Here is a 121,324-nt window from a genome sequence, read left to right as displayed (position 1 = left end):
CCAGATCATGCCTCTAACAAACAACAGCACTTGCCTTACCACCTTATGTGCATGCTGGGGCCTTTCCTCAGTCTTATCTGTTTGCAGAAGGAGCATAACCTGTTTTTTCAGGGCAGATGTGAGGGGTTGTCGGTTATGCTGTTGAAAGAAGCAGCCAGGGTGTTCAGCCTCAGGCAGTGCCAGTTCCTGGAAATAAAGCTTCCTGCAAAGCTGTGCTGAGCCTAAGGAAATGCCATTTGGGGAAATGGGGTAGAAAAGTGTCCCGATAGATACAGCATTTTCTATTCTGACTGGATCAAATAGACTAGCTCAAGATTTTAAAAATTTTTAAATGTCTTTGAAAAGGGGTTTTGCTATCTGTTATAATATAAGTAAAGGCTATAAGTTAGTGTCCGGGAATTTTGTCCAAATCTTTAGAAAATTCATCTTATAGGAACTTTGGGGGTTTTACTCTGTTTTGGAAAAAAGAAAAACCCCATAACTAGAATTGTTGGAATTTCCCCTGGCTCAGAGAAGCCAAATTTCCACCAGAGAGAAAAGAAAAGATTTTGTCCCCTACAACAAAAACAAAAAGATTTCAAGGGAGCCACACCATCTCAAACTTGACCTTATCTTTGTCTTTCAGTAGAGAGAGTTGGCAAGGGAAATTATAATGTATTCAGCTGGGATTTGTGATATAAAAGAGAAAGTAAAGGTTCAGGATATGACTCCATGTTGCCACATCCACTTCAGATCTGGCTTGTTGCAGGTGCTGGGAATCCCCTAAGCCATCCCTGTTAATTCCAGCACCAGGGCCCCGTTACCCATGTTCTTAGCATCAGCAAGAAGCTAATGGCTAATACCTTGTCATATACCAGAGGTCAGGGCTGTATTAGCAAGTGCACCGTAGACAGCATGCCCAAGAAACAAGAAGCTGGTTGAGGTCAGACCTAAGAGTAGCTAGTAGTTGCAGAGAGTGCTCACAGAGAGCTGGGATGGTCACAGTTCCCTGCCAGCACAGGGCAGCATGGCTGCAGACTTAGAGCATGCTGGCCAGAAGAGGGTCTCTGGGAGGCTCTTTTACTGCTGGTTGGTAAGCACAGCAGGGCCAGAAGCCCATCCATGTGAGTGTCACCCAGCTAGCATGGGTAGCTGAGGTGTCCCTGGAGAGCTAATGCACATCCCACTGTCTCTATGGCTTTATCTCCGCAGTTGTTGCTCCGGGAGGCCACTGAGTTTCTTGGCTCACGGCTTTGCTTGGCTCTGGTGGTGCTCCCATCTCCTAACCGGCAGACTGCTGTGAGTTCACCAGCCTAGCCATCACCAGCCTGATGAACTTGTGATGCTGATGAGCAAATGCTACCTGATGCTTCTGCTCTAAGATGGCTTCCAAAAAGGAAGGGAATAGCTGCTTTTGTGTCCAGGGTAAATCAGGGGCTTAATGGGTGTCAGGGAGCTGTGGGTTGGAGTTAGGGGAAAGCTTTATAGGTCTTAGGAAAGGGATGCCTTAGCACAGGCTGTCTAGGTGAGAGCCATGTCAGTGAGATAGGAGGATGGAGTAGCTGACTTCTGAAGTTCCCTTCCAGACTTATTTGTCACTAAGTTTGGAGGTGCTTCACATGTGCTATGAAAAGCTTACGTGACTTTGCTGGGGAATTCCAGGAGCTGTCTAGCTCCTGAATACGAGCAATATTCCCTCCCTGTGCCAGCTTCTCCCTCCGCCTCCTGTCGTCACTGTGAGATACATGCGGGGGAGCTAAATAACAGCTGAAACTCCTGTCGGGATTTTATATTCTCGGAATGAGCTGCAGCAGCTGTGTTGCTCCAGAGGATACAGTAGGCAGTCAGGAGCAAAAATACTGCCTGTAAGCCTTCCCCGCGTGCCCTTCTTACTGCAGATCACAGGAGCATGAAGACTGTTTCTCTGCAGGTCCTGTTTGTGCTGAGGGTCTTGTGGCTGGGGACCCTGACTGAAGGTAAGGCATGACTCCACTTAAAAAGCTCTCCCTCGGAGACTGGTGACATTTATGCAAGGGGTTGGTGGAGTGTGCATGGTGGGGAAGTCTGGTGCTGAGTCAGATTAAAGGCAGTAAGAGACCATGTCCCGTCATTGACTGTGGGAAATCTTTTGGCAGGAACAGGCTGGGCATTTGGGGAAGCGGAGGGGGAGAGGCTACAACAATATTCCTTGCAGCAAAGTAGTCTATGCAACCCCTGTGATGGCTTGTTACCTGTTTGCAGTGAGGGTGGTTGGGGGGATTGTTGGAGAGTTTCTAATGGTCCGTATTAGAAAAGAAACATAACACAAAGTCCCCCCCAGGACAAGGCAAGGGGGGCAGACGTGTCTGTCCACACAGACACCCAGGCCTCAGGACGCCTGTGCCCCAAATGTCCGTGTGTGGTGTGTTGCCTGCAGCTGCGGTCGCTGCATATGCTCTCCCACTAAAGCCTTTCACGTGCGTATGTACAGGTGGGAGATGCTCTCCCGGTCTCTGGTAAAGATCCTTGCATGCTCTGGGGTGGTGTGCTGAGTGGAAACTGGAGAAGAGGACAGGAGGTGGGTGCATTTCTGCCTGGGCTGATCTCAGTTTAAGGTGCTTATCACATAGATCAGTAATTGCTCCACGAGAGCAGCAATTAAGCAGAGCTGATTGCCAAGCTTGCAGCAGGCTTCTCAGCAGTGCAGAGAAAACTGGACTTTGCCTCAGACAAGGGGATGGTGTATTCTCTGCTATGGGAAAGGAAAGGGACAGAGAGCCCTTAAGATCTGTGCTTGTTCCCCTGCTGCCACCAGATGGGAGGAATGAGCACAGCACGAAGGGTAGGTGGGGAGAGAGGTTCCTCCTCTCCTCGCACCTCCATCACGGTACCTGTGTATCCCTTCCTCCTCCACAGTGTAGCTGGGCAGGTTCTCCAGGGCTTGCCTGAGTAGAGCAGGCAACAGGGACTCTGACTGGTTTATCCTTCCCTGGCAACACGCTGCCTACTTCAGCATTGCCTAGCTCTGCCTGCATGTGGCCAAGCATCCGTGTCCTGATGGATGAAGGAAAGGGATGAAGTCAAGTGGGTTCTGCAGAAACAAGGATATTACCTGGGGATGTAGTGGCTCTCCCTGCCCAGGTCTCTTGAGGAACCATCCTGAAAAGCAGGTATTGAAGGCTCCCAGTGTGCGCTCTGAGGAGGGGGGGCCATGGGTGGGAAAACTCCCAGTCTGGCTTTTCCTGGGATCCCCGTGGCAAAGGTTTAGATACAGCCTGGAGATGTGGGGCTGCATGCTCTGGAAGGACAGAGGACACCAGGGCTGGCACTGTGCTCCCTGTGACCATGTATGTTCCTTAAACTCAGGAGCCTTTCTCGTAGCTGTGGCTCTGCAATTCTGCCCTCTCCCTGGAAGATGCTTTCCAAGCCCCTCCACTCTGAGGAAAGACCATCATCAGTTCAGCTAATTTCAGACCATTTCTTTATGAAAACAACAATTGGAAAATCAGATATTGATTATTAGCCTTTCTTTGAACTGGGATTTCTCAAAGGAAAGATGTTTGAGGAGCAGCTCAGTAGTTGGACCTCTCCTAGGTAACAGGAGCCTTGAGAGACACATTTGGGATATATTCCCCCCATGCCCATCCAAAGGCAGTCACTGCTTTAAGCAATAAAATATGGGGCAAATAAAATGTTCCCTCTTTCAGCTCAGGGCCTTAGTTGCATGAAATTAAATACCCTGAATTTCTTCATGCTCAGGGTTAAATCTGTCCCCAGCCTTCTTTCCCTTGATCAGAGTGAAAAGGCCTTTGGGACTCTGGTTTTTCTTTGTGGGTGGTGGTTGTAGGGCATTTCCCGACAAATCCTGCCTTGTTGCAAGGTTTTAGGATGCTGACAGCAGTCTGCCCTCTCCCTGTGGCATAGAGACTGGGTTAATTGTCTTCTGTGCTTTCTGATGAAGGGTTCAAGGATTTTAATCATGCTGTGATGTATCTGGGACATGGTGGTTCTGTGGACTTGCAGAACTAAATATCTGTGCCCTGGAGTAGAGTAGTAGAGTAGTGATGCTTTCCTCTGCGCAGCCCCTGTGTGCTCCCTGCCACACACCTCCCTGCCTGTCAGTGGGGAAGGATCTGCCTCTCTTATTGCAGTGCCTCATTTGTTGAACAGTGTTCCTCGAAGTGGAAGACACCAGCAATGTGTGCTATAGCTAATGAAGGGTATTTGGGAAGCTGGTCATTCCTGGGTGCTTGGGGAGCAGATATTTGTGACCCAAAAGTGCCACAGAAAACACTGCTATTTAAACAACGGGTTTTAGTTTATCGTTACAAAGATATAGAGCTTGAACTGTTCATCTGTAGAAGGGCCACAGGAGGGTTTGATAGGGATTTCTTTGCAACCATGGGTTTCCTCAGTAAATGGATCAAAAGACACTGGACAGATCCCCCAAGCTCTGAGGAGGTTCCTGGAGCGATGCTCATTGTTGCACCCAATGGCTGGATCATTCTCAGCGGAACTTCACCAAATTCATCTGGGAATCTGAGACAGTGTTTTGCAGAGATTACATGATTTAAACCAGCCTCCAGCTCTTTTCTTCACAGGGGACTTTTGAGAAGTTAGGACTTGTTTTTCTAAGTTTTGCCCTCCTGGGCCATAGAAAATAAATTGCCAGGCTGTGTTGTGTAACCTCTACTCACTTAGAAATGCTTATTCTTTGAGGCAGGAATAAGGTGCTGGAATGAATTTTCCCCAAAGGTGGGACTGGCTGTATGCTTTTGCTGAATCAAATGGGATTTTATTTTTACACTTTGCAAAATGAAAACCATATTTGCTAGTGGAGTGGAAAACATAAGGCTGATGAGAAATTGTGCTGTGGCTTTGAAGCTGCACTGTTGAGATGTCCCTACTCAGATAAAAGCTATGGAAGCAATGTATCATTCACCAAAAGATCCTTTCTTTGTGCCTTTTCTCTGAGTCCAAATGGCATTCAGAAAGTGTATAACAACCAAGCTGAACTGAGAGAGTTAGGATGTTTGCTTGGGGAGGAAGACCTACAAGGGGAAGAAACACAGCTGAAGGAGACAAAGACAGGACAAGCATCCTGCTCTCTGAACTGCTCTGGCTGCACCAACAGCCAGTTGTTGACAGTTGTAGTAGGTCTTTCGGGGATGAAGAAATTTGTCTTCTGGGAACTGTGCTGAAACTAGTCCTCCTGTCTCACAGCTAAGCTGTGTGGAGGGATGGTGTTTCTAGGAGAACTACTGATCCAAAGGTGGAAGGCCCTGCAGGTTACCAAGCAGTTCCTGCATTTCCTATAAGGCAAACTGCAACTGTGTCCCAAGACCCCAACAGTATTTTTAGGGGTTTTCTGACCTGTTTTTTAGGGGTATCATCTGACCTGTTTGGATGATTCCAATGATCATCCTTGACAGGATTCGTTTTCATAAAGACAGCTCATTTTAGCAGATTGGAAACTTCCATGGTAAGTTTTGGACTCGTAAACAGAGAATAGGGAAAAAGAATCAGTGCCAGTTATCTATCTGCCATGTATCTAATGATAAATCGATGTTTAATATGTTGAAAATTTTATTTCAGGGCAACCTAAAGCATCTCTGAAGTGTTCAACGGAGTGTGGCCATTTTACATCCAAGATACCTGAGAAGCGGATAAAAAGCTATCGCAGGACTGAACCACAATGCACCAAACAAGGCATCATGTAAGTACCATCTTACTGTCCAGTTCCCTTGCAATACTCACTCCACAACTGATTAAGTAGAAACCCTGTCAGCCAATACCCTTGTTTGGAAGCAAGGAGCATTCTGGAAACGGAGCAAGCATTGGAATTTATTTGGAAGGTGGGTTGTTTATATTTTTATTTTTTTCCTATTTAAAAACCTATAGCCTCCAAGTGAGGTCAGGACCCAAACTGCACTGGTTTCTGTCCACACTCACGGTGAGGCAGTCACTGTCATGAATGATAAGCACATGAGGAAAAGAACTGATGAAGGTACATACTGGTGGAATGGGGGAATGCAAGCACACAGAGAAAAAGAGTTCACACATTACTGTGAAAGTAGATATTTTCAGTGGAAACAGATTCAGACCCAGTTGCTTTTCTGGACAAAAAAAAAGCTACCTTTTTGCCCCAGAATAATTGTCATCTTTGACTTACCCTCATGGTGAGGCACCATCAAGACCACTTTATTTCAGCTCAGGAGGTTGCTCCAAAGCGAGCCTGCTGGACTGACCTTGGAAAGTCTCTCTCTCTCAGTAAAACATAAGGGTTTTGTTTTCATGTGTTCTTACCCCGTGCAACCAGTGCCTGCCGGGCTTCTTGTTTTGTAGTGTTGTAAGCAAACATTCCTTCTGAACATTTGAACAATGCTTTCGAAAGAGAAAGCCTGCTTAGAGGAAGCTATACACCTATGAGTCATGTTCAACTGCTGATGACTAGATTAGATCACTGAGGCATTTGCCCTTCCTGACATAAATAATCCATCCAACCCAGACAGTGTTACTGTGGTAGAGGCTTGAGAGAGTCAGCATTTCCCAGCATCTCTGTATGCTTTCTGTGCCACACTGATAGACTAAGACAGGGTTCTCTGTATCTAGTGAGTATTCCCTTTTTATTTTCCCTTCAGATTTATTACCCAGAAGTCTTTGGAGATTTGTGCGGATCCAGGAGAGGACTGGGTGAAGAAGGTCATATGGAAATTGGACCAGAGAAAGGCCTCAGCAGCATCCCCACTTCCACATGCTGCCACTTCAGCAGCAGTGCCAGAAGATTCTGGCATTTTTCACAGACATGTCGGTCTTAAAGTAACAGCTTCATCTCAAGCCACTGCTCCAACCAGTACTTTTCAAGGGGCTGGCACGACAGTTTCGGAGGGTATAAATGCTCCTCCTCTCAGGACAGAGGTATCCAGCAAACCCACACCAGCCATGCAGTACATCACACAGTTCTCTACAGGATCGTCCCCTGTGGTATGGGAAATTGCTGCCCACTCTGAAATTAGTTCAGAAGCAAACAGAGATTCCACAAAAGCTATTGCACATTCAACAACTTATGCAGCAGGCATGGTCCCCAACCAGTCTATCCCATATTCCATGGCCCTTGTGCATGGCTTTGAGAACTCTGTAGGATCTACAGAAGAACCTATAGAATATACTGCAAATGCTACAGCTGATGTTCCAGACATGACTTCTCCTAGCTTGAATTCAGACCCTGTGTCCGTTACCGAAGCATCAGACCATTCTGTGGATTCCACAGGTGAATCCCTAGGCCCTAAAAGTGCAAGAGCCACCACAGCAGACATTGCTTCTAGGCATTTTAATTCAGATCTTCCCTCCATACTAGGCAGTACTGAGATTACCACAACCCCAACAACACCTTTTCCAGCTGTTCCACCAGATGCTACTTCAGTTTCTACTTTAAACCCCACAACTGTCATAAACGAAGGTTTTTCTGCCCACACCAACAAAGTTTTTGGTTCCTGGACGGATGCTTTTGATACTGGAACATCTGAACATTCATCACCTTTAGGAAAGCAAGATCTTCCAGATACATCAGCTTTTACTAGTCAAACATTCTCAGGCCAAGCCAGAGCACAGCTGACTACAAAAAAACCAAATGAGCCACCTTTTCCCATCTTCTTGTCAAGATCCCAAATGCACTTTGTCATCCTAGCTTCTCTGATAGGTGGTCTGATTGCTTGCAGTGCTGCTGCTGTATGGCTATATAAAAAATTGGGAATCAAAAAAGAAGCAATGCCAATGGAAACGATACAGGGCTTGCTTTACCAGCAGGAGGGACATCAAGCCAGTGTCTATCCAGTGGGAGTAATCTGAATGCTTTATGGCATGGATGTTTTTGGCATACATCCTTTGTGTTGCTGCAGGAAAGCTAAGTTCATACTGATCTGATGACCAGTACAAAACAAGATAGGGAATACAAATACCAAAGAAAATGTGTTTTTTGCAGAGCTGAATGTCCAAAAATATATCTAAGTTGTCATTAACCAATGCCAGTATTTTAGGAATAAATGATACGCCTTTTTTCTGGCACCATTATGTATAAAGGGCATTGCTGTTCTAGAGCTGCTTGGATGCTTTTTGCCAGGTGGTGGGCCAAAGTGAGTTTCTGAAGCGGTGCTGGGAATTTTTCTGTGTTTCATCACAACCCAGCTGAGAAACCACCCACTCGCCCACTCTGCTCGACTCAGGCAGAGCGTTCTGCCACATTGAGCAATCTTAGCACCAAAACACATATTTTGCACTTACAGACTCTCTGCTGCTTTGTTTTTTGCACTTTGGGTCACTGCTCTGTTAGACCAAGACTGATGTTGACAGTCAGTACCCCATTAACTCTTGCTGGAGCCCTGAGAGGTACTATCCAGCTTTTCAGACAAAGGTGACTAAAACTGAATCTAATTTGCCTACATATAGAGGGAAATGAAGATCAATGCTAGCGGTTTCACTTTCAGAGATGCTGACAACCCACAGTCTGTCTCTTCCTCAAAATCAGGCCACTATTCTCTCAAACAGCTAGGGGCAGTTGCATTTATAGATTTAGCCCGAGACCTGATTCTTGGCAAATCTGTCTACCTGCTGTAAAAGTTTTCCAGCAGATGTACCCTGTGTCCAGTTGTGTCCAACACCAGGGCAGGACAATGAGGATGAGCTGAATTACACTGTGTGGAAGAGGAACTGTTGTGAACCAGAAAAACCTGCGGAGAAATCATCAGAGGGACCCAATAACTTTGCTATTCGTGTGATAACGTTGGAGGGCTTTTTGCTGTGTTCTGCTGTTTAGCAAGCACAAAAAACAGGAAGTACATTTCTGGAGTAGCTAAATGCAATTCTAGATTTAGTAATGCAGGAATTATTCCACTACAGCAGACTTATCTTCCTTTCACTCCCATATCCTGTCTCTGGAAGTAAGCACTTTTGCTGATCCAGAAGAAGGTATAAAAAGACTGTTCATGGTTCTATGCTTTGGTCTCATTTTAGCTTTTTTATATAGCATTGATCACTGGGCTATTAAAGCATCATAACAGTAACGGAGATTTTTTTAAACCCAAATTGTTTCTAATTTTCACACATCTAGACATCGCTGTATGTAAGCCTAATCTTTTATCTCTGGCCAGTTCCTGAAGGCCCTTATATAACATTTAGTCCTGCGTACCATGCTATGAATTTTGCCTGAGCATGTAAAGGTCTTCAGGATATGATGTATTTACATGTATTGAGGGTCTAATCCTGCCGTGATTAACCTCAGTGGATCATGTCCCGAAGTATAAATATGCATGTAGAACAAGAAAGAAAAAACATATAATAAGCAAGATGCTCAAAACAAAGATGATGAAGCAGCTGTGAAGCACAGCTAGAGAAAGGTTGGCCCATTAGGTCTATCAGATATCACCTTCAGGGCGTCCATCCAGTTCTCAGGCTGGAAATGATCGACTGCAATGGTGTTTGTTTTCAGATATCATTCAACCCCTTATCCCTGCGGTTCTTTTCTGACTTGGAAGAGGGAACCAGAGATTTGTTTGGGGGTTTGAAGGTAGAAGAGGCACAGAATGCAATCAGATTAATTATAATCAGGAACCTCAGGTGAAATTCACCCTTGTGCGGAAGCCTCCCTGTGCAGCCCCGGCCCTGTAGCACTAGATGGGGTTGATTTACCCAAAGGATTGCAGCAACTGTCAGTGCTGCCTCCCCACCCATCCCCTTCCTGCACACAGGATTTCCACCAGCTAGAGTTTGTGGCCTTGCAGTTTGTGGAACACTGTACTATAGCATTATTTTTATATAAAATAGGAGAAATGTTATTTTTGTAGCGGAGTTTTGTAGTGATGCAAATGTATGCAATGTCTTGTTCTTGTGCGTGGAGTGTCGTAGAGTCTGGAACTAGACTATGCCATGCTGAGAAATACTATGCCTTATTGATATTTTTACTAGTCTTGGATGGTTTGAGTGTGTCCACAAGAGCAGGGTTGCTCTTGAGGTTTTCCGTGGGACACGGGTAGGCAGGACAAAACTCTGTATTCATCCTTAAGAGCTGTCACTGTGTACTGTTATTCTTGCTCACTTTCCAAGCTGTGGGTCACAATGGTACAGATCACAGTCACAGTGGGTACAGGTAAAACTACAATCTCTCCAGATACTGTGGCAAATGGAGTCGTTTTCCTGTGGTTTTCTTCCCTCCAAACTAGTTGTGAGCAAAGGCCTCAGCCATGCTGCGGAGATAAAGGTGTAGCCCTGCAGACCTGATCACTTCGAGTCCCACATCAGCGTTCAGAAGGACGCAGGTTTCATTTCCACAGGCCAGCTCACCTGCCCATGATCTGCCAGCCACCATGGTCATGCTGGCGCTCGTTGTGGGGGTGCTTCTCCAGCCTTGAGCTGTCCTCACGCTTGCCGCGCTGGTGCGTTTCCATGGCTATTAGTGAGTCTGCCCAGGGGGAGCCCAAAAGCCATGTCCCCTCCTAATGCTCAGCTCTCCTTACCCTGCTGCTGGCTGCAGCCGTGCTTGTCACCGCAGGGTGCTGGCACCCTGCCCTCAGGGTCTTCAGGGATACTCGGGAGGGCAGCCAGGGTTTCCCTGTGGGACCTTTCCTTTCCCTCTCTGCCCCGGAGAGGGATTTGAGCAGCTGCTGGGGGCATGAAATGGCATTTTTTTTTAAACTGGGGCAGTTTCTTCCCTAACCATCACAGCTGGGGCAGTGAGAGGACCACTGTTTCTCCTTGCTGTGTGATGGACAGTTTGGAAAGGCACAAGGTGAATGTAGCTGTTTGCTGCTTGTGGGTGACACACTCAGAAACATGAAGCCTGTAAGTATTACAGGTTCACAGGATTTAAGCTGTAATGTGTCCTGGAGAGCCATGAATGTTATAAGCTCTGACACATTTGTGTACTGAGTGTATACAAGTGTGATATATATTTTCTGTATTTCTTTTTGGACTAAAACGTAATAAAATTCTTATGTTAAAAACTGCTGTCTTCAGAGGATTCAGACTAGGGCTGGATAACTAGGTCCAGTGCCTACAGAGGTACGGAGAAGCGCGCATGTGATTAAGTGATGCAGAGGGAACTTCCAGCACTACTGAGAGATGGTAAAGCCAGCAGCACTGATGTGGCTGGCCTACTGCTCTGTCTTTTTACTGTTTATGGGCTTTAGGCTTGCTGAGACTCTTTTCTCACAGAGTAGCATTTCTGATCCTGCTAAGGCAAACTGACAACTGGACAGCATCCTGTGGGAAAAAGTTTTGCTCTGACTCAGTTCTGTAAGGGATCAAAAAGCCAAGGGCTGTGCTAGGACTTCTTTCACCTCCAGCCAGGCCCTGGGCTACTCTTGCATGCTCATCTCTATGTTGTGGAGAAGTGGGAAAGGCGATGCAGTGCACGCCAGTCCTGGACTGGCTGGCCAGCTGCCAGTGTTGCTGGCAGACAGGCCTTGCCAGGATTAAGGCTTTCTGCCTTCCCCTCCAGATGCGTGCAGAAGGGAGGCCCTCTGAGGACAGCTGCTGCAGGACTGAACTCTTAGCAGCTATGGGCTTTGACTCCAGCTCCTCTCATGCTGACACGCTTCTGGGCAAATCCAGGCTCAAGCTGAGGAGGTACCTGCAGTTAGAAATAAAACGGGTGTCAGTGACGTGTGTCTCTCCTCCAGCCCAGGAGTCCTCACCCAGCCATGTCCCAGAACTGTGCTGCTCTGCTCTGCTCTGCTCTGCATACATGCCGTGCTCCTGGCACAGCCCAGGGGAGGTTACACAAAGAGATGGCGAGGTCAAAAATAACTTCCTGAGAATAAATCACCAGGACAGAAAGGACATTTTGAGAAGAGGCTTTGTGGAAAGAAAAGCGCATTTTTTTTTTTTTCCTCTGTGGTGTTAGGTAAGAGAGCATGCAAGGGAGGGGGGAGGCTTTATAAACAAGTCAGCCCATAACCCCGGTGATGATGAATCCCTCCCAGTATGGGAAGCCACTGTAAGCACCTGGCACTGGGCCAGGGCCTTTGGGGACTGTCTGCAAAGCACCAAGGGAGCATTTGAATACTCAGGTCCTGTCAGACAGCTGGTGACATGCACACAACATGCTTTCCCCTGCCAGCTTTCTTGCTGCTCCCTCCTTTCTCTCATCTGACTGGGCAAAGAAATCCCTCATACAAAGGATGGACAAATTTGCACCTTCTCTTATTCCTCCTGGAGGTCCACGGGCTGCCTCAGATATAGCAGACTAAAGAATTTGGCCCAGGAGTTGACTAGTGCCAAGTCTGTCATGCTCTAGTGGAACAAGCCTGGCTTCCTGCAGCTAGCATGCAAAACGAGCGCTTCCGCCTGGAGGTTTCTCCTCCAACCCAGAGAAGCCAGTGGGACCCAAGCTGGGAGGGTATTCCTGCCCCATGGGCATGGTGTGCCCGTTCTGTTCCCTTGCTAACAGATTTGTTCTCCATCTTCATATCGGTGGAAACCATCTGTACCACTTCCTTAGCTCGCAGCTTTGATTGCCGTTAGGAGACCAAGAAGTCATTGAGACTGCACACAGGCTCACTTCCATGCCCTCCCTACCCCACAGTAGTGGTCAGACAGGGCTGTGTCAGGCCTTGAGGGCACTAATTAGCCTTAATTGCCCTGACAAGCCTCTCCTGTGGGTGGATTCCCTCCCCCATGGCCTTGGAGCCCCATTTAGGCTCAGGCCTGTGCCTTCAGCCTTTGTCTGAGCTGTGTTGTAGGTGTGTCTGTCTCATGTCCTGACTCTGGCCTGTGCCCTGAATAGATGTTGGATGTGTGCTGTAGGTAGCTGGTCTCCTGGATGGCCCCTTTGGTGTTGTAGCCCTGTCTCTGGCTCCAGCTCCTGCTGCTCCTGAGTAGATGACCTCCCCCTCCCTGCAGTGTGGATCCTGGACCCGGTTCTTTGCATCTCTGTATCCGGGACTGTCAAGGGACCCTTTTACCAGCATCTGTTTCTGCTCATTGTGCTCAGAACCTGTGGGGCCTCACCCTGTCAGTAAGGGCCCTGCCTGTGCAGGGGTGACCCTTGGCTCCTGGCTTGTCCAGCCCTTGCTGCTCTCTGTACTCTGAACCTTTGCTGTTGTCTTCTCCAAGCCTTGCCTTCTCTCCAGGGTAATGGAGCAGAACCTCCTGCAGCTCTCTGTACTCAGGTTTGAGACTTGGGTTGGGATTTATAGGATCTTTCAGCCAGGCCTGTCCCTGTTCTGCATGTGGTTTTTCTTATGAAATATTGTATAAGCAGGTACATGCTTAGGGCAGCCTATGATCAAACTAACTTACCACCTCTTTCCTAATATTGGCTTAGCAGAATGTAGGGTGTTCTTACACCATGTTCCTTTCAGCTCATCTCTGGATAAGGCTTTTGAGGCATGTATTGGGTTACCAAAAGGTCTTTCATTTCCTCTTCATGCTTCACTCTCTGCTGGGGTTCCCTTTATGTGTTTGCTGGGAGCTGTTAGCCCAGATGCTGAATGCTTGTTAAGTCTAGCAACCCTATCACACCACTAGCCAGCAGCTGCAACCACAGGAACCAATTCCCCTTTCTTCTGAAGGCCATGGGCATTTTGAACCCAGTGATGCCCTTAGTTAAGGGTTTATCCTGACCTTACAAGAAGATGTGAAGGCATGGCAGAAAAGGCCCCTGCCAATACATGGTGAGGAAGTGCAGCTTTTATGCCTCTCCTATATCACAGCCACAGTTTTCTTGTGTGGCTGTGGTTCTTCCCAGACAGGTCTCCCGTGCTTCTTGTTTGCCTCATCTTTGCTTTTATGAGGAATGTGTCCCTACTCACTCCACTGCAAGGGCCATTTTTGTAGCTAAGTGCCCATAAGATAAATACAAATGTTCTGGAGACTCACCATGGTCAGACCCTCCCAGTGACAGCCTTCAGGTCTTGGGTAATGGGACAAAGGGTCATTTCTGAAGGACCCTTGAGTTCTGTGAGATATGCTACAAGGCCACAAAGCAAGTCTTTTTCCAGAAGTAATTAAGAAGTGGAAGGAGTCCTCCAAGGAAGGAAGTGATGTCACCTTTCCAGCTCAGAACACATTCAGCACAAATGCTTTTTTTTTTTTTCAATTACAGTATCCAGGAACCTTGATGTATTTTTCTCATTGCATTCTTTCTATTGACAATTATTTTTCCTTTAGGCTAAAAATTCGGCATGCTTCAAGAGACGATGAAAAACTAAGGAACAAGTAAGTTTATAACTTGCTCTACTGCCTTCTTGGAGTTATTGGGACTGATTTTATTCAGAATTAAATCATTAAAAGTTTCCCAGTTCCAGGTGAAATTGTTTCCATAGTCCATCCCTGACTTTATTTACTGTCAAAGCTTTGATCCCAGCTTTTCTCTAAAAGCTTAGAGCAGGTCTCCACTGCTTTGTCTAATACATTTTCTAGCTCTAGATAGACTAAGAAAGATCAGGGTTGAAATCCTCACCAAGCGCTATTCCCCCTCAGACTTCCACCTTACACAAAAGCCTTCCCCACATAGATCCTCCCTTGGGAGCAGCAACTCTTTGCCAGTCTCCACATAACACCCTAGATCCATCCTTCACTTAACCTCAATGTGGTTGATCAATCTCATCGGAGAAACTGGGTAAAAAGTCTGTTTCAGAGCAGGTCCCAGCTATATTTTAGTCTGTCATCTGCAGATCTGAGAGATCTGTGCTGAAGAGAGGTTTACCAGCCCCCTTCTCTAAGCAGGTTTTTCCTGCATTAGCCTGGCAGGGTCACTGCTTACGCAGAGTGGGTTTTTTGTATTGGTAAAGCTGGAAAGGGTTGGCATGACCCACAAGTGGGAGGTCAGCAGCAAGACAATGGTGCCTTATCCTCCTCTCTCCTCTGCTAGTTCATCTTCAGGTCCCTGGTTCCTTGCTATGTGACTTGGTATATCCTATATGGATATAGGAAGGATAAAAATCCTTCCCTGAGTTCTCAGTCATATTCTCCCACCTATGTGCCATAATTTGAGAAAACTGGCATCACACTTTTTTTTTTTTTTCCTTTTTCCCCTCCTAGCAAAGTGGCTACTTGCAGTTTCTAGTCCAGGTGCATCTGCCCTTTGCTCTCCGCTTGGTGTTTGTTGCGGGAGTTGCCTGCCTGGCCTCAATGAGTTTCTGTATTTCGGGGTACAGGGAAGAGCTGCTTTATTCCCGGAGCTGATGGGCAAGCTAGCCTGGTGAGTTGGTACTAACAACCTCCTGGGGAAGGGCTCCTGGGTGCTTTCTTCCTGCAGCCCTGCCTTTGCATCTCCTGACTCTGGACACGACTTACCGCAGAGGGTGAGGTTTGGTAGATTACCACTTTCCAGTATTTGGTGGTCCCCAGTGTCCAGCTGGAGGAAGCAGACTTTGGACAAGACTCTGCGTTTTCCTCTTTGGACAGTGTGTTTCCAGAATCCGGGAGCTGGCATACGCCTGCCTGAAGTCCCAGTGTGAGCTCTGGCTCAGCATCGTGTTTGTTTTGTGAACACATCCTGAGTCAGCCAGAGCTTTGAAAGAGGGCGGAGGAGACCATACAGCAAGCTCCCTAAAGCAATGTGGAAGGGTTTTATGCTCAGAAAGCTGGGTTTGTAAGAGAAGAAAAACTAGAATGCTTCATATTATAAATGGAGAAAACTCAAAGTGAATACGTAGCATGAAAGAGAACAGAAAAAGGTTTATTCTTAACAGTCCCACTGCTTCCTTGGAGGCAGATTTCAGGCACTCAGTGATGCCCAGGTAGAATAGTGCAGCTGTCACTCTCCTGCCTCTGCAGCCAGGTTGCTTTGGCAGGGCAGAGCCTGTGCCTGTGCTTTCTGCAGTGGTGTGACAGCCATATGGCTGCTCCCTGCTGTATTTTCCCAGCAGAGTTGGTAGTGCTCAGTTATCACTGAGACTCAGCTTCCAAGCACATGGCTTGTTCTTCCTGGCTCCTCCTTCTCCATACTGGCACAGGTGCTGGCAAACATTGCACCCGAGATGTCCCCATACTGCCTTCCTCCTCCTCTTGCAGAATCAAGATGATGATTTTTTCTTTTCTTTTTTTTTTTTTTTAATGTAAACGAGGAAACTCTTCTGTGCACATTCAAATGAAAAGGGAACCTCAGCCGGGACTGGGGCTTTCCAGCATCTCTCAGTTCCTGTACCCTTCCTTTGCTGGGTCACTGGGCTCTGCTCTGCCCCATGCTCCCAGCTAGCAGTCCTGCAGAAAGTGATTAGCGGGGAGACTTGGTGGGTTCAGCCGCTGGCACCTTGTAGATGCCATAGCCCTGCTGCCCCAGCTGTGCACCAAAAGCAGCCCTCTGTAGCAATCGCCCCTGACTGAGACCCGGGATAGGGGGGAGGCATGTGATGAGCATCCAGCAAGGTCAGGCCTGTATGATCCCAAAATGCTTCCCAGATGAGCAGTACGCGTTGCTCAGGGTCCAGCCCTCGGACCTGCCTTTTTACCCCCAGATGTGATTAGGGCAGGTTATGCATTCCCCCAGGCTGTGGGGTGAGTGCCCCGGCTACAGGGGAGCCTGCCTTCCCCTGGCTTGGGGGCACAGTCTTTGCCTCTGCCGTGGGGATGACAGCAGCATGGTGCCTGCACACTGCTGCCCCACTCCTGCAAATCACAGGCAAGACAAAAATGTGGCCAGAGCCAGAGGTGTCAGAAACTGTGATATGGCCTTGGTCCCCGGCCTGGTGTAATCACTTTGGCTGTAGCTCGCTGTGTATTGCGGTCTCCAAAAGGTTGCCCAGGGCTTCGCTCCAGCAGCTGTGTGTGCTGGGATGGTCTCTGTGAGTTGGGCAACTGCTGCAGCCCTACAAACCATGGCCCAGATTTGGGGGAGAGGCATGCGAGGCTGCAAGGAGGGGCCGTGCACTGCAGAAATGAGATGGCTGAGAAGGGAAGGGAGCACAGACAGAGGCTCCGGGAGGAAGGAAAGATGCTTTTGGGAATTGATAGGAGGGCACAAGGAATTTATTGCAGCCTAGGGAGACACTGAATTGCTGGGTTGAACCCCAAGCATGAGGAAAGGTACTGCCTTTAGGCGTTATGGAGCTTGTTTAGAAATGCTTTGTTGTTTTAAGTCTATCCTACCTAGTACTTCTGGGGTTGCTGGGTTTTAAAGGATTCATGGTATTCATTTACGTTCTGATAAAATGTTGCTTTGGCTGTTCCTATGCTTTTGGCAAATAGGTAGCGTTTGTTAATGGGGAAAGGAGCAGACAGAGTCACCCCAAAGCTGTGGCCAGCTGGGGATCCCTGTAAGCTGGGACAGGCTAAGTACTTTAGCCTGGCATCTTATCTCTCTTACCAGATACTGCAAAGGATCGTCATCCATGATGATGCCAATAACGGCACAAACAACTGTGTGGTGCCCCTGGTTGTGGCTAGATTTTGATCCCAGAGGATGAGGATGGGTGAAGAGGATACATATTCTTACACCGCCGGCTGCATTCCCCAAGTCCTTGCTCTGGGGGTCGTGCAGATGAGCATGCCCTGCCCTGAGTTAACTGGCTGCAGCAGGACAGGTCCTCCTCCAGTCTGCTGTTTCTGGCCTGGGACACAAAAATGCAGCTATAAAGGTGCTGTATTGAAAGAGTGGCATGTTCATCCATTTGGTCCTGATGACTCAGGAGCTAACGGTGCCTCTTTCTGCGAGCTTTCTTTGGGATGGGACTGCTGGAAGGAGCACACGGGCAGGGTAAATGCTGACTCCTGAAGAGCCTGCTCCCATGTTACACTGCCTCTGCAAGTCCGTAGGAAAGCTCCCAGGCAGGGCAGGCGGTCCTGACCTCTGCTGTGGTTATTCAGGATAAGCTGTGCTCCAGAGCCCGACTCGCCTCCCCGGTCAGCCTGTGACCACTGTCCCCGCAGACTGTGGCAATCTCCTTCCAAAGAATGAAGAAGTCGTGGGTTTGTCCTTCCTCGAACAGCACGTCAGATCCCGGTGAGCTAAATGGGAAGCATCTGGAGAACACACTGCATTAGATATCCTGTTGAATTTCATTGAAATTCTTTGAGAGGCAGTTTGCAGGGGCAAAACTAAAAAAGTCAGTCAGGGAGATTAGCTTTCAGAGTCCTGCTCTGTGAGTGCCAGTGGAAAAAGGAGCAATGCAGCCCCAGAGCGAGTCCTTCTCTCCCAGCCACCACACCACACTCTGCCCTCCTGGCCATGCCATGCCTGGTATCATCTTACTCCTGTGCAAACAGTGCAGTGCCCCAAGGAGAAGTAAGCTCTCCTGATTTAGACCAGCTGTGGTGCAGGCACCCGCTGCTGGGGGCTCAGTGGCTCCCACACTCTGCCTGGGAACACAACCTCCTGCTCAAACCCAGCACCAAAGGAGAAGAAGGATGGCTGAGAGGGTAAAACTTTGAGGAGAGCTCATGGTGAACCCTTAGTTGCCCATGTGGGATGCAGAGGGAAGTAAAGGGTCAGGGCTCACTGTGGATGAGGGAGAACCATAACACCCTGGGGATCTACACAGGGACTCTGCTTCTCCATGCATTCACTTATGGCCTGAAAAAAACAGGGAATGGTGAAGGGATGAGCTTCAGGGCTGGGCATGTGAGTGGCTGGCAAAGACCTGCAGAAGGATCTGGTGGGATTGAGTGACTGGATGAGAAAGTGAAAGTCAAGCACAGAGGGGAGAAGCAATCCACAGGTTAACACAGAGAGGCTGACCCTGATCTGCAACTCCTTTGTGCAGGTCTCCAAGGGTTCTGGGAGCCTACAAGGCTGTAGAGAGAAAGAAGATGCTAGAAAAACACCTGAAACCTTAAACACAAACTTTTCCTTCCATTTCCTTCTGCCTGAGTTCAGTCTCCTGCTCTCTCCTGAAGCCAAAGGGCTTAACTGTCCTCCTCTGCAAGGGAGCACTCAGCTGCACCCCTTTCTCATTTCACCCCTCAGTTCCCAATTATAAATGGGAATTTTTTATGGATAATTTGTTTTCCTCTTCATAGGAACAGTCTGGAATGTGATGCAATTTCTGGCAGTATTTGGCATCCTCCATCTTTCCAGCCACAAAGGGTTGGAGGAGGAAGACCTTACTGCATTTTTGCTCCACTGGGATCTCACAAGTGATCTAACTGAGCCCGTTATTCACTCTCTCCGGCACATTTATTTTTGTTTGCAGGCTGAACAGTTCATGCTGAGAGCATGGCACTCCCTGTTTTATCACTGCACATCCATTCTCTATATTTTTTGGAGCCCTTGAATATATGCTTCCTCGGAGGAGGAAGAATTCACTTCCCCCATGAACTCTGCAGCTTCCCACTGACTGGCCACAATTTACAGAGAATGCAGAAGTGGCTGAAGTCTGTTTGTCCTTTCTTTCTAGGGATTATCTCTGTCTATAGCCCTGAAGATCCCACATGTGACATGGAAACCCCCTCAGCCTCAGAAAACACATGCTGCTTTCACTTGAATTTGGTTGAAATTTTCTGGAAAGCAGCTAATCTGTGGAGGAGGTAGAGAGGATAAATTGTGGTGCCTCCCTGCCCGAGCTAACATTCGAGCTCCTCAGGAGAGGCAGAGCATCACTGTGCTGAGGAAGAGCCCCTGCATAGCCGCCATGCTCAGCGTGGGGACAGTCCTGGTGCTCATGCTGCTCCTCACCTTCTCTTCACACTGCGCAGCAGGTGAGGTGCTTCGCCTGCTGCCACTGGCTCCTGCTATGGGCTGGGGGCATGGGGACCCCAGGGCTGCTGCTGGGTTTCTCCCATCAAGGAGGTCAGGCAAGAAACCTGAGCGGGGAGTGGGGATGGTGCCAGTTCTAGGAGGAGCGACCCCAGAGGTATCCTGGTTGATGCTGGGCTGAATGTCCTTGGAGGGCAAGGAAGAAGAGAGACAGTACCCTGGACCAGGTGGCCTTGGCAAAGCTGGCTCCAGGGCTGGCGGGCACTGGGGGTAACTTGCTGCATCACTGGGTATTGGAGTTCGTCCTCTTGCCCCAGAGAGGAGATCCCATGGGGATCTTTAAAGTAGAGGCTGCAAAATTTGAAGGCTTGTGTGTTTCAGCCACACTTTAGAAAAGGTCTTGAAGAGTGCTTTTGAAAACCAGTGTTCACAGTTTCTCTCTCTCTCTCTCTCTCTCTTTTTCAGTCCCTTACACACCTACAGAATGCTGCTTCAGTTATATAAAACATACTGTCCGATCTGCTAATCTGAAGGATTCCTATGAGACCTCCAAGGAGTGTTTCCTTCCAGCAATCGTGTAAGTCCTGATAACTTCCCTATTACTGTGCTGTTTCCAGGAACACCACGGGGGCTTTTGTCCATCCCCTCTAGTGACAGGGTAGTAGTTACCTCTAGGGGACCAGGATGCACCTGCGTGGCCTCCCCTGGAGTGACTGCAGCCAGGTAGCTGTCCTGTAGCACGAGCCGTGGAGGATGTTACTGTCTGGCACCTTCTACAGGGCCAGAGAAGGTCTGACACAAGTCTGCTGTGGCTCCCAAGGGGATGGAGGCCTTGGACCATGGGTCGAGCTACTTGTGAAGACACCAAATACTCAGGGCAGCCTGCAGAGCCCAGGGGAAGAGAAAGGGAGTGCAAGGAAGGGAAGATGGTGGGCTCACGAGTGGGATTGTAGCTGCTGTTTCTCACCAAGCTTTCCCCTTAATCTCGGCAGGTTTGAGACTAAGAATGGGAACAAGGTCTGCGCAGACCCAAACCTGCCCTGGGTGGTGAAAGCAGTTCAGAAATTTCAAAAAAAGAAGAGTGCTCATGCTCCATGATCTACAGATCTACAGCAGAACCCCCAGTTCAGGCTACCCATCTTTCTGGTGGAAAGATTTATACTCAACCTCCTGGAAAGAGACTGTGGCAGGTCCTTGATGCTGAGAGACGGCACTGACCTACCAGAGACCGGCCCCACGCCAGTCAGCCAGGTATCAGCTCCTGGGTGCCTGTGCCCTGCCAGAACCCACCCATGGAGCGCAGCAACGAAATAAAGGTTTACTTCACGCAATACTGGAGTATGAATTTCTTTCTTCTCTGCCCCAGCGGCCGCACTGCCACCTGCCAGCCAGGGGCACAGAGCCAGCTGTGCTGGAGACTGAGGGGAAGGTGGGACGAGGGCTCTTCCCACAGCCCTCCAATGCCTTTGCAGGGTCTCACTGCAACTGGGGCCAGGCCACAGCTGGGCAGGGACAGTGTCTCCTTCAGCTCCTCACAGCTACTCCCAAGCAGCTGAATGCAGGGAGCCCTTCCTGGCTAAGAGCCTCATTGGGCCTCTTAGGGCCTTCAGATAAGTCTCATGCACTAATTGCATTTATTAAGAGCTACCACCACTTTTGATCTGACCGGGATTAGGATTAATTAGCTACAGCAAACAAGCAGTGAATGTTTGTCTCATGCAAACCGTAAAAGGAAGATGAGCATTTGGCCCCTAAGGTTATGAGGGAAACAGAGTGTAGATTGGAAAATGAAGCATTAGCTCAATTATCCCTGATAAAGATGCCCTTGAGTATAGCCCATGCCTTCCACCTCGTCTCTGGGAGGGGGAGTGACCCTGGTGGCTTGTTCAGCATGAGGCTCTGTGCATGGGGACGTCAGAGGGTGGAAAAGGGAAGGTGGAGGAGCCCAGGGCAGTGCAGAGGCTATAGAAAGGGGCTCAAAGGTACAAAGGGGTTAGAAAAAACCAGCCCTACAAGCTGGGCTGGCAGAGGATGCCCTCGCCGGCCCCAGGCAGCACGGGCTGTGCTCCCGACATGGGGCAGGCTGGTGCAGCGGGGTCTGGTGGCCACGGGCCCTGCTGCGTGGGGGGGGTGTGGTTCTGCCCGGGGCCGTCCCCACCTTGGTCCTGTCCCTGAGGGGATGCAGCACTGGGGACGGGCTCCCAGGCCTGCTGCTGTAGCTGTCTGTCCTGGCCTCTGCTGCTGCATGTTTGGGTGCTCACATCAAGGGGACCTGAACGGGGCTGAAGCCCCTCTGGCAGCTTTTGGGCACTAATTTGCTGCCAGTTTGGGGCCCGGAGCCTGCGGAGCCTCCTGCTCATCCCTGCTCGCAGCCCAGTGCCACCCCAGGGCCTTCCTGAGCTCTCTCTTGCAGGGTCAGACCCACATGGCCTTGTTGTCCCCCTGTGTCCCCAGGTGCCCCGGCCTTGGAGGCTTGTGGATCCCACAGTCTGCACCCCAGCGCGGACCCTGGCACCCACCTTGGCCCCTGCCCAGGGCTGCGGGCTTTGCAGTATGGTTTTGGGGCTGCACTGCCCCTCCTGAGGGGGACTGGGCACAGCAGTACCCCGTCCCCGCCGGCAGCCTGGCCTTCACCCCCCCCTTGCAGGGCAAGAAGAGGGAAGCTGGAGCTGCCCAAGGCCCCGCTGCCGGCATCCCCGCTGCTGGGGCACAGGGCTGCTGCCACGGCCCCCGGCGGTGCCTCCATGGCAGGGGCAAGACCGCCCAGGGCTGTGGCAGGGCCCCGACCCACTGCGTGGCTGGGGACCGCAGCGCTCGCCAGCACCGAACACACCAGGACATCCCCGGGCTGCACCAAAAGGGGCTGCAGCTCGAGGCAGCGTTTCAAACGCCTCCCTTTGCCCTTCAGCAGCCTCGGGAAGCAGGCTGCCTCCTTCACCTTAGTGCCCTCTTCCGACAGCAACGCAGAGCTCGCCCTGGCCTCGAAAAGGAAACTGGAAAGAGGGGCGTGAGACATCCCGCAGGGCTCCCAAGGGAAAGACGCTCAGGGCCCAGCTCGTGAAGGGGCCACTGCGCAAGCAAGGGCTCTCCCTGTATTGCCCGCTGCGGGGTAAGTGAAGACAGGGGAGGGCTGCCAGCAGCCACCTACACTGGCTCAGGTATCTGCAGGGCTTGGGGCTATGGAGGCTGCTGAATTGCAGGTGGATTTCTTCCTTTCATTGCCTGTCCATTTAACCAGAAAAACGAAACCGGGCAGTATAAAAATGAGCAAGTGACTCAGTCGGTGGGGCAGTGAGCCGGGCTGCAGCCTCAGGGAGGGGAAGAACAGCAGTGGGGACCTGGGGGCAGCGTCCTCCCCCCCCCATGGCTGTAGGCAGGGGGAGGAGGTGGGGGCCATGCCCTGTCACAGAGCTGGGCAGGGGGTGGCAGTGGGGGCCAGGCCCTGCCGTGCGATTCTGCTCTTTTCCCCCAGCCCAGTGCCAGGTGACAGTGAATTACTTGTCGAATTACATGCTTACCAGAATATAAACTTAACTTTCTTACACACTTGGTGTATAACTTGGTCTTCACTGAAACTAGGCTAACCGCAGACTGTGGTGGAGGACGGCAGCCGGTGGGTGCTGCGTCTCCTGGTGCCGAGCTCTCAGGACCGAGGCAAGGAGCATGTCTCCTGCAGCCACAGCCTGGGCACTGGGCTGCAGGCAGCATCGCTGGGCTTGGGTGCACCCGAGCAAGGAGGGCATCAGCCAGCAATTGGCTCTGGCTGAAAGCGCTGCCTTAGCAGCCCACTGCTCTGCCGGGAAAATGGGATTTGAGGGGCACCAGCTCTTCCCAGCAACGTGGCGCTGACGTCTGAGCTGCCGGGTGCTGCATGGACTGAAAGAGAGGTGAGGGGGGCTCAGGTGGGACAGGAGCAAGTCTCCTTCTTCTGCCTCCTTCTGGCACTGGGCTGTGCCATACCTGGGGCTACAGCAGGACCTGAGGCAATCCCAGCACGACGGCAGCTCCCTGGGGACAGGGACAGGGACACGCCTCAAGACCTGCCCCGCTGGGGGCTCAGCCCTGCCCAAGCCCCGCACAGCAGAGGGGCTTTGCTCTGCTGCCCGAGGGGCTGGGCTGGGAGCTCACTGCGCTGCCTTCTCAGAGGTGCCTGGGGACAGGATGCGGGGCTGTGCTGAGGAGTAAGGGCCATTGCTGGGGAGCGGGGGTCTGGGCGGGCGGCGATGCTGGTGGGGGGAGCAGAGCCGTGGGCGAGGGGCTGCAGGGGTGCAGGGCAAGCAGCTGTCCGCCCCCTGCCACCAAGGGCTTTCCCGAGGGGCCGTGGCTCGGCACAGACAGGTCCCTCGCTGGGCCGTGCGGCTCGCTGGGCCGGGCCCGGCGTGCTCTCCGCCCTCACCGCCGTGCCCAGGTGCCGAGGACGCCCTGAGCAACGCCGGCAGGCTCAGGCGGGGAAGGCGACAGGGACTCATCTTGGGCCATTTCACTGTGGGGCTCCCAGAACAGCCCCCAGACTACTGCTGTGTGCAATCAAGGCGATGGCTTCAGCTGCCCAGTGACCCCAAGCAGCTGCTACTCCCCAGCTCCAGTTGCATCCTTCCCACTCCCTCGATAATGCCACTGCTGTCATCCCCCACCTCTGCCCAGCTACCTTCAGACTTTGCGTGTTTTCTTCTCCTGGTTTTTGGAAAATAGAGTAGGCCCAAGGCAAAGAAAAACTGCTGTAATTCCAGCCCCACCCAGGGAGGGAAATGGAGTGGGGCCATCCCCGTGCAGCATTCCCCGCAGGCAGGAGGGGACGAGGGAGCCACAGGTGGGAGTGCAGGAGTCAGCATCACCTTTTGGCTGAGCCAGCGACACCAGATCAGCCCATCAGGCTCCTCCGTACATAGGGCTCTGGGGAGGAAGAGCTTTGTGGAGAACTCTGTCTTGCTCATCCCTCCGCAGACAGAAACCCCAGAGACACCTGGGGCCAGGGCTTGAACAGGAGAGAGAAGAAATCTCCATTCACCCTCTTGCCCTTCCCCGTCCTCTGCCTCTGTGCACTGCTCCCCTCTAGCTCCCTCCGCTCCTGTGCTGATCCCAGCAGCGGGGAGAGAAGAGGGGCTCCAGACCCTACACCCAGCCCAGGGAGCCTGGCTGAGGGCCCCCCCCCCCCCAGTTCTAGCCATGAGGCCTCACTGCCTTCCCACCACCAGAAGAGCTCGGCTACCCAGGACCCTCCCGCCTCTGCTCTGATCTCTAGGTTGCTCTCCGTCTGCTAGAGAAAGCCGGGCTTCCCGGGGAAGTGGGGGTGGGCAGCTCTCACTACCATGCAGGCCTAGGGCTTTGTCGGGGCCTTGGGCTGTGTGTACATCACTTGCGCCCTCCCAGGGGAGAGCCCGTTGTGAAATGGATGCAGAGAGAGGCACAGACAGAGGATGTCGCCCAGAAGGAGGACATGGTCCCACATCCCTGCCCATCCTCATGGTACTGGAAAGACATATGGCAGGACACTGAGCTGGGGAAAAAAGTGCCTGCCAAGGACTAGCAAGGGAAGGCTTTTGGGACTGAGGTAGGAGAGTGGTGATGGGGAGAGAGATTACCGGCAGCTATGCACTGTCTTTCTCTGCCTGCTTTGACCCTGTTCAAAATCCCTGCCCTGCCAGGATCAAGGGACCTGGTTTGGGCAGATGCTCCACAGTATCCTGCATGGACAGCATCCAGCCCTGGTGCCCTGCCCCACGGGGCAGCTGTCGGATGGCAACAGTTTTGCTCCTCAGGGACCAATGACAAGACACAGCAACTACTTTGAAATCAAGAGCTCATTTTATTGGGCCGATGAACTTTGCTTTCCAGCGGCTCCGATCCATTCAGTGCATGCTACACAGAGCTCAGCCTGAGCTCTGTCTCACACATTAGTCACTATTCATTTCTTGCCAGCAAGAAAACAAAGAGATAATAAATAGAAAGCTTCTCTGTGTAGGCAGGCCTACAGGACAGCATTCAGTTGGGTGCACACATGGAGCAGGCCTGTGCCTGGCCCCAGCCTGTGCCCACATCCAGCCCAGGGGAGGGTAGCAGGGAGGACTGCGGATGGAGAAGTGGTTGCCTCAGAGCCACACCCTGGGAAGGGGGTGGCCTGGCTAGACAGCCTGGCCCTGGGGCCATGCATGCTGCTGGGCTGGGGGCAGGACCCCCATCCCGGGAGTGCTCGGGTAGAGGTAGGGGGATATAGCAATCTCTGTTGAATTACATTAAAATAGACTATTTAAAAAAATTATTTCTAGTAGTTAAAAAATGTGTTGTTGTTCATCTGCCCCCCCATCCCCCAGCCAGTGGTGGACTGGTGGCCAGCTAGGCCCTGGAGAGGCCCAAGCAGCCCTTCACCCCCGGGATTTCAGGGCATGCCGACCTGTGCAGGGAGGGATTTCCCCCCCCCCCCCCCCCCCGGTGCGGGGTGGGCCCAGGGGTAGGAAGGAAACGGGTAGCACCAGCATTTGCCAGCTGCACAACAACCACAGACCTCATTTCTAGCCCAGAGGGAGGAAATGAGGCGCTCTGCCGGGCACTGGGGGCTGTCCCCGTGACCCAGAGAGGGTGACAGCTCCCTCTGGCTGTGATGGGTGACCTGGGGATGCTCTGTCCCAGCTTGCCTCCTGCCTGGCGCCCAGCCAGCCTGCAAGGAGCACCTGCAGGTACCCAAGGCGGGTGCCAGGCCCTGGGTGCCAGTGGGAGGTGGCACAGAGCAGGCAGGCAGGGGACTGCAGGAAGCGGAGGCAAAGCAGGTGGAGCAGGGCCACAGGGGAGGGGCAGCATGCCCATCCCCGGTCCCTCAGCCTCCGCTCTGTGGGGCAAAGGAATGATGAAACAGAGGGGAGCAGGGTTGAAACAGCATGATGGCTCTCAGCCCTGTGCCTGCCAGCACCCCAGCCACGGAGCCACAGCCACATCCCCAGCAATGAGGTGGTTCCCTCACAGCCTGAGCCTGGGCCTAAATCACATGGCAACAGTTGAACTGCCCCAGGGACAGGAGGCTCTCCTTGGAGCTGGGACGGATTTTGAAAGCCAGCGCTTTCTCACACAGTGGGAACTGCAGGATCCTGTCTCTGAGACTGGCATTCTTGTTTTTACCTGGGTCCAGCTTTATCACATTCTCCACACCTGGCTCAGTGCCCCCAGGGCCAAGGATGGAGCTCTCTGCTGCTGGCTTGGCTTGGCTGCAAGGTTTGGCGGGTGTCTCGGGCCCTTGGGACTTGTCTGCAGGCCCCAGTGAGCCCAGTAGGGTGGAGGAAGTTGTCTCTGCTCCTTGGGCCTGAGGGACCCCAGCACCAGGGTTTTCACAGGTCTTGGGTGACAGGACAGCACCCATTTCCTTGGGGGCCTCTGCGTCCCTGCGCTCAGCACCTTCCTTCTTCACAGTGGGCCCAGCTTTGCCTGCTGCTCCATCATCCCGCATCTCCAGGGAGAAACTGCCAGCCCCAAGTTCTCCATGTCCTTCTCTGATGACACCCTTCCCATCCCAGCCAGCACATCCCCGAGCATCTGTCACCGGCTGGCACGTGCCCCAGCCCCCTGCCTCATGCCATGGAGCTGGTTCTGCCCCTGAGCCCAGTGCCTCCCCATGGCATGACAGCCGGCAGGCCCTGGAGTGCAGGAAGTCTCGCATCTGCTCCTGGTTCAATGAGCTACTTTTCCTTTCAGTCACATTGGGTTTCCTCTCCTCCTCGTCATCTTCCTCCTCTTCCTCGCAGATCTGCTGCAGGGCCGGGGCGCTCTTGGTAATAGTTGTCTCGATGATGGGGGCCTTCAGCAGTGCTCGAGTGTGCTGCCTGCTGCCATGGCTGATCTCTCCATCATTGCCCCTGACGTGCAGGGAGGGCGGCTGCAGGCTGGGGCCTGTGGTGAGGCTGCTTGGCACCTCTGTGAAAGGTGAAAGGTCGCTGGTTCTACCCATGGGGCTGAAAGTGTCCGACAAGTTGGTCCTGAGAGATGAGGAGAATGGAAGAGTCAGAGCCCAGCCTGGCGCGTGGCCATGCACTGACACAGGGGAGCAAGGAGGTCTGTGGCAGGAACAGGGGCGTGGGGCCAGCAGGGGCCCTGTGTGGGGGCTACATGGGCATCCTGGTATCCTGTGGGGACCATTTTCTTCACCCTGCAGCTGCAGAATGTGCTCAGTCTGGGCTGTGGGCAGTGTGCCAGGGCTGGCCATTGCCTGCTCTGGCCTGTGGGACTGGAGGGCCCAGTATGAGGTTGGCAGGGGCACTGGGCATGGAGATCTGGAGCAGTGGGGCTCACCTGCTCTGGACCTGCTTGGCCAGGTTGTAGACAAGGCTTAGGCGGTGGCCCTGCTTCTCCCTCAGCATCCTCTCTGCCAGCAGGAAGTACGTAGCCGTGATGTGGTTGTAGCGATCAGCCTCGAGAGCCCTAGGGAGTGTGGCAGGGAGGGGAGGAAAGGGAGAGACAAGCCCGGCACCCGCATCAGTGCGTGAAGGAGTGCTGCTAGCCATGCATCACCCAGGAGATGTGCTCGGGGGGGCCAGCCCCCAGCCCCCCAGGACTCAGGAGCTCTTCTTTAGGGAGTCTTGCCTCAGTATCCCCTCTGATCCCTCCCACCTGACAGCCAGACAACATCACTGACTGCACATGTGGGGACACACCCCATCACTCACTCCTGGATGGTGTCCCGGTCCGCAATGTTCCCACATGTCATGGCCTGGATGATGATGTCGTGCTCCTCCTTGGACACCCGCTTATGTGACGTGAGGGGCAGCAGGGAGCGGCTGGCGGGGGACGGGTCCACCCCCTGCAACCATGCGTGGCTCTCAATCTGCTCCAGGGAGGCACGCTGCTTGGGGTCCCGCTGCAGCATCCTGGAGATGAGACTGCCGGGAGAAGGCATGTGTCAAATCCAGCAGCAGACTGTGTGCATAGCGCTGCAAACCACAAACCCAGCGCAGCTGCGCTCTGAGACCAGAGAGCACTCATCCCAGAGCTGATGCAAGTCCTCAGCTTATTGCCCACCCAGCCTCCAAATATCCCCACCCCTCCACGGATGGGGCACCCACAAGGGCAGCAAGTCAGGCAGCACCACTGGGTGCCCACCTGCAGCAGGCTGTACTGGGGTCAGGAGGCCCAGCGTGCCGGTGCAGGGGGTTGGGTGGGATCGGGTGGGGAGAGCTGCATACTCAGAGCACTGGGCCGACACGTGTGGCGGGACAGTGTAGCGGCAGTCCATGATCATGGTGAGCGTCTCACTGTCGTTGGCCTCCTGGAAGGGTGGGTGGCCACACACCAGCATGTAGAGGATGACACCCAAGCTCCAGATGTCTGTAAGAGGAAGAGAAGGATGCAGCTCAGCAACCCCTCTGAGAAGATCAATGCAGCCACTGCTGCCGGGCTGGTTTTGAGGAAGCCCAAGGAAAACCCAGGCTTTCGGCATTGCCCTGGGTGGGAGCAGCTCCACAGGCTTTGTTGAGTACTTGGTGTCTGTAGGGTCTTCAGAGTGTGAGAGCAGAAATGATGTCTGTGCCCACTGCCTCATGCAGAGATCCCATACCCTCCAGGAGAGCAGGTCTGGGCCAAGTCCGAGCACCTGAAGGTGTTCAGATTGCACCCTGCACTGCGCAGGAGAGAGCTCAAACACCAGGGCCCTTTAGAGGGGATGCCTGATGCATCTGCCCTCAGTGCTGATCCGGCAGGTAATAACGGAGCAGAGAACACAGGCAGGAACAGCACTTGCAAGGGTGCTCCCCAGGGGTGATGGCTCCCAGGTCCTGCCCCACAGACAGCAGGACCACAGCCCCACCAAGGCTGGGGGGAAGGACCTTCCCTATCCCCTAATCTGCGCCAGTCTCAAGGCACTTCACAAAAGAGGTTGTGTTGTTATCCTCATTTCATAGGCAGGGACATGGAGACCAGTCCTGAGCCACTGCCCGATGCTCTATCCACCTCCTTGTCACTGGCCCCTGCCACCATTTTAGGTCACCTGCAATTACTCAGATCAACTCAGCCGTGCCCTTTACTACTCTCAAACACACCCCATCACCAGCATCATGGCATGTGCTGAAGTTCAGCACGTCACAGGGCTGTGCCTGTGACACAGGGACACCATGGGGATCGCACGGATGGGAACACGGATTGTGTGACCCCAAACCCCACAGGGCAGCAGTCTGGCTGTGCTTGGGGTCTCAATGCAAGAATGCCCTTTGGAAAGGCTCCAGCTGGAGGTGGCCTAGCTACACATAGCAGAAGCAGCAGGGACATAATGTACAGGCAGGGTACAGCCCCAACAAGCCACACTGAGGGATGGGGGCTCCTGGTACACATTCCCAAATGTGGGTGAAAGCTTCCTGCTAAAGCACAGGGGTCGGGTAGCCATTTCTGTCTATTTGTGTGTGACTGGGCACACACACACGTGCTTGTACATGGTATGCAGGAAACAGCATGCAATATTCATGTACAGAGGAGCACGTGTCATCCCACAGAGGCAAACACCCAGGTGTGCTGGCCTTTCACATGCAAGAGAAGACGTGTGTAAACTACATAAAACAGGGTCAGATCCATCAGTGGGCACAAAAAGAAGCATGTTTGTGTGTGAGGGCCAGGGGCCTCTCTGCAAATGTGGTACTTAAGGGACAGTCCATGTGCGTATTCCACACAAGCATGGGGAAGGGTGCTACACACATACAGCAGGCACATTCCTGCCCTGGGCAGGACATCAGCATGGCACAGGGACTGGGACAGAGAGTGCAGGCACTTCTGCTAGAGCTGTCACTGCTTGTGGCCGAGACACAGCTACTTGTCCCTCACAGTTCGATGCCCACCCACAGTTACAGCAGGAGTTCAAGCAGGTACAATCTGTTTTGTACAACCATATACAGTCAGCAAGCACATCTCCCCAAGCAGCAGAAGCATGAAACCACTCGGGTTGTTTCACACACAAACATGCAAGTGCCCCAGCATTTTTTTGATATGCCAGGGGATGTCAGAGCATCTCAGCTTCATACCCATTGCCCAACTCCCCTTACAGCCCCAGACCAGGAGAGCACAGGACGGCATCCTGATGATCACTGAAAAGGGTCAATGGATTTGGCAGGGAAGCTAAAGCATCACAGACAGTCACTAATGCACAAGGGCCCACCCTTTTGCTAGTCAGCTTCCAAGACCTCAAACCACGCATCGGCCATTCACTCAGCTCAAGAGCAGAACTTAGGCCCAGGAGCTGGGACATGAGAGGAAAGGACCCCTGGGGCAAGAAGCACCCTGCAAAGAAAAGAGCCAGGGAGCTGTGCTCCAGGGTGGCTGCCATCTGGTGACAGGGCTGCTGAGGTTAAGTTGCTCATGTAAGTGGCTTCAGGCACCTTTGCAGGTCACGCTCTTGGCACAGGGGCATTTGCTATTTGCACAGGCAGGCAGCAGAAGGGGGCACGGCAGCCTGCAGGAACGGACAGGGCAGCTAGGAGGGACACTGCTCATGGGTGTGCTGGGCAGCAGAGGCAGCTGAAGGCGAGAAGAGCCCATGGTATTTTCTGGGGTCTGAGGCTCAGGCAGGGGCAGTTGCCCTGGGGTGTAGTCAAGACAAGGGTACAGGCTGCCAACAGTCTAGTGCAAAGAGCACTAGTGCCCAAGAGCCCTGCAGTCCACGAGCAGCCCTCGGAGAGGAACAGCCTCCATGCTCACTCCCCTGCTGGCTATAAATAACCTGGCATGTGACAGGCGCTTCCTGCACTGGCAGCTGCTCTGGAAATCCCACTGCTCACAAAGAGCCCTCCAAGCACAGGGCCCCGGGAAGCACCTCCGGGAAACAGCCCGGTGCAGGGGGGTGGAAGGCAAAGATGAACACCCCCGTGCTTACACAAATCCTCACCAGGCCTGGCCAAAGAAGAGGAGAGCAGCAGAGCTGGGGGCTCAGGCCAGCCCAGCAACACCATTTCTCACCCTCCCCTCCCATGGCACAGCCGGGGGCTCCAGCACAGCCCCAGTCTACAGTGTTCAGGGTGCTAGAGCAGGACAGGGCACAGCCCACAGGAGTGCCCTGGTTTAGCAGGATCGTGGCCATAGGAAAAGGAAAAGTGCTTCCTGCCATGACAATGGGAGGCCAAGGAGCAGCGGATGCTCTCACACCCTTCTCCTGCCCATGGCCCCACACAGGCTGGGCTCTGCACACTGCTGGAGGGAAAGGAAGGTGGCATGCCAGGACTGCTAGAGGAGGGAGCAGGGCTCTGTCCATCTCTCCTGGTGGAGAAGATGCCCTAAACTGTGCCTGCACAGCCTTGCAGGGCTTGCAGATGGCTGTGCCGCACAGGAAGGGTGCTTGCTGCCAGGGGCAAGCGTCTAACAGCCAGGCCATGCCAGGACCTGACAACAACCTGATACAAGAGTGGAGATGTTCCTGCTCTGAAAGGGACCACGCTGGACATGCATGGGGAGGGATGGTTTCCGGGAGCCCTCCAGAGCTGATCTTGGGTCTGGGAGTCCAGGCCTCTGAACGACAGAGACTTTACAGTGCTCTACATCCTGCCCATGGCCCGGTGCTGTGCAGGACTAGCCCTGCGCGAAGCCCTCCTCTTCTGTGGCCTCCCCTGGACACAGCACCATCAGCAAAGGTTGATCTTACACTACAAAGTGCCCCTCCAGCCTCTCTCGGCCTTTGGGCACGCAGCTCTGATCTGGCTCTCCAGGATAAATACAGCTGCATGGACACCATCCCAAACCAGATCACCACCCTCCACCACAGCTGCTGCTCAGCCTCTGGGGACAGGGACTAAATCAGGACAGATGCCAGTTGCAGCACTCAGTGCTCAACAGGAGCATTCATCTGCACATGTCTCCCCTGTGACTGGAATATATGAATGCAATATATCTCTCTGTGTGTGTGTGTGTGTGTGTGTGTGTGTGTGTGTGTGTGTGTGTGTGTGTGTGTGTGTGTGTGTGTGTGTGTGCGCGTGCGCACACGCTTCACACAAAGCTCCCTGCTCTCTTCCCTCCCCATTAACAGTACTTATCCCTGCTCCAGTCTCTCTGGGGAGCTGCCCCCCAGCACTGTGTGAGCAAGAAGGGACAGGAACTCCCTTTGCGTAGGGATGCAGTTCTGCATACACACCCATATGTTTTTACATCATCTTGCAGTTTCACCTCCACCCAGGGGAGCTCCTAGGCCAGCTCCATTCAGATTCCAAAGGGACAGGTTTGGGAATGCTGCCTCTAGGATGAGAGCCCACCAGCTCTCCCCCCTCCCGGCCCTTTAATCCTAGCTGCTCTAATTCTGAACAGAGCTGTTTGGCTCAGGTTTTTTTAAATGCCTTCCAGAAGTCTCCTCTGGATATGGTTATCCTTAATCCATTTTGTGCTGGGTACATCGGCTAGCCTGGGTGCAGGCAGCTCTCTGCTCTCTGCCCTTCCAGAACTGCAGCTTTGTCCAAGCTCCAAACTTGGTGAAACCAGAAAGCAATGGCTCTGTCATCCTGCCCCTTTTACCACCAGGCAGGGCTAAGCAGTTCAGCTCAGCTGTCCTGTCTTAACGCTCTCCATGCCTGCACAAACAGGATGTGCTTTGCTGTTGCTTCTCCTGTCGAGGGCAACTTGCTGCTCATGCACAGTGCACAACTCTGTGCCCTTATAGCCAACCTACACCAGTGCTGGACTTTTTCAAAAAAAAAAGAATCCTGAAGACAGGCCCAGGGGCTTTCACTAATACTTTTAGCTTCTTAAGTCAAGTACCTGCATTTTATAATTCTGTATCTTCATCAGTTTTCCTCACTTTATTTGCTTTTGCAGAGCTATGAGTTTACGATTTTTATGTTCTCTTTTAAGCCACAGCAGTTTTCAGTTTAGGAGTCTTCTTTCACAATGCTGAAACTGAACTTTTCCTTAAGGACTCCCAATGTTTTTTTTTTTTTTTTCTAAGTCCTCATGCCCCAAATTCCAGCAGAGCTGGCCCTGATCCCATCAGGCCCAGCCTTCCCTCCCACGTCCCATCTGTCCCAGCAGGGCCTCACGGCACCATGCCTCTGCCTGCCTGGCTCCCCATGCCCCAGCATCGTGAGGCCTTTCACCGAGACAGTCTCCTCAGCGCCTCCAGACCCTGCGGCCCCACTCGTGCTGTGGCAGGAGAGTTGGGTGGGCTGGGAGAGGGGTAGCACCCCATCCAGAGCACCACAACGCAGGGCAAGAAGGCCAGCTGGCCTCCAGCCATGGAGAGGAAATGCTCCCTGGGCCGGGCTGGAGCAGAGGAAACTTTCTGAGCTCCTCAGAAACAGCAGCATCCCAAGCAGGTTTCATTCCAGCATCACACCTCAAAAAAAAAAAAAAAAAGAGAGAGAAAAGAAAGAAAACACTAGTGTTGTTTTTCCACCAGCTGCTTTCCAGAGCTGCTCCTCCTGACTGACACCCCAGCAGTACCCACTTGGAGGGCACTACAGCAGATTTACGGCCTTTTTCCTACAAAGAGCTGTTGTTCTGCTCTCTGGGGAAGGGGATGGTCTAAGCAGGAAGAATCACCCTGCAGAACCTCCTATTCCAGTGGCAAGGGCAGGGCTGAGCAGTTTTAGCATCCCTGGCACATGATTCTTCCCTGCAAGGTTACTGGTGCCACCTGCACTGATGTCTGGATACTCCTAGCTCCTGTTCATCATCAGGCTACACCAGTGCATGTGGCCAAGAGGGAACCTGAGGCTGCGAGGTACGCAGACAGCAGACTGGCAGGACCAGCTCCAGGCAGAGGACAGCGAAAGCAGAGGAAGACTATGTGGAAGCAAGCAAGTGCATCCACGTGTCACAGCCCACCTGCTAACACAGGAGCTCACACACACACACACACACACACACACACACACACACTCTGAGGGCACATCTCCAGGGCGAATGCCAGCTCCCGTCACACAGGGACACATGCCGCACACAACCACCCTTACCAACCGCCGGTGCATCGTACTCATCTCCAAGCAGGATCTCAGGTGCCGAGTACGCCAGAGAGCCACAGCTAGTGGTAAGCATCTTGCCAGGCTGGAATCGGTTGCTGAAGCCAAAGTCCGTGAGTTTGACCACCCCCTGCTCCTGGAAGAAGACCACGTTCTCAGGCTTGAGGTCGCGGTGCACCACATGCAGCTTGTGGCAGTAGGAGATGGCATGGACGATCTGCGCAAAGTAGTGCTTGGCGCGTCCCTCGGCCAGGCCGCCCTCATGCCGCATGATGTGGTCAAACATGTCCCCGCCGTCGCCCAGCTCCAGGATGAGGTAGAGTTTGGAGTGGGTGTCGATGACCTCGTAGAGGCGCACCACGTTGGGGTGCTGCACCAGCTTCATGCAGCGCACCTCCTGCAGAAGCTGCCCCGCCGCCTCGCCCGCCAGCTTGCTCTTGTCGATCACCTTCACAGCCACCCGCTGTCCCGTGAAGACGTGCCGGGCGAGCTTCACCACGGCAAAGTGGCCCTTGCCCAGCGTGCGCTCCAGGTCGTACAGCCCTGCGATCTTGCCCTCGCTGCAGCCCTGGGCCCCAGCCATGGTCGCGCCAGTGTCAGGCAGGGATGGGCACCGGGATGCTGCGAGACAGGACAGCTGCTGGTCGCCACAGGGTGAGGAACGGGACACCCAGCCCTGGGGGCACCACGGATGCCGGGCACCCCGGGCGCTCACACCTTAAACACTGGGCTTCCCTGCACATCACCCCCCCCCCCCCCGGATGCCCTGGACACCGGGGCCCTCAGCACCCAAGACAACAAGACGCTAGAGACCCCAAGGACCTTGGGCATGAGGGCCCCAGCACCTGGCCACCTGGGATACCTCAGCCCCCAAACCTCTGAGCCCCCAGCACCGTGGGTACTCTAGCACCAACCTCCAAGCCCCAGACAACCAGGACAGGAGGCCCCCAGCACCCCAGGGTCCCCGGCAACCCGAGCACCCTAGGCATCAGGCCCCCAGCACCCCGCACACCCGGCACCCCAGCTGCCCCGCACACCCGGCACCCCAGCACCCCGCACACCCGGCACCCCGGAGCTCCCATCCCCCAGAGCACCAGCACCGCAAGGCCCCGGCGCCCCGGGCCCCCCCGGCACTGCCAAGGCCACCCCGGACGCCGCGGGCACGGCCAGCCCCGGCCGCACGGGGGCCGCGCGCAGGACCCCGCCGCCCCGCAGCCGGTCACGGCGGCCGCTGCCCGGGCCCCTCCCCCCCCCAGCGCGGCGGGAGGCCGCACTCACCGGCGCCGCGCAGCTCCGACGCCGACGGCGCTGCGGCTCGCGCAGCACGCCCACCCCGTGACGTCAGAGGGGCTGCGGGCTCGCGCCTTAAAGGCGCCCGGGCACCTCGCGCCGCCGTCGGGTGCGGCAGAGCGCAGCGAGGCCCGCGGCGGCCGCCTGGCTTGTACAGCGCCGAGCACCCGCGCCGCCCCCGGCCGGGCGGCCCCGCCCCCGGGCTGCCCCCCCCGCCCCCGGGGCTGCGCGGCGTCCCTGGGTCTGCCTGAGGCCTGCGTGGCACCACGTCCCTGTGGGCAGCCGGTGCTGAGGCCGGGTGAAACTCGTGGTGCTCCCGGAGCCCTCCCGCCTCCAGCCATCCCTGCCGCCACATGCTGCGGGAGCCCTGGGTGCAGATGGGCCTGGTCGCTGGGCTCCCTGGCCTGCAGGGCAGGGGGGGAAACGCCGCTCGCACAGCGCTGGTGTGCGTGGCACGGCAGCGCGTCACCTCTCCGTGGGCAGCCCTGGCGGAGCCTCCAGGCTGTCGCTGCCGGCCCGGTGGGATATCCATACAGCTCAGGACATGGCGGAGGCCACAGTGTAGGTGGGCTAAAGAGGACGGCTGCAGCCGGTGGCTGTGAAACGCGAGGGTGCCCGGGAGTGGTCTGTGCAGGCCCCTTTCCCCGCCTCTCCCCACGCCGTCTCGCCTCCACTCTGCACGTGTGCTGCTTCCCATGTCGCTTCTCTCTGCTGCTGGCTGTTGGCTGTGGGGTCCCCAGCTGCTGCTGCGGGCAGGACGCTGGCTCAGGGACAGGCCCGGGAGAGGCGATGCCGCTGTGCAGTCCGCTCCTGCCACACGCCACAGCCGACGTGCAGGAGGCACTCGTGTGCTGTGGGCGCTCACAGCCCCTTGGGGTGTCACCTCGTGGGGGAGGCAGGTCCCTCAGCCATCACTGCAGCCTTCCTACAGGGGACAGCACCTGGAGTTCGTTGTGTGACGGGGACAAAAGCTGGAGGCAACGAAGGGCACGGGGAAGGTTGCAAGACATCCGCAGGATGCTGTGACAACCTTCCCTGACCGCTTCAGGGCCTGGTGTCTCTTCTCCCAGGAGGACCCTGCTACTGCTCTCAGGAGGCGGGCTGTAAATGAAGTAATAGGTAGCAGGAAAAATCTCTTGAGGGCAAATGAACACACAAAAGTGAGTGTAAAAGAGCTCAGAGATCACCACTTCCTACCAGCGAGCACTGAGCAAAGCAGCGACTGCTTGTACCCCTCTTCTTGGTGCTTGGCAAGGAAGCCTGTGGCCGTGCTGTGCCCCACAGCTCCTCCCCAAAGCAATGAATCCCAAAGACATAGGCGGTCCCAGACTCCCGGGGAGCAGGCCAGGCGCAGTCCTCAACAGCTGAACAGGAAGAGCAGAGCAGGATCGGAGACCATAGCCAGGGTCAGGCACAGTCCAACGATCACCAGACAACTCTGTGGTGACACAGCAGGTCCAAGGCCAGGCGAGGAAGCCAAGCGAGCAAGCCAGGTTTGGCACAGGGCAAGGCTGGCATGGGCAGTGCTGCAACATAGCTCGGGCAAGGTGACAGCCTGAGCTTGAATGCAGCTCTCGCACCGCTGTGTGCCAGCAGCCTGATCCCAGGTTGCAGCTGCGTTGTCTCAGAGCTCACCTTGAGCCTCAGTAGGGCACAGCAGCTGCAGAGAAGGATTGGAGGGAAGGATGGTCACGGGCCGGGCAGGCAATTGCGGCCTGTTGGTCCACTCAGACCGGAGGCACTGGTTAGCTGAGGCTCACAGTCCTGCCTTGCTGGTCCCAGGAGATCGCTAACTCCACTGCTTCCCTGAGAGCATCTCCAAACACAACCCCAAAGACCAGCTTCATCCCAGTGCATGGTGGGTTGGGGCTCCCCTTGGGAATGATGACATCCTTGCCCAGCTGCCCCAAAGCCTGCACGCCTAGTGCTGTCACTGGATGAGGATTCATCCCCTGCTGCCCCCACAAAGGCAGAGGTGTGTTTGGCAGCCCCCTCTGTTTCCATTCCCAAGGACCAGGCGGGTGCTGAGATCCCCTTCTCCAGCCCCGGGCCCGCCACAGCTAGGGCCGTTCCCATGGCGGGAGCCACTGGACACCATGGGGCAGCTTGGCCCTCTGAGCTCTCCCCAGCCCCAAACTCAGAGGGGCTGCTAGAGAGGCCGTGTGCCCCGGGGGGTTGGACTGCAGCTGCCCCAAGCCCCTGAGCCCACGGGTGGCTGATGCCAACCCCTGCAGCGGAGCCGCAGCCCTGCTCATTAGGGCCGGTTTGGAGCCCGTGGGGTCACAGGCGGAGAGCTTCTGGGAAGGCATTAGTGGTAACGAGGGAGGCCGTGCTGAGAGCTTTTTAATCTGCAGGAGCAACGTCTGCTTTGTGCACGTCCCCACAGCCAGTAACGAGCTGGATGAGCTGGCCGCCCACTCGCCAGGCCACTTCCAGGAAGAGACGCCCCACGGCAGGGAACGGCACCCTGTTGTTCTGCCCGTGGCAGGACGGCAGGGGGGCCAGGGCTGTGCCCCCCAGGGCCCAGCGCCAGCCCCGACGCAGCGCTTCCAGCCTGATCCGCCAAGGCCAGGGTGGAGCAGATGATGAGCGGGGTCCTGCTGGCCCCCAGCGCCGCAGTGGAAATGCCGTTAAGTGGGCATACTGGGGCCAAGGGGAGCGCAGGGGTGGCCGGAGCTGCTCCGTCCCCAGGGCTTGCAGGGGGTGGGAGCCCATCCAGCAGCAGGGCACTTAGGAGAGCCCTCGGGCCCCCTTCTGTCCCCCCCACAGGCAGAGCAACAGGGTGCTGCTCCTCCGTTGCGGGGCCGTCTCTTCCTGGAAGCGGCCTGGCGAGCGGGGTCCGGCTCATTTAGCTCGTTACTGGCCGCGGGGACGTGCACAAAAGAAACGCTGCTTCTGCAGATTAAAAAGCTCTCAATGCAGCCTCTCTGGTTACCGCTAATGCCTTTCCAGAAGCCCTCCACCCACAGCCCTGCAGACTCCAAACAAGCCCTAATGAGCAGGGCCTGCGGCCGAGGGGCTGGCGTCAGCCGCCCGCGGCCTTGGGGGCCTGTGGCAGCTGCAGCCCGGCTCGCTGGGACGCGTGGCCTCTCTTGCAGCCCCTCTGAGTTTGGGGCTGGGGTAAGCTTGGAGCTAGGAGGGCCAGGAGGCCTCTGCTTTTGTGGGGGGCAGCACAGGGTGAGCCTTGTCCGGTTATAGCACCAGATGCAGGGGCTGCTGGGCGCTGTGCATGGGGGTCCCAGCTGTGTGCTTTGCATAGGGGGACCCAGCTGGGTGCTGGGCATGGGGAGCTCAGCTGGGTGCTGTGCTGGGTGCTGTTAACAGCAGCCTGCAGTAGGAGAAAATGCCCAGCAGCAGAGCAGCCCCTCTTAGGGCTCTGCCATCCCGCAGAACCTGGGCGCAGGGGCGCGCAGGCAGATGCAGTACGCAAAGCCTCTGCTGAGTGTTTCCAGCAGCTATGTGAATCTGGAGGAGAATGGGACAAAGTGGATGGGGTCTCATGCCTCATCCCCTCTGACCCAGCCCTTGGTTACGGCCTGATCTCAGTGAAGAAACAGCTCTTGCTGGGTGGGGCAGGATGGGGTGGGCAGAGGGCCGAGGAGAGGCTGCAGAGAGCCCCAGGTCTGGCATTGCCATCAGGACTGATGGCTCACACCATGTTGGGCACATGGCTTGGAGGACTGCGAGTTCCTTGCCGGGTGTGCAGGGTCTGCGAGTGGCCTGGCAAGGGGCAGCGCTCTGGATATCTGCCTCACTTGCTGGGCTGCCTGGCAGGGTAAATCAGAGCCCATTGAACCTCTCATATCTCACCCCCCATTTCCTCACAGGGACATGGATGTTTCCAAAAGAAGCCCTGCTGAGCTATAGACCGGGAAGCAGGTAGTTTGTAGGGTTGTGGAAAGAGATGCTTGAAGGGAAGCAGTGGAGTTAACAGTCTCTGGGACAGTGGGAACAAAGCATGCGGCAGAGCCCGGGGAATTTGCTGCCCTGCATGTGCATCTGTGGATACAAATGGAAAGGTGTTCTTTGCCTTTCTGACTTCTTGTACTGACGTTTTTATCAAACAGCTCTTGATCTAGTGTTTTCAGAGCAGAAAGGGGCTTTGGAGGCCTCTGCTCTGTGAGCAGTGTCTCCCATTGCAGCCCCTTGGCTCACCCTCCGACCCTGGCTCCTTTTCTCTAGTGCATGTCAGGGTCTGCTCCTTCTCCTGATGAGGCACTGTGTGGATGCATCCTGAGATGCAGGTCCATATCCTTTCATACGATTGCCTGTTATATACATGCCAACTCTGCTTTGAAGCCCTCCATTGAAAGGGCAAGAGCAGATGCATGGTGCACGGAGATTGTACATCCATGATGCACACTGACGCTTGTCCCTGCAACTATGCAGCTTCCTTCGGGTTTTGGAGTGGCAATCGAGCATCTCACAGCACCAAGAAGCTCAAGCTCCTGGATGTGGCTGTGAGAGCCAGTGATGGGGCTGAAGATAACAGTGCAGCCAGTTCTCCTTTCTTTCCCGTGGCAGAGTAGAGCCCTTGGTGTGGACAGCAGGTCCTCTGAGGGCTCTCAGCTCTGAGAAACTGCAGGCTTTCGAAGGAGTAGATGAGTGAGAGATGCAGTTAGCACAGACAGGAGCCCAAAGAATCTGCAGACGGCTAATGGCCAGGAGTAGAGGACTTTTGAAGAGTGTAAACAGACTCTGAACTATGGCTGGATTCATGCCAGGAGCTATTCATATACAATTTTGCCTTTGAAAGCATGCAGAAAGCCCTGCATATCTTGGTAGAGGAGTCTGCAGCCTTGGTATTTCTGTAGCTGGGAACTGAGACTGCAGTCTAAGTGCCATTCAGATATGGTTGGAAAGGGAAGGAACATAGAGGGAAGGTGGGACTGCTCTGAAGCAGCAACCAGCTGCAGCCAGCTCGGAGGCTTCTCAATAGGCAGCTTTGAGGAAGAATGATGGAGTTGGGCTGGGCACACCAGGAAGTTCCTCTGGCATCACACCTCATCCCTGCCGCGGGCTTTCCAGGTCCTTCTGGCACCATGAACGAGCTAGTGCCTGGACACAGGAGGGTAGTTCCAAAGGCACAGCACACAGGGCGTTTAGAGCAGGCTTCCCAAAGCTACAGGGCATGACCCATGTCAGTAGAGGCCAGGGAGAGGATGTGAGCTGATGCCAGGACCACGCTTGCCACAGGACCATGTGGGAGGATGAGGGAGGAAGCCCAGGTTTAGAGATCCCCATAAACCTGCCTTGTGAAAACACACAGCCCCTTGCAGGAGGAAATGTGCAGAGTCTGACCCAGCTCCACCCCGTAGTCATGGGGCCAGGCATGGATGGAGGAGGCATCTTTCCTCTGGATGGGTGTCTGTGCAGTCTCTCACTGCTCCTCCACTCCTGGAGACCACAGGATGCCAAGGGGAGCTCTGCCTGGGTCCCCGCAGAGGGCGAGTCACCTCCCGGCACCCGCAGAGGCACTGTGTGAGCAGAGAGGGAGCTCAGGGCAACAGGGGCTCGTTCGTCTTCACAGCCACGCAGGGCGCAGAGAAGCACTGTGCCTGAGTCCTCCCTCCTGCACGTCGCCCCGCCAGCTGTCTCTCTATCCAGACCAAGCCCAGCGTTCAGAGAAGCCCACCTACCTTGTAGTTAGCATAGTCATGTGGCTGCAGCACTTAATTAATAGAAAGCCAATATAAATTCCAGTCAACATGTTGGGAGGACATCTAGGCAGAGACACGTAGCCGCATTCCCGGTGAACTCAGTGGAGCAGCAAGCGGTAAGCCCTGCTTCCCTTCAACGAGGTCTGGGCTTACAGTGGGCGGTGTTTCTGCCTGGGGAAGGGGTTGGGTGAGCAGGGCCAGGCGGTGGGCGCGTTTAGGGCGCTGTGCCCAAAGCCGTGGCGGTCCCCTTGGTGCGGAGGGGCTCCCTCACAGCACAGGACTGGGCAGTTTGGGGGGAATGGGGAGGTGACAAGTGGCTGGCATGGCTCTGGGCTTCCAGGAGGAAGAGTGGAGCTTCAAGGCTGCTGAGCAGCTTTTCAGCCCTGCCTCAGAAATGGGTGCTGCGCTCTGTGGGACTCAGCTGCCGGCACGGGCTAGGAATTCCCCTCCTGGGCCCTTTTTGTTGGCTGCCTGCAGAGGTCTCCTGCCCTGTATAGCTTTCAGGCCCCAAAAGCCCACGGCCCAACCCTGCATCATCTGGTCTCCCCCCATCCCTACGGGTGATGCTTCCGGTCTCCCCAGCTCACCCAGTCTTTTCCCCAGCTGTGCCCACTGTGGTCCTCATCCCAAACTTGGTCTCTCCAGCCCAACCTAGCCCTCTTTACAGCACTGTAGCTTCACATTTCTCCTTTTGGCTGGATTATTTGGGGTATGTCTTTGGATTAAATCTCCCAAGAAATCCTGGTATTCTCTTTGAACTGTATCTTTCTCCTCTCTGACCTGTTTCATCCCCAGAGAGAGCAGAGGGCTGGGAAGGATCTCACAGCCACAGAGTTTCCACTGCCTTCCCCACAGCAAAGTACTTCCCACCATCCTGTAGCTGCCTTAAGATCTACAGTGAAAGATCAAAAGTCCCCAGCCTAACTGAGCCCCGTGCACAGCAGTGGGGCACTGCCAGTACTGCAGAGCTCATCAGGAGCAGAAAATACGAATTTCCCCATGGCTTGGGAAGGGGAAGCAAGCCCTGCACTGAGGCCAGGAGAAAACATTGGGCCGATTCGACCTGGGGAATATTTTCTGATGACGGTGCTCATGACCCAGGCAGCCTGACAGGCAAAGGAGGCTTTCCATGCAAACGCTTCCCTCACAAAAGCCATCCGGCTGAGTGCCAGGGGGTTATTCAGGTAGCTGTGTGGCACAGAGGCCTCAGAGCCGAGTATTTGCTGTGTTTATGACATTAAGCAAAGCCACCGCTATGCCTGCCCTCTCCGTCAGCTTCTTCATGACACTTTATTTTCCCAAAGTCCCACATTTGTGCATCGGGTCCAAATCTTGCTGTGTCCTCGGCTGTGCCACAGGTGCCACCACAAAACGAGTTGTAGCAACGCAGTTTGTCATACGAGTTCCCCGGGGCCTTTTCAGGGAGATTGTCTTGCAGCGGCTCCAGTAGTAACCCTGGATGCGGTGCGTGCAGCCTCTCTGACGGCTGGGCTTTGTGTCACCCATGTCTAGTTGTTCCTGTCCATTCCCTAGGCTCCTGTCTGTGGCATTGCAAACCTGCCTGTGAGGGTGGGCATGGACACAGGGCTCAGGGGCTGGTGTCTGGAGCAGTGGAGGGATAAAGCAAGCAGGGAGAGGGAGACATTACGGAGGGGGCAGTGGTGGAGCTTGCTGGGAAGCATAGAGAGGTTTGTGGCCTGTCCCCAAGTAGTGCTGGCATCAGCAGTGCCATGGAAAAGGGCACAAGATGGAACTGCTGGTGGGTACCAGGGCTGCCTCTGAGCTAGACCATGGGTCTTGAGGCTGTGGAGCCTGGAGACTTTCCAAGATACTTGCCCTCCAGTGCTGGGAGCTGCCTGCAAGGCCCTGGTTACATGTCCAAGCCCAGACGAAGACCAGGCTATATTAGCTCCTGGTCTTTAAAGCTAGTGGCATTTCCACGCTCCGTGAGCACAGCTGTCTGGCAGGAGCTTTGGTGGATCTGTTCTGGCCATAACCTGTGCACGTGCAGATGAGTGAGTGTGTGGTATTGCCATGTCCTGGCAGACGCTGAAGGCTGTACATGGGGTAGGGAGACCCTCAACCACTGCATCAAGATCACGTTTCAGTCCATCCTCTGCTGCTCACCACCCTCTGCAGTGGGATCGTGAGTGTACCAGCATCCAGAGTCCCCCATGGTACTGTGGCATGTGGGTTAGCTCTGAATGGTCCTGGCCGGCTCAAGATTCAGAGGCATGCTGAGGGCCCAAGGAAAGCTCTCAAGTCCAGTAGGCCAGAGCATGTGGGAAAGCTTGTTAGCCTCCCTGCTTCTGACTTCTCAAGGTCTGCAGACTCATTCGACAGAGCTAGGACATCAACCAGCCCTGCCACAAACAGGAGGAGGGACTGGTGCAGGGAAGAAAGGAGAAAAGCCCAGCAGGCTGTCTGAGAGGGCCCCATCCTCTCCGTACTGCTCCTTAACACAGAGATTTGCCCCCACAGAAGATGCACGGCCAAGGCAACATCCTGCCAGTCCCTGCCAGGAGACATCATAAGGTCCTGGGGAGTGAGCACGGAATGCTTGATGAGGGAAACTCACAGGGAGAAGTGGAGATTTCAGTGAGTTGCCTTCCCCCAGAGGCTCAGCTTGCTTTGGATAGCTTCTGACCTTCCTGCCTGAAGTCCTGTACTGCAAAACAGAGCATCAGACTTCAGAGTTGTATAGCTCAAGCAGCACCAGGGCAGAAAAGAATGATGAGATAGACAATTAAACTGGAGTTAAGAGCCCAAGTGTCTTGGGACAATGTCTGCTGGTGCCCTTTCTGCTCCTGCCTTCTCAGAACTGATGGATGGTTCACAACCTAGAGAGTGTGAAGGGCCGTACCAAGATGCTAATATTCTGTGACTGAGATGGGTTGGGGCCCTGCAATTACTGTCATTGGAGCAGAATTTGGTGGGTGGGGGATGAGCACACATCCTTTCTGGTTGCTTCTTGCTTTTGAATTCAGACACTTTGCTTGCAATGAACCAAGCTCCAGGAGCTTTGTCCCTTGTCAGGGTGTTGGACATGGAGAGGTTCCTTCGCTTCTAGCTGAAGAGGAAGAGATGGTTGTGCCTGAGGTCCTCCCAGTGCTACCGCTGGCAGAAATTGCAATAGAAACACCATCTCCTGAAGGCAATGCATGGCTGGGGAGTATCATGGAGGATGCAGGCCCAGAGTCTGAGCTGGGAAAATAGGCATCCAGCTGACCTTGTTGACTGGAGTGAAGAGACAGCCCTGTCTCCTTGACTGACTCAGGTTGGGGAAGGACAGGTGTCTTTGGTTGTCATGGACAGCATCCTCCCCTCCTTTCATCTGATGTATCTGAACATGACCAGTGACCAAAGACCTGAGCAGGAAACCTGCTCTCCTTGGTCAGGCCAGTGGGCCATATGAGCAGCAGCCTAGCTCTGAGGAAAGCAGCGGTACCGTAAGCCCACATTGTCAAGGGACTGGAGACCACAGCCCAGGTGCTGCAGGCAGGATGCAGCAGGGAAAAGCTTGTCTTGACAAAAAGGCATGGCAGAGAGCAAAGCCGCAGTGAGTCTTGGCACCTGTCCCTGCTTGATCCGAACCATCTCTGTGAGGAGCACAGCACTCTCAGTGCTGGCTTTTGATCCACTCAGTGTGAAGTCAATGGACCCAAGCAAAGACCCCCGTGTTGTGGGAGTGCTGGCAGAGGCTTTCCTTTGCCAGTGGGGCTGGCACATGTGTCCCTCAAGCATGCGCTGCTCTCAGGGTGATAGCAGGGTGGTGGAGCTTGGGGAGGCCAGACCAGAACTGACCCTCACTGTGATCCCACTGTGCAGGTTGCCCTGGGACCATGCTGAACATGCTGCTGCTGTGCTATGGGTTGCTGCAGGGAATCCAGGCCATCCTCACCTCGGACCTCAGCCACAACCACCTGCAGGAGATGAGCGCTGGTCTGGATGGGGCAGACAGAGCCCACTACTCCAACCTGCTGCGTAAAGTCAAGGAGGTGTCTGTGGAGCCAGCGGGTGAGTCCTGTGGGCCCCCACCCCTCCCACTGTCTGGCCACCAGCTGCTTGCTGGTATGGCAAGGGGCCCAGAAATAGAACTGGGAACACTGGTCCCGGGACTGAATGCAGGAGATCCCTTTAGAGCAACGCAGCCCCTCCTATCACAGCGTAGTGAGAGCAGCCTCCCCGCTCACCCTGCCCTGGCAGCCCGTTCAGACAGTGGGGAATAGGGTCTTCGTCCTGGGTGTGTTTGGACTACATAGCTGTGCGCTCTTCTCTGGGATCTTGGCCAAGGATCCTTCCCTCCCAAGGACTCCAAGCCCTGCCTGGAACCAGCACTTTTCCTCATGCACCCCAGCCCACATGCAGACTCCCCTGCCCTGCAAGGTGTCCTCTTGTTTGTGAGCAGGGACCTGCAGAAAGCCCTGTACAGGGGTACCTGTCCCATCTTGTTGCACAGGAGAGGGATGGGAGAAATTCTCTGCCCAGAAATATGACAATAACCACAGCTCAGGCTGGCTTTTCCCCTTTGAGGTGCAGCACTATTAAGTTACATCTTTGACCGTTTATTCTCTGTGCCCAAGTTCCTCTGGACCATGGAGAGCAGAGTCAGAGGAGAACATAGCCAGCAGCCTGCATGTATGCACACTTTGTCTTGCCTCTCTCTGTATTTAACAGGAGCTCTTCCCAGGCCTGAGTTTGATCAGATGGCCCTGGAGGTCCAGGAAGCTGATGGAAACATTGTGCAGAAAGGTGGTGTGCTGGAACCACAGGTAACACTGTACAAGCTTACGCTTCTAAAAGCCTCCGAAGATCAGGGATGCTCCAAGCTGCACCAGGCTTCTCCGTCCCCTGGGGCCAGGGCTGGTTTGGAACAAACACCAAACCTGATGGGTGTTTGGGAAGGGAGCCTACATTTGTTGTCTGCTGAGGAGTGTGGAAATGCTGGGAGTCTGGGAAATTGGGAGGAAAGGGGCCTAGAAAGCTGATGGCTTTGTGCTGGCCTACCAGGAACATTGCTGCAGGGAGCAGGCAGGAGAGCTGGCTGACTGGAAGTGAGGAAGCCAGGTTTTGAAGCCAGGCCAGTATTCTCCACCTAATTGCCTATGAAATTGTGGGAACTGAACCTTCTCCACCAGACATTTCAGTAATGACAAGTGGGCATGAAATATGTTCTTTTTAAATTTCTCCAGCCAAATAAATTGTTCAGTCAAAACTGGAGAGGTCTCTGAGGAGTATGAAACAAATGTTTCCAGCCAAGGGGGTGGGAGTAGTGAATGCACTATTAGTAATTGTCAGGTATTTGGAGGGAAACACTGACCTCCTCCTTTACCTTGGAGGGCCCAAATGACCTGCTCCTACTATAAAAGCAAACTGGAATTGTCTCCTTGGGTCCTGCCCAACGGAGCAGATATAGAAAATACCAAGAACTCTCAGCTCTGTGTTCAAGACAGACAGCCCAGGCTCCTCTGGTGCAAGAGTGAACTTCCTGTCAGGAGATGGAGACCTGATGGACTCACTGATGGGCCACTGGAGTGAGGCAGGTCCTGAGGAAACTCCCACGATGAGAGATTGAAAAGATTGTTACTCTATGGACAGATAATTAAAAGACCCTGGAAGGAACGTAGTATTTTATATGGAAAAAAGCACTCTGGGACTGTTCAGCTGAATTAAAATATAGGAAATTCTGAGCTGAGATTCCAAGCACAATGAATTTTGGAAGGGCCCTTGAGTGTCTTCCCTTGAGGCTGGAGCCAAGTTGTGGCTGTTAGCGGCCAGGCTGAGGCCTCCCCACCCTCACTCAGGACTCACTGGACCCTTTGCTGAGCTCTTCCAGCCCATTAAGTTGCAGAAATCAGTCTCCTTCAGCTCCCAGGTTAGCTTTCTGACAGCTGGATGCGGTGAAATAGGTCTGACAAGTGCTAGCACTGGTACAGCAAAGGGACCAAGGATGGGGGCTCTCAGCAGCCAAGGGTGAGACAGGCTGAAGCTGCCCAGAGCTGCAAGCTTGGTGGTTGCTGCTGAGCTCCAGCGGGGCCTGAGCATGCACTTCTTTGGTTCAGTTCATGTGTCTCAACTATGGTCCAGGAAGCCTCTGTGGGCCACCAGCTTGCCCAGCTGTTCCACTTCTTGCTTGGCTCTGTCCCTGGTGTTTCTGTTCCGGAGAAAGGCATCTGCCCCTTCACTTCCTCAGTGTTTAGGCTGTGCTTTAAAATAAACTTCTATTCCACAATCATGAAGGCCTTGAAATGCGATAGAAGAGGTAGTGACACCTGAGGATAGCCCAAAATGAGGGTTGAGCTACCCCAGGGGGTTCTAACATGTTACTCTGAGCCTGGAATTGACCACGATGGATGGCCCTGCTGTCCGCAGCAGCAGCAGGCTGTCGGCTGCAGTACGTTTCATCAGACAGGCATGGGACTGGCTCATGCTGCGGTGCCTGGCTGTGCCCACACGAGCTGCCAAACTCCCCAGCTCTGCCACCCCAGCAGCTTCGGAGACATTCTCACGCTGAGCCCCAAGTGTGGGTTGGCTGTGTGAAGTCGGATATTCTGGGTCCTGGCAAACCTCATTCGTTTTTACATGGAGGTGCCCTGGACTCTTTAGGCTGTACGGACTGGACATCAGAGCCCTCCTGGAGCTTTCTGTGCCTGAAGAGGATGTGCTCTGTGTCGGAATATATTTATTACCAGAGCTGAGCAGGTCACTCCCACAGTAGGCAGCACCTTTCAGTTAGAGCTGTAGGTCCAAGAACTATTTTTTTGACCAAAAGCCCAGGCTCAGTTTCAGCTGAGTTAGGCTCAGTTCCAAGGTGAGCACAACTTTCCAGGTGGCATATTGGATCTGTGGTCTCCTTTTGACTTTCTTTATCTCTCTGTCTCTCTCACAGCTTCCTTCAGATAAGCAGGACGAAAAAGTCCCAGGACCAGCATCTCCAGCCCCAGAAATGCCTTTCCCTGTCTGTTCCCAGTTAGCAATTATATGTTAGTGGCAGAAGTTCTTTCTGCCTGTGCATCTCTCTCCCCGGGTTAGGTGGCCACACGCTGTAAGGAAGCAGGATTGAGGCAAAGGCAGCAAACACAGAGCCAAGGTGGAATATCCTTCCATGCCCGGTCATGGAGTGAGCCAAGGGACATCCCCACTCTCTTCCAAACATCTCTTTATTGCTGGCATGGCTGTCCAGCATTAAACCGTTTCCTGACTCCTTTCTCTGTCAGGTGTTATCCACTGCACTGCAAGCGTCGGGCCGAGAAGAGCGCTCCCCTCGCCGGTGCGTCCGTCTCCTGGAGTCCTGTCTTGGGCATCAGATCCCCTGCTGTGACCCTTGCGCCACCTGCTACTGCCGCTTTTTCAATGCTTTTTGCTACTGCAGGAAGATCAGCAGCAACTTCCCATGTGGCAAGAACTAGTGCTGGTCCCAGAGGACTCTATGCTCCTTGCCACTGGGCTGCTCCTTGGGTCTGCCGTGGGTCTGCCCACATGTGCCTCCTCCTCTGCAGCTCTAATAAACCAGCCGTTAGCAAAACTCCTCACCAAGTTGGACTGGTTCTACCCAGCATGACTACCTTGGCTCTCAGGGGAGACTGTCGGCAGAAAGTGGGAGATACCTGCACCCCCCAGCAGCTCCTGCAGAGCCATTCCCAGCTGCATTAGTGGTGTCTCAGTAGCAGTGCCCTGCAAGGTGGGAATTCAGCTGTGCTGGGAGCTGTACGACTTGTGTTCTGCTCCCACCAGCCCTGCTCCCCCAAGCAAGGGAATTGCTCACAGAAGGCCAGAGGCTCCTACCCAAGGTATTTTTGCTGCAGTGCTGTTGGGGAGAAGTCCCCAAATCTGTGCTTGGCTGTATGTCACCAAGAGGGAGCTGGAGGCAGGTGTCACCACAGGCTGGTAAGAACAGGAGTCCTGTTTGCAGCAGGGTTCAAAAACAGTTTCAAGTCAGGCATTCAGGAAAGTCTACCCTTACTCGCAGTGATGGAGGTCAGAAATGTTCCTCCTCTGGGCATAGGGCCATGTGCTCTGGTTTGTTACGCAGCCTGAAGTCTGATGCAGGTGTCCACAGTAGGCAACTGGTAACACAACAGCACTGTTTCTAAGCCCCCAGCTAAAAGCGTGTCCAAGTCACCGGTGGCAGGACAGCCCACAGCTCCTGCTGTGCCCATGGCTCCCTTGGAGCAGGACAGCTGTCAAGCCCAAAGGATCGGCTACCAGGGAGAGGTCAGCAGCGGGAATGGCTCCAGCGTGGGTGCAGACAGCCCAAGGTTTGACCTCCTCGGCCACTAGCCCAGGCAGCCATGGGCCTCCAGGTGCCGTCAGGCCACGGCCTGGGGATGCCAACAGCAGAATGCTGCCGTGGGAGCTGTAATACAGCCCTCACGTTGGCTCAGCGCTTTGAACTGAAAAGCCATAAAAGTAAAGTAGTGTCTTCAGGTCATGGGGGTGCCACAGGGAGCCCTGGACATACTCATCCCCGAGCAGTGTGGATGCAGGTTGCCGGGCACTGCTGGTCTGGTGACAGCAGTCTGTGACACACAGTGACAGCACGTCTGTGCAGCTGTGGTTCCCTCTGAAAGAAAACAGTGCCCCGTTTCCTACAGCTGGGGTAAGACGAGCTCAGACCCACAGCAGAAGGGAAACCAGAAGGGCAGCAGGCTGGCAGGGTGGGACAGTAAGGGCTGCGAACGGAAGGAGAGCGTGGTTTCTACTTGCATCCAGAGCGATGAACCCCAGGACGCAGCAGCAACAACCAGGTCACACCCCTGAGCACGGGCATTTCAGCCTCTTGCGTGAAGCCTTTCCTGACGTTAGCCGGGTTCCCTCCCCACGCTTTGCAGGCCGGGGGCTTGGACTGCCTCTGCAGCGCTCCACAGTCCAGGGCCTGGCTGTAACCCCCGGCCCAAGCCCTGCGGCGCGGCAGGCCCTGCCCTGCGTGGGCAGGGACACGGGGGCACGGGACCAGCGGCAGAGCCCGGCTCCAGGCCGTGCTGCCCCGCAGCCCAGCTCCAGAGCGAGCGAGGCAGCCATGGGCCATGGTGAGCCAGCGGTGGCGGCACTTGCTGCTCCCAGGCAGTTTTGTTCCTCCAAACGCCTTTGGGCTCCCCGTTTGCCCCCACCCCGTGCCTTGGGCTGTGGCTCCAGCTGCGTGGTGCGAGGTGGCCCCGGGTCACCGCGTGGATGGGGGGCTGCGGGCTGCGCCCAGGGCCGGGGGCTGCATGGAGGGGCTGGGGCCTGCGTGGGGGCTCCGGACGGGGGGCTGTGCCGGCGACCGTGTCCAAGGCTACGCGTGGCACCGCTACGGGCTGTGGCAGGGCAGTGTGGAGGGAATGGCGGCTTTGGGGGGGACATGGCAGCTCTGTGCGGAGGGGCCGCGGGGGGCGAGGGGCCGGCGCCGCGCCGCGCCCGGGGCTGTGCCAGGCTCAGAGGGCAGCGCGGCGCTGCGGGGGCGGCGCTAGGGCCCCGCGGCAGCCCCGCCCAGCGGCCCCCCCGCCGCTGCAGGGCGCCCCGGAGCCGCCAGGGGCCGCCCCCGGCCGCGCGCTGCCTGCCGGGACGGGCGCGGCGGGCGGGGGGAGCGCGTGTCACGTGAGCGGCGGGCGGGTCACGTGAGGCGCCGCCGGTGCGGAGGGAGCCGGCCGCCGTCGCCATGTCGTGCTTCCCGGAGCTGCACTTCAACGTGGACAACGGCTACCTGGAGGGGCTGGTGCGCGGCTTCAAGGCGGGCGTGCTCCGCCAGGGCGACTACGTGAACCTCGTGCAGTGCGAGAGCCTCGAGGGTGAGCGGGCCGGGGCCTGCCGCCAGCGAGGCCCCGTGGAGGGCAGGGCGCCCGGCCGGCGGGCGGGGGGGGGGCCGCCCAGCGGGGTCAGGGGCCGGGCCGGGGGCGGCCCTCCCCCGGGCCCTCTGCTGGGGCGGGGGCTCTTGGCCGACTGTGGGGATAGGGGACCGAGCGGGAAGCACAGGGGCCTGGCTGCGGGGGGGAAGGGGATCGGTGGCCAAGAGATAGATGGGGGATGCGAGGGGCCGGAGGGCAGCGGTTGGGGGGGCGACAGCAGGGGTTTGGGGTCCCCCTCGGGCATGGTACTGTCCCATCCTGGCGCGGCTGCAAGCACAGCATCCTCAGGCTGTGGCTAAATAGGTGCCTCTGCTGGGCCGAGCTCTGGGTTCCCCCGGCAGTAGGTCTTCCCGTCTGAGCTGCACCCTGCCACCCCCTGAGCACAGGAGCTTTCAGCTGACTCAGTTTCCTGCTATGTCTGTCTGTGCGATTGCACAAATGCTAGATCTGACACAGCACTTTAAACACCCACTTGGACTGTGGCTTCCTTAAATTGGCTGTGGTACCATGGTGCACGTCCTTAGGTTGTTGGGAGCCAGATGGATTTGTCAGCTCTGTTGATTAGTCTTATATTATGTGTTCTCTGCACTAATGGCAGGCAGTGCAGGAAACCTTTTTATTACTTTGAGCCCAGAAGTAAGATTGTTGGGATAGTCTGACCTGATCCCTGATACAAGCAGTTGTGTTTTGAGATGACCAAGTCACCGAGGAAAGTACCAAGACCCATAGTGCATTTCTTCACTGGCAATACTCCAATCAATAGCAGTTAAATTCATCAGTGAATACTCCTCACCTATAATCTTGAGCTCTCTTTCTAGGCTAATTTTGGCCACTCACTGCCTCTTGTCTAGATTAGTGTGTACAAAGCTGGAAAGCTGTGATAGGTTTGTTCTGTGATGCTCATCAGCTAAAATCTTAAGCTTTTTTTCAACAAGTAAAACAAAGTTCAGAGAAGGCTTTACTTGTCTTAACTGCTCTCCCAGTACTTAAGTCATCTGCTGTTTTCCAGCATCCTCTCAGAACTGTGACCACTAGAATTGCATCTAGTAGCTGCATTGTACCAAATAAAAAGAAAATAGAACGATCAAATTGGTAATCCCTCACTTAACCAGCCAGAGGTCATGCTAGCACTTCTGAGTCTATCAGTTGGTTATCTTTTGTGACCTCTCCTGTTTCCCAATTTAGAATGAGACTAGAGACTTTTTCGCTTTGTCCCTGTCCTCAAACCAGTCAGCGTTAAGGTATTCATATTTCTCTACCACTGACCCGCTTAACATTTTTTCACTTGTTGATGTCTAGAACATGGATCAGTGATTTGTTTATAAATCATGAAGATCAAAAATAGATATCTATTGAAATAGGCTAGAAACATGTGTCTAGAGATGTCAATTGTTTTGGTCAATGGGACTATAATTATTGGGATCATTCTGTCTTAGACATCTAAAATTACTACTTAAATATCAGCTTTATCTTGAGGATTGTTACCGAGTGATTCAAATCAATGTTGACTATTTAGAGGGATCCTGGATGCAAGTTACCTGGAGCTGCAAAGTCAATTGTTAAATAACAGCTGTTGAAGTTCCGTATTCACTTGAGCTGTTCCTGGAAGTAGTTATCTGTATTATACAATATCTCTTTGGGCTTTTGAATACAGATGAAATCTTATTTGCAGTATTCAAACTACTTATTCTTGCTGAACTCAGATGACCACAGAACTTGTCATATTTCAGTAAATGTTGCCTTCTTCCTCTGTATTGCTCTTCGTCAATCTTTTCTTTCTCTCTGTATTTGAATTTAAGATCAGTTTCTTTCATATCATCTTATTCTTATTATTATCTTTTCCTTGTTGTGCAGGCAGAGCTTGTAGAAATAGTTGCTTGTATGTTGACATTTGTAATAGGAATGACATGATATATTGAAGACCACTGTAGAAAATGGGGATTCCTGCTGCCAGTCCGACTCTTCCATTCAAGTCCATTTTTGGGAACAGAATGCTGGGGCTTGCCCCAATCGCTACATTAAAAATATCCAGGATATTTTTACCTAGGACAGAAGCTTATTTTCAGCAGACTTTTCTACTGCTTTTTGCTTGCAGCAGTCTTTGTCATTGTTAGCACTGAGCCCAGGATCTGAAGGAGGGTGAAAGGAGGTATCTGTGCTGTCAGAAGTCTCAGCATGCCTGAAACTGTCACTTCCTTATCATCATCTCTGTAGATTACTTCCTCTTTGGAGTCTTCATGTATTTGTAGTTTCCCCCTTTTCTCCCTTCTTTGCCTTCTGAACCAAGTTGCACAAATTTAGCTCTCCCTGTGAGCGGTAGTTTTCTGTATTTGAAATGAGTTGGTTTGGACTTCTCATAAGATTGTCTTGATGTTGTTAACCATTACATCCCTGACAGGTCTCTGGTGGCTGCTGCTGTGCTCCTAGTCAAGTTCCTTTCAGAGCTCGAAGGCTGTTCCGAGTTCACTGTTGGTTTGAATCCTTCTCAGCTTTGCTTTCTCCATCCCTGTGTAGGGTGCTGTTGTGGAAGGTTTCTCCTTCAAAGGAATGTTTCTCTTGATCACTTGTAAAGAACTGTGGTCAGATCATATGCTTCCTCTGTTCATTCAGTTTTTCTATCTCAGTGCCTGTTTTTTGTGTTCAATAGACTTTAAAGCCTATCCTTTCTCTGCCAGGTACTTGTCTGCACTACATCTAGGTAGTGGCCAGCCTACTGACAGCCAAAATAAGTAGTTAGGCACAAAATACTCATACACTCTTCTCTACCTCTCCTGTTTTGTCTTTGCTGCCTCCTCTTGTACATGAGTCCAGCTCTGCAGGCAATCACAGTTTTAGAGCAGATTACCACCTTGGCTGTGGAGAAATCCTAAAGGACCAACATGGTTCTGGAACTGGCCATGGGAATTGGGTATCTGGCTGGTCTGTATGGGGTGCTTTCCTTGCAGTTCACTGGTCTTGACGTTGCTTGGAGAATGAGGTGCTTCCAAGTCTGAAATGCTGCTCCCTCTTGTGTGCCTATGTTGGTCTGGAAACACGAAGGAATTGACTACGATTCAAAGCTTGAGCTGACAGTTTGATGCTGCCAGAAGGATGTGATGCCATGTCATCTCTGCTTGTCTGATCACAAAGTAAGCCGATTCAAACTTTTGCTTCTTGTTTAATCATTTTACTGCTGTTGTAGGGAGCCAGATAGCTCAGTGTGATGAGGAAGGCTCCTAAGCTGGCTTGAAGAAGGGGCTGGAGCATGTGACCAGGAGTGAAGGGAGGGCACAGGATATGTTTTGGCTTCAGCTTTCTCTTGAAACCCTGTGCAAGATTGTTTAATCTCTTCTTTCGGCTCCAAAAGACCTGTTTTCTGAGCCAGTTCTGATGTGCTGCAGGCCCGTGTTGGATAGCACTTGATAATTGCTCAGCCCTCTCTGTTGTAGCTAGTTCCTGATTCTGACACAAGGTGTCAGTGAAGGACTTGTAGCTGCCTTCCTCTGCTTCAGTAGTGTAAACCAGATCTGTTCTTGAGATGAATCTGCCTTGGATAATCAAACTTATGAGTGACCTAGATTTTCTACAGTCAAAAGAAGACAGAGCTCTCTCCAGCTCTTAAAAGCTGTTGTAGCCTACTATAGGTTCAGCATCTGCTCTCAAGAATAAAAAGCTGTTGATACAGTTGGACAGTGGTGCAACTTTAAGAAGTGGAGTTCAATTGAGTATTGGAATATATAGGTTATAGGCAAGCTTTATTGTTGGTCTTTCATGCTCTGTACCACAAAACATATGTGGAGCCTGGAAAGTGAACAGAAACATCTTCTTTAGAAACAGAGATTCCTTTATCTTCAAGGCAGTGTTCACTAACCTCTTATTTCCAGGCTTTTCAGCTCTAATATTCCTCTTGGTTCCACAGCAACAGTGTAGGAAACTCAGCTTGGGTCAACAACTTCTTTCTGATATGCCAATGTAGGGAAGGTGACTGATGTGGTGAAATCCAACAGCAAGACATTTCATCTCATCCTGAGCATCTCTTGCCTTAGAGTTTGGTACCTAGGTGGTTGTAATCTGCAGAAATACAAATTGAGTTATTCTTTTGTTCTTGCTTTCTACAGTGCTTCTTTCAATGATTTTTGAGGTAGTGGTGGGTTGCAGCAATCTGATGTTACACCTGTTATTAGGCAAGTATGTTCATCTAAAGATTTGGTTCCGTCTGATGCTGTCGCAGCTATGGAACTTGCTGAGGCCCCATGCTGTGAGTTCATAGCACTGCTCTCCACTGGGGTCTGCTCTCCCACTGTTTTCACTTCTGGTAGCTTTTCTCATCTCAGCACTAACTGTTAGAAATGTCTGGTTTTGACATGGAGCCATATGGTGGTGTTACATCATCACTGGGAATTAGTCCTTGGGCTTCTTGACAGAGGTTGGATAAGCAGAACCTCATCACACCTAATGGGAGGTATAAAAACACATTGGCAGGCTGGTGCACCTCTTCTCCATGCTGGGTCATGGTAGGCCTGCCAGGAGACTTAACAGTGGAGTTTGGGAGCCATAAGCTCAATATTGCCTCTGCAAAGCCATAGAAATGACTTGTTCTGTGGATAGTGACTTGCATGAGTAAATTTGATGGTTTGTTGTTGACCTGATACAACTGAAATAAGAGCAGCCCGCTTCTCCTGGAGGATGAGTATGAACGATTAATGGAAATTGCTCTGGTAATACGAATTCTCTATGCCTTGTCAATGATAGCTTCCTTTCATAGCATCTTCAAAAAGAGAACTGGAGCCTTCAGAGACACTGATAAAGGGGATTCTGGGCCTGAAAGCCTGTCTACCTTCTTTTTCCATTTGTGTTATCTTTCCCTGAAACCTTTCACTTTGGCTTTTGGAGTACTTTGTGAGAGCAGTTTGCTTTAGGATAAGCCTTGAAATTCAAGCAGTGGACTAGGGTGGACAATGCAAGTTACTGCAGATAGAGCATAGATGGAAAGTGAGCAGTGAGTCTGGGGCAGTGGCCACAGCATACCTCATAGCTTGCTCTCCTAGGGTAGTAAGGTTGTGAAATGGGTAGCTGAGAAGTGGCGGGTAGTTGGCTCAAGCTTGTCAGTGTGGGCCACTGTCAGAAGAGGCTTTCCTTAGGCTGTGGCTTTCCACCACCACCACATCTCTGTGGGTGAAAGAGTTTTTGCCTACTTGATCAGCTCAGCTGGGGACTTGATCCAGCAGTGTCTGATGTACTTGAGAAGAACAGGATGGCCATAAGAAGCAAATAACCTGAGAAACATGATTATTTTTAGGAGCTGGAAAGAAAGGATTTTCAGGACTGCAATTCTTCCTCATCACCTCAGTTTGGTCCATAAGGCTTCATCTCTAGGAGGCGCAGCAGATCAACAATGAATTTAGACAAAGCAAGTAGGTCATGCTTGTCACAGAATCACAGAATAGTTGGGGTTGGAAGGGACCTCTGGAGATCATCTGGTCCAACATCCCTGCTCAAGCAGGGTCAGCTAGAGCGGGTTGCCCAGGACCATGTCCAGCTGGGTTTTAAATATCTCCAAGGATAGAGACTCCACAACCTCTCTGGGCAACATGGTCCAGTGTTCAATTACACTGTCAGTAAAGAAGTGTTTTCTTGTGTTCATGTGGAATTTTCTGTCATCCTGTCACTGGGCACCACTGAGAAGCGTCTAGCCCCATCCTCTTTACACCTCCCCATCCCATCAGATATTTGTACACATTGATAAGGTCCTCCCTGAGCCTTCTCTTCTCCAGGCTGAACAGTCCCAGTTCTCTGTCTCTCCTCATACGAGAGACACTCCAGTCCATTAATTGTCTTTGTGGCCCTTCACTGGACTTGCTCCAGTAAATCCATGTCTGTCTTGTACTGGGGAGCCCACAACTGGACACAGTACTACATATGTGGCCTCACCAGTGCTGAGTATAGGGGAATGATCACCTACCTTGACCTGCTGGCAACACTCTTCTTAACGCAGCCCAGGATACCATTGGTCGTCTTTGTCACAAGGGTGCATAGTTGGCCCTTGTTCAACTTGCTGTCCACAAGGACCCCAGTGTCTTTCTCTGCAAAGCTGCTGTCCAGTCAGTCAGCCTCCACCATGTACTGGTACATGGTATTATTCCTCCCCAAGTGAAAGAGACTATACTTCCATTTGTTGAATTTCAGGAGGATCTGAGTTGATCTCTGAGTTGAGCCTTGAAGAGTGTTTCCAGGGTTACTCTGTGTAGCCCTTGCTACATGGAAAGGGAGTACTGCTTTTAGTCTACTCAGCTACAAGTGGATTGCTAAAGACTTGCTGTCTTAAATGCTTCTTTAAAGACATTCATTTCTGCCCTCACCTGCTCCTCTTCCTCCTTCATATGGAGGAGAGAGGATGAAATATATTGAAGCGTAGGCTGCCTGATACACAAAGTAAAGATCGGAGAGCAGTGACTGCTTCTCCAAGCAGACTGTTGGCTTGTGTTAGAAAAGGAGAACTCTTCAGCTAGAAATGCACCACTTCCTTCACAGGAACCCAGTTTCTCATAGTCTGTGTTGTCTTACCTTGCTGTCTGCCTGGTGGTGCAGAGGACACGCAGCTGAGCCACTGTGGGGTGAAGTGTGTCTGTCTTCCCATTATCTAACTGAAGGATGGCTAGATGCACCAAAGCAAAGGCCTACCTGAGCAAGGGATGAATGTGATCTGCTTGGCTTCAACAAATGGATGTCAAGGAGTGCCACAGGCTTCCTCTCAGTGCAGTGCTTTTGTTGTGTCGCTCCCATGGTTTTTTGTTTTTTTTCCTCTCCTGGAGGCCTTGTTTGCTTTATGATGTTGCATACTGCATGCTCTCCATATCTCTGAGGGAAGTGCAGAAGAAGCTGGTTACCCTTTTCTCCTGAGTGCTTTGCTGAGCTTGGACACAAAAGGTTGGAGCTGAGTTTCTCTTTCAGCTTAACTGCGTGGGCAGTGTGTTGTGTCTTAGGGGGAGTATTTTGGGGCAGCTTCTCTAGCTCTTCTAGTAATGTTATTTCTCTAAAGACCGTGTCCAAGAGCATTTTGGGCACATCAGTCCATGCTGGAGCACCCTACGTGATATTGTCTTGGGGAAGGGTGGGCAGTGTATTGGTCCTTTCCTGTGCAGCTGCTTTGCTGAATTACTGATCAAGGAGAGGCTGCTTGATGCTTCTGAAGTGTAGTGTGGCAGTACTTAAATCCATCTTGAACTTGGGAAGTGGTCCAGTCCGAGCCCCAAACTTGGCAGACACAGAAGCCAAGCCTTAGCTTGGTACGCAAGGAACAAACCTTTCAAAGGCATGAGGATGACTCCTGCCATCTGGGAGCCCTTTGTGAAGAGCTGGAACTTGTTTGACAGGGTATGTTGTGGCTCTGCAGGAAGACTGGCCCTGCTCCCAAAAGACTTCTTCTAATAGATGCAGAGTATATGGGAACAGTGAGACCTGCAAAAGCGTCATTGCGTATTCCTGTCCTGTGAACGCTGGCCACTGGGGCAGCAGAGTAGCCATAGCCAAAGGCTGCCCTGTTAAACTTCGTGCTTTGTCCAGCCTCCCCCATTGTAACCACTGTGGCTTGTTAATCAGCTGTCCTGTTAAACCAAGCTCAAGGGATACATTATTTATTGGGGAAAAAGAAAACACTTCCAGGTTCTGCTAAATCATAGTGGCAAACAAACATCGTAGTCTCTGGCTCCCTGCAAGGTCCAGCAGAGACTCTTTGCTTTCTATTCCGGCCTTCTTTACAAGGCAGAGACCTACCTCTCTTAAGTCCTCATAGCTGAACTTAGAGCAGCAGCCTATGTCAACTTCTCAGCATTGTTGCAGCTTAAGCCTGTGTTTAAGTCCTGCCCCTTGTTAGAACATGATAGTATTGGGGTTTCTAGGCAAGTATCTAGTCCTTCAGCTTGTCAGTGCTTTTGTCCTGTAGTTCTTCCTGTCCTCCTCCGGTCTCGATTCCTGCAGCATGAGGGTAGAAGGAGTCTCTTCCTTTTCTTAGCTTTTGAATGATTTGTTGCCTATCCCTTAAACAGCTTCACTAGATTTCATTCCGGTAGGCTGTTAGTGTACCGGACCTCTAAGACTACAGCTATGTTTTAGTTCAGTATACTTCCAGGCTGAAGAAAAGGGTTCGTAGAGGTGAAGCTTACTGGAGTTGCAGGTAGACTAGAAGGGGTCACCACCTCTTCGGGGAAGGATCAGGAGAGGAGTAACTGTTTGGGAGGCTCCTAAGGCAACAAGACCTGGCAGTGCCAAGTGAGGAGCTTTGGGAGGGGGGAATTGAACCCCAGAAAGGGCTAGGCTGGGAGTATGGGCTACCGCTTGGACCTGAGGAGGTCTTGGTTTTGGAACAGAGAGGGTGAAGAGCTATAGGAGACAATAATGATGAGGGGAAAATGACCATAGAAGTCAATTCCATGTATCCAAATAGGATGCAGTGGAATTTGCTGCCTGCCAGCTGTGGGAAGGTGGCATGTCCTTGATGTTTGTGTGGAGTTTTGTACAACTACAGAGCAGTTCTTGAATTCTGCAGGGAATTAAACGTTTCTGGGTGTTTCCCGGGTCAGGTCCTTTTTTCAGATACTGCACAGAAAATCAGTTTCAGAAGTGTCTGAGGTAGTTACGAACAGACAAAATAGTAACAAAACAAATAGTAAAAACTGCAGTGTTCTGAATGGATATACAGGTGATGTAGCTGATCTGTGAACTACAATGTAATCCCTTGCTCATTTACTTTGCTACCTTAAGCCTGTGAGACGGCTGACATGATACCATATTTTAATCTTTATATATGCAGTGATGGCCCCTGGACACTGGGATTGAGATGTTGGGGTTATGACACACAACTGCATGAAGACATCAGTTCAGCTTAAAGATGTGAAAGCTAATTCCATGCCTGTGCATGCAAAGGCAAATTAGTACTTGCCTGGAAGGTGCTTGAAGCTTTGCCTTGATCTGAAGCTCTGACATACAGTCATGGGAGGATACTGAAGAGTGAAAGTACAGAAGCATAAGCTGACGGGGCCATGGATGACTAAATGTCTGAGTAATGCTTACAGGGCAGGCTTTTGTGACTGAAAGATGTCTGAAAGACTGAGTAATGGTTTGATTTGTATAATGACAAAGCAAAGTTGTAGGAAAGTATATATTATTACTGTGGACTTGTCTCTTGGGGAAAGGAATGTGTTCTGTTAACTGAAATGTCCAGCTGTGGTGTTTGCAGAGCAGTTTGTTGAATTAAGCTTCACTTGCATTTATGCCTTAAATGTGTGCAGCCAACTACATAAAAACTGGAATGCCGGAAAGAGAGCCGAAAGAAGGTTGCTGTAAGTGCATGTCATGGTAATCTTAAACTGACTGATCTACTAACCCATCTACTACATGACTCTTAAGAGGGGGGGGAAAAAAAGGTAACTCTGACAAGCTGTTGTGTTCTTGCAAGAGGCAGTTTTCCAGGAGCTGTGACCTGATCATAACTTCCCAGGTTTTGTGGGGGAGGAGAGGGAACGAAAGTATTGCTGTAATTCAGGAGGAACTCCTTTGCCAAATGCTGGCTCAGTCTCTTGAAGTGCGTGAACCATTTGAAAAATGCCAAAACAGGCAAATGTACCTCTCAGAGCAATTGCTGGACATGGCAGAAATGTTGGGGCAGCATGCTTTTGTTAGTCAGCACCTGGAGAAGTTCATCAGGAGTGGCTCATGCTAACTTTGAACCTCTTGCTTTCAACAGGCAGTGTGAGGCAGCTGGAGAAGACGTGCTGCAGAAGACTAACAGCCAGCGTCTTGTCAGCCTGCAGCGTGCGGGATCTCTGACAGCTGCCTCTGCGCAGGTGCTGCCGTCACTGCCAGAGGTCGGCTCCACCTCAGTTTGAACTTGTGTTTGGAACAAAGAACTTGAACTTTTGGAGAGCTTGAGGTTTGCTCAGAAGTGGGTCTGCTTATTAGTCCAGCACTACTGAGACAGTTCCTTCGCTGGCAGGAAATATGTGAAACCGTAGGATTAGTCAGTTCTTAACCGAGAAGCTTGACGTGCGAATAGTCCTACTAAAAACTCCTGAACCTTTCTGGATGAAAACAGGCTGGCTGGGTTTGGTGACTAGCCCAGTGACTGGCGGAAGATAGATTTGCATAAAGCACTGATACACCATGGGATGCATTAAGTCAGGGTTTATAAATCTAGTCCAATTTTTGGAAAGTATGTTCTGTTTGCTTGGATGCTAAGAGATGCAGAGTTCCTAAAGTTTGTGGCTGGCTTTTCCTATAAAATTTAATTCTGAGTATTATATAAGCATGGTCCTGATTCCAGTTACAACATAATACTGTGCTGGTTTTTGTGCTGCAGAGCGGGGGGCTGCCTCTCTTCCTGAGCAGGGCAGGAGGCTGTGGCCAAGCAGTTCATGGGAGTTTGCTCAGAGCTGTTGAGGGAGAGGCCGCAGGGCACAGCTTGCCACTTGTACGGCTCTAATCTGACTAAATGTGATGCATCTCTCACCTCCTGAAATAGATGGTGCAGCAAATCCTACTTTTTGAGTAGATTGGTTGCTGGCACTGGGTCTCTAGCTTGAACTGACCAGATAGCAAGGTAGCTTTTTGCAGTCTCAAAAATAAGCTGAGTTGTAGGCAGTGATGACACCAGAAGGAACTGGAGGTTTCAGCATAACAGGCTCTGAGATGAGGGGAGCAGGACAAGAGGGACTTTACAGGGAAGGTTACAAAACTTTCAAACCGAGCCTCATTTAGGGAGAGAATTGGACCAGTTTGGAATGTCTGATCTACTGGATCAAATATCAGATCCACTGGATTCCTGACTTATTCCCTGTCTTGTGGCATGTTGCCTTCTGCCAAGGTGAAACTATCAAAGGCAGAGGTGTCAAGTGAGGTTTCCAGGTTTGCCCAAAGATGGCTGGGTTAAACCAACTCTGCTTTGGGCTTCACGTTGAGCAAGTGTTGCTCCTGTTGGAGCCATGCCGGATTGAGTTCCTGCAGCCTAGACCTGTAGGCAGTGACACACAGTTCTTCAAGCAAGTGCTGCACTCTTATCTTTGCCAGCACCAAACTTGGCTATGGCTCCTTTGGCTTGTCCTGTTCGTTTGCTCTTCCCCCACGTGCTTTGGACAGGCAATCCTTGGTCCCTCAGAGGGTGCTGTCTTTCTCTCAGTAATCCACTGGCTCAAGATTTTGAGGATAGGACACCTTGAAAAGGCTAGTGCTTTCCCTTCTCATTCCTGTTTCCTACTCAGTCCAAGAGAATGCAGGAGACTCGGTGTTGCTGTGAGGTCTCAGCTCCAGGATTGGAAGTAGTGGCCAGATCCGTCACCTGCGCTGATGATGACTAAGGCTAAACATAGGACTTTGGCTGCAGTTGCCCAAGTACAGTCTGCCCTGTGGCCTGCTTTCAGTGAGCCATGTAAAAAGAGCTGCTTGGTGCAATGCTATCCCCTGTGGAGGGGCATGTGCCATTCAGGAAGAAGGAGCTGTCAAGTGACATCCTTAAAATACTTTGCCACTCTCTCCTGTTGTGTTGAAGTTAAAGAAATAAACAGAAAGCTTTGGAATTTTCCCTACCAAAGAAAGAAGTGACAGGATATACAGTAGCTGTTTCTTCTCCAAGATCCTGTATGGCTGCAGAACAAAAACTCATGCCTTTTTGTACAGACTTACTCAGCTCTTGCTAAAGCCCTGTGCAATAATAGAGAACTGAAAGTGGGAGCAGTGTGAATATAGCTACTTTAGTCCCCTGTGCCTTACATTGCAGTCTGATTATGTAGGCACACTACTGTTATCAGGATTCGTCTAATATTCGGGGAGCAACTGTTGAGTTTTGCTTCTTGCTTTCTCCAGCCTCTGCTCAATATGAGCTAGTAACACCCTGCTCTGCTCTGCAATTAAGTGGAACTTAATTTCTACTTGGACTCTGAAGCTCATCATCCAAAAGCTTCCAAAAATTTTCAAAATTGTTCTGAAAGACTGATATCACCCTTACTTCAGTTTGTCATGCAGTTCTAGGACCTGGTTTCCAGTCCAAATTGTCTAGGGTGTGTTTGGGGGGGAGTGAAACTCACCGTGGCCTAGCTGTGGTAGATCCTCTGTAACTGTATTTTCATTTTTAAAAATTAAGCAGGTACAAAACTGATCAGTGAGAATCCTTTATGTGCGGGATGCTGAATGTGAGCTGGGCTTTGCAGGGTTTAAGGAGTTTTATCAATAACACTTCTACCCAGGCTGAATGGAGGTGAGGGGCATTCTGAATTTTGGCATGCTCCGGTTTTGGGGTGATGGATTTTGTGACATGGGTCATAGTGAAAACTCTATCACCTGAGTAATGCAGGCTGCGTGGTCCCATTTTGAAAGTGTGAGCATAAGTTCATAGTGTTTTGGTAGAATAAAGCATAGCTGTCTTGCAGCATAGCAGTCTAGCTACAGCATAGTCTGGGGAGTAGAGGTCTAGGCTAAGTTCCTGCTTTGCTTCAGCCGTGCTGCATATTTTTGGGCAAGTTGCTTTTCGTGCTGCGTCCTGGATTCCCTGTTAAAAGTAAAGATAGTACCACACTCTTCTGGAAACTGATGACAAATATGACAGAAACTGGATGCTATTTAAGTCTCTTACTGCGCCCACCATTTGTTTCTTGTGACACTTGGGAGTGGTAACTTCTTCACAACTAGAAAAGTGCTGGGTCAAAAACATCTTTGCTAGACCCCATTGGAAATACTCAATAGAGTTTAAATGCATGAGGAACTTGCTTGACCTTCTACCCCCTCCTGCCAGATGTGGGCAACATCATGCTGTACAGTGCAGACTCAGCTTGGAGCCCAATACAGAGGATGCTGTCTGATCTGCACCTGTAGCTGTCTGTAATGTCAAAAAATCAAGGTTTTTGAGCTAGTCTGGCTGACTCCTTGCTCTGACCTTAGTGGTGTTTGTGTCCTTGCTGCAATGCTAAGAACTTGCACAATTCAGCAGAGGGAAAGACAGCCTCAGTGCTCCTGCTTCAGATAAATCGAGGAGAAATTTCTTGGGTTTTTTGTTTTTTCTCGACAGTATATTTACATCTGGTTTGATTAAACTCCTCCAGCTAATATCTCTTTCCCCATAAAGGCCTTGAATCTCTAGGAGGATGTTTGCCTAACTCGCCCTCTGAGGTGAAGCTGAAGGCAGATGAACATTATGTACCAGTGCAACTAGTAATTCTTTGAGAAATAGGCTTATATGATGCTCCTCTGTTCTGGATTCAGTTTTTCCATAGAGACACTTAAATGCTTTTGGCTCGAATAGAGTTTTTATCCTGAAAGAGCTCAACACGTTATGGTTGCTTATTTGCCAGGATTACAGCTTGGTTGGGTGTCTGATCTACAGCAAGCATAACAGAGGAAACAAAGGCTTCCTCTGCTTGAAACTGGAGGAGGAAGGGCTTCTGAGTATGTTCTTCCATCCTGGCCAGGGCATGCCTACTGTAGGAGTTGGGTTTGAATAGTCTTCCTCTTCACCATCCATCCTTCCTCTTTTCCATCTCTTGGTGCTTGACTCCACTTTACCAGTGGAATTGGTTGGACTTGCTTGATGATATAGTACCTAGCTTCTTTATAATTTCAAGACTGTTGCTTGTGTCTCTTTGCTTTTGAAAGCATTTCAAATGGCGGCTGCCTTCCAGTCCCCAGTAACTGAGCAAACGTGCTTTTAGGTGCCAGTAGCTTTTTGGTCATGATTGCTTCAGAGAAACCTGAGACCAGAGCCCTTTTGGCTAGAGGAAATGCTAATGCCCTTAACATCTAGGGGGGAAAAAAAAACCTTAAACTAATACTTCCTAAAAAATTAGTAGCCTTCCATCTTGATCAAAGTATAGCACACTGGGTAACTGGCATACGTATATACTCACGTTGAAAAACTATTTTCCCTTTAAGATGGGGCAAGGCTTGCATTGTGAAACACCTGATCTTTTCCTGTGTTTTTGGGTTGTCAGTGGCAAAACTGATTTACATCATGCAGTTATATGTGCAAGCATGATTTCTGTCTAGCTGATCTTTCAGAGAAGGAATGCTTAAAGAAGTGCTGAGCTCCGGCTTCCTCAAGTGCGCTCAGGAAAAACAAAGCCCGTAGAACTGGGTTGTGCTTTCTTTTTTAGACTTGAAACTGCACCTGCAGAGCACAGACTATGGGAATTTCCTGGCCAATGAAGCCTCCCCCCTCACCGTGTCTGTCATAGATGATAAGCTGAAAGAGAAGATGGTGGTGGAGTTCCGTCATATGAGGAACCACGCATACGAGCCACTAGCAAGTTTTCTGGACTTTATCACGTGAGTACCAGCTGTTCATAAACAGCATTAGAAACCTTGATGTTCTTCCAGACTTGAGGGCTTTTAGGCCAGCTTTCCATACTCAGCCCTGTAGCTAGCACATTTTCTATAGCTTCATGAATGAAATTGTTCATGACCCTATCCAAAGATCTCAAACCAGCTGCACAATGTCACTGGAGTGTCACAGGCTTCTGCTCCCAGGGTATGCATGCTTCAATGCTGCTGTGATCCTGCCATCCCGCCCCAGTGGTTGAATCAGCATTCCTCTAAACCGCATCATAAACTGGTTCATGGAGCTGAGCTAGCCAAAAATTGAACCACCACCCCTTTTGGGGGTTAGTCTTGGGCAGATTTGGTTTCCTTAGCCAGTTTAGTGGGATGCAATGAACACCACCACTGGGGCAAGGTAAGGCCTAGAGTGTGCAGCCAGGGAAGACAGGGTCGCAGCAGCCACAACATGTCTTTGTCAGTGTGTGAAAGCACACTGGGCCCTTGAATGTGCCTTGCCACAATAGGTTCAGCTGGTGTAAAAGTCTTGAAATAGCACAGTGTTCTTGCAAGTCTTTTCTCCCAGAGCTTTTGTGTAACCTTTACCTTCCTGATCTGCTTCCCTCTGTGCAGTGCTCATTTCAATCAGTAATGGTGATGAAACGGAATTGCTGGCCTCTGAAGTATTAGTTGTGCTAGTTTGCATCTGAAATGTGGAAGCAAAACTGTATTCTTTTCCTCTTAATTTAGCTTACTCCTGAAAGCTCTACTTATGCTTGCAAACTTCATAACCAGTGGCCTTCTTAAATCAGTAAGGAACTATCTCATGAAGAAAAGTGATTTTCTGTGTGTGTTTCACTAGGATGTGATTTCAGCTTGCATCTCAGAAGAAGGCTTCACTCTATTCTCAAGTAGCATAGTTTATACTACTTTCATATACAACATTCATTTATTTGACACAGTGAGCTTGGGCTCATGACAAGCACCCTAGCAAGTGGCATTTATTCTTGTTCTTGTGATCAGTACTATATGTTTTATCTTGCCAACCACCAGGAGATTCTTGAAATGATATGGGCTGATGTGGAAAGGCTTTTGTTCATGGTTCAAGAATTTTAAATTTTGGCCTCTCTGTGTCACCTCCTGCACATGCAAATATTGACTAAGGATCTATCTCTACCACCGTCCTTCCTGTTCTGTCCTTTTGTGTGTCTGAACAGCACCACTACCTCATTGCTCTAGCCCAGTGCCTCATACCTGTAATTTTCTAGGTCATTGTGCTAAGGCTTTCCTATTTTTGAGAGAGAGCTTTTTTTTTCTATATACCTGTCACTAAAACTCATTGAGTTTCCATATCTGGATTTAGTAGTTGACTTTCTGCAAGATATGACTATGCCCCTATCTTGCAAGCGCATTTGCAATGAATAAAGCAGTTTCTAGCTCATTGTATTAATTGTTGGAGGCACTGGAGAGAAATCTCTTCTACTCTCTCAAACTTAAAATAAAGTTAACTTTCAAAACACTTCTTGGACTATCTCGCATTTGCTGTAGAGATAACAGTGTCGTTAGAGATGGGCCATACTGGGTAGTCTGTTCTCCACTGATGCTTTTCCTGTATTGACCTTGAGACTTATGAAAATGTCTAGTCTCTGTGGTCAGTTGTCATTAATGGTGTCTTCATCTGGCTTCTGTCATACCTTTTGAAGGCAATACCTAGGCATGACCCATGAATATCCTGCAGAGTAAAAACCTTATGGTTTTCCTTTATAATCTTTTCAAAACCAGTGCATGGAAAAGATGAACTATAAGCTCTTGCAGACTATACCTGCCCTTGATGACACACTGCATGCTTTGCTAGGAGAGCTTTATCCGGTATCTTACATACAGCTCGAATTGTGCAGAAAATCTTAAATGTCCACACTCAGGTCAAGTGATAGGCCAGTTCTCATCAGCTGTTTGAATGGCTTAACTTTAAAACTGTTGTTTTGTGCTCAACTTCATTTAGCTTTGATCATCTTCTGCTTTTGTCCCCCTGATTTTGAAGAACCCTCTATAACAAAACACAATTCTGTGCTGATATCTGTATCTCTTTCCTACTGTGTAGTCTCTTCTTGAGTATATTGGTCCCGTTCGGTACAAGATGTTTCTTCCTTGAGGTGTCTTCACTCATCTCTTCTTTTTCCCCAAAGGGTTTGTTTCAGTGCCACTGCCTGCAGTGCTTGGTTAGAGGAAGGCAGAAGATAAAGCAGAAAAGCAGTGTTCCTAGATGAAGCCGCTAGCGTGACCCTCTAGCGTAGCCTTTTGTGCAAGAAATCCAAATGTTCAGTTGGATTTCATCATAGTTTTGTTCAAGGTTGCTGCTGTCAAGGAGACAGGCCCTCCTCCTGTAAATGTGTCCTGTTTCAGTTGATCCTAGATTTAGCTATGATACACAGGTTTCCTAATACTGCAGTGCACATGCTCGTGGTTTCTGCATGGCTCATCCCTGCAGTGGTAAGCATCAGGAATTAACTGACTGGTTCTTACCGCCTTGCTGTAGATCTTCAAAGCTTGGCTAGAAACACTGAGCTGTAGTCTTGCATAAACAGGAGTCAATCTTTGAAATCTTCCCATCATGGATGATGCCTTTTGATAATTACTTTGAGTTCTGGCTAGCTTTTGACCCCTTTAAGTAAGATATTTGTCTTGTAAAAGCAGGGCTATACTGGTATTCGTGATAAATCAGTGTGCCTTGTTAAGCCTGAGATTTGCAACCACCATATAATTTGCTTGAAACCTAGGTCTCAGGAGGGCTGCTGACTACTGTTAGTTTCTGTTGATAGTCCTGTACTGGTTACTCCATTTGCTTTGCCCAAGTTAGGTGTCATCCTGTAAGTACCTATCTTGTCCCATCTGTCAGTTTGAAGTACTTGCTTTTTCTAAGGGTTTCCTTGCAAAGGATCACTTCTCACTCAGCTATTTTTAAGTGTGGAAGACAGCCACAGGGCTGCAGTGGTTGTGGGACAATGTGGTGGTGAATTCCAGGGAAGATGCATGATCTTGTTTTTGAAATATTGCTCAAAAGATCAACAAAGCTCTGCTGTGGTTCCTGCAGCCTTTATCTGCATTTGCTGATTCTGTGCTTAAATATCTAACTTCAAGAGATGCTTTTTTTAAATAGTCTCTATTATTGTTAAAGTATTTAATAGTCAAAATGCATCTCTGAGTCATTCTAAATAATATGTATTTAGGGAACATATTTTGCTTGATATCAGAGATTGCTGCCTCAGGTTGGTAACAAATTCCTTTGCTTAGTTTCTTCCAAAAATCCTCCCTCCTGACACCTACTGTTTAGGTTGGGTTGTTGTTTCAGGGAGATGAGCATCATCACTTTCGTAGTCCTGAATAGTGATCTTCTGCAGCAAAGCTGGATCACTATCCCTGGTAGTCTTGCTACCAATCATGCAGCATAGACTGCTTTTGAACAGATGAAGGACTGTGCATGGCTTAAGAGTCGTGTGGTCTCCCTCTGCTTTGCTCTTGATGAAACTACTGTTCAGTTTCCTAGAAAGTATACTTGAAGCAGCTGGCTATTCACAGAATTGCAGGAAAACCATCACCTCGGGAGATCTCTAACTTTCTGCTCATAGCAGAGCTAACTTTAAAGCTAAATCAAGTTGCTCAGGGCCTTGTTCAGGTGTTTTGAAAATCTCTGAGGATGGAGATGGCATGGCCTTGCTGGTGAATGCATGGAGGGATTGCCTCTGGGCTTGCACTTACCACACTAATAGAGTATTGATGAAATAGGGAATGTGCTTATCAGATGCAGCTGGTCCAAGCTGAAGAGACTGCCAGCATACTGGATGCTCTAGGATCTTCTAATGACACTACAAATGAGTTAAAATGGAAAAATGAAGGTAGCAAAATACAGGGAGTGTGGAGAGGTGTTACTTTTGCCCAATTGGTCTTAAAACTTTCTGTTGATAAACCTAACGTGTCAGTGACTGGGCCTGTAGAAAAAGGGCAGACCAGAGATGCCTTCCTGGAGTCCATTCCAGTTCTATTCCCTGAAACTGCCCCTATGGTTTTAGTAGGTCTTGACTTGGGAGAGGGGAATCTTGTGCACTTACAGAAGTTTCATAGTGCATTGTACTACTGACAGCATAAGGCTTCCCGTTCATCTCCCAAATAACTAGAGTGGTGAACAGCTCTTTTCAGAGGCTGGCAGTGTGTACTTGTGCCAGTGTCTTTCAACTAACTCTGACTGAGATGTGATGGGTTGTAAACCCTAGTTAGTGATCTGAAAAATTGATTGGGATTGTAGGGATCAACGTCAGGCTTAAACACAATAAAATGTTTTGTAGTGTGCCCAGTTCAGCTCTGAAGCTATGAAGCTCACTGCTGCAGGATGCTTTTGAATGCCTTTGTTTTTGGCCTTCGTAACAATATTGGACAATCTCACGCAAGACAGGTCCATCAAGACTTTTTAAATGCTTGGATAACACCTCAGTGAAAATGGCCAAGCTGTAGATGGCTGGTGCCATGAGGTGGATCAAGCATAAAGTCAGGCTTCATACTTCATGAATGTACTGCTGGACTCTGTGGAGCTTTTGAGTTGGTCCACATGTGTGACTTGTGCTCTCCAGAGTTACCTTTTTTTAGGGGGTGCTCAGACCTCGACCTCTGGGCATGTTGCTGAGAAGATCTAGGGAATTGCTTGGTCTTAGGGCCAGCTATAGGCCTTGTTATGTTTGATTGCTCCAGAGCCAGCCTGCCAAAAGCTGTGCAGTTCATCCCTGCATGGAACTGTGCTACGTGGTTTCTCCTGCCTCTTTCAAGTGGTCCGTGAACTAAGTGAGGACATGGGAAGGAAAAGCAGAAGTGTTGCTTTGACAGTTAGATGACACCTAAGGTTCCAATCTCAGATTGTGTGAGGGAGAGAGGGCTGCGGGAGAGATCTGGGGCACGAAGATGGTGTGTGTTCTTCATGTGCCCTTCACCACTGTGCTTTGAGGAGGGCCAGAGATGTGCTGCAGTGCTGCCTGTGACTTGCCGGAAGGTGGCACTCCAGCCCTGCGTCTGCCTGTGCCTGGCCATGCGCAGGGCCCTGCCCGGGGACGGGGCACCTCTGCAGGTGGGCAGGAATTAACTCGCCTGCAGAGCTGAGGCGAAAGAGCAGTATTTAAAAGCACACAAAGACAACTGAGCCAGGAATGCAGCTGTGTGACATCTTCAAAGCAAGGTCTTCATTCCACAAGCCCCTTGCTGTCATTGATGTCCATCCGTCCTGTTGTGCTTCCCATCCTGGCACCACACTCTTTCCCAGGTCCAGTCTTGGCCAGGAACTCTCCTGTGTTAAGCATTGCTAGTACCAAAATGTTTAGGATCCTGGCTGATTTCCCTTTTGTTTTCTCATGTGATGGCTGTATTGGGCCCCCTGTATCACTGCATCCTGCAACAAGGAAGAGCTCAGCTTGAGATACTCCGGGAGGCTGCCATAGTCTCTATAAAACACCTGCTAGCTCTGTGTCAGGCCATTTTGCTGCGCAGCTCTTTGATAGATGACTGCTTGTGCTTCCCTATGTTTTTATGCTACTCATAGTAGCTCTGACTGATAGGCACATGTTGGCTGTCAACATCTCTGCGCCAACACAAATAACTGACTGTTTGGCTGAGGGAATGTAAAGACATGTTGTAGGGCAGCAATAAACAGGTATTAAGTGTACTTGAAACAGCGAAACCCACTTCCTGAATTCAACAAGCACGTATTGACTTATGGGATGGAAGTGGTTTTTAGGTTCTTCTCTACGATCTGCTGTCCTGCCTTTCTGTAAAGACTTTGTTCTTTGTGTTAGTCTGACACAATGCCACGTTCTGTCTCTCTTTCTTTACAGTGTACCTGTATATGCTTCAGTAGAAATCTTTATTTGTAGTTCATAGGATCATGCCTAACTCTAGTCAGCTGTAGGCTGATCGGATTGTCTGCTTTAGGTAGTATTTTTCCAGGGGAAAAAACAAAAAGCTTTTTGCCATTGCTTTGGCACAGCTTTTTCCCCAGGTTCTCAAAGGGTGGATTCACAGCAGCCTGACCTGAGGGCTCTGGCAGTTATTTGGCCCCTTGAGCCACTGCAGCAGGCTGATGGGCAGAGAGGTGTTCAAATTGTGTTCAGGTTGGGGCGGGGGGTTGCTGGTAACTCTGCTAAAACAGCTTTCAAGGAGTCTGCCAGCAGTGAGGCCTGGGGTAGACCTGGGTCAGTGGCATATCACTTTAAATACATCTTTCAAGCCCATCATCAGAGGATAGGCTAGGTCATCATTTGCCTTTACCCTAGCAGTCTGCTATACCTTGGGAACAGGGTTCTCATTGCCCTGAGGATGAAGCTGTGAACTTGGCTTTTGGGTCTTTGTGGTCACAAGACCTGCTTTTGATGAAGCTGCATGCACCTTTTCCCCTCGCACATGCCTTTTCTTAGCTGGCACTTCCCTCTACTGCCTTTTCTCTGACCTATTCCTGCTCTGCCTCTCCCTTGCACTGGATAGATCTGGTTTCTGCTGCATGACTTTGAGTTCAAACTTAATCTTACAACAGCGGTTTTCTAGAGCCAAATTATTTCAATTGCTGCTTGAGCTGAAGAGCAGTAATACTCTTCTGTGGAGTAGGAAGTTGCCTGTCTTTTATTTTAGATGTACTGGAGTGTGCATCCTGGCATAGTGCATGTGGTTACAGCATATAACTACATCCTTTTGAAGTTCTCTCTTACAGAAGGAATAACTCCAGCATTATAGACACTTGCAGTTTATCTGGGCAAGTGCAACAATCTGAAGGATTTCTCTCAGTGCTGCTGTGGTTAAAACTGCACTATGCTATTTTCAGTGAGTTGTTGAATCCTTGGCTCTTGGGGGATCAGGGAGCAAAAATTACGCTAGTGCTGGGGATCTTGCAATAAACACTTTACGAGCCTTTTCTGGCAGAGATGGTTTTGGCAGAGAAGCGCAGGTGTCTGTCGAACAGTTTACTTGTTTGAAGGGAGCATAAAGTTGAACTGATAAGCTAAGTTCTTGGAGGGGTTATACGACACTGAAAATAAGAGAGCATTTAGCTTATGGTGTGAAAATGGACAGAGACTCGCATCCTCTGGGTGGTAGCACTAGAAATACAGCTGCTCTTGTGCCTACCCAGAGGGTACAGAACTCATTTGCTGAAGGAACCTGGTATGACTGTACTGTATGCCAAAGTGGTGGCTATGGAAGTCCATCTTTCAAAATGTTGTGTCTGTGGGTGTCCTAATCAGAAAGGGCAGCATGCTCTGTGAAAGGAGGTGAATAATGCTGTATTACATTGAGGGGCATCCTTCTTTCCCAAGCCTCTAGGGTCTGGCAAACATTTCCTTTGGCCAGCTGCCTTGAGCTGGAACAGCATAACGGTACTCTCGCTGACCCGTCCTGTTCTTCCCTTGGAAGCTGTTAGCACGGTGCCTACCAAGCCCAGTGAGTCACAGTAATGATTAGAAGAGCTAGCAAAATGTTATGGGTGATCCTAAAGATGCAGAAAAATGCTAGTGGCGAGCTCCATATGTAAGACCACGTTTCATTAAGAAAGGTGAATCTTTGTAATGAAGCTCTGTAATCCTGAGAAGAGGTTGTAGCGTGCAAGCTGTTGGTGAGTAGGTGAGAATGTATGGCCGCCTGGGCAGCATCCCAATCCATGTTGAAGTCCTTTTGCACAGTAGTGGTGCGTGGACTTAGCTCAGTGTTGATTCTGCAGCTTGCTTGGACTTTCCTCATGTCCTGTCTCGCAGTCTTCCTCGCTGTAGGCTGAACAGCGTGTCTGTTAGAGATACAAAATAGGGAGGGAAGATGAATTTATGTGTGGTTGCAACTTTTCCAGAAGGCCACCAGCATACACTTAAGTTGGATGAACACTCAACCCACACTCCTGTCCCCTCGTAACATGTTTTACTCCCTGAGTGAAGCTGTTCTTGAGGTCCTCTGGTGCTGGATCTTAGCAGCTTCATACTTCTTCTACTTCTCTGTCAGTTAGCCTCACTCGGTGCTCTAGACTGGCAAGTTCAGCTCGGAGGAGACCTGGTAGGCCAAGACACTGCTTTTGAATGCTTTTTGGGGATTCATGCTTCTTGGGTCCTAGTCCCCTCTTCCGGATGTATTCCGCATGCAAGTTTCAAGTCTAACAAATGCTTGCGAGAAAGTACTTAGAGGCCTAGCAAAAACCTGCATCCACCTGGCATGTTTTACTGCATGTCAAGCTTGTGTGATGGTGATTTTTTTTTTCCCTCTTGCTAACAGCAGATCTGTATGCACCATGATGTTTTGCATGTTGACTAGGCCTAGGCCATGCGTTCACTGAGAAGTGGGTTTTGGCTGTTAAAGCTTTCAGCTTTCTTAACTATTTCAGTCCGTTCTGAGGAAGATGTGTTTGAGTTTGCACAGAGCAGCCTTTCCTCTTATTTCCTTTTATGTGCTCTGGACGATTTTTATATTACATTCTCAATGCTAGTGATTTATATGTAAGGAAGGTGAGAAAACAGCTTATGCAAGTTGGGCTTCTGAGATGGCTTTGTATGAATGCAACAGGATTAGATACTTCTGGTCAATATTTAAAATGTAATTAGTGCTAAAGTCTGCTCAACCAGTGCAGAGTGCCAGGGCTCAGCCTTGCTTACTAGCCTAGTATTTCTGAAGCCCAGAGGTCAAGCTTTGGAGCAGCAAGTGTTAAGCAACTGGAGACACTTGCATGAGGTTGCAAGGTGCCCAAAACACTCCCTGGGGTTTAAAGAGGTTTGTGTGTCCAGAACACAACATCATATTCATAAATCCTCAAAGTTAAAGTACTTCATCTAGCATTTTTTTTTTCTCATTAGCCTTTAGCACAGCTAACACTAAGTTGAATGAGTGCTCATATGTTTCTGGATGATACCACTGGGAACTGAGATCAGTATCCCGAGACCTAGACTTACTAAAAGATGGTAAAAATCATGTGGAGATGCAGCTAAGTGTAGATTAATGCTGAGAACATTCCTGGCTACTTGGATTTGAAAGGCTGCTGCAGCCTCAGTAGTACTGTGAGGTTGTAACTTATTACTGTGAAATACTGTCATTGGTTTGAGTTTAGTAGGGCACCCACTTATTGGCTGAATGTCCTTGGTTTGTGGTGGCAACCATAAAAATTCTCAGCTTTCTCTCTGGCAGATGCATGATATCACCGCTTACGCGTGGCTTTTATTTATGTGTCTCTAGGAAAAACAGTGTAGAAAGATAGGAAGGGAATTTGTGCCTTTTGAGCAGACTGTCACATGCTTTATTTACTTTTGCTGCTCGCGGTCCCTGGACTGCCTACGTTTCCGCTGCAGACAGTGGGGGAAATTGTTCATGGCCAGGAGCTGCTGTTCTGATTTCTTCTAGTCTGAGCTGAAAAACTGACTCCAGGATTTTACTCGGTTCACGTGCTGTTACTTGAACGAGCCTCGGCGAGGTCTTCCTGATGTGAATCTTCCTTTCCTTTTCAATTCAGGACAGCTGTGCCATTATTTACTAATAACCTTAAAACTACCTTCTAGATGCAAGCGTCTCTGTTGGTAGTATCAGTTACTGCTCTTCTGTATTTTAAAATGTGTGTTGCCTTCTCCAATGGCAGCTTAAACCTGTAGTTCAAAAAAGATGCAACAAATGATTTTGTGCACCACCACCTTTGCTCCTTTTCACAGGAACCCAGTGGAATATAGAGGTGATCCTGTATGATTATGCAAAACCCAGGGAAGCTGAAGTATAAATGGTTAGAAATTTTTCTTGAGACTCTTGCCCGTACCTCTACCGTCCTCAGTCCCCAAGTACCTGAACTGAGTGAGCTGCGAGAGGGAAGCACTAAGTGCTGAAGTGTCTCTAGTCAGTATAACTTCATCATAGTTTAAAGCTGTCTCTAGAGTTTAAACCGAGATTAGAACTGCTCTGATCCTGCTGGGACCTTGCTTTTTATTCCTAAAGAACACACGCTTCTGCAGTAACGTGATTAACTGTTCAGTGCAATCAGCTAATGACCTTTGCTTTGCTAGCAGTAGCCTGTATTAAAGTCTAATACTGGCTTTGGAAAAGGTTAAAGTTGCTTGAGCGATACCTTGACCCATTCTGTGTGCTTTAAGATGTGGTCATGTAACAAGCGTGCGTGATGCACAGTGAATAATGCTGCTATAACTGGTGCACTGGCTATGCTGACGCACAGCACTGTGGATTTGGTCACTTGTGCCCTGAATAACTTTGATTTAGTTCATTCACTCAAAATTGCAGGTCCCATGGATCATAGTCCCTGGTGTGACGCAGGCTTCTGCCTGCAGATGGGAGGCTCATGGTTTATAACTTCAATATCTCCTTTCAAACGACAGGTCTGGTAGTCCAGGCACTAGGGGAAGCAAAACCACCTGAACCACAGCCCTACTCTTCCCTCCTACACGCTCTCCAGGGTCTGCGCTTTTTGTTATCAGCCCGCTGATCTCTGCGTTTCACTGTTGATATGGAGGGCTGTCCTCATGACCCTTCACAGAGTAGCTGTTTAACTACAGTTTGGCAAGGCTTTCAGAGGATTCCTGAGAAACACAGGTCATGCAATGTTCTGTCATTAGTCATGCTTTGTGACCACTTGCAGTACTGTTTACAGTTTCTTCAATATCCTGGAGCAGAAAGCAATAAAAAACCAACCTATCTGCCATAGGACAATGACTCTTTATGATTAGATTAGTAAGTGGGGGAAGGAGAAGCTCTGACTCTCTTGGGGTGGCTATGTAGGGCTCTGCCCAAGTGCCTTTGAGCCAAGTTGTAAAGCTCCCACGTGATGAACTTTCGTATATTTTATGTGCTCCCCTTGTTTAAACAACAACAACAAAAAAAACTTTCCCAGTATTCATTGGGCCATTGTAGTCTTTTTTTTGCATGTTTTGTTTATCAGTGGCTGTGCCTGAACAATTCCAAAAGGAAGAAAACAAATTCTCCAAGTACCTCTACGCTGCTTTTGCATGTGTGTGCTTTGTTCTTCCTCCTTGATTCTAGGGTCCACAGACGACTATCCCCAAGGTTGGTTTCTGGGGCCTGGTTCTCCTGTGTCTTCTCCAAGTGGTCTCTCTGTGCCTGTTTGAGACCAAACCAAATCTGGAAGTGAGAATGGTCTCTCTCTAATCTACTACTGCTGGAACGACCCCCCTCCCCTCTGTTTTTTAGCTTCTCTATGCGTTGTCCTCGCCTGACCTTGTTCTCACTTTCTGTGAATGTTGCCCAGTGTAGGCTGTGTTGAACTGAATGCTACCTGTGCATCAGGTGTGCTGGAGGAGTGCAAATGTGCTGGAGAGCGGTCCTGGTTGTCTTGGACTCCAGGAACCTATAAGGCAACATCTCTCCTCTATGAAGTTAGAGTTAACTTCAGGGCTTCTGCCTCTTTGTGCCTGTGCCAGAAAGCACCTACAAAGCCTGCTGTTGTCTTTGTGGGTGTGCAGGAGTTAAACTGGATGAACTATGTCACTTGAGGATTGAATGCCAGTACGGAAGGCTGCATCTACACAGGTTCTTGCTGTGAATAGTATTTCTACACTTGATGATATTTTCCTGTCTTCATTAAGAAATTCTACTCTAGTCTGAGATGTTATTGACGCTTCTAAGTATCAACTAAAATTGTATTTCTATGAATGTGAATTTCTGGAAAGTAATACAGCTCAATTTAGTGGATGAAAGGAAGAATGAGGCAGGGTGCAACTATATACATGCAACTGATTCTGGCTGAACATCCAGTCTTTTCATAGTCTTCTCCCTGTATCCTGCTCAAAGCAGGAGTGCATGGTCTTGCTCAAGAGTTTTGCTATAGCTTTCGCGGAGACCAAGTTGGAGGCTTGAGATCAGGTGCCACCTTCTGATTACAGCCCTGCTGCCCTGGGTCGCTAACTGGAGCTTATATGGCGCCTCTGTGTAGTGCCTTCTCCTCTGAATTCCTACTGACTGCTCCCAGAGAGCTAATGCAGAGACTTGCCCTCACTAGGAAGCTTGTCAGTTCTTCTGCCTGTCTATAATCTCCCACCCAGCCATCCTCTGTCCCAGTCTTTTTTCCATGCCATGTGTACTGCAGTAAGACTTCTGGGCAGACCTTCCTGTGTTCTGACATATGCCTTATAGTCTGGTCCCCTTGCTAGCTGCATTGAGAGCTAGTGAAGGTTAAAATGCTTTTGCAGCTCAAACACACAGCAGGCTAACGGTCTTCTCAAGGAGGAATCCGAGCATGCTGAAAACATCTGAGGCTGGTGAGAATCTAATAGGAGATGAGGAGAAGGATGACAAAAGCTGTTCTATTAAACAAGTGGCTGGAGGCGCCTGGGAAAACTGCTTGCCACTCTGATAAATCTAATCCTTTGGGCCTGGGAGGAAATGGCAGAGTAGCCAGGACCTCGGCTATGGTCTTAGTACAGCTGTCTTAACGAAGGCAGATGCATTCTTTTTGGGACCTGGCACAGAAAAGCAATTGTTGCCCTGTCTAGAAGTGAGGAGATGCTTTTCTAGCTGCCCTGGCACTAGAAGTCTAGTCTCTTAGTCATAATTAACTAGTCTCTTGGTCAAAATTGACTAAGCCATAACTGTTTTCTCCAGGAAATGGTTGGTAAGATGCAAGTCTCAGTCTCTCTCTCTCTCTCTCTTTTTTTTTTTTTTTTTTTCCAAACTGGGATTAAGTAGAGATTGCATTGGAATGAGTGAATGAGCCCAGTCTGGCCTTGCTTGAAGGAAGTGGGATTCATCCTTAGCTAGCTATCCTATCAGGAAAGCTTATGTAGTTAGTGGTGATTATGTCTACCCAGCCTCTGCAGGCACAAGAAAATCTTTATCCTGCTGCAGCTCTTGTTACCATAAAGGCTTGCAACACTGTCACAGTGGCAACTTCAGTGAGAAATCTCCCTCTGTTTTGTGCATGATAGCTCCTTATCTTGCAGTGATAAATCTTTCTCTGACAGCAAGATTTAACTAGTCTCACTCAGTAAAGTACTTTTTCAAAAAGTTGCTGCTGGGCCTAATAGAGGCCTTTGCATTTGGTCTGCAATCTGTATGTTCCTCAGACTTCTCTGAGGATGAGAAAACTGAAGTGAGTTAGGGGGGATAAATGAAAGGGGGACAGCCATGCTTTGGACTCTGTCTCTGGAAGCCCACTAGGTTGTCTTTCCTGGGACCATCAGTCTGAAAGCAGGAGCTTCCCGCATAGGAAGTGAGTCAGTCTTGGGCTGCTCTCCCCAGACCTGGCTGTGACTCTCAAGCTGAGCTGGACTGCAAGTGCAAGGATGATATCAATGTGCATGCAGCAAGCCAGGAGCGAGGCTGCTCTGAAGACCTCTGAATAGCTTCAGGCATCTTCTCAGTTCCTCTTATATGATTGACTTTGGTAAGGCTCTTTGCAAATTGCCAGTATCTCGTGGAGAGGAAAATCCATTGTAAACTGGGACTAGCAAAGAGCTGCGCTAGCGTACTGTGAAATGACCACGTTCCCTAGCCTGTTCCTTCTTTGTAGGTGAAGTCTTAGAAATGAGTTTAGTCTGGTCCTACTTTGTTGCTTTGCTTTAGCAAGACTCCTGCTGTAAGGTCTTTCCTAAAAGCTATTGTGTGTCACTGAACAAAATTGCATGCATCCGAGGGCAGATGGCAGAGCTCGGAAGTGATCTTCTGTATCCTTGTCCTGGCACACCTCACTGAGTTGAATCTGTGTGAGGCTGCAGATGCTTGTGTTTACCAGGAACAGCTGCTTGCTGCAAAGGTCTTACCTTCAATTCTTATAAACAGGCCCTTCTTGCTGTCCTGGAGACTGTAATCATCTCCATGGTGAGAGTTGCACAAACAGTAGGAAGGGTAATGACCTGGTGGATTAAAGGGTGAAAGGAGGTTTCCTAGTACCACGAAACTTGTTCTGATTGCCATGGTTCTAGATTGAATGTCCCTGGAAACGTGGGTCACAAACACAGAAAGCTCTCTGCAAAAATGATGGTGCCAGGAAGTGCCTTACCCACCCTAGCAATGTGGAGGAAAAAAAAAGGCAGCACCTGTTTGAGGGAGTAAAGTGTGGATTTGTTCGTGGAAATGCCCCTTGAGCCATATTTGAGAGGTGATAAGCCTAATAAAAACTGCTGAAATCTGCCTTTAACTGGCTCTGCTCACCTGCCTTCCTTGGGGTTCAAAGGGAAAAACAACTGCACTATATCCTCCTTGTTAGCTAAGAAATAAAAACATCAGCATTATCCCAATGCGTGTCTGGAAAAACGTGTATGTAGAGCTGCACTCTTCGTGCCTTTGCCCTTGCTGAATCCTGATGTGCCAGCCTTAAGTTCCTCCCCCTTTTTTTTTTCTTCACTGGCCGAATACACATGGGAAGCCCAGCCTGAACCTCACTGGAGTTTGCTGCTCTGCCTAACACCAGACTTGCATAGCCCCTTCTGCAGCTCTAATTTAGGCCTGATTCTGTCTGTTTTGAAACAGCTCTTGCCAAAGCCTTCTTCAATCTTTTTTCTCTATCTGCCAACTTTTTTAGCTAGATGTGACTGTAGAGCAAGGGAGACTTGCAAAAACCCAAACATCCTGCACTTTCAGCATCTGTGCCCCTTCCCCATACTAACGAAGGACATTTGCAAAGGCCTATTCCTCTGCCAAAAATATCTCATTTTGCTTAATATTTTTCAGGTTCCCAGCTCTCTCAGTTGACTCATGATTCAGCCCATGCTGAAGGTGCCTAGAGCACCACTCCTGTTGTTGGGGGCACCCTTCCTCTTAGCTCCTCATATCTGCATGACAGCAGGAACTCTTGCTGCATCTACATGGACAAGGCTACTAGCTCTCACATTCCCACTCTTCAGGCCAGCCATGCCTCTCTTCTCTGGTTGATGGCTCAAAGCAGTAAGGGCCATTTCCTGATTTCTTTCACTGATCTTCAGTGTCCACTTGAGTCTTGCTGCATCTGTTCCACGCACCATCTCCCATGGTAGGCTAATACTGTAGATTTGTTCCTTTTGCTAAAGAAAGCTAACAAGTCATTTTTATGCTGATTTAGCATATTTTAAAATGCTGTAGATGTGCAGATGAGGGGTTTTATAGGACCTTAGTTGTATCCAGCAGTTCTGTTGACTGAAAACATTGTGCACACACCTGGCTTCTGTCAAAAATTCAGCTCCTTACCTTGTCCTTTTTCTTCTACTCTGCTTTGTGCCTCTGTCTTTCCATCTGCAACAGGTGCTCCAGGCAGAGTCGAAATCTGGTGAGAAAACGCAGCAGTATATGTCCTTTAGCTGTTACTGCAGTGCAAAGGACTGTAAAAGTCTGCTAATCCTTTATAATGTAAGCAGAGAACTTGGTGAGGAACTTTGTAATTTGGGCTACTGCCAAAGCATGCAGCTTTTGATTGGTAAAGGTGTGAAAAAGCTTGCATGTGATTTCATGAGGATGTCAGTAAAGCTCATACCAAATACATACACCAAAGCTGCCAGCTCTGATACTTTTGGAAGGGTGCAGGGTTGCAGGCACATGACCCTTTCTCCATAGTATTGACAAGACAGACCAGTGCTGCTGGCACCGAAACCCAGCGGGAGTCAAACTGCTCTGATTCCCCCTTGTCGTGGTCCTACCAAGCACGCTTTTCCACATGTGACCTGTTCTCTTCAGAACATGCAAGGAGACCAGCAGGAAGGCTGAAAGGACATCTGTTTCCAGCAGCCTCGTGGAAAGGTATAGAGAAGCTGGAGCTCTACTCCGTTTGGAGGTGCACAGGGTTAGGATGAGAGACAGTAGACAACAGGCAGCAAGGGAAATTCTGACTGGCTGTTAGGAGAAGATTTTTTTTACTGTGAGCATGATCAGACGCTGGAACAGGACCCTGAGAGGTTGTAAGATACCTATCCTTGGAGATGCACGAAGTTCAGCTGGCTAAAGCCCTGAGCAACCTGAGTTGGCTGTGCTTTGAGCAGGACATTGGAGAGACCTCCAGAAGTCCCTTCTATTCTAATATTATTCAGTGACAGGTAGGAGATGCCCAAATGGAGCAGCTGGGCTGTAGCGTAAATCTCAGTCTGAGACAATGCTGACTCCCTTTTCTGGGCTGGCAAAATATGGAGACATTGAGGAGGCAGCTTGCTAGTTCTTGGAGAGAAGGCTGCATATTTCTGGAGATGTTCACAAGGTCTGAAGAAGTGGTGCTGTCTGGTGGCAAGTGCTGTTTTTTGTATTAACCCATTTGTGACGGACTTTCCCTTGACTTCTCCAGGTACAGCTACATGATTGACAACGTCATTCTGCTGATCACTGGGACTCTGCACCAACGTTCAATTTCTGAGCTGGTGCCAAAGTGCCATCCTCTGGGAAGCTTTGAGCAGATGGAAGCCGTGAACATTGCTCAAACACCTGCAGAGCTGTACAATGCGATCCTGGTGGACACGCCTCTGGGTGAGCAGAGCCTTTCAAAGTGTCTCTTAGCCGTGTGTGGAGCAGATGTCCCTGTTCCCCCACGGACTAACTAGATCCAACTAAGTCCAAGCTGCACTGTGGGAGCAATGTACTGCCTGTGGTGGCTGGGCTTGGTTTCAGGCTTAAGTCTGTCCTGTGTCTGTTTTTATTGTCTGGAGGGCCAGCTGGCTCTCTGCAGGCTTCAACAAATGGCAAATCCAGTGCACTGGCAATGCAGACTGCTGGGGAATTTGGTTTATGTGAGCCAAGCCTTGACCTGTCATGGCAGTACAGGTGCAGCTAGATCTGCTCTGACAGATATGCCCATTTGCTAGCTCTTTTGGGAATCGTGACCTGAAACTAATGCGGAAGAAGAAAGTGTGAGAGGTCTTAGAGAATGGGATCTTTGGGATCTTTTAATAATTGTTCTTGGACGCATAGCACGTATGCTCCTTTAGTGAAGGGCTGTAAGGTCCTCTGCTAGAATGAAGTCACTTAATTTCTAGCATTTCTAGTTGGACTGTTGAGCAATTTCTTGTAGGCAATTTTTGTGGATAGCTAGGGAGCTCTGCACGTGCCCAGTCTTGTTCTGAGATTAATGAAACCAGCTCTGGACCAAGAAAAGCACTTTAAAAAAAGAAACTCTAAAAGCTCTATGTATACTAGAGTCTTGCACATATGCAGATTGGTTTTGCAGGAGTGTAACTGAGTCACAAAGCTGTTGGAGGACTGGGTTAATGACAGCATGCCTTACGTAGCTCACTAACTGAGCCACTGTCTTAGGGCCACAAATCTTTACCAGGAGGCACGTAAAACCAATTGTTTTAAAAGTAGCTGGTTAGGCAGATGCTGTCCTTAAAGATAAAAGGTGTGGGAAGTGGTTCTGGAGAAATATGGAGAACTTTCTGCAGTAGTAGAAGAGATAGTCACAGGAGACTTTCTAGGTAGCATTTGCGGCCAAAAGTAATGAGGTACTACAACTGAGTCAGAGATTAATCATTCTTTTGGAGTTACTAGAGTTACTAGAAAGAACAAAACACTCTAAATCATTGTATTGTGTTTGATGGCAGCAGTTGTTTTTGGAACTGAAAGTGTGTTTTGCAAATGCCATGGCATGAATGGGGCAAGCGAAATAGTTGTCATGGAAAAATGACTCGCCAGGTAGAGCCCAACAAAGAAGGGAAAACAAGTTGGAAGAGATCTGGCTACCACTGAATGTCCAGGGAGCATCTGCAGCAAGGCCAGAACACTGACCTCACGTTCTCTGCACGTGGGCTGTGAGTGTAGCTGCGGTGGGGTTGCTAAGCAGGGCAGCACAGCAGGAGAACCAAGACTCTGCAGAAAACCCAAGTGGAGCCCATTGTAGGGATGATGTGTGGGAAGACCATCCTCATGAATAAGTCGGAACCTTCCCATCTTGGGAATAAGACAGAACTGAGTATTTCCGAGACAGTATTAGCCCTTGGAGACGTTAAAGCTTCGGGTTCTGTATGCAGTGAAAATGGCTCGTTACTCTGGCGAGGTGATTCTGAAGAACGCGCCTGGTGCTGGTGAAGTTGAGGGTCTTTGCCACTTGCCTTCATGCACTTGTACATGAGTGAGCTTTGCCAACTTCCGCCCTGGCTAGTCTGAGTTCTTCTTCCAGACCTTTGCCCTGGCCTTGCCCTTGAGACCGTGTGCCATCTACTGTGGCATTTCTTCAGCGTGGGTCTGTGGGGAGTAGCTGTGTTGCCTAAACAAGCAAGTGCGCAGGCTGCAGTTGTTTAACTTGCACTTCTTCCAGTGACCACACTCAAAGAAACAGCGGCTCTATCTCATAAAAGTACTTGAGTAGCTACGTGGCTTGGTAGGAATGCCTAAACCCAAATGGCTCTCATAAGTTAGCCGAGCTAACTGCTAGCCTAATTTGGGATATTGGAGGGCCAGGAACTGAAATAGCTGTGTTCTCATTCCTCTGCTACTCTGAAGTAGCCACTGCTCAACTATACAGCACTGCTCAACTAGCCAGCAAGTCTTGCAGTGAAAACCAGTCCTGGCGCACTCTGTTTTCATGTCTGCCAGCTGTAGTGAGCAGTGTTCCTTTGGCTACGTGGCACTGGTCTCTGGTGCTGTTGCAAAGAGTAGCCTCTGTGGGGGTTAGCCCTTGTTCAAGACTGCTAATCCCCAGCGCAGCTGCTGTGGGGGTCAGGGAGCTCATGGTGTGCACCAGAGGTGTGAACCTGTGTGATACCTGTTTCTGTCATGCAAAGCACAGCACTGGTCAGCTGTCAGGCATGAGTGCAGTGTCTCTTTCCCACAGCTGGTGTGCATAAGCTAAGGAAGATCACATTTCTCTATATGTAGCAAATTCAGCAAAATTGCTGAGTGGGAGTTGAAGAGGTCAGAAAAGTTCTATCAATAGGTTTTATTATGCTCTTGCTAACATGTGAATGGTAAAATAGCCTTGCATCTTGCTAGGTGTACAAATGCAATCAACTGGTCCGTACCTTGCAGGAGCAGACTCATCTTTATGTACAGCTTGCACAGAAGTGCTGATGATTCTGGCTCTGTATGTTAGGACTGAAACCTATTTGTATTCTTTAGGTGGCAACAGCTTCTCAAAATCTCTTCGTAAGATACCCTGGCAAAATTTGTAGGGCTGAGCTTCCTACCAAAATACAGTAGTTAATCCTGTCTGCTGCAACTCACCTTCAGAGAGAAGAGAAATAAAAGGCCTTAGAAGAAGTGGAAAATAGGACAGGCAGACCTGCCTGGGGGGATGTTCTTCCTGGCTTCAAATGTGGAGTGTCACAGGCTATAGGAGCTGTGGTATCCCCATGTCTCCTTGATCCAGCTGAGGTATTGGAGGAGGAGGAAGCAGCGCAAAGCCAGCTTCCTCAGCGCTTTTTAGCTGCTGTCCTGCAGCTGCATGCTTGGGCACTGCTACTGTGCTGTAGCAGGCAGTTTGGAAGCTGTGTTGTCACCTCTGGATGTCTGCATCTGGGGACAGTTTTGGCTTCTTTTATATAGGCTGCTCTGGCACTTTTATATAGGCTTGGGAGGTTGAGCTGAGGGGTTTTGCTAAAAATGAGTTGTTAACCAAACGGTAGGACTAAGGGGTGAAGAAGGACTTCCAAGTGAGAGCCTGAAAATGACTGTGGCCTGGGGAACTTTGGTGGAGCGTGAGGTTTTGAGTCATGGCAATCTGGTGGCTACTGAAGATAGAGGTTGAGCTTAGGAAGAGCCAGCTCAGCACACAGTCTGCTTCTGCCTGGTACTGTTGATGACTCTGATACTGCTCCTCCTGCAAAGTGCTGGGCAAGGGTCTGGTTGGGGCAACACTAACTCTGTGGCTCTGTTTCAGCTGCCTTCTTCCAAGACTGCATATCTGAACAGGACCTTGATGAAATGAACATTGAGATCATCCGAAACACGCTGTATAAGGTAAATGAGTCTTTCTCAGGTGGGGCAGAGGAAGAACTGTTAACTTCTCTGTTGAGCATTTATTCCACATGTGGCTACAGTTTTGTCTTAGGTCATCCCACAACACTTCTAGGAGCTCCAGTTTAGGCTGGCTTTTCTCAGACCAAAGCAAGAGGATATTTTCCTCTTAGAGTAGATGAAAAATAAATTTACTTTCTCCCTGTTTTCTTCCCTGGAATGCTAATGGTATAGATGTGACTAAGAACTAGTTGTGTCCCTGGAAAGTAAAGATAGTGCTCCTGGATGGGCCTGGGGTCTGATCACCTAGCACTGCAGAGTCAGGGCACCAGAGCTAGGCTTAGTGGTTTTACTAGGGGCTGTCAGGCTGTCATGAGTCTACACAGGAGGTTTTGACAAAGGTCTTGACTTTGAATAAGCTTCCTCAGGCACCTGCCAGGAGGTTGTTCCTTAACCACGCAGTTTAGACATGGAGTTATTGCACTCAAAATGCTAAAGCAGTTTGACCTTAAACTTGACTGAAGGACTTTCATGAGCCTGGTTCTCTGTCTTGGACTCTTTCGGAAAAGTCTCCAACAGTCTTCTCAAGCCTTCAGCAGCAGTAGTTGGGGTTAGATGCTCTTTGTAGAGAAGTGTTGAGAAAGCTAGAGCTAGGCTAGAGGAGGCATGCAGGGGGGGAGAGTATTGGCACAGGGGTGTGGAGGTCTTTCCTTGTTCTGAGTCTGTATGGGAAGCTGTTTTTTCCTCTGCAGGCGCTGTCTGGTTTTAGCTGGCAATGTAAGAGCGTGTGTTTATGTGCAGGCTGTGGCTATCGCTTCATCTTGACTCTCTGGACTAAGGGTGGGATGCAGATTGTATCTGCCAGCCTTGTTTTGGCTGGTCACAGTCAGCTAGCAGTCGGTGTGTGACCTTTGCTTCCTAAGGTAACCCTGGTCCATTTGGAGAGGTGGAAACAAGCCAGGCTTGAGGGCAGGACCTGCTGTGTGTTGGCAGTTGCGCCCAGCGGCGTGTGGCCCCTGGCCTGTACTGAGCCGTTGCTCTAGCGGGGGTGGTATATCTGCATAAATACCTCCACCCTCGCAGTGTGCAGACCTCTATATTGAGACAGGGCAGCTGGGGGGAGGGCAGGGAGTGGAGCTGAGCACAGAGCAAGCAGGTTGGTGGGTGCTGTATGACTGGGTCCCAGATGCCTAGATGTCCTTTCCCATCTCCTTTTTGAGGCAGATATTCTTTTGCATTCTTCCCAGCTGTAAATTGAAGTGTGGACGCCTGCACCTCTCAGCGTGTGCTGGCACCAGTTCATGCCGGAGGGCAGCCCCTGGCAAGGGCTGGAGACAGGCTGTTCACTCTGTCTGTAACAAATCACTGCGATGCAAGGGTGCAAGAGGTGAAGGAGTAGCTGCCACTCGTAGACTCTCTCTTGAAGCCATGTGTCTCCCCAAGGACTGGAAAATGGATTATACAATGCAAATGGACTCCAAAGGCAAATTGGGGAGGCAAGGTCAGGCTTGATATCTGTATGGAGCTGCTCTGAAGAACAGAGCAAATGGATAGCTAGGATAGATACCTGCCTTGAAGAATAGTTGTCATGCTGTGGGGAAGGGAGGTAAGTGCTGTCTCCCAGACCTGGTGGTGTTTTTTGAAAGAGTCAGTCCCTAGATCTCCCCTAGGTCTGGATGTGGAAAACAAATGATACTAGCAGGAGGCAGAGTGTAATCAAATGGGTTCATGTAAGAAAAAAAAATCCATTAAGGGTTGTTAAATGCAAAGGCACTGCTATTTCTGGGATAAGGGTCTCTCACCAATGTCCTGTAAATTGCTGTTGTCTGGGGAAAGGTCCTTATCTACACTGCTTCTTCGCTAGCTATCTGTTGTTGGCTGCTGCAGGAGACAAGACGATGAGCTGGAGGGACTCAGTGCAGCCGTTCTTGCAGTCTATGAATTTCCATGCTGTTGTTGATGTTGGATCCTCTTTCAGTGCTGGATATTTGAATTCACCTAGTTTTGTTTTTAAGTCCTTCGGTTTGTGTGTGAACTCTGAGAAGGGCAAAGTTAGTGACCTGAATCTCTTACCCAGGATCTCTTTTCTGTGGATTTCAAGCAAAGTTCATTATCCATGTCCTGCCTAGTTCTTTATCAATTACCCATGGTAACTCTACAGATTGATGCTCTGTGCTTACCTGCGCTTGAGCAGCAGCAAGGAGAAACTTTCAGCTTCCTGGAGGTAATGCTCCTTTTACACACAGTGCTCACCTAGCAGAGGCCTTTTGCACTATGTAGTAGCAAATATTTACAAAACACAATAATCTGGGTGCTCTCCTAGTGCAGAGGCTGAGAGTTTCCAAGACCTGCATTCCTGGTCCATCTCCAGTCCTGGTGCTGTTGTGACAAGACTTTTTGATTTTTTTTTTTTGATTTTTTTTTTTTTTTTGATTTGTGAAGTCTCGGTGTCATTTTATTTTTTCATCTCTTTTATGTGGTTCTGATTGCAACTGTGTGTCTAGGGAGGTGTTATATCACCCGATGGCTTCTTCTGAGAAAATTTTTGCTGAGCAGCACTCCAAGGCTCGTGCACTGCCATGATGGCTCTTCTTGGGAGTTATAGTCATTTTCCAGATGGAAGATGGTGCATCTGCACATAGGATTACGTTTCCAGGAGGCAGCGTAACTGTGTCTAGCCTTATATGTTTTATGCAGTGCTCCAACTGGGATGGAGAACAAGCAGCTGCAGTGTGGAAAAGAGAATTACAGAGAATGGCTAGTTCACTTAACATTTTTTCTAAGCTCTTGTCTCCACTTAACCAAGCAGTACTTACTGAGCTGAAGTCCTGCAGCTAAATTTGTGTGGCTTGCATGCCAGAGCAGGGCCGGGAAACCATGTAAGACTATAGTAAATGCTTTAGAGTTAGACCACTCAAAGGAGCAAAATAGGCATCCCTTAGGCTTTAACAGTGACATCTTGGGATCTTGCCTGGAATAAGTTTGCCCAGTCACATGAACAAACCAAACCGCAACCCTGTCTTCAGCTCCTGGGAAAACACTGTCCCTGGTGTGTGCTGCATTATAAAGTATCTGGGAGCATCCCTGCTTCCTGTCAGCCCCCTCCTGAATGGGCCTGTGGGGCAGTCAGTGAAGCAGTGTAAGAGAGTGTCCCTCTGCCCTTTCTCTTCCAGGCGTACCTGGAGTCCTTCTACAAGTTCTGCAAGGTGCTGGGGGGTACTACAGCAGATGCTATGTGCCCAATCCTGGAGGTAGGTCTGGGAAACCTTGTAGCTGAGAGAGGCTGTATTGCAGTGATATTCATTGCTCTGTGCTTGGGCCAGCCTGCTTGTCAGTATTAAGGATGCCCAAGATACTATTCAGCAGCCCAGTCAATATTCTCAGTCTGCTCACTGGGAGATCTAAGAAAAACCTGCCTGAGCGTGACTTTGGGTGCCTTTGCCCCAGTCCTCATCTTGCCAGCTGCTCACGTGTCTGTTGCCTCTGTGTGCTCATCCTCTCACGTGGATGAGGAGCAGGAGAGCAGCTGCTGCTGCTCTGCTCATGGCAAGTCTCCATGACAGGGCCAGCTGTGGACGTGCAGGGCTCAGGGACAGTAGCTGAGAGCTTTGTTGTTCTTTGACCCAGACAGGGTGCTGCTCAGTGAGTTGCCTTGTGTCTGAGGTGCGGACTTCTTCCCCTGACTAGACCACAGGCATCAGCTACTGGTCATACTGGGGGCCTGTGCAGGTAGCCTCTGACTGAGCGCAGGATAGCTGTACACTTCCTAGATGATGAGCCAGGCTTGTTCATGCTGCCTTCTGATGTGTCTCTGCTCAGAGCAGTGTCAGAATCTGCCAGTTTCTGGCAAAGTCACTGCATCCCAAGGTAAAACACTCTTTTCCTGCAGTTTGAAGCTGATCGGAGGGCCTTCATTATCACCATTAACTCATTTGGTACTGAGCTCTCCAAGGAGGACCGAGCAAAGCTGTTCCCTCATTGCGGCAAGCTCTACCCTGAGGGCCTGGCTCAGCTGGCCAGAGCAGATGACTACGAACAAGTCAAAAATGTTGCTGACTACTACCCTGTGAGTATCTCGGGTTGAGGGCCATGAGGACTGGTACAGGAAGCTGCTCTGAGTTGGATCTCATGAGGGCTCGGGCGAATTTGTGCACCGGCAGCCTGGGTAGGAGGTGCCCATTTTCAGCTGACAAATACTATTACTCCTGTGCTGTTTGGCCAAAATGGAGTTGGCCTTGCCTGGGCTCTGAGTTGCTGTTGGCTTGTTAGTCACCACTGCCTTTGCAGTGGTGGTGGGCAGACCAGGTGTGGGGCCCTGCCCCATGTTCCCCATCGTGGGTGGTGGGCCTGCACTCACCACATGCCCTTGAGGTAGCAGTGTGGCAGCAGTGCCAGTCTCTTTGGCTAGTGGGGGAAAATGGCACACAACACTTCTCACTGAAGACACAGATCTCCAGCACCAGCTTGTCTGACTGAGGTCTGGTTCCATCAGAGGGGCAATGCTAACTGAGCAGTAGGGACGAGGCACACTTTAGAGCTGTCTGGGTTTTACTCTTGCGCATGACTGGGAGCCTGTCTGGAGTCGAAGAGCTCAGTGTCCCCCTACTGAAGCAGCAAGGGCATGTGCTAGTCTGCATGGACGTGGGGGCCTGGGCCTGAACACTCTGGTCTGTACCTGGTTGAGGACATCCCTCACGCATCCTTCCTTCAGAATCGGTGATGATACAACCTTGAGCTCTGCACATTTCAGAGAAGGAGTAGGATCTCTGGACAAGCAGATGCTTCCTTCAACTAACTCTCAGGGTGGTGTGTGTGCGGTGCAGCCTTGGCAGGGTCTTGTTGCCAATACTCATGTGAGCGCAGCGTGGACTGACAGCTTCTCTGTGTCTTCCGCTGATCCGACATAGTGGTTGGGGTGTCTGTCTGATGTGCGGGGCCCAGGAATGCTGCTGATCATGGAAGGTTTGGGGATTTGGGTGCATCGTTCTTACGATGTCTTCCTGCAGGAGTACAAGCTGCTATTTGAAGGTGCTGGCAGCAACCCTGGAGACAAGACCCTTGAAGACAGGTTCTTTGAACATGAGGTGAGTGGGCACCTGAGGCGTTTCTTGACACTCGTCTGCCTGTGCCATTTGCAAAGCTCAGGGTAGCAGCAAGCCCTGTCAGCAGGGCTCCAGAGCATCAGTGCTGTAGTTGAGCAGAGTTCAACCACAAGGAAGGAAAGAGCCCTTTGCTCTAGTGAGGGAGTGCTGCTCACTCCTGATGGTGTGACCCCAGGGCAGGTGCCCAGTCCATGCTCTCTCCCCAGACAAGTTAGAGCAGTGTGGGAGGCAGATTTGGGCTGCTGGTGGATGTTTGGTCTATAGATAGCAAAAGCAGAGGTTAGTTACTTGGGAAAGGAGCCAGAGGGAGGATCCTCACAGCATATCAGGGTATAAATGTTTCCCCTTCACATGTCAGAGCCTGTCCTGTCTGAGCCATGTGCAGAGCAGGTAAAGTGTGCCTGAGCCCTCTAGCCTGCTAGGGAAGTCATGCAACTTCCAGGCTGCTCCACGCTCGCATTGACTGTCTCCTCCTCCTATAAGAGGAGAGTCTAGCAGTGGTAGACAAGTGATGTTTCCTTCTCCTGGCTTTCCCCAGGTGAAGCTGAACAAGCTTGCTTTCCTCAACCAGTTCCATTTTGGAGTCTTCTATGCCTTCGTGAAGCTGAAGGAGCAGGAGTGCCGTAACATTGTGTGGATTGCAGAGTGCATCGCCCAGCGGCACAGGACCAAGATTGACAACTACATTCCTATCTTCTAACCCTGCCCTGTTCCCATATGACCCTCCTGCCCCTGGAGTCCAGAGGGACCCTTGTCCATCTTCTACCTGCTCCCCGAGTTATCCCTTGCCCAGGCTCCAGGGATGTCTCATCTGTGGAACCGGCTCAGATGGGAAACTGTACAGTTACTAGTTAAATTATTCACAAGCTGAAGTTGTTTGAGTTGTGTGTGCTGTGAGGGGTCCAGAGGGACCAGTGGCACAGGCTTGGCCCTGTGCAGCTGTGTATCAGGAGGGTTCCCATTGTGTAACTAGTAGTACCTGTGTCACTGTACTAATCTGCTGAATGCGCTTATGCTCACAGAGCAAGCACCAGCCAGCGGTTGCTGCCTCCACGTGGTTCCCACTGCAGGAGGATGCATCAGGTCTGCAATGTCCAAATCTCCTCTCTGTCAGTGCTCTGAGAATGCCTCCTAGTCAGTGTTGTCCCCATGAGGCTTAGTCTGAGTGTGATTTATAGTATAGCCAATGCTGCTGTGTAATCCCTGCATCCCCCTGTAGCAAACCCTGTCATGGGAGAAGCTGACCAGCCCTGGCTGGGACTGGGACAGCACCTATGGGAAGGCAAGGGCAGAGTCAAAGCAGAGCACATGCAGTGTGCTCCTTTCCCCCTCCAGCAGCATTTGCACTAGTGCAGCCCCCGCTATGTCCTCAGAAGCAGCTCTGGCTAGTCTTCCTCCTGCCCTGAAGCTTGGAGGGGATCCACAGCCTGTCTGGGCTCCTTCCTCCCCCACGTGCCCCTGGCTTGGAGCTTACCTGCAGTCCCCAGGTGTGTCTGTCACAACCATGCATGAGTCAAGGTTGCTGCTGTGTTATGATGGAGCCTCTGCACTGGCCTAGGGCAGGTGTCCAGGCTGGTGCAGTCCTCCCACCCCACATGGGGCGTCCGGGCTGGCACTGTCACTTAGGCATATGGGCCAGCCTGGCTGTTCTGCCGAGCAGCCCTTGGGATCTGGCTCCACTTGGTCGCTGTGGTTAGTGCAGAAGGCATGTTGGCAGAGGTGTCTCCTGTCCTGTCCAGGCCCTGCCCCTTCATGGTTTGTGTTTAGGAGGTGGGATCCAAGCCAGAGCCATGGTGCGACAGCCCAGCTCCCTTCCTGATGTGTGACATGGCTGGCTCCCACTTGTGCTCGAGGTTATTTGGTCCTGCTGGGAGATGCCCTGTGTTGGTGTGGCAGTGAAGAAGCTTCACTGGTGGGAAACGTGTGCTCTGTGCTGCCACTGGGAAGGATTGATGAGTAAGAGCAGCCCTGTCCCAGCCTGTGCTGTGGTAACTTCTGCAGTGTTTGTTATCTGGCCATCCTCCCTTCCTTTTTGCACCAATAAATATCTGCCTACTGCACTGTGCTCTCCCTGCTTACTTGGATCTTAGGTATGTATGAGCAGGTGCCTGCTTCGGCCAAGGGGCTGGTGTTAGAGCCATCAGTTAGTGCTTGCTGTGGGAGCTCTGCCTCCACAACTTCTGGGTAACTTTGTGCATGCCCTATGTCCTAGGCAGCCTTCAGCTAGGCTGGCAAGGGCGTAGTCTTCACTGGTTAAGCGTGAGTCTCAGCTGCTGTGTCTCTTACCCAGGGTACTTAGATGTTTGTAGAGGCCCCTAGCATGGCCCCTGCCTGACCTGGGGCACTTGCTCCTGCCATGGATAGACCAGGCAGAGCTGTCATGACACCACAGCACAAGCAGCATACAGTTCCCAGTACTAGGTCTGTGGGTGCAGTTGGGTGCTGAGCTGGTAGGTGCTTGAGAGGAGATGCAGCCGTTGTTGCCCATACTCGCGTAAGGGGCTGCGTGGCAGTGAACCATACAGCTGGGGAGCTTGGGACTGCGTGGCACATTCCCTGGTTTTGCGAACTTTGTTCCCCAGTGCTTGGGCTTCCTGCACAGAGCTGCCCGTGGGATCAGAGCACAGCAAAAGGGAGCCTTGGGGGTGGAGGGGGATCTGGGGATGCCTACTCTTCCTGTCAGGCTATACCTAGGGAATGCATTTCCAGCCAACACCCCCTTGGCTAGGTATCCCTCTTCTGGTCCTGCCTGTGCCATACTGGGCCCTGGTACCCCACACAAGACTGTTGCTGCTGTGCTCCATGCACAGCTCAACTCAGTGCAGGGCTGGGGACCAGCCCTGTTCTCCTGCTCCTATAGCAGGGCATCCCTGAACAAGCACTGTGATGCTGTGCCGTGAAAGTTGACTGCAGGAACCAGTGGCATATTAAGAACAGATTTATTTAAAAAGTGATAATCACATAGTTCATCTTGTGAGGAGCTCTGCAGCCTGGCCTGGGACCCCGCTGTCCCTGCGAGCACATGGAGTGTGTAATGAACTGCGGTGAGGCAGGCACAGGGGATGGCACGGCAGTGGGCAGAGGGTCATGGGCCTGACCCAGCCAAGAGACAACGGAGACAAACGCTTGCAGCTCCAGCAGTGGCAAGGAAAACGTCACGTAGCTGAGAAATACTCGAGGTACATCCCAGCAAGTCGTGCAGAAACCCGGAGAGTCAGGCAGGAGTGGCCGCATTGCAGGATGCGTGGTTAGAAAAAAAATACAAAAACAAGGTCTCTAGAAAAAGCTGATTCTCACACCATAGAAAATAGATCTGCCTGATTTCAGAAAGTGATTTGGTTTTGTATCTAGTGCTGATCGTTCCCATGCAGCGCATGAGGGCAGGTCCGGAGGCTGTGCGCACACTCGGGGGCTATCTACTGTGGTGCTTGGAGATTAGAGGAGAAGGTTCCCTCCTGCCCCACGACTGCATGCAGGCCAGGGTCAGGCCTTCTTGATGTTGTTGTGTTCTTGCCGCAGTGCTCTGGGCAGTTTGGGGTTAATGAAGAATCCTTTCAGGAACAAGTCTCGGACAAAATAGGGCAGGTAGCGGTGTATAAAATACATGAGCCCGAGGCCCTGCCCCGGGTAGTAGCGCACAGCTGGGTTGGCAGCGAGGAGCCCATCTGTGATGCTGTTCACCACCGCGCTGAGATCCTCCACAGCCACCTTCATGAACTGGATGAACTGCTGGTTGATCTCGTCCACGTAGTCCTCACCATAGGCCTGCAGCAGCTCCTGGGGCAGGCTGGCCACCAGCTGCTGCTTGCGCAGGTTCCAGAACGCGGGGTCACAAGTCGTCCCTGCAGTGATGTAGGCACTGGTGAGCTGTGCTGAGCCCACGTGCCCAGCAGACCCCACTCCTGCCCCACGCCTGCCAGCGCTTGCCCCACAGCACTTCTTGCCCTGTCCCGCAGTGCTCTACCTTCACCCCCAGTTCCTCTCTGTTGATGCCTGCAGCCCCTTCACCAGCAGCCCCCACTCTCCAGCATCCCAGGAAGGAGAGGATGTATCTGCCAGGGAGCAACAGTTCCTCTGAAACACTGACGGCTACCAGACAGCATGGGAAAGTGGTGTGGGAGTGAGATGGTGGTCCTGGTGCCTATTCATAGCCCAAAGGCAGTGGAGACAGCTTGCAATCTCAAGTGCTCTGAAGTACCTGTTCAGTGGTACCCAGAACACAGCCTGGGTCAAATGCCTGGCTTTTGAGGCATTACTGTAAAAGCAGCTGGCTGAGCTGCTGCTTGCTGGGTTTAGCCAGCTCCCATGGTTGAGGACCTGTTGGCAGGGCCTGGCAGGGCTTTGGTCCTGGCCCAGTGTCTCGTAGAGTAATGCTACCACCTGAGAACCCAAAGGCCACAGCGAGCTCCCACCACCGTGGCATTCAAGCTGCTTTAGCCACTGTCCTTCCGTGTGGTTGTCTTGGTCCTGAGGGCTGCTCCTGGGGATGCCAGGGGTGCTCTGGTACGCCTTGCACCGCATGGGATAGGTGAGACCTTGTCTCTGTGGGGAGTTGCTCAGACCGCAGCAAGGGACACGTAATCTTCTGTCATGCCAGCACGGGCATAGATCATGCTGGGAGCAAAGAAGCCTTAATGGGAGATGGAAGTATCCAGGGGGCAGCACTGAGTGCTGACCATCTGCTGTGCATGCATGCTGGATATATGCATATATACATGGGCCCAAAAGATATATCCTGTACTGCTAGTTTCCCTCTGCTGCTGTTGATCTGTCACTGCCTTTTATGCCTTCCCAGGGGCTCCTGGCCTGCCTCTGCTGCTATAATTATATTTGACTTCAAGGCTGTGGGAGCAGGTGGCACTCCAGCATCACTCATGTGTGACAACACTACCGTGACCAGAGTCGCTGCTGAGAGTGAGGGCAAAAATAACCCGGCAGGTGCCACAAAGCCCCGAGTCTCAGGCAGCTTAGCTTGGCCAGCTGTGGCAGTGCTGCTGTGTGAGTGGATGCTGACCCTCTTACCTGTTTTGTAGTAGCCAGGCAGGATGAGGCTGACTTTGACGCCCCAGGGCTGGAGCTCACTGCGGAGGGTGTCCATGAGCAGGCTGAGCGCTGCCTTCGAAGCACCATAGGCTGCCAGGCAGGGAAAGGGCAGGTCACCTTGGAGGAGAGAAAGTGCAAGTGAGCAGGCTCGTGAGTGGCTCTGTACATGTCCAGGCCAGCCAAACCCAGTGCCACTGGGAAAGCTTTTGCAGGGCTGTATTGTGCATTCTTGGCCTCTGTGCAGAGAAAAAGCTTAGGTTTTGTTTTGCTGAGAAAGCATCTCCGGTTTGCTCCAAATGAACGAGCTTGTTTAACGGGGAAAAAAAGTGGGGGGAAGAGTAGGCAGCTTTTCCCTCCTCAGCCTTCCAAATCGCTCGTTGGCGTCTCCAGTCAAGGCACATGGCAGATGTGATGGGGCTGCCTGTGCTCCTCAGCCCTGCCACATCCCAGTCCTGTTGGGCACTCTGCCCCTGGAACCTGTGTGCACAGACCCACAGCTCCCTGACGCTGGGTGCCAGCTGTGGGGCTCATCCCTGCCCTCAGCTCCTTCTAGGGGGCTGGTACCAGCCTGGTGGGATGCAGGAAGCGGCTGCTTCAAGGTCATCAGCGAGAGTGAGCTGGGGAAGAGGATGAGGCACTCAGCGCCTGGGCCCAGGGAACAGAAGCCATGTTGTAATGCGAGGATGCTTCTACGCACCCCTGCCACGGTACTGGGGTGCCATGGCACTCACAGGCCAAGCAGAGGGACAGTGTGTCCATCTAGGGAGCTCTGGGGTGCTGCTGACCACCCCTCCTGCCCTGTCACCCTGTCAACACCTGAGATGGCTGTGACTGGTGGAGGGGGTCTGGACTCCCACCTAAGCAGGCCTGATACTGTAGCCTAGCTTCTGCGATCAGTCGCTGGGGTTCCCTGGCAAGCTGTGGCCTACCACCCAGCTCTGCACTGTGTGGCCCTGTCCGCCGGAGGGGTCCCAGCTCACTGCACGACGGTGGTGCTGGAGCTGCTCACCCGCAGGGCTGCTCACGGTGACGATGCGGCCGCCGGCAGCGCGGAGCAGGGGCAGCAGCCCCTTGGTGAGCTCCAGCGACCCGAAGAAGTTCACCTCCATGCAGGCGCGAAACTTGCCCAGTGGTGAGAGCTCTGCGTCAGCAATGGTGTCATTGAAGCCGGCGTTGTTCACGAGGCCCCAGAGCCCTGCGGGGATGGAAAGCTTAAGGCAATGGCCCAAGCGGGACCTCCACCTCAGGGGTCCCAGCTGCTGCTCCTCTCGTGGTGGTCCTTCCAGGGGAACCATGGGGTACCTAGGGCCATGCCTATTTAGAGGAGGCTGTAGCTGAGGGTGCAGGCTGTGGCAGGGATACCTGCAGGGATTCAACCCACAGGGAGGGATTGAAGGCCAGGCTCAGCCATCCCAGATGAAGGCTGCAGTGCTGAGAGCCTGGGGAGCTGCGTGCAGTCTCAGGGCCATGCCAGGGGCCTGCACTCCTACCTGTGCTGTTGGTGTGAGCCTGGATGTGCTGCAGGACACGCTGAATGTCTTCTGGCTTGGTCAAGTCCATTTGCAACAGTGTGAGCCTCTGCGAGCAGCTCTTCTGCAGCTCCTGCGCCCCAGGGCCCTGCAGGTCCAGCACGCTGGCAAACACCCGGAAACCCATGGCATCCAAGTGACGTGCGGTTGCCTGCCCAAAGCCAGAGTCGCAGCCTGTGAGAGCCAAGAGGATGCCTGGAGTGGTCAATGATGGCTACCCCAGCCTTGGTATCCCCTGCTCCAAGCATCCTGCAGCCCTCTGGCTTTGCATCTGCGTTCCCAGGGATAAACCCAAGGGGACCTCCCTGCCTTCCTCTGGCTCGCTGGTTGCCCCAGGATAAGCCCAGGTGGTCCTGGTAAGCCCAAGTGTGCAAGGCTCCCCTCCAGGTCCGTGTGGCTCTCCCAGGCTCGCTGGCTGGTGTCTTGGGCCGCCCTCCCGTTCTCTGCAACAAAGCAGCCGCGGCCCTCTGCCCTGCTCTGGAGGCACTGGCTCCTGACTACTGGGAGGATGTGACCTTGGCCTAGGGTGTTCGCAGGTCACCTAGTTGCTGTTTTCTACCTCCCGCAGGAGGAAGAAAACACTCCATTATCTGCAAACCAATCACCCAGAGCGTGGCCCTGATGCGAGTGCAGATAACGCCGCGGCGGGCAGGCTCGGCAGCTGCAGGCACAGCTGCTCTCTGGGCCCTGTTGCGTCTCAGGAATTCAGACAGGGCACTGCGAGGCTCAGAGGTGGTGGGGTTTAAACCAGTACCAGGTCACGTCTGTCCCAGCCTGCTATGGCTTCATCAGCCACCATTAGGAGCTGACACAAGCCTAAATGAGAGATGCTGCCTTTCTCTGAACACTTTTATCCTCCCAGAGCTGCTCCTGTGATGCAGCCTGGGGGGCAAAATACGCAGCAAACCCCCACCACCCCCCCCCCCCCACACACACACACTTGGCTGGGGCATCAAGATTTAAAAAAAAAAAAAAAAAAAAAAAAGGGTAATCCTGGTCTGCTCTTACAACCCCACAATCTTCATCAAGGCCCATGAGAACATCCCACAGGAACACGGGAGCACTTGGTGCTGCTGTGCCTGTTTCTGCCCCGGCCTGCCTTCCTCTCTGTGCCCTGGAAGCGTCCGCTCTTCCTCTCTCTCGTAGTTTTACCAGGCAGCACAATCAAGACCAGCACGTAAAAACTCTCCTAGCACCCTCTCCACGGCTGCAGCTGCACTGCCCGCATGCCGGGCTGTACAGGAGCTGGGGGTGTGTGTGCAAGCAGACATGCATGTGTTACTGCTGTCCTGTCGCAGAGGTGACACAGCACTAGCAGAGCTGACTCAGCACTAATAGAGGTAACTCAGCACTAATGGCCCCCCCGCCCTGTGGTACTCCTCATGTGGGAACTGAGGCTTGTGCAGTGCTCCTGGGACTACACAAATCCTCTCCCAGGCAGAGACATGGGCAACGCTCTCTGCCTGAAATGTTGCATTTCCCACCCCCCCCAACCCTGGCCAGCCCAGCCCCTCTCCCAGTCTCAGTGGTGCCCCCGGGATGCCAGCCCTTTCCAGCACAGCCTTGTAGCTGGCACGCTCCTTGCAGCACCCCTGCCTGCCCGTCCTGCTTGCCAGCCTTCACCGCCCCCAAGCTCTCCGGCTCTGCACCCTGTGGCTGCCGAACAGCCCCAGCTCAGTGGCGCAGCCCCCCAGGCAGAGGTTCGCTGGGGGGTGCAGCACAGTGACGGGGCAGGTCCCTGGCCGACGCTCGACGCTCGGGGCCAGCAGCAGCAGCTGCCAGGCAGTGGCAGAGTCAAGCAGGTGGCAAGAGTTGTTGGGCTCAGTGGAGCCAGGAGCCCGCAGGGATTGTGGCCCCGGGCAAAAGAGGGAGGGATGAAAACAAACAATGCCAGCAAGGTACAGCGTGTTCCTGGGGCTGATGGCAGTGCTGATAGCTCCGCGGGGGGAGCCCCGTGCCACCGTGGCTGCCTGGCCACATTAACCATTAACAGGGGAGCTCTGCGGGCAACCTGGGAACACGCAAGCTCTGCAAGGCCAGTTCCATGGCCCTGCTCCCGTGCATCCCCCCACCCGGCCCCCAGCAGGGGCCCTGGCACTCTTGGGTGCTCCCCGAGGCACCCGGTGACCTGCACCGGGGGGACAACGACAGTGGGCCTTATCCAGCACAGCACCTCCAGTCTCAGCGTGATGCAGTTATTGTGCACCACTGCTCCGTGTGGTCCTCCCCCAAGGAGGGAAAACAAGTGGGTTTAAGCCTGCTCTTAGCCAGACCTGCTTTTGTAAAGGCACCAGCCTGATGATGGGTGGTATCCAAAGTGCACAGCAGCCATGTGATCAGGGCACCCTGCGATGGATAGGGCTCCATGCTGGTCCAGGCATTGCCGCCTGCTCCGCATGCCCCGGAGCAGCTCTGGCTTTCCCAGCTTGGGCTAAACCAGCATCCTTATGGCCAGAGCCCTTGCTGCACCTGGGAGCCGCTGAGCTGCTGGGGTAGAAATGCAGTGCAGAGGGCACCCAGGGGTGGCTTCAGGGTGGACATGGAGACCAGGTGCCAGCCTCGTTTCCCTGATCAAGCATGCTGCAGCTGGGAACAGGGCGCTGCCTGCTCCAGCACTTTGGGAGCTAGATAAGCTATGCTCAGCTCAGTGCCTGTGGTCCAGTCCCAGGCTCTAATTTACTTTATTGCCGCGTCATAAACCCATAAAGACCCTGGACAAATGCCAGGGTGATAACACACCCCAGAGATGGCCAAAGAGGTGCTTACCTGGCAGGATGCAGCTGTTAACACAAGTGCCTGGAGGGACCCCAGCCCCACGGGACCCTACCATGGCAGGGAGGATCCTTGCACCTCAAGCCCTGCCAATATCTGGCCTCATGGATGGCGAGACACGGTGGCTCCCTCAGCCCTGGGGCTTCTCCCAGAGCCTGTTGCATTCGGGCTGCTGGATGCATGACACCACTTAAGCCTTAGGGGCAGTTCAGACAAGGTCTCCGCCTTGGCAGAGCTCCCTTGGGTGCCTCAGGCTGGGCAAAAGCCACAGGCTGCACTCCCAGCTTTAAGCTGGGCAGATTCAGCCCAGGTCTGTGCCTGCCTTTTAGTCCGTTCCCCATCCTGGGAAACCCATGTGCCAAGGCCTGGCTCCCAGCAGGATCCAGCACGTGGGAAGCTGGAGGCCACGGATACCCTGCAGGCCAGCCTGCTGCAGGCACCCACTGGGTGCCTCTGAACCCCTCACCCCCCCAGCATGGCCATGGCCACAGTGGGGCCCAGCACCTGCGGTGGGCACGAGCCAGTGTTTAGCTGAGCCAGCTTGATGTTGGCCAGGGCATCTCAACCAGCTGGCTCAGCAAGCCAGAGGGCTACCTGCCAGGACTGGGCAGTGAGCAGCAATAGGCAGCTCTGGAGATGCCACCAGGGAGGCCACCAGCTTGCCACGGTGCTGCAGGCTGCCCGTGCCATCCCTCGGCAGGGCAAGCAGCACCCCCACCCCTCCGCTCCCCGGGAGGAACGGGAACAAGTCGTGCTGCCAGCAGTCGGCAAGATAAGGTACATTTCGCATTTCCCAACAGGGCAGGAGAAAACGGTAATAAAGATAAGGCTTAAAAATAAAAGTGCGCTTGGCCGTGTCCCTGGGGCGCTGAACTCCACAGCCAGCATCCTGCCTGCTCCTCCACCTCTGCCACGACATGGCTACCCGCGCTGCCTCCCTCCCGGCCCGGGGATGAGCTCTGTGGGATGGGAGAAGCTTCTAGCTAAAGCATTAAATGCCCTGTGTTTTTTTCTCTCCCGACAGTGGGAGCCCTGGGGCCTGGCTGTACTTCTCGGGGGAACAGGAGTGTCCCCGGTAGCCCCGCACACAGCAGCTTGCATGTGTGGGGATGCAGCACAGGTCCTGAAAAGCTGGGACCAGCTTCCTGGGGCCAAGGGCAGGAGCCAGCTGCCACCTCACGGCCATACTCCCAACCCTCAAATACACAGACGCCTCCCCAAAGGCTGGCACAGAAGGCCACAGCAGGAGCCAGGATTGTAGGCTTGTTTTGGCCATGCCCATCAAGTAGGGAGCAAATTCTGTGCGGAAGAGCTAAAGATGCCCTTCCATATCCACACCCCAGCCAAGCCAGACCTCTTGGGGATGGGCCTCTGGACCGGGCAGCAGCTGACCCGCTACGACACATAACTAGAGCTGGTTTGTTTGCCACAGAGGACTGGGGCAGCCAGAGGGTTTGTTTCGGAAGTTTTAATTTATTCACCAAAAAAAAAAAAAAAAGAAAAAAAAACCTCCTTGGAGGCTGGCAGAAGGCCCAGGGCCAGGAGCACTGGCGGGACAAGGGCCGTGATGCTCTGGTGTTATTTAAGGACTTTGCTGATGTCTTAATGCGCCGCTCGAATTCCCAGCTGATGCTGAGCTGGCAGAGCAGGGAAGCGCCGCAAGGAGCCAGGCGAGGACACATGGGAAAAGAGCAGCAGCAAAAATTCAGCGTGAGAAAAGGCAAATAAAGTGGCTCCAGAGCCCAGTCTGGGGGAGGAAGGAAGCTGAGGTGCCTGAGCAGGCAGGGGACAAGTCCTGGGAATGCAGGAAGGGAGCTGGCAGAGAAAGTGGGCTGCAAAAAAGAGCCACCCAAATGTCAATTCAGCGGGCACTAGCGCCCATCGGGGCACTGCTGGGTTTGCATCAACACTTACACTCCCAGTGGATACCCAGCCGATGCAAAGGGCCACCCTTCCTCCTGAATTCTTCATGGAAAGCTTCAAAACAGCTGGTTTTATTCGAAGATGGACCCAGTGTTTGGTTTTGCAGTTCTCTTGTGGCTTTGTCTTTTGGGAGCGTTGGAAAGGCAGATGGACAAACTCTGCTTCAACCAATGCATGCTCTCAAAGCTGGAGGAGGATCCTGACTCCCCTGCCCCCCAGGCACAGCAAAATGCGTTTTGCGCCAGTGAGTGCTGAGCCCCAGATGTACCAGGGACACCACGCTGGGGTATCAGTGGCAAGGAAGAGTGGGAGGAAGGCTGCAACGTCTGCCTGGCTTGCAGGCGCATGCTCAGGCATCGCTTGTGGGCCTGCTCCAGCGTCCCGTTAAAAGGACATCAGATCACGGAGAACAGAAACACGGGGATGCAATGGAGAGCAAGACTTGAAAACTCGGGGCCCGAGGCACCTGGTCCAAAAGCACTGAGCCAAAGGGCCAAGTTTACTCTGTATGGCTACGACAGCATGGCCTGCTAGCCCCTTTGAGGGGAGGCTGCAGAGGCCGGTTTGGGAGACACACGGATGCTAGCTTGGCCACAAGCACTGTTCGGCCTGAGCTCCGAGGAGCTCCCACAGCCCCTCCGGGGAGCTCTGGAGCCGGACAGTCTGACCTGGCTCTGTTGATGCTGGAGTCAGGCACACTTCCGTCGGAGGATGCTGCGGCGCCTCATCGAGAGGGGGCCCCAGAAGCCAGCCAGCACCCCCCCCCCCCCCCCGTCACACCCTCACGTACCAAATGCTTTTGCTTCCATCCCGTTGGGAGAGAAGAGGGACCACATCAGCATTTCAGTCCAGACGCCACGCTGCTGAGCTCAGGAGCGGGAGCAGCCGAGAGCTGTGGGGACTGCCAGCACAGAAAGGCGCGGGAGTGCGTCGGAGGAAGGCCGGCAGGGCTCTAAGCCCACATCAGCTCCTCCCTCCCTCTCCCAAGCCTGCAATGCCAAACAATCCCCCACGCTTGGGCCCTGATCCAGCAGCAGTTGAGCACATGCTGCAGCATTTTGCTGAATTGGGAGCAGAGGCCATGTGGAGGCCAGTCTGGGTTGCAAAATCAGGACGACCTTAAATCTGGGTCACCCAGAGAGACTCTGCTCCAAACCCCTGTGCTTATGTGGCAGGGACCTGTCAGCCCCGCTGCAAATAGGGGCAAATGTATGCTCAAAGGGTTCTCCATCCTCTGCTTTTTGCTGAAGCAGCAGGTCCGTCACCAGGCTCTGCTGCAGTTCCCCTGGGGCTTTTCAGAAAGTTTGACCAGTATCTTGGAGCATGTTTGGGCACTGGAGGAACTGAGCCTGTTCCCGTATGCCAGTCCATGAGAGATGCTGTGTAACAGCAATGAGATGCATCGACACGAGCAGTCAGGCCAGGGGGGAGGGTGGCTGAGCCCAGCTAGCTCTGGACTCAGCTTTGTCCCAGGAACGCCAGTAGGGATCATTCTGATCTCTGGTCCAGCCCTGATCTAGTCCTTCCTGGACCAGAGACATCCTTTTATCAAACACGCCCAGGTTCAGTTCAACATGGGAGTCAGCAGCAGAGTCATGGTAACTGTCAGAGACCTCTTCAGGCTGCTTCTCCTCTCCCATTCTGCTCCTTCACTAGCTTTGCTCCAGCAAGGGAAGGCATCAGGGCTGGGACAGTCAAGGGGTGCCAGCAGTGCTGGTGAGGGGGGAGGCCCCTGGTGCTCAGCGAGTGGTGACCTTGCAAGAGCCCTTCCCATGGGTGGGAAGGTCAGAGGCAGCCCTCGCGGGTCTGCAGTTCTCTCCAGATAGGATCTTCTGCTTTGGGTGCCCCGTGGGCAAAAGAGACGATCTCAGACAGTCTGGCAGGGATCAGGGCCAGCAGTCTGAATGAGCTGGTAACCCCAAGGGCTGGGCAGCCCCTGCCATGGAACTCCATCCCACCTGACCAGCATCTCAACACATGCCCAGCAAAACTGAGGTAAGACCAGTCCTTTGGGGATACTCCAGTTCCAGGCAAACCCAGAGGAGGCCAAGTTCCTGCCAGCACTGTGTCATGCATGGCAGATCATTGCATCAGGCTTCATTCCTGTGCACAGCTATTTCATTCAGAGCAGTGCTCTGCTCTGCTGAGCCAGGCACCCTCTGCACTCCAAGAAATCCTGCCATTGCTCTGCTGGGGCTGGGTGAGGTGGGGCAGCCCATGTCCCCAAATCCCAGAGCCATCCCAAGACATCAGTCCCAGCAGTCTCTGCCAGGTACCTACCTATCACACAGAGATTTTTGGGCCGCACACCCCACCAGCCTGCTAGAGCTACCTTCCCAATTAGTGTCCATTACCAGCAACCCTGGGGCCCTACGAGCCCACACAACCCTTGTGCTGGGGTATGGGGAAGCTCCCTCACATGGGAACAAGAGCCTACACTGGTGTCACGAGGCCAGTCCCATATCCTGCCCCTCTCTACACTTCCTTTGCCAGAGCCCTCTCACCAGCTCAGGACCAAGCCGGTGAGTCGAAAGTGCCTTTGCAACATCCCAGGCTGTGTTCTGAAAGACAGAACCTGGGATGGACCCAGATAACCATGACCAAATCTGGAAGATCTAGAGGGTGCAAAGACGCAGCAAAAGTCACTGCTTGGCCACAGCCACAAAAATCCAAGGTTTCTCCTCTCACAGCTGCTCCGGCAACTGCATCATCACATGTTGCCAATCACAGCAAGCTGGCATCTCTGCCCTTGTCTCTACCAGCATCTCATCTTTGTGCCACAGGACAGTTCCTTGCAAGAAAGGCATGGGGCTAGGATAGCACCAGCCTCAGAGACACCCATCAGCCACAGGAGGGCTTGAGACAAGGCCAAGCGGATTATGCTCTGGATTTGTTGTTTCCATAGGCTCAAGCTCAAATCCTGCCTGGGATGCCAAGTTAAACAATGCTGATATTTTGCTCATAGGTGTTCCCTTCTGGCACACCAGAATTCACCATTGCTGGATTCAGTTCAGCAACAGCAGCTCCTTCACATGCCTGGCCAACTGGGAGACTGCAGCTAGATGTAGGGCACAAGGGCTAAACGCAGCACCAAGTTGGGGGCTTCACGGCATGAGAGCCGGCATCTGGGAAGCAGACACACGGGTGCTAGGCTTGTCAGGACAAGCAGCTGGGCTGATCCCAGCACAGGGGCTGGAGTGAGGCCTTTAGTCCAGCCAGTTGCTCAGAGACTGTCACCCACGCTCCAAGCCGACCCCCTGCCCCAGACATCAGTAGCTCCAGCGCAGAATAGGGACCTTCTTGCCGCAAACACTGTTCAGTCAGCTGCAGCCACAGCTCAGCACACAGCATGGGCAAGCAGCAAGCCTGAGAGCAGAGTCAGTCACTGCCTGGGATCCAGGTCTGGAAATGCCTGATGAAGGTACCTGGCTTTTGTCTCCAGGGACCAGTGGTACCTGGGCTGTGTCTTTGCTGTGCAAGCTGGGATCTGCCAGCTGCCAGCTCTGGGCACCCAGCCCAAGAACGGCTCTGCAAGGGCTGCACACGCAGGAGGCTGCTCCTGCCATTCCTCTGCCCTGTCACAGTAATGCTACACGCACTGAGCAGGCAGCCAGGGGAGCCTTGCTCTGGGGCACATGCGGCACTTTTACCCCATTGCGACCACAGAGCTCAAAGCATACACATGCACCACTCACCCAATGCCTGGAGAGCGGTATGATCACTGCTGAGTCTTTTTTTGGCACAGGGAAAAGGGGAGCTTTACTGGGAGTCGAAGAATGCTTCATCGCTGAGGAATTACTCACAGGTTTGATGGCAGCTTGGGAGAAAGCTGCAAAGGCTTGTTGAGCACATGGAGCAGGGACAGGCCTGGTCAGAAGTAGCAGCCGATTGAGGGGGACTGGCAGAGAGAACAGGGACTGCAATGACAGGGTAAGGGATGTATGAACCAGGGATTTTCACAGAGACCTTTCAGATGAGAAAGCCCAAGGTGAGACAGCCCTTTCAAATTGATAATGAGGAGGTAGCACTAAGCAAGATGTAAAGACTGTGGCGAGAGACTGGCTGTGTGCACACAGAGCTGGAGCTGCAGAGAAAGCTCGGCCTTATGGGCTCCACAGCCCTGCATCCACATTGAGACACGCTGAGGCTGTTCAGGTCAGAAAAAGAGCTGTGATGCCTCCTGCACTGGTGAAGGAAGGGGAAGAGGAAGATTCACCTTTCTGATCTGCTCCTGCTGAGCCTGAATGGGCTGTGGGATACTCCAAATGTGTTGAGAAAGCATCAGAGATTGAAGCTAGATTGGAAAGCCTAAAGCAGAGGGAGCCTGCAGAGTCAGGCAGGGCAACGGGTCCTTTGCAGGATGTGCTGATGAAGCAGCAAGGGGAATGGGAGCGGAGAAGAGGTCTGAGACAAGAGCCCCAGAAAGAGACAATTGCCTGGAAAGGTGCAAGCAGCTGGGTCAAGCACAGCCACCAGTTTGGCGGGGCAGGGGGGAGGCTGGAGATGGCAGCCTGACACTGAGCTTTGTTCTCGCTGGGAACCATTTCAGCCCCAAGCTAGAGCAGCTCCTCCAGCCAGTGCTTGAGGCTGTGAGAGCTCAGCTGAGGGACCTGGTGCTTCTGCCTTAAGGGAGAAGGGACAGAGAGGCACAAGAGAACAGAAAGGTTAGAAACAGCCCAACAAGAAATGGCAGATTTAGGTACATCTGGGATCTGATGAGAGAGGAGCTGGACATCCTGCTCCCACACCATCCTTTCTAGCAGCCAGGACTGGGAGAGAAGACTTTGCTGATCCCCACTGCTTACCCACAGCAACCTTGTGCTGGGAGGAGATGCAGTTCCTCAGGAGCATCACTACACTGGTCCTTGCTTGTCTCACAGCCCGTGGCAGGCTGCCCCCTCTACTCTTCAGCACTAAGGACCTACTCAAAGCACCTGGGCGAGGAGCGATACAGACTGACCCCACAGCCAGGCTGCAGCGGCACAGTGCTGCACAGCCCTCCCTCGGTGCACCCAGCCCGTTCAGCCATTGCAGGCAGACCCAAGAACCAGTTCCACAGAGGGCATAAGGCAGCACATTCGGTGCGGCGGCACGCTAGCACAAGGCACACCGAGCCTCTCCCTCCAGGGACAGGGTCTCCAGTCATGGGGCAGGGCCCAGTCAGGAGGAAGCACTGAACAAAAGGCCATGTGTCTGGGGCAGGGCCCCAAAGCCAACACCTCCTGGATGCCATGCAAGTTTGGAAAGAGGAGTGATAAACAGGTGATGTCAGCCTGAAACGAGAGAACAAATTCTTGGCAAGGCCATGGGGAGGGAGGAGACTGCAGGAGCACCTGTGCCTGCAGCAGCTGAACTGCAGCGGCCACCCACCAGCCCACAGGCTCTGGCCAGGTCAGCATCTCTGCTGGCCAGAGCCAGAGTTGGCAGCGCACCCATGGCACGTATGGGTCCGCAGCCAGGCACGGGGCATCTCGGCAGATGCTACCAGCCACCTCCTTGGAGATCAGGAGTGCCAGGAGCCCAGTAGGGCCATGGCATGCCTGATGTGCTGGAAGGGGACCATGGCATCAGCTGCAGGGAGCAGGCAGTGCTTGGCCAGTCTTTGTTAAAGGCCGATTCCCTTTGCAGCAAATTGCGGAGCTGCAGAAGGGAAGCACGGAAAGTTCTGGAGGGATGTGACCTCTAGGCCAAGCAGCATCCACACAAAGGAGACAGGGTGTCCTTCCACCTACCAGGTGTTTCCTTAAGCCATGTATTGGAAACAGCTGCTACCAGCTGAATTTGGGCATGGGACACCTCCTGACACCCAGGCTGCCCTGCCCAGGGAGAGCAGCCCGGCCCTCCCAGCAAGGCTGGGCTGGACAGGAGAGTGCAAGCAGCTCCCATCCCATAGCACCCAATGGCTCTGGATGTTCCCACTGTCCACAGGAAACTGCACCCTGGTCGGTGGCTCTCAGAGAGGCATGTAGCACTGCCGCATGGGCAGCAGGGTCAAGGCCTTCCCCCTGCCTCTCCCTCCGGTATCCCCTTAACATCCAGCACAGTAGTGGATGAGGCCAGTGTGGCAGGAGCTGGCTGTAGCTCGAGCCTGTACTCATGCTGCTTGTCCTCAATGTGTGCATTCAGGAAGCAATAAACCAAACTAAACAGAGGGAGAAGCCTTCAGAGACAAACTAAATCCCATCGTTGCCCCTGCCAAGTGATGGGCTGAAGACAGACAAGCACAAAAGAACACCCTCGGTGGCCCGGGTGAGCATCCTTGCTGCTCCACAGCCTTGCCCTTGCAGCCCTTCCCTAGGCAGGGCCTTGGCCAGGGAAGGTAACCCCCATCCCCGGGAGCCCCCAGCTGCCATGAGCCGAGTATGCAGGCCCCTGCGTGGGTAGCTGCTGCCCCACCAGGCCCACGCAGGAGCAGGGAGATTAATGGCCAGTGTTGATGACTCAGAGCCCACCTTGGAGCCCTGGATGAAGTGCCACCCCTGTGACCCTTGAGCTGTCCAGAGGCCACTGCCGGGCTTGCAGGCTGCAGCTGTGGTGACAAACAGAGCCAGGAGGCAGCAGCCTCTCCATGCACCCAAGCCCATTGCCCCCAACAGAGCAGAGTCAGTCCCCATGGCAGCTAGAGCCCCCAGCGAGGGCAGGGTGTGGGGCACAGCAATCCACATCCCTCCCTCAGACTTTAAAGCTGTTCACATAGTTCATTTTATTGCACTTTCTTATTTTAATAGGGAACCCTTTGAAATAGGACCCTGGCTCAAGTCTGCCCTAGTCCCAGCCACAAAGAGGTCACCAGCCTCTTTCAAACAACGTGTCTGCACAGAGCAGCAGTCTGTACAACCGGTCCTACTAGAAACAGATGGCTGTTTGTCAGCAGGCTGCTCGCCCTCCTCCCCAGGGTTCACCAAGAGCTCAGGCAGCCTTTTCCAACAGGCTGCAGGTGTCTCGTACGAGGGCTAGGTGACTTATCCCCTCCTGGGTACAGCCATGGGATGCACCAGGCAGACATTCCAGGGCCTGTGCATCCCAGGACCCAACCTTCTCCTGAGAGCAAGAGTGGAGAAAAACTTGGGGCTCTTCGGTGCCTTATGCCCCTTGAGCAGGGGTGGCACAGGGCTGACCTGGGGCTGGGCAACAAGGTTCCTGGCTGCAGTACCCCACAGGCCCCCGCACTGCAAGAAACCTGCAGCCATGGGCAACAGCACAGAATGCGCGTGGCCCTGCTGAGGGTGCTGGCAGGAGCAGCACGCAGCGCCTTCGAGGGCCAGATGGTATGAATTATGAAGGATTAGCCAAGTGTTTATGAAGCATTATGTGCCATAACCTCCACACAGAGAGATATGTTTCACTTAGCAAACCAAAGAGAAGGGGAAAATGTGATTTCCTGCCTAGATAACTCAAAGAAGCAGTGCCCAGCCTCCTGCATTGCACAGAAGATAAAGAGAAGCCCTCAAGGACTGTGCCTATTTGTGACCAGGACTTCTTAATTAAAGCCAATTTTTCAGAAGCAGACACTGGCTCTGATGCACCAGAATTTGTAGACCCAACATCAGAAGAACAGGCCTGAGATAAATCACAGTAGGGAGATGCAGTTTTCCTTGTCTCTATCACTAAGAGCCACTGAGCCACCCAGATGCCTCTTCTGTCCCCAAACTGACCAGTGCATGCTGTTTTCAGCTTGCTCTTTTTACTCATGCCAGCCAGGTGCAAACATGGGCTAAAGTGGCAAGACAAACACAAGGCCCAGTTACAATGGCAAGTGGGTCTGGTACAACAGGGGCAGAAGTGATCCCATCCACCTTCCCATGAAGGTGTGTAGGAAGAAGCGAGCAGTGTTTCACAGCAGTGCTTAGTAAGGTGCTGAAGGACTGGATTTCCCCAAGAGCTTGAAGCAATTTGCAGTCAGCCTTGGTGCCTCGGAGCATGCTTTTGGAAGGGTGGCTTAACACCTCAATCATCTCAGACTGAGCTCAGCCTAATATATTGCATCCATGGGAACATCAGATGCCTGTGTGAAAGCACTGGGATTTTCTTCAGATGTAGGAGCAATAGGAGTAAGAACATCTCAGGAGATAACCCAACCCTGGTAAGGCAGCACAACCAGTCACAGGAAGTCAGTGAGGACTGGCCACCATCTAGTGGGACAAGGGACTGACGAGGCACACGCCAAGCACGTCCCCATCAACAAGCACCAAAACATGCTAATCCCAAGCTGTTACACCAAACACTTCTGCAAAAGACTGCGCCTGAGCAAGATGCTGCTGTCTCAGGTGAAGTGCTACGAGCCATCGCTGAGGCCAGGCCTCTGCTACTGCTGCACCAGGGCTGGAGGGAGGTTCAAAAACAACTGCTGAACCGAGCACCACGGAGGAAGTGACTATCCTCTGAGCAAGAATTACTGTGAAGTTTCAGGGTTTCGCAGAAAAAGCATGCAGGGAATTTCTTAGAATCAACAGCTCCCCACCTCCTCTCACAAGATGTGATCATGAGCTGTCTCAGGCTGAAGTGGAGCGGGCAGCTTCCAAGAGGGGAAATCACCTCCTAAAGAGGTACCAACAGTGGGACTTAAGCTTAAGGATTTGAACTTCCTTCCTGCATGTTTCCCATACTCTGCTCTTGGCAGCAGGAGTGGTGATGTACCAGGTAGGGACAAACTAGGTTTAGAAACCAGAAACAGTGTGGCTATAAACCATCCATCCCACTAAGGACAGGATGCGAACTCCAAGCTCCACCAGGAGAAGATCACCGTACAAATATCGCCTGGGAAATTGTACAATTTGTACCTTTCGTTAAAGCTAATCCAGAATTTATGTCCCCCCAAAGAAGAGGAAGTTGTAAAGAAGAACTTCAGAGATAACTGGGTGAATAATCACCTTAAAACAGAACATGATGAACCAGGAACGCAGAGCCTCTAACACAAAAGTGATTCATCAACAAGAACTGTCCTTGGGGAAGGACACCCACCACCAGCCCAGGGCCAGCCAGGCTGCAGCATGACAATTGATTGAGATAGCTGCAAGCCAGCACACACCTAGCCTGGGAAACGTGCAGGGAAAATCAGAGACTGTGCAGACAGGCACCAGCGAGCAGATCAAAGCCACCGCTAACCTGGCTCAACATCCTGCAACATCTGTGTATGCCTGAACTCTTTGAGGCTGTAAGAGTGTGAAGAGTGAGATGCTGAGAGTCAGGCTAGAAGTTAAGATGGCTCTTAAGAAAGCTCTGCCAGCCACTATCACAAAGCAGTACTAAAGATGCTACCAAGGAACAAGGTGAAGGTTGGAATCTGGGAGGGTCAAAGAGAGCAAGGCCAACTGCTGGGAGCCTAACTGGAGCAGGAGCAAAGATTTGATGCTGTGCCTGCAGCGGTCACAGCTGGGCAAGGTGCCAGGCAGAGGCCACAAGCACTGCTCAGATAGCATCCCTGCGCTGAAAATTGGCTCCCCAGGGATTCTCAGCAGGCTGGGGTACAGGTCTCAATTACTTCTCATCTTCCACATTCAACAACACATCAACGCTCCAGAACACACTCCAGCAAGGAGAGGGCACATAACATGTGAAGCACAGTCACAACTGCAGTCTGCTACAAGCAAGGGCTGGCCTATTCGCATGCAGCAGGAGGGATGATGAACTGTTCTGTTGCAGAGCACTGTGAGCCACTAACACTGCCATGGAGGCAAGAGGGCTCCCAGGACATGCCAGGGAAAGCATCTCTAGCAGAGACTGCAAAGCACCACAACAACTGCAGAAGAAGAAAAGAAGAAAGTAAGACCTCCTCTGTAAGGCCAAGCTGGCCAAGTCCAAGTGGTGGGTCAGGTGCAAGGTGGGGAGAGTCCTGCTCCAGAGCAGCCTAGGTCTGAGCTGCCATCAAGGTAGTGCAGTGCCACTCCATGAACTCCAAAGGGGAGCTGGATAGATCACACAGAGCCGACCAAAGCAGTCGCTCAAGTGAGTGGGACTCATGATTTTAAGCACCTTGGTTTGCAGCACTTGTGACACTATATTGAAGCTATGAGAATTTCACTGGAGTTAACAAAATACCCCTAGTCTGATGCAACTAAGTTTTAATTTGCTTATAAGGTGCCATCTTGTTACTCCTGCTGCTGCAAGAATAAACTCCTGCACAACCCATCACATACCACAACCACCCACCCAGGCAGATAGAGAAACATTTTTAGAAAGTGAGCAAAAACATTGGAGTGAGCATTATCCGAGTTTCAGCCAAGACAACTTTTGAAATATATGAACTATGTAGATCTCCAGGCTATTCACAGGCAAGAGCCATACCCCAAAGGCTACCCCAAGCCACACTAGCTACTTCTATGCCGAATTTAAGTTGGGGCCTCTCTCCCTCATCCACCACCAGTATTTCCCACTAGCTCTTCACAGTCAGAGTTGGGTATCACAAGACAACTTTGGTGCATTTTCCCCTCATGCATGGGAAGGAGTCCCTTCACGTTGTTTTGGTTGGGCATAGCCCTGTCAAACTACTGCCTGAGCTGAAGAGCAGCACCCCACACATGACACTTGCTTGGGACAAGCCATTCTTGGCATGAGTAGGGCCCAATGTGCCACCTGAAGTGCAAGGGAAGTCACCATGGGAAGGCTGCAAACTCCAGGTTAGGGGGTTTGTCTCTACTGGGTATCTGGGGCCCTGGAGGGGAGCAACCATTGGGCCATGGTGTCTTTGGAAAGAGTTGTGAAAAATAGATGCGTGTTGTATGACATTCACACAAGATTGAAGCCTGACCACTAGCAGGGAAGAAGGACAGAGCAGAGAGATCACAGGTCTGCTCAAGAATATTTCAGGTAGTCGCTGAGAGACTCAGTGTGAGAAAAATCACCACCAGCAGAAGAATGCATGGAGGAAGGCTTGAAGAAGGAGATCAGATGTTCAAAGCCTCCAGAGGACATTGAAGGCAGGTACCTCTCCCACTGGAGCCAAGGAAGTCTGTTTCTCCTCTCCATCCACAGGCACCCACTACCTGGTCCCCAGGGTCACCAGCACAATAAGAGGCTATGTTACAACACAGACTGTAAAGCCGAAAACTGCTTCTCAAGATTACAGCCTTATAGACAACAGATCCAGGGACAGCACCATATGTGATAAAAAAGCACTGAACAAGAAAGAGCTGATAAAGCTTGAGACTGGCAGCTCTCCAGGGAAGAAGGAAGCAGAAGTGTTATGTTGCACGTGAAGGCACATACAGGCTAGGACAAAAGAGGAGAGACTGAAAGCTGCTATAAAAAGTGGATATAGTGCAGCAGCCAGGGAGAGCTAGAGAAATAGGAAACACTGAGGCATACACTTGGCAAACCTCAAAAAAAGTCCCAAACTCCACCTATAGCAACACATCAGCAGCGTGACTCCAGAGTTCTCATTCATTTTCCACTTTGAAAGCTTCATGTTGGTATCTCAGATCCAAAATTTCAGGATGGATCTTGAGAGGTGCAAAGCATGAGAGCCCTGCAGCCTTCCTTCCCATAGGAGCCAGGCCACAGGAGACACTGCTGAACTATCAGCTAAACAAGCACAGGAAAGCAGAGGCCACCTAGACAGCCTCCAGCTGAGGATGTTTTGGACCAGCACTGAGGGGGGAATATCTGGAGAAGGCAAATAGTTTGAACTGGCTTGATACAGAGGCACATTCAAGACATCCCCAGCCCAATCACATGAAAGATAAGCCTGGCTGTGCAAGCCTACCAATTCTGTGCTGCCATTAGTAAGGCAGCTTGGCTTTTGTGTAGTTAGATCATTGCTTATGAGAAGCTAAACTCACTGGGTAACACTATACAAGGCCTCATTAAAGACAAGCTGCTCATTGGACTAGAGGATAGCAACTGCCTATACTTCTTTACTTCTGAAGTATTATCATGACATTCTCATTTCTGCAGCAAATGGTCTCCAGTTTGTTGCTCTCAAACCCCTACATAACCCTGAGCTCTAATCAAGCCAGCTTGGGTCTCTCACCCACCTACGTTCTCCTACAACATGCAACTTCCATGCACTTTTCCTCCTAATCAGCTGTACTCATCACTTTTGGTTAAAGGCACTAAAAAACCCAAGTCTGTGCTAGAGGGCTTCAAGAGTGCTCATTTAATAGATCAGTGAGAAAGCGCTAAGCATATATCTAAATGTCTGTGGTGAGCAGGGCTAGGTAGGTATTTAAGAAACTTGTCAAGGGGAAGGAGAATCCTAAAACCTTGGAGGACTACTGACAAAATGAAGCAAGAGCTTCACCCCTGCAAAGAGTAGCAGAGAAAGAAGGCTTTTCACTCTGCACCCAGAGATGGGCAACAAACTAACTAGATACTTCTACCTAGAGAGTTAAGGGATTTTTACGATTTTTATTTAATCTGCAAAAGACTGATCATACACCTGGGTCTGCAGTCTGTTTGGTTTTAGTGTCCCTCCCCTTCCTCCCCACTACCACACACAGCTTGGAGGAATAGTTCTCTGCTGTTAATTTTTAATAGGTCCTGGAGAGTTCCAGAGAACTCATTGATTTTCCTCCTGCATTTAGATAGTCCATGGAAGAACCTCAGCACTTAGACTGTCAGCTCAACAACTCTAGAAACAGACTGGAACAGCTACTATAGGGAACTTACCTACAGAGAACTATCACAACATGAAGCTTTAGTTGTATCAAAGACTACTCATTTGACAGCTGAAATGTTGCTACTATTTCTTAAATCAGTAACAACTTCTGCAAGTTCTATTTGTTTTTTCACAGCAGTTCAGTTAGACTATTTGCACTTTAAAGGAATCAGAGCTACCAAGTGAGCTGAAACAAGCAGTTAGGTCCAAAAGCATAACTAAGCATGCAAAAGCATAGAACGGGAGTTATCAGTCAGGGTATTAGCCAGGGGCCATGGAGCAACCCATTCCTGGGACAATCCTGTTTAACCCAGTTATCTCCATGACGATGCCGAGCGCAGTCAGAGGCTGACGGGAGGCTCAGTGTCTAATACTGACTGGAGCCACAGCCGAGCGCAGGCGGCCAGGACGCAGCCGTGCCCAGCTGCTACCTGCCTCACAAGGGGCCTGACCCTGCAGCAGACACACGTCTCAGAGCAGGCAGGCACCAGGCTGGGGCAGCACCCGCTCCCACTCCCCTGTGCTCACATGCCAGGCACAGGATAACACCAGACCATGCCCATAGCAGCTAGCAGAGAAAAGGAAACCTGCACGTGTTTGGGAAACTGATTCCAGCAGTCACTTCTAATCACGTACACGCATTACTGAACAGCACCATATCTTGACTCCTTACATCTCTCGATCACCCAGTACAGCTACCCACAGCAGGAAAGTAAGCCAGAGAGCATCAGAAGCTGGAGCCTGCAAAGTCCAGACAGGAAGTGATACTGGTATTTTACAAGGAAAATGATTTACCTTCACAGCAGAACAAGAGTCCTGACATCTGGACTGAATCATTTTCACAGCTCTACTGCAGTCACCAGATGCTGCAACATCTGTTGAGTCCATGGGAAATGTTTGAGGCTCTGTTTGACAATACGATCATGTTGCAAAAGCTCTGTTAACCTTGAAAGTGATCTTAAGCTCTGACCCATTTCAGACTGTTAATGGAGCATGCAACTGCAACAAGAGCCTCATCAGGAAAACTGAGTTTCCTTTGTAGGAGGAGAAGGAAGAGTAAGGGTAAGAACAGACAGCAGATTTGGTTCTGAATCAGTCTGACCTATTAACTGCTTTTGTTCTCCAAAATGATTTGTCTGGAGACAGATCGGTGTGCAAATGCATCCTTTGCAAACAGCAGAGATTCACTATTTCAACTTTTCATCCAAGCTGAAAGGAAAAGTGTGAAAACTGATACTTTGCTGCACAGAACTCCGATCTTCTCTGCTCCAGCCAAACAGAGCATGCACACCAGGTCTACAAGCTGTTTTTCATTCAGTCCTTTCCATGAATCTCCAGTAAATAAGACAATAGCTCATGTGTGAAAAACCACAGGCAATCAGACACTGTAGAGCTACATGACAGCAAGAGATTCACAACTGCTTCAGCTGCCTCCAATTTTCAGAGAGCTGAGCCACAGGATGCTTCTGACAGTCTCTTCACCATCTCCAGCAAACCCTAGATTCCATTTATGTTTGGTTATTTCCAAAGAATCACCGAATTTGACAGATATTTACTAAGGCCAGAAGGGACCAAGTGATCATCTAGGCTGACAGCTGAAGTAACCCAGGTCAGTGAGGCCTGTTCATTTCTTGGAGCCCAGTAACTAGTGCTGGAGCCAAAGCAGACCTTGCAAAAAAGGCTCTCAGTCTGGATCTGGAGATGCCAAGAAATGGAAGTTCATCACCCAAGTTTGCTTGCACAGTTACCCATTTAAAAGGTGTGAGCAGTGGCTTTGCACAGGCAAAGGGTTACAGAAGTTGGAGTACCTTTGGGGTAGATTTCCAACAGGAAAGAGATAAGGGATACAAGCAATGCCTGGTTTCCACTCCCATGGCACAGAACTACTCTGGATAGTGCCCACTCACTCACACAGTTTAGATTAGGGAAGAGGTGCTGCACGCACACACAAACTAGCCCTTTGACGAAGCATTCAGACCAGCTCTGCTCCCAGTGAGCCACTGGTCTCCCCCCCACCCCCACCCCCCACCCCATGCATCATTGGCCTTTGGTGCCCATCAACCTACGAGTAGCCACAGTGCCATAGGGCGGCCTGACCACACACCAACAGCAAGGCATGCAGGGTATCAGCTCCTTCTGAGATAGGACTCCATAGCTTGGCTGCTCTGGATCAGCCTCAAACCAAGCAGCTGGAGCAGTCCTCCCACACTGCAAGAGGAGTGTGCCAGCATCAGTGCAGCATCCTGAGCTTGACCAAAGCTGGCACCTGACTGTGGGCTTCTCTTTGAGGCAGGTTTGGGCTCACTGAATGGTTCAGAGCCCCATTTAAGGGGCAGCATGGACACACTGCATGGTCTTGCAGGTTTAAGTCCCCAAGGTCTCCCAGCACAGGCCTTGAGCACCTGAACCCTTCACACCTCCTCATGCTGTCCCATCCTCCTGGAGCTGATCTCTTGCTAGTCTGTGCTGCACAGGAGGGCATTTTCCTCTGCCAACCAACCCCTTCTGTGTCCTCACACTCAGTGCAAATAGCTATGACTTTTCCTCAGAAGGCAGGATTAACACTTTCCTTGCCCCTGAAGGGGGGCTGCATACTCCAGAGGCACGCGCCCAGAGAGGACATGCAGTCAGGACAGAAAGCAAGAACCCCAGAGCCACAGGCACAGAGGTAAACGCACAGCAGCTGCATGGCACAGACTAGTGGCAGGCTTCTGTGGAGCATCCCCTGGGCTAGTGGAGTCCGGCATCGCCTGTCACATCGCTCCCCTGCAGGCTGCATGCCTGTCCCTGCTCTGCTCAAGTCTCAGCCAGCTGGGTGACACCTGAAATGCAAATGTGCAACACAGATGGGAAACACCACAACTTCCTAGTCTCACTTTGAGCATGAGACTTTCTAGTCCGCAGAACTCCCACAGGGTCAGCAGCTTTGCTCAAGGGCACACATCTGTTCTCATCTCCCACTGGGAGGCAAAGCTAGGTTTTCTTCAATTGCTCTACAACCTAGAGTGCTCTGACTAGCCATCTATACCTAGATTGGCACATGGAGCAAAGGCACTGTAGGTAGAGCTCAGTTTAAGGTTTTTTCCAGAGGGGTTTGCAAGAGCAGATGGCTGGGAGAGCTGTGGTGAAGCTTTGACTGGGAGATGCACCAGTGCTGAAGCCCCATTCCGATGCTCCAGGAAAGCACTCTTAAGTTAAACCTGCGCAACTCCTTGCTACAGGATTAAGCCAGCAGCCCAGAAGTGGTCAGAAGAAGAAAATGCATGCAGCTTTTTGAGCTGGGACCCATGCTGTTTCAGGGGCAGGCATTAACAGATGAGAAGGGATTAGGAAGAGGCTTTGTTGTGCTTCTTGGTTAAGTACAGAGCACAGAATGGCTACCATCCCCCTGCAGGGTCTAGCATAACACTCAGCAGGGTAGGAGCCCATTCCTGGACCCCACACATCTCCACTGATGCCCCTCCATCCCTGCCAGAAGTCAGCCACTTCCAAGCTGCTCTACCCTGATCTGAAGGACACATCCAATCCTGATCTGTCCAGTATATTGTGCTGGTCCTGGCCTGCAGCTCACCTCAGGAAAACCCTGTTCAGTTTTTAAACTGGTCCAAAGCAATACAGAGAGCAAGGACCACCACAGGCACGTTCTGACCAACAGCCAAAACCTTTGCTTCACGTGGTCTGCCCCAGCCCAACATCCGTGACCCACCTCTGCATTCTTCTCTGCGGCATTTTACTTCCAGCAGGCAAGAGGAAGGAGGACAGATGGCCTTTCTCCAGGAGGCCTGCAGGCATTCCCTGGCTGCCCTGTGCCCGGCAGACAGCACAGCCTTCCCAGAGGAGACACCAGGAGCAACTCAATACCCAGTTGCCAGGAGGTGCCTTGAACTAACCCACAAAGGAATCAGGCTAATTATCACACATATAGGCAAATGACTGGACAGCTGCCCAAACTGTGAGCAGCCCTTTGCATTTGTACCTTCAAAGACACCTGTTCAAGCAGCTGAGTAAGGAAACACTGACCCACATCACAAGCTGCAACCTGAACCTGTAAAACCACAAAGTATTTACTGCTAAAAGCAAACACCGGAGCTGCAGAGGTGTCATTTACATGCACCAGGGCAAGAACACCTTGTTCCAGTCCCTGACTCACTAATTACACAGGCAATGCCACGGACACAGGGCTGGCCAGAGCGCATCAGCAAGACAGCGCACATATTCACAAGTATATGGCTGCCATGCATGTCTTCCCAACAAGAAGCCCTCCCCAACTAGCCCAGCCCCGCTGCTACTTTGACCTTCACTCAGCTGAATCATCTGTTCATTCACCAGCTCCTGCCCTGATCCTCCAAGCTTCCTCCTTCAGAGAAGCTGCCCTCCACGCTACACCTAGGAGCAGCTCTGCTTCCCACCTCCCATCCGCACTACAGCGGCCTTCAACCTGCAAACGAGATTGGACTCTCACCTCTCTCTCATAGGAACTTTCCCCATCGTAAGATGATCTTTCCTAGAAAGCATGTACATCCCCTTCTCCAACTCCCTGCTCTCACTCTGAGCACAGACTCGGAGCTCTCTGAAGGCAGTCCAGACCTTCCCACCGAGACACGGGCAGTGCATTCTCAGGACCACTGCCACAGTCTTGCCTTTCCTGCAGAGCAGATGCATCTTTGCACCTGCACAGAAACAGAGAGCTGGCAGATCCCTTCCCCAGCACATCAGCATTAATGAGAACTCTGATTTGGGTGTTCCCTGCTCACTTTGTGCCAGCTGCCACTGTCTCAGAGCAAAGTACCTGCAGACACTGACCTCAGCCATCCTCACCACCCTGAGGAGGTGCCTCCAGCACAACTGCCAAGAGAAAGGAGAGGGTAAAGCACTTGTACACTGGAAACTAACACCCTAAAGAAATTCAGCCACAAGCCAAGCCACAGCTGTGCAATCCTGGCCTGGGAGAACACAGTGCCCCTTGCAGAAGGGCATCTCACCAATTCCACCATGTGCCAGGCAGCCCTGAGAGGAGGTGGGCACCAGCAGCAGAGCAGGTGTGCTCAGGGATTCCCCTGCAAAGAGAGGGAGTGGCCTCATCTGCCCCCAGGACACCTCTGCACAGATCAGTGGTGCTCAGCCCTAGGGCAGCCGGTACTCACCATAGCCTCTAGGCCAGACATGCCACAAGAAGCTTTCAGCCTTCTAAGAACCAGCACAGCTCTGGAGGAGAGGCAAGAGCAGCTCCCAGGCCAGCCAAACCAGAGGACCAGCTCTGCTCCAGGCTGGCCATGCATCCCATTCGATAGCCTGGTTTTCAGAGGAAGCAACTCATGCTGTTACACTGGGACTAGCAGTCAGAGCTTGAGCCAAGGAACCACTTCTAGGGGCCTATGTAACATCCCAAGGTAATTACTTGGGGGTCAGGGGACCAAGGGCAGATACAGCCTGGCCTTTTTTGCTTGGACACAGAGAAGGGTGGAAGAGCACGTCAGCCGAAGGCCTTGCTGCCATCCTTCCTCCGGTGCCGCCCCAGGCACCGACAGCTCAGAGAGCCGGGCCAGCAGCTGCAGCCCGAGCCGCGGCAGCACCCACAGGCCACGCTCCCTGCCACCTCAGCGGCCCCAGCGCCACGGCAGCTCCGCACCGGGGGCTTCGGGGCGTCGAGGCTGCGGCTCCCCAGGCCAGCGGGGCAGGGGGCCGGGCACTCACCTGTGACGAGGACGGCTCTGCCCGCCACCGGGAGCAGCCTGCGCGGCGGGGCCCACCGCAGGAGCAGGCAGGCGGCGGCGGCGGCCAGCGCGAGCCCCAGGGGCAGCGGGAGGCAGGCGCGGCACAGGCTCTGCAGCGCGGCCAGCAGCGCCAGGGGCAGCACCAGCGCCCGGCCCAGCACCACGTCCCGCCGCGCCGCCCGCACCGCCAGGCTGCCGGCCAGCGCCGCCCACAGCGAGCCGTACGCCCAGCGCTCCATCGGCACCGGCGGGGCCGCCGCGCAGCACCGCGCCGCCGCCCCGCTCGCCCTGCCCGCGTGCAGCCCGCGCCGCCGCGCCGCTCCCCGCTTATAAAGGCGCAGGCGGTGGGAAAGGGGCGGAGCCGCTCCCGCCCTGCCAATGCGAGAAGCTCGCCCGGCTCCGGGCCACCAGGCTCGGCTCGGCTCGGCTCGGCGCCGGTGCTGTTCACCCCGGCTGGGCACGGCTCTGTTCAGCCCGGCTCGGCCCAGCCCGGCTCGGCCCAGCCCGGCTCGGCGCGACTCGGTTCGGCGCAGCTGCACTCGCAGCCCCCGGATGAACCGCCGGGGCCGGGGTGTCCCGCCGCGCCCCCGGGGGGGGAGGGAGCTGCCTGCGGGCAGGCCCGCGGCGGCACGCCGATGCCAGCCCCATGGTGGCAGGGGTCGGGGGGACAGTCCGCAGCCCAGCCCGGCCCTGGGGCTCCCGGGCAGCGGGGAGCTGGCCGCAGGGCACCGGCCCCTGGCACGCTGCAGCCACCTCAGTGCACTCCAGCCGCGCGCCTCAGCCGCACGATGGCTGCGGGCTGCCAGCCCGGGCGAGCAGCCAGCATCGCGTCAGGATCACTCCAACATCACTGTCGCGGGCCCCTGAGGTGGCCACCGCCTGCAGCAGGGCTGTGAGCAACCCCAGGCAGCTGAGATGTGCTGGGCTGGGCTGGGCTGGGCTGGGCTGTGCCACCTGGTAGGCCCAGGCTTGCTCGAGCAACTCGCGTTTCTGCATTGGCTTCAGCCCAGCAAAGCTCAAAGCAACAGGCTTTGCCCCTGCCACCCCTGCCCCTTAGCAGAGGGGCTGCATGAGGTTAAGGAATTACTTGTTATCGAGACTGAAACAGCGACAAAGCCAGTGGTCAGAAATGTGCTAAAACAGCACTGCTGCAGAGAGGAGCATCGCTCTCGTGGTGAGGCTGGAGGCTCAGCCCGGAGCCGCAGTGCAAGCAGCACGTTTGCAGAAGCCCTGCCGTGCAGTGCCGGCCTCACCAGGCCCTCGCCGTG

The 121,324-nt window shown here is 52.0% G+C and overlaps 6 protein-coding genes across 8 annotated transcripts; 4 read left to right on the top strand and 2 right to left on the bottom strand.

The window, feature by feature from the left end:
• Positions 1 to 1,704: 1,704 nt before the first annotated feature.
• Positions 1,705 to 10,952, top strand: CX3CL1 (C-X3-C motif chemokine ligand 1). The gene is made up of 3 exons (XM_026104002.2): positions 1,705 to 1,955; positions 5,554 to 5,674; positions 6,600 to 10,952. Exons 1-3 carry the CDS (start codon positions 1,889 to 1,891, stop codon positions 7,804 to 7,806), a joined length of 1,395 nt encoding a protein of 464 aa, XP_025959787.1. The 5' UTR covers positions 1,705 to 1,888; the 3' UTR covers positions 7,807 to 10,952.
• Positions 10,953 to 17,570: 6,618 nt separating this feature from the next.
• CCL17 (C-C motif chemokine ligand 17) lies at positions 17,571 to 20,911 on the top strand. The gene is made up of 4 exons (XM_026104073.2): positions 17,571 to 17,896; positions 19,290 to 19,590; positions 20,054 to 20,165; positions 20,581 to 20,911. Exons 2-4 carry the CDS (start codon positions 19,524 to 19,526, stop codon positions 20,684 to 20,686), a joined length of 285 nt encoding a protein of 94 aa, XP_025959858.1. The 5' UTR covers positions 17,571 to 17,896; positions 19,290 to 19,523; the 3' UTR covers positions 20,687 to 20,911.
• Positions 20,912 to 25,371: 4,460 nt separating this feature from the next.
• On the bottom strand, positions 25,372 to 35,923 carry LOC112985459 (SNF-related serine/threonine-protein kinase-like). The gene is made up of 6 exons (XM_026104096.2): positions 35,764 to 35,923; positions 34,480 to 35,106; positions 28,753 to 28,894; positions 28,237 to 28,449; positions 27,863 to 27,991; positions 25,372 to 27,549 (listed from the first exon to the last, which is right to left on the bottom strand). The coding sequence occupies exons 2-6, from the start codon at positions 35,066 to 35,068 to the stop codon at positions 26,559 to 26,561; spliced, it is 2,064 nt and encodes a 687-aa protein (XP_025959881.2). The 5' UTR covers positions 35,069 to 35,106; positions 35,764 to 35,923; the 3' UTR covers positions 25,372 to 26,558.
• A 9,327-nt stretch (positions 35,924 to 45,250) lies between these two features.
• On the top strand, positions 45,251 to 48,939 carry AGRP (agouti related neuropeptide). The gene is made up of 3 exons (XM_026104088.2): positions 45,251 to 45,452; positions 46,113 to 46,207; positions 48,653 to 48,939. The coding sequence occupies exons 1-3, from the start codon at positions 45,278 to 45,280 to the stop codon at positions 48,842 to 48,844; spliced, it is 462 nt and encodes a 153-aa protein (XP_025959873.1). The 5' UTR covers positions 45,251 to 45,277; the 3' UTR covers positions 48,845 to 48,939.
• A 2,046-nt stretch (positions 48,940 to 50,985) lies between these two features.
• Positions 50,986 to 92,540, top strand: ATP6V0D1 (ATPase H+ transporting V0 subunit d1). Its single transcript, XM_026104024.2, has 8 exons — positions 50,986 to 51,202; positions 65,371 to 65,542; positions 81,780 to 81,958; positions 85,302 to 85,381; positions 88,552 to 88,629; positions 89,268 to 89,444; positions 90,385 to 90,462; positions 91,019 to 92,540. Exons 1-8 carry the CDS (start codon positions 51,073 to 51,075, stop codon positions 91,178 to 91,180), a joined length of 1,056 nt encoding a protein of 351 aa, XP_025959809.1. The 5' UTR covers positions 50,986 to 51,072; the 3' UTR covers positions 91,181 to 92,540.
• Positions 92,541 to 93,402: 862 nt separating this feature from the next.
• Positions 93,403 to 120,360, bottom strand: HSD11B2 (hydroxysteroid 11-beta dehydrogenase 2). 3 transcript variants are annotated; one of them, XM_026104022.2, is made up of 6 exons: positions 120,037 to 120,151; positions 102,538 to 102,648; positions 97,014 to 97,226; positions 96,533 to 96,718; positions 95,503 to 95,640; positions 93,403 to 94,322 (listed from the first exon to the last, which is right to left on the bottom strand). In XM_026104022.2, the coding sequence occupies exons 2-6, from the start codon at positions 102,587 to 102,589 to the stop codon at positions 93,964 to 93,966; spliced, it is 948 nt and encodes a 315-aa protein (XP_025959807.2). In that variant the 5' UTR covers positions 102,590 to 102,648; positions 120,037 to 120,151; the 3' UTR covers positions 93,403 to 93,963. The 3 variants fall into 3 exon arrangements, with proteins under 3 accessions (XP_025959807.2, XP_025959805.2, XP_025959808.2); XM_026104020.2 differs by lacking the exon at positions 102,538 to 102,648 and having other exon boundaries at positions 120,037 to 120,360; XM_026104023.2 differs by lacking the exons at positions 97,014 to 97,226; positions 102,538 to 102,648 and having other exon boundaries at positions 120,037 to 120,360.
• Between the last annotated feature and the right edge of the window lie 964 nt (positions 120,361 to 121,324).

This window comes from Dromaius novaehollandiae, chromosome 13 (assembly GCF_036370855.1).
Source record: "Dromaius novaehollandiae isolate bDroNov1 chromosome 13, bDroNov1.hap1, whole genome shotgun sequence".
Lineage (NCBI taxonomy): Eukaryota > Metazoa > Chordata > Aves > Casuariiformes > Dromaiidae > Dromaius > Dromaius novaehollandiae.
The sequence above is the reverse complement of the archived record's forward strand: the minus strand, read 5'-3'. Positions and strand labels throughout refer to the sequence as shown.

Bases quoted from the DNA above. Each gene is read 5' to 3' on its own strand.
- AGRP (XM_026104088.2), top strand. From the start codon at position 45,278: ATGCTGAACATGCTGCTGCTGTGCTATGGGTTGCTGCAGGGAATCCAG. The intron at 45,453-46,112 runs GTGAGTCCTGTG...TGTATTTAACAG, and splicing joins GGTGTCTGTGGAGCCAGCGG to GAGCTCTTCCCAGGCCTGAG. The intron at 46,208-48,652 runs GTAACACTGTAC...TTTCTCTGTCAG, and splicing joins GTGGTGTGCTGGAACCACAG to GTGTTATCCACTGCACTGCA.
- CCL17 (XM_026104073.2), top strand. From the start codon at position 19,524: ATGCTCAGCGTGGGGACAGTCCTGGTGCTCATGCTGCTCCTCACCTTC. The intron at 19,591-20,053 runs GTGAGGTGCTTC...TCTCTTTTTCAG, and splicing joins CTCTTCACACTGCGCAGCAG to TCCCTTACACACCTACAGAA. The intron at 20,166-20,580 runs GTAAGTCCTGAT...TAATCTCGGCAG, and splicing joins TGTTTCCTTCCAGCAATCGT to GTTTGAGACTAAGAATGGGA.
- LOC112985459 (XM_026104096.2), bottom strand. From the start codon at position 35,068: ATGGCTGGGGCCCAGGGCTGCAGCGAGGGCAAGATCGCAGGGCTGTAC. The intron at 28,895-34,479 runs GTAAGGGTGGTT...TTCCTCTTACAG, and splicing joins GTACGATGCACCGGCGGTTG to ACATCTGGAGCTTGGGTGTC. The intron at 28,450-28,752 runs GTATGCAGCTCT...TTCTCCCGGCAG, and splicing joins GTGTCGGCCCAGTGCTCTGA to TCTCATCTCCAGGATGCTGC.
- CX3CL1 (XM_026104002.2), top strand. From the start codon at position 1,889: ATGAAGACTGTTTCTCTGCAGGTCCTGTTTGTGCTGAGGGTCTTGTGG. The intron at 1,956-5,553 runs GTAAGGCATGAC...ATTTTATTTCAG, and splicing joins GCTGGGGACCCTGACTGAAG to GGCAACCTAAAGCATCTCTG. The intron at 5,675-6,599 runs GTAAGTACCATC...TTTTCCCTTCAG, and splicing joins TGCACCAAACAAGGCATCAT to ATTTATTACCCAGAAGTCTT.
- ATP6V0D1 (XM_026104024.2), top strand. From the start codon at position 51,073: ATGTCGTGCTTCCCGGAGCTGCACTTCAACGTGGACAACGGCTACCTG. The intron at 51,203-65,370 runs GTGAGCGGGCCG...TTTCTTTTTTAG, and splicing joins GCAGTGCGAGAGCCTCGAGG to ACTTGAAACTGCACCTGCAG. The intron at 85,382-88,551 runs GTAAATGAGTCT...TTTCTCTTCCAG, and splicing joins TCCGAAACACGCTGTATAAG to GCGTACCTGGAGTCCTTCTA.
- HSD11B2 (XM_026104020.2), bottom strand. From the start codon at position 120,295: ATGGAGCGCTGGGCGTACGGCTCGCTGTGGGCGGCGCTGGCCGGCAGC. The intron at 97,227-120,036 runs GTGAGTGCCCGG...TGGCTCTCACAG, and splicing joins CAGAGCCGTCCTCGTCACAG to GCTGCGACTCTGGCTTTGGG. The intron at 94,323-95,502 runs GTAAGAGGGTCA...ACATCACTGCAG, and splicing joins GCCTGGCTACTACAAAACAG to GGACGACTTGTGACCCCGCG.